This window comes from Oncorhynchus mykiss, chromosome 16 (assembly GCF_013265735.2).
Source record: "Oncorhynchus mykiss isolate Arlee chromosome 16, USDA_OmykA_1.1, whole genome shotgun sequence".
Classification (NCBI taxonomy): domain Eukaryota; kingdom Metazoa; phylum Chordata; class Actinopteri; order Salmoniformes; family Salmonidae; genus Oncorhynchus; species Oncorhynchus mykiss.
The window spans coordinates 50,091,814-50,232,127 of record NC_048580.1 but is presented as its reverse complement, the minus strand read 5'-3'; the positions used below and the strand labels follow the sequence as shown (position 1 = coordinate 50,232,127).

Here is a 140,314-nt window from a genome sequence, read left to right as displayed (position 1 = left end):
GACAGAGGAGAGAGAGAGAGAGGCAGATAAGTACATGGAGAGAGAGAGAGAGGTGAGAGATGAACCTGGAGAATAGTCCCCTAAGCAAGCTGGTCCTGGTGCTCTGTTCACAAACACAAACACACCCTACAGAGCCCCAGGACAACAGCACAATTAGACCCAACCAAATCATGAGAAAACAAAAAGAGAATTACTTGACACATTGGAAAGAATTAACAAAAAAACTGAGCAAACTAGAATGCTATTTGGCCCTAAACAGAGAGTACACAGCGGCAGAATACCTGACCACTGTGACTGACCCAAAATTAAGGAAAGCTTTGACTATGTACAGACTCAGTGAGCATAGCCTTGCTATTGAGAAAGGCCGCCGTAGGCAGACATGGCTCTCAAGAGAAGACAGGCTATGTGCTCACTGCCCACAAAATGAGGTGGAAACTGAGCTGCACTTCCTAACCTCCTGCCCAATGTCTGACCATATTAGAGATACATATTTCCCTCAGATTACACAGATCCACAAAGAATTCGAAAACAAATCCAAATTTGAAAAACTCCCATATCTACTGGGTGAAATTCCACAGTGTGCCATCACAGCAGCAAGATTTGTGACCTGTTGCCACGAGAAAAGGGCAACCAGTGAAGAACACACACCATTGTAAATACAACCCATATTTATGCTTACTTATTTTATCTTGTGTCCTTTAACCATTTGTACATTGTTAAAACACTGTATATATATATATATATATATGACATTTGTAATGTCTTTACTGTTTTGAAACCTCTGTATGTGTAATGTTTACTGTTAATTTTTGTTGTTTTTCACTTTATATATTCACTTTGTATGTTGTCTACCTCACTTGCTTTGGCAATGTTAACACATGTTTCCCATGCCAATAAAGCCCTTGAATTGAATTGAATTGAATTGAGAGGAGGCAGATAAGTACATGGAGAGAGAGAGAGAGAGGAGGCAGATAAGTACGTGGAGCCAGAGGAGAGAGAGAAAGAGGCAGATGAGTACATGGAGACAGAGGAGAGAGAGAGAGAGAGAGAGGAGGCAGATAAGTACATGGAGACAGGAGAGCGAGAGAGAGAGCGAGAGAGAGAGAGGAGGCAGATAAGTACATGGAGACAGAGGAGAGAGAGAGAGAGAGAGAGGAGGCAGAGAAGTACAGAGACAGAGGAGAGAAAGACAGAGGATAGAGAGAGAGAGAGAGAGAGAGAGAGAGGAGACAGATAAGTACATGGAGACAGAGGAAAGAGAGAGAGAGAGGAGGCAGATAAGTACATGGAGCCAGAGGAGAGAGAGAAAGAGGCAGATAAGTACATGGAGACAGAGGAGAGAGAGAGAGAGAGACAGAGGAGAGAGAGAGAGAGAGAGAGAGAGAGAGAGAGAGAGAGAGAGAGAGAGAGAGAGAGAGAGAGAGAGGAGGCAGATAAGTATATGGAGACAGAGGAGAGCGAGAGAGAGAGCGAGAGAGAGAGGAGGCAGATAAGTACATGTAGCCAGAGGAGAGAGAGGAGGCAGAGAAGTACATGGAGACAGAGGAGAGAGAGAGAGAGAGAGAGGAGGCAGATAAGTACATGGAGACAGAGGAGAGAGAGAGACAGAGGAGAGAGAGAGAGAGAGGAGGCAGATAAGTACATGGAGACAGAGGAGAGAGAGAGAGAGAGAGGAGGCAGATAAGTACATGGAGACAGAGGAGAGAGAGAGAGAGAGAGAGAGAGAGAGAGAGAGAGGAGGCAGATAAGTACATGTTGACAGAGGAGAGAGAGAGAGAGAGAGAGAGAGAGAGAGAGAGAGAGAGAGAGAGAGAGAGAGAGGAGGCAGATAAGTACATGGAGACAGAGGAGAGCGAGAGAGAGAGAGAGAGAGATGAAGCAGGGATAGAGCAGAAGAGAGAGGGAGAGACACAGAGACCGGTATGTAAGGGAGAAGAGAGAGGGGGGAGAAAGCGAGTCAGGAATAGAGCAGTGGAGTGAGAGTGAAGTTCTGTGAGAGGAGGGCTGAGAGCCCCAGCTGGGTCCTGGTATCTGTGTGGTCTGGTCTGGTCCGGCTTTGTATGTGGTGCTGTTGGGAAACAGGCCTAACTCACCACAGCACGCAGACCCACAGTAATGCTATGTAGCTTTCAGATTCACATGCAACCAGAACAGAGCAAGAATGCAAGCTCTCTTCCATGTCCAATTCACCTCCCTCTCTCCATCCACCCCTGCCTTTTGCCCAGGCTGCAGATGCTTGCCTGGGCCTGGGTTCAAATCTCTCTCTTTGAGGCCATATCCAATGATTGTAGCAGACAGAGCTCTTAGCTCAAGGACATAGTCGTGGGTTTAACAGCATGCTTGGATGGTTCTGCACCTTGTTTGAGAGGCCATAATAGATGACCCACACAAGAGGATGTTTAACATCTCCACAGGACTGATTCTTGGGTTAAAATCTGGTATACAATGTCCCCTCTGATGTCATAAACCCGATCACATGGTCAAACCATGGTTGACCACAGGTCTGATCAACCTGGTCTGGTCCTGAGAGTTTAGAAAGTCATGGTGGACAACGCCGGATAGTCCTGGTCGTGATGTAAGAGCAAACATTACCCTCTGAACTTAGTAATGTAACAATGCTGCTGCTCACTCAGAGGAGAGCTACTCTGTTACATCAAATGGAACACATCTGCCTGCTGTTGGAAAAAATAACAATTGGATACACATTTAATTCTATTATGGCTTTGTTTCACGAAGCAGGAGGAATTTGCTGTGAAATACTTTTCGTCCACTTTTTATTTTGGCACATCCGGAACTGGAACTCAAGCAGAAGAAAAAGGTTAATAAAACATAAAGCTGTGTGGAGAAGGCGATCTTAAAGGGCCGGTGCTCCTTTCCTCCTGTAGAGCCACCAGGCGCTTGGGCTGGAGCAGCCAGGCCACCGCAGAGGGCCCCCAACCCCATCTGCTTTTGTAGGTCACCATTACATGGAAAAGACTTAAGACACACTTCATCTTGACCTACTTTTAGATTGTGAATGTGCTCAATTCTCTGGTTTCTCAACATTCGTCACTGTATCAATGACAAATAGGTTGTCTTATGAGTGAGGTTACCTTGGTTTCCAGTATTAAATAAGACACCAATTGTGGACGAGCAGACTAGAATAACCACTTGATGAAGGTCAAAATTATTATGTAAGGAGCTATGAATATATTTGATTGGCTCACATAATGTATGTGAAGGGTTTGGGACTAGGGGCTGTGGGGGAAGTGAGCTCTCAGACAGACCTGGAGGAGGAGTGTTTGGGTCTGGCGTTATGTGATGAATGACTCCATGTTGACTGGTCGGCCCCAAGGGTTAAGTACTGACTCTGGCCTCTCAGGGAGTAGTGGGCCACAAAGGTCATGTTTTTCTCTCCCCTACAGGGTCGAGCTCAACTAGAGCGTATGGTTGTCTACACATATACTCTCTCTAGCACACACACACACAGTACAAATCACATTTTATTGGACTCATACACATTAAGTAGATATTGCTGGGTGTAGTGAATTGCTTGTGTTTCTAGATCCAACCGTGCAGTAATATCTAGCAATTCACAACAATACACACAAACCTGAAAGTAAAAGAATTAAGAAACGTATAAATATTAGGACGAGCAATGTCAGAGTCTGGAGCATATACAGTATGTGTGATGGGAAGTATAGACAGTATGTACAGTATGGGGATAGAATATGTAGTATATCTAGAATACATAGGATAGAATAGTATATATACATACAGCAATAGTTGAATAGGATATAGAATACAGTATATACTTATGAAATGAGTAAAACAGTATGTAAACATTATTAAAGTGATAAATGATTCCCATGTCTATGTACATAGGGCAGCATTCTCTAAGGTGCAGGGTTGAGTAACCGGGTGGTTGCCGGCTAGTGATAGGGACTAAGTTCAGGGCAGGGTACTGGGTGGAGGCTGGCTAGTGATGGCTATTTAGCAGTCTGATGGCCTTGAGATAGCAGCTGTTTTTCAGTCTCTCGGTCGCAGCTTTGATGCACCTGACCTCTACTTATGGATGATAGCGGGGTAAACAGGCCGTGGCTAGGGGGGTTGATGTCAATGATATTTTTGTCCTTCCTGTGATATCGGGTGCTGTAGGGGTACTGGAGGGCAGGCGGTGTGCCCCCGGGGATGTGTTGGGGTGGGGGGCACCACACTCTGGGGAGCAGAAACACACCATTCTCTTCTCTGGTCCTACTGTCCTCCTATCGTTGATGTATCAACACGCTATTAATTCACCTGGATTGTGATCACCTGCTTAGGTCTGTGCACATTAGCTTTCATTATGTTATCCCAGTAGACATTGCTGTAGGCTACTTCTGGTCAGGGAGAAATTCCCTTTTCCCTGTGACTGAAATTCCCATGGAGAGGGAATGTGGGAAAAACAGGGGATCATAGAGGAAGGAACATGGCAGCCAGGAACCAGAGGATGGGTTTTACAGGGGCCAACAGGGGCCAGTAAGGCCAGTTGTCTCAGGGAATGTGGTGGCTGATTGGGACGTGTTCTCCTCATCGTCCGGTCGAGCCATGACTAAATATAGAGGAGGAAAAAGGAAGGGTTTTACGAAGGCATCAGAATATGCTTTGGTTTGGAGACAAATGTGCTTTAGACACAGTAAGACATTTGTGAGTGTACGTGTGTGTGTGCGTGGGTTTGGGGGTTGATGGGAGATTTGCTGTTCCAGTCAGCTGTGGCCTGTCTGTCAGAGAGACAGCCATTTCAGGGCCTCAGCTAAGTAAACATTGATTTTTCAAAAATAATGATCAAAACATCAAGCAAACATGGATATTTAAGAGATTTGGCAGATTAGCACAGTTGGTAAATGCCATATGAACACACACAAAATATAATGTACAGTACCCTCAACAAATTAAGCATATATAACAACCTCCGTCCAATCCCCCCAAATTATATTAAATTCCCTGTCTCGCTCACTCTCTCCCGTCTCACTCTCTCGAACGCACGCTCGCACGCAAACACACACAGACAGATATGCTGAGTGGGGTGAGGAACAACTCATCACAGAGTGGAAAAAGGGTGTGGAGGGGTCAGAGCTAAGGAATGAGTGGTGGTAGAGGTGATGGTGTTGGAGAGGTGAGTTACAGTGTTACACTGGGGGAAACTTGGAGTGGGGGGGGGGGGTGGATCCATGAGTCATCACTGACAATATTGTGCTTCTGTCCCTTGAGTGACAAAGGTAGCACATAACGCCTGTAGATGAGGAGAGAGGATGTGAGTAGTATGCAATTGAGATCTTCCCTCGGTCTCATTTACCCTAATACCTTTCTCTTCCCACCACCCCCACCTGCATGAACACAAAGAGCAGTTGCATGTGTGCAGCATTATGACAACTCTATTACAAAGAAACAGAGGGTAGGAGCATCATAACGTAACAACCTTCAGATTGAGCGGTGGATGCATATCTAAGGATCTTTGTGGTGTGTGGTCAGGTGAGCGGAGGCGGACGGCAGGGGGTGGTGGGGCTTAGAGTTCTGGTAGAATGCACCTGCACACAGCCGGAAGCCAACACATTGTCAACATAGACCCCCATCCTCTTCTCGTCACTCTAATGCATGCTGTAACGCTCATCTCTTCACTCCCACTATCTTCTTGATCTGTGCCTCTCTAGCATTCTGTATTTCTTCCTCCTCTCACACCTCTCTTTCACTCTCACATTCTGAGAAAATGAATTATAGTGGGTTCTCTGGAGTCGGAGGAATTCTGCAACTGCAAGATATGGGCATTTTAAGAACAAAAATACACAGTACTCGTGCATACGGTTTCTCGCAGACTATCACCACTCCCTTTTGAGGAAACTTTCTGCAGAGGGAATGCTTTCCGAGGGGGAGTCGTCAAAACAGGAAACGTTTTATGTTGCTGAAACATTCCATTTTTAACTCTCACAGGCAAACTAAAATAAATAACACACTTAGGCTGGCTGAGGGAGGTGGCCGGCACCCGAGAGACCAACCCTGGGGCAGCGTGGAGGCCCCAGCGCCTCGTGAAGTCATTTCCTCTAAGAAACACAGCACAGCCCTGACTCTGTGGCAGCCTGCTGCCTGGTTGCAGTCATGACTGCAGGACTCCATACTGTAGCACCCTCCTCTTCAGTAGTAGCAGCAGCACCCCCCCTTCCTTTTAATGTTCTCCAATTGACCTAATGGAAAGAGATGTACTGCCCTACCAAGCAAAAAGGCAGTAACTGCTCATAGCGTGGAACTGAGAAAAATAGCTTTTATTTAACTTTATGCAGTTACTGCTAACATGACCACCCATTTTCTCCAAAACACAAGAGGCAAGATACTTGTCCACATGATTAAACTTGTATTTAATGTAGCAAAAATGACTAACTCAATTTCAAACAAATGAGCAGTTACTGCCTTTTTGCTAGGGCAGCATAGGCAGTATAGGCCTACAACTGGAGAAAATAAGGACATGCAGAACAAAAAAACACACATACAAACCCTTTCTATATGAAATGGAGGTGCAAATTTGGCAATTATTTCTTCCTGTAGCTAATCATCTGGGCCATTCCCAGCGCTGGCGACATACAGGCACATCTCTGTTTGTGCACGCTGGATGATTCCCTGTTTTCTATTAGTCACAGCTACCCTATCTGGCCCCTGCAGAGGACCGACCACACCCTGACGGACAACGGACTGCTGCCAAAAACTATCTTTGAGGAAGATGAAAAGTCAGAGGGAACTACTGTCACTAACGGAGACAAGGCTTTACATGTTACACTGAGCCAATTACAAACCTTTCATCCACAGCCAGGTCTTCCTCCCATCCAGGAGCAGCAGAGCGACTTCAACAGAACATCCAGTCACCGGTCCAGCGGTGACAACCATCTCTCTCCACTCCCTCAGGCTGCTGCAGTGAAATGATGATGGGCTGTGGAGGCTGGGCCATGTCTGCAACCTGGACCTCGATAGAGAGTGGACAGGGTGACCGAGAGACTGACTACAGACATTGTAATTAGGAATACCTTGTAGTAGAATGGGCCTCTGATTCCTATAGAATTCACCTTTGTTAACTCAGGTTCACGTGGTACAGTAGGCCAGTCCCAGACTTCCAGTTATCCAGGCCAGGGTAAATTGGTATTTGTTGTGCCGCTGTGTCCCTAGTTGCATTGGCCATGGAAGACTGAATGAATGAAATGAATGAATGAAAAGACGACTTCCGGCAGTACGGTGGTAGAGGATTTATTTTATGAGAGGAAGTAGGAGCTAAAATGAATAATTTTCATGCAGTAGTAACATGTGGATCTATGTAGCAGATTGTGTTTAACATAGTTCAAACCAAAAGTCAGTGCAGAGGAGGATTTTCCAATGCCAGAATTCTCCTCCACCCACACACACTTCCTACAGTTACAGCCACCAACATGTGTTCAGCTGGAGGTATGGAGAGCAGTGCAAGTGTGGAACTGAGAAAAAGAGCCACAACTTCCATATTGAAGTTATATACAGTATTGGACAGTTACACGGTATATCAAATGGGCAATTACAATGTGCCAGGTCCTATTTTCTTAAGAGAGGGGTAAATTGTTGTGTGCTTTCCTTATGTGGAGTGAGAGGAGAATGATTGATTCCCCATCATGCAATATGAATAAACCCCTGGGATACACACTTCAATCGCAATTCCAGTCCCAAAAACAGATTTCCTATTTTTACCACCATTACACTCCCTAGAGGGAAAGCACCAGCCCTGAGCTTTTGGTTTTCCACAGATATGTTGTCCCTCTAGAAATTAACATAAACACACAGAAAACCACAAGGATACATTTGGCAGCTTGTGTGGAAAAGCTTTTCTTCTGTCTCTGTGATTGTGCTTCCTAAACAAATTGGTAGTTGAGGGGCAGTCACGGGAAACGATGGAAATAACATTTTTTTAAAGTTAGTGGATGATGAAGTAAATTACTTCCTGGAATTGAGTGTCAGCAGAGAAAAGGATGAGATGGTTGTAATTTAGTTTGTAAACATGCGAGGAGGGATGAATGCTGCAAAAGCATCGATCACCCAGAACGAAATCTATAATATAATGAAATCCAAAAACTCAAAAGCCAAGTAACAAGTTCCACCATATGAAGATCATAAATCATAAAAAGTGTGATGCAAACGATAGAAAGAGAAGTCATACTAATATACACATGCAAGAAACGTAGGGCAGTCAGACTTCAATAACTAGAGTCAACGTATTGGAATTGTAGTGCACACCTTTCGTGTCGTGATTAATCGCATTGTCTGAAGGCATTCAAATACATCATCTATACAGCCAAAAACAACAATGTAAAACCAAGTTGACATTGAAGTTCGTGTGCTTTCTCATTTCACCAAATTGTGCTAACCATTACTTCAGACAAAATGACATCAATATTCTTGTAACGTTTAATGTACGGAAAAGAATCTTGAAATGCAGTTTAATTTGAGCAAATTCAGAATGTGATTAAATCACAGCAAATCCTGCAATTAACAAAAAAAATGATCGTGTGACAGCCCTAAAAAAAAAAAGAAAAGAAAATAAGACTAAATCTATATGCTGGCTGTGAGCATCAGAAAGAGTCCGAGGGTTTTCTCTCACTTGCTAATCCGCTGATGTGTGTTAAATTATGTTTTCTCAGCTTTGGCTAACGGACACAGTATCACCTGTCGCTCCATATCTAACTGAGAATGCCACTAGGTAATCTGGGAAACATCTCTGAAATAACAAACTATGGTATCACAAACACAGACAGAGGGTGTCTTTTGGCCATTCATTTTCAGAAATATTTCCGCCCCACTGCAAGCCAGTGATATAGCAGCTATGTTGTAGCTTGTGTTTAGGGTGGGGTCGGTATACAGTACAGTCAGTCTGCCTCTTGGCAGTAACAATGGCCGCTTCGCTTCTCCAGCTGAAGCAACAGTTGTCTGCTGCTCTTCCCGGATCTCCACGGTAATGTGAGCCATGCTGTTATCGGATCCAGGGTGCTTTTTCTCTCCGGGACGCAAAAATGTGTAGGGGAGGAGGCGGCAAAGGAGGAGAGATAGAAGGGGGCAGAGAGTTTGGTCATGGTCCCGTGTGGGGATATTTAATAACAAACATTAAAAATACCACAGAAATCCTTTACCACATTCCCACGGTCTGACTGTAGCCAGGCCCTGACAGCAGGGTTATAAATACCAGCCACTGGACCCAATCCAGAGTGGGCACGTACGCGCACCAACATATTGGCAGACAGACACAAACATACAACATAAACCAGCACACTTAAAACACTATATACAGACGGATCAGTTTCACAATGCATAAACATGAGCACAACATAAAACAATAAGATATGGGGAATATTCAAGATAATTCAAGATATTTGAATTGAATCACTCTGACAGCACAAAACATCCCATGTTTGTCCATGGAAGAATTGGTCCGAAAGGGACTTTTTGGACCGAAATGCCAAAACATTCAGGTGATGAAGTTGACTCATTTTGCGTACTCCACCACAAGACATCCATGTCTTTATCATTTGGAAAAGATAAACGGTTGATTATCTAAAAACAAGGAAACTCCGATTTTTTTCACATTCGCATATGTTGTAGCTTAAACCCAATTTCACATCTGAGGTTTTGTGTTGTCCCCCTCATTGGTCGAGGCATGCTTTTGAATGATTGTCATTTCAATCATAGAAATATAATTCATAGAATGGACCGATTTCTTGAGACCACTGCAATTTAGCTCGTACCACATTGAAAATTACATTGGATTGACATTTTTACTTCTAATTACTACTACAAAGATGACCACCAGTCCACACATTGTTGAATGTCAACTTAAATGGTCATGTCTATTCTATTATCTATATTTCTATGATTTCAATAGGTTTACTAGGGAGGATTGATAGTGTCAATTAAAACTGATATTCCTATTCAAGTCAACCTTCTCGGATGTGTGGAACCATATCAAATGTTATTCCCACTTTAGTACATTTATCCTACAAAACATGACACCCACCCTGTATTCAAGAGCATGTTGTGTCTCAACCGATGGCGGGCAGAGCACAAACACCTTAGATGATGTCTAAAATACAACATACAGTATGTGAATAAGTAAAATATTGAGTTTACACATTATTTGATGTGACTTTAAAAGGTTAAAAACTATTTGTTGTGTGTGTGTATATACACACACACACACACACATACACACACACATATATAAGAAATTATAAAATAGTTTGACAACCCTGTTTGTAAGCTTTAAAATGCTATCAATCTCAACTGTTTATCTTTTCCAGTGAGGAAAACATGGATGTCTCGTGGTATGGTGGGGTATGCAAAATGGCTCAACGTTGAACACCTTTATTTTGTACAGTACCAGTCAAATGTTTGGACACACCTACTCATTCAAGGGTTTTTCTTTATTTTTACTATTATCTACATTGTAGAATAATAGTGAAGACATAAACTATGAAATAACACATGGAATCATGTAGTAACCAAAATAGTGTTAAACAAATCAGAATATATTTGAAATGTGAGATTCTTCAAAGTAGCCACCCCTTTGCATGATGACAGCTTTGCACACTCTTTGCATTAAGTGTGCCTTGAATTCTAAATAAATCACTGACAGTGTCACCTGCAAAGCACCCCGACACCATCACACCACCTCCTCCATGCTTCACGGTGGGAACCACACATGCGGAGAAGATCTGTTCACCTACTCTGCGTCTCACAAAGACACATCGGTTGGAACCAAAAATCTCAAAATTGAACTCATCAGACCAAAGAACAGATCTCTGTAATAACACATATTGAATCATGAAGTAACGAAAGTCTTAAACAAATAATTTTAGATTCTTCAAAGTAGACACCCTTTGCCTTGATGACAGCTTTGCACACTCATGTCATTCTCTCAACCAGCTTCATCAGGTAGTCACCTGGAATTCATTTCAATTAACTGGTGTGCCTTCTTTCCTTCTTAATGCATTTGAGCCAATCAGTTGTGTTGTTACAAGGTAGGGGTGGTATACATAATATAGTATATAATAATATATAAGTCCATACTACGGCAAGAACAGCTCAAATAAGCAAAGAGAAACGACAGTCCATTATTACTTTAAGACATTAAGGTCAGTCAATCCGTAACATTAAGAACTTTGAACGTTTCTTCAAGTGCAGTCGCAAAAAACAAGTGTTATGATGAAACTGTCTCATGAGGACCGCCACAGGAAAGGAAGATCCAGAGTTACCTCTGCTGCAGAGGATAAGTTAGTTACCAACCTCAGAAATTGCAGCCCAAATAAATGCTTCAGAGTTAAAGTAACAGACACATCTCAACATCAACTGTTCAGAGGAGACTGCATGAAATCAAGCCTTCATGGTCAAATTGCTGCAATGAAACCACTACTAAAAGGACAGCAAAAATAAGAAGAGACTTGCTTGGGCCAAGAAACACAAGCAATCAACATTAGACCGGTGGAAATCTGTCTTTTGGTCTGATGAGTCCAAATGAAATATTTTTGAATTCAAAAATATCTTTGTGAGACACATAGTAGATGATATCTGCATGTGTGGTTCCCACCGTGAAGCATGGAGGTGGTGTGATGGCCTGGGGGTGCTTTGCTGGTGACACTGTCTGATTTATTTAGAATTCAAGGCACACTTAACCAGCATGGCCACCACAGCATTCTGCAGCAATACGCCATCCCATCTGGTTTGAGCTTAGTGGGACCATCATTTGTTTTCAACAGGACAATGACCCAAAACACACCTCCAGGCTGTGTAAGGGCTATTTGACCAATAAGGAGTGATGAGTGCTGCATCAGATGACCTGGCCTCCACTATCACCTGACCTCAATCCAATTAAGATGGTTTGGGATGAGTTGAACCGCAGAGTGAAGGAAAAGCAGCCAACAAGTGCTGAGCATATGTGGGAAATCCTTCAAGACTGTTGGAAAAGCATTCTAGGTGAAGCTGATTGAGAGAATGCCAAGAGTGTGCAAAGCTGTCAAGGCAAAGGGTGGCTACTTTGAAGAATCAGAAATCTAAAATATTATTTGATTTTGTTTAACACTTTTTTGGTTACTACATGATTCCATATGTGCTATTTCATAGTTTTGATGACTTCACTATTATTCTACAATGTAGAAAATAGTAAAAAATAAAGAAAATCCCTTGAATGAGTAGGTGTGTCCAAACTTGACTGGTACTGTTTGTTTTGGCCTTCAGGTCCAAAACGTCACTTTCTGATCACTTTTACAATGGGCAAACAAGTATTGAAGAAGGTTCCATTCGTGTCAAACGGGATGCTGTCAAAAAGTGATTGAATTTAAATTGATCTACCCATATGTGATGGATCCCACACACACACACAATAGTAAAGCAAGGAAGTGTTGAGCACAGTCGATAGTGTGACTGATAGCATTTCCCTCTAAAGGAACGATTTCTCGGAGACTCTTCCACCAAGCAGCGTCCTGCCATCCCAAGCTACAGAGGGGAAAGGCAGACGGGGGGCTGCTGTGCTGTGGGGTAGGAAATCAAAGTTCCATTGCTTTCCACTGCTGAGTCTGTCTCCTTAGCTCCTGCTGCTTGGCCACCTATCATACTTCCTGGAGCGGCAGCTTAATAAACCCTCCATGGAACGCTCTTCTGGGTTGAGGGTCACTAGCACATATGGAGAGGTAAATCATTCATAAGACATTGATAGTTATCAGACCTTTAAAAAGAGCTAGATTCTATCCCTTTCCCTGGTCCATGGAACACTTTGTTTGGGTAGAGGCCGGCACTTAGCTGATAACTATCAGTTACCTATGAATTACTTAACTACGTCAATCAGAGTGCTAGTTTCTCTCCCCCTTCAGCGGGTTGCAAAGTACATTCATGCTGTCGCCAGCAGCTCCATGACCCCGTCAACACTGGGATTAGAGACTCCTGCAAGGGATTCCATTTGCCCTCCCTTAATGTTTCCCTCGTGCGTCAGCACTGTTACCACAGGCCTTTTTCTCTGTTAACCTCCTCATTCTCTCATAACAGTCTAGCCCAAACTGTCACAGCCTCCCCTCTCAGCTGAACCAAACCCTCCAGCACCCCCCTCTCCCCAGCTCAGGTCCAGGGAGAACTTCCCTCCTTCCTCCTCTCTGCTCAGACCTGCCAAGTTATCTGAAAAACTAAAACTAGCCCATCCAAGAGGAGCGATCAGGAGGGGGAGCCACAGCCTTTAGGCCCCATTCTCCTCAGAAGCACACTACATGTCCAAAAGTATGTGGACATGTGCTCGTCAAACATGTCATTCCAAAATCATGGGCATTAATATAGAGTTGGTCCCCGCTTTACTGCTACAACAGCCTCCACTCTTCTGGGAAGGCTTTCCACTAGTTGTTGCAACATTACTGCGGGGACAAGCTTCCATTCAGCCACAAGAGCCACATTAGTGAGGTCGGGCACTGATATTGGGCGAATAGGCCTGGCTCGCAGTTGGCGCTCTAATTCATTCCAAAAGCATTCAATGAATTTGAGGTCAGGGCTCTGTGCAGGCCAGTCAAGTTCTTCCACACCGATCGACAAACCATTTCTGTATGGACTTCGCTTTGCGCACGGGGGCATTGTCATGCTGAAACTGTTGCCAAAGTTGGAAGCACAGAATGGTCTAGAGAATGTAATTCTACGCTGTAGAGTTAAGATCTCCCTTCACTGGAACTAAAGGGGCCTAGCCCAATCCATGAAAAACAGCCCCAGACTATTATTCCACCTTCACCAAACTTTACAGTTGGCACTATGCATCGGGGCAGGTAGCATTCTCCTGGCTTCCGCCAAACCCAGATTCATCCGTCGGACTGCCGTTGTTGCTCCTAGACGCTCCCACTTCACAATAATAGCACTTACAGTTGACTGGGGCACGCTCTAGCAGGTCAGAAATTTGACTAACAAACTTGTTGGAAAGGTGGCATCCTATGACGGTGCCAAGTTGAAAGTCACTGAGCTTTTCAGTATGGGCTATTCTACTTTCAATGTTTGTCTACGGAGATCGCATGGCTGTGTGCTCAATTTTGTCCACCTGTCAGCAACGAGTGTGGCTCAAATGGCTGAATCCACTAATTTGAAGGGGTGTCCACATACTTTTGTATATATAGTGTATTTTGGCTGTCACTACAAAATTACTTTCACATTGTAGCCTTGCCCTGCGAAGGTATGCTGGACATATTTATGCTGTTATACTTAGCGCTATTCCAGGAAGGAAAATGACTAATATGACTAATAATCTCAGAAGGGGGCTGAATCATTAACTTGACTAGGAGACTTTTGCTAAATCACATTCCTGCATGTTGCTTAAAAAAATATTGAGGCACACAGAGATAATTAGCAATTAACACAACACTAAAACTCACTGCATCTACAACTTCAACTTAAATCCGACACTTTCAGGGAACCGAAGTCGAGGGCTAGAAACGATTCTGTCATACCTCAGAAGAAGAGACCGCTCTGGGCGTTTATCTCCTTTCCAACTGTATGTCAGTCTCTTCCAGAATGTGCAGACTCCAGTACATGGAATGCATTCTAGTGGGTCACATGCCAAAGAGAGGAGCTTGGCCTCGTGATGTTTGGATGACTTCAGAGATTTACCACACAGCCGCTCTCCTCCTCCGTCAGAGCATCTGCTCAGCTATAATGGGTCCCAATTTAAGTGTAAAGTATGAAGAGAATAAGAAAACATACTTAACAGAAAACAGTCTCACACGTTAAACATTCACAAGCCAAGTCATATGATAATCACCACCAAACTACGCTTGAACTAGCTAACAAAATCCTAATTCGTGCACCCCACTCAGTCTCTTGCTGATCACTATAACCAATTCACATATGGACGATTCACATTAGTCCCATGACTGGGGAGGCAGGACAGTTTAATAAAGGGAAGATTGACTGAGTAGGGAATAGCTCCCTCTACTGCGGCAATTATTTACGAGAGGAAGGCATAAATCAAATTGTATTGGTCACATGCTTCGTAGATAGCAGGTATTTGACGAAATGTGAAATGTTTACTTACGGGTCCTTTTCCAACAACGCAAAGTTAAACATAAGATGAAATTGAAAAAATAGTGACACGAGGACTAAATGTACAGTAAAAAAAAAACATGGCATATATATATATAAAGGGAGTACCAGTACTGAGTCAATGCGCATGGGTATGAGGTAGCCATGTAATGTACATATAGGTAGGGGTAAAGTAACAAGGCAAGCCACTAACAGGATAGATAAGACTGTAGCAGCGTAATGAGTCTATGACTTGGATGGCTGGAGTCTAACAATTTTTAGGGCCTTCCTCTGACACAGCCTGGTATAGAGGTCCTGGATGGCAGGGAGCTCAGCCCCAGTGATGTACGGGCTATACGCAATACCCTCTGTAGTGCCTTGCGGTCGGATGCCAAGCAGTTGCCATACCAAGCGGTGATGCAGCCAGTCAAGTTGCTCTCGATGGTGCAGCTGTAGAGCCTTTTGAGGAACCGAAGGCCCATGACAAATCTTTTCAGCCTCCTGAGGGGAAAGAAGCAATGTGCCCTCTTCACGACTGTGTTGGTGTATTTGGACCATGATCAATCCTTAGTGACGTGGACACAGAAGAACGTGAACGCTTGACTCGCTCCACTACAGCCCTATCGATGTGAATGAGGCTGTGCTCGGCCCTCCTTTTCCAGTAGTCCACGATCAACTCCTTTGTCTTGCTGACATTGAGGGAGAGGTTGTCGTCCTGGCACCACACTGCCAGGTCTCTGACCTCCCTAGGCTGTCTCAATGTCGTCAGTGATCAAGCCTACCACCACTGTGTCATCGGCACACTTAATGGTGTTGCCTACCCTCACCACCTTGGAGCGGCCCGTCAGGAAGTCCAGGATCCAGTTGCAGAGGGAGGTGTTCAGTCACAGGGTCAGTAGTTTAGCGATGAGCTTCAAGGGTACCATGGTGTTGAACGCTGAGCTGTCATCAATTTACAGCATTCTCACATAGGTGTTCCTTTTGTCCAAGTGGGAAAGGGCAGTGTGGAGTGAGAGAAATGGTGTCATCTGTGGATCTGTTGGGATGGTACACAAATGATAAACTAACAGCAAGAGCTGTTTGCATATATACAAATCATTTCCACGTTCATGACTTTTACAGGCCCATCTTGAGGGTAGCAAATCTAGTATGGTTTCCTTTTGAGAATATATGAAGACATTGATTTTTGCATCAATATGTACAGAGGTTTATTTGTGATTTTTCAAAACATTATATACAATGCACATAAATCAATGATCAACTTCAGAAGAATAAGAGAAACACAAAAACAGCCGGCGATTGAACAAAGACAATGGTTTTACTATCAACTAGAGCATTGATATCATTAACAAACACCAAGATCGTTGAAAGACCGTGTGAAGCATTGAGTCATGAGAATGACATGGTGTGCATGTATAAAAAATGACTTATCTTGGGACTTTGAGATTAATTACAATGATTGATTACTAAATGAGAAATGGTCTGGCTACCAGAAGTCCGTCAACAAAAATGTCCAACAAAGTACACCAGTGTATGTTGTGTTTTTTGGACCAGTCACAAGATCAACTGATGCTTCATCATCAACTAAATACAATAATATTGACCTAAGAAAATGTATCAAGGAGAGCAGTGGGGATTAAAAGCCAACATACAGAAAACTCAAAGACACACACTCCTTGCTAACTACTATGTACTGTCCTCCAACAGGAATAAAGCAGTCCAGATTCATAACAGCTCACACCTCCTTCCATTCCAGTAATACTTCCCGACATGGACATCGTAGTCATTTAGCAGATGCTCTTATCTAGAGCGACTTACAGGAGAAATTAGGGTTAAGTGCCTTGCTCAAGGGCACAGACAGATTTTTCACGTAGTCAGCTCTGGGATTCGAACCAGTGACCTTTCAGTTACTTGCCCAACACTCTTAACCGCTAGGCTACATCCGTTAGGCAGGAGAAAACATAGGCCCTAATAACAACTACATTAGCATAGCACGGCCCTGAATATAATAACTAACCTAATAACAGCTACATTAGCACGGCCCTGAATATAATAACTAACCTAATAACAACTACATTAGCATAGCCCTGAATATAATAACTAACCTAATAACAGCTACATTAGCATAGCACGGCCCTGAATATAATAACTAACCTAATAACAACTACATTAGCATTGCACGGCCCTGAATATAATAACTAACCTAATAACAGCTACATTAGCATAGCACGCCCCTGAATATAATAACTAACCTAATAACAACTACATTAGCATAGCACGGCCCTAAATATAATAACTAACCTAATAACAGCTACATTAGCATAGCACGGCCCTGAATATAATTAACTAGCCTAATAACAACTACATTAGCATAGCACGGCCCTGAATATAATAACTAACCTAAAAACAACTACATTAGCATAGCCCTGAATATAATAACTAACCTAATAACAACTACATTAGCATAGCACGGCCCTGAATATAATAACTAACCTAATAACAGCTACATTAGCATAGCACGGCCCTGAATATAATAACTAACCTAATAACAACTACATTAGCATAGCACGGCCCTGAATATAATAACTAACCTAATAACAGCTACATTAGCATAGCACGGCCCTGAATATAATAACTAACCTAAAAACAACTACATTAGCATAGCCCTGAATATAATAACTAACCTAATAACAACTACATTAGCATAGCACGGCCCTGAATATAATAAGAGTAAAAAATGTCCATCTGTTATATTTCACACAAATATACTCAACCAAATCCTCTCCACAGAGCAACGCAGTTGACATGAATGGACTAAAACCTGTCAGGTGAGACAGTGTATAGACGTGTTATGTTGGCCTTCTGTACATCCCCACCCCTGAAACTAAAGCGTCACCTCAGCTTTAAAGATGTGAAGCATATTTGCGTCTGGTGGATCCTCATTTAAAATGTGCTTCCCGGTAGGGGTGAGCTGATGGCATGTTCTCCTAACCCATGAAGATTGATAATAAAATAAAACTGAGTTGTGAAAAGCCATTTGAACATGGTCTTAAATACATTTTAAAATTTTAAATGTGTTTCATTAATAAACCCCTGATATTTATTGTCCCAAAATAAGGCTCTGGTTTCTAGGCACACCAAGGTAACTGAGCTATAATGTGCATTCAATGTTAAACGACTGGTGATTTGCTATAGTGATCATCAGTAATAGATTTCAGACAAAAGCCAGAGCAGAGGAGACAAACAAGTGCATCATTGGCAAAAACTGCTGGTGAAATAGAAGTGCATATTGAGTCTGTGCACATACTGTAGTACTGTATGCGTTTGTAGTACTGTATGCGTTTGTAGTACTGTATGCGTGCGTGTGCATGTGAGCAAGCGCATACTAAAAAGAGGTAGCAGAGGATAATCAGAGCAAAAATAAAAAGACTCCAAACAGTGCACAACATTCATGCGATTACTCAATCTTTCCTCATCTCTCTCGATCATAAAGAAAAACTTCCACGTTTCTCAAGAACGTAGGTAGATAACTGCCCAGCCTCTTCAACCATCACCACAAAAAAACTGACACACACACACACTTTCATTGAATCCTTTACAGAAACCCATTTAAAACGGTATGCTTAGTTGGTAAAGCACTGTGCTACCATGGGGCTGTGTCCTTTACATCCACGTGATACAAAAAAGCCCTGGATTGCAGAACCATGAGCTAAAAGGGGCAGTAGAACACAGAGCTGAGGGCAGACCGAGCCGGTGACTGAGCAGCTGGCTGCAAAGCAGACATCGAAACCATCAAGACAGGATATAAACATGATAAGCGGTTCATAAGAAAATCCATCAATCTTGACACTACGACATCATACACACACTATGCAGATCGCTAACTGAGGCCTCTAGCGTGGAAGTGATGTCAAAATATCCCGGTTCCTCCCCCCCCAACAGACAGACGTGGAGTAACAACCGTTTCCTCTTGATCTGGAGGCTTATTTTGAGGTGTGTTGAGATAAATCATCCAGCATTTGAGAAGTAAAATGAATAAATACAATGAATTAGTATTAAAATAAGAAAAGATGAAACACAATCATGCCAAAAATACATGTGCAAAGGGAGAGGTAGTTTGTTTTGGTTAAAACAGGGCTCTATACAATGAACTAACAAGGATTCAGCTTGCTTCCCACATCACCAGAGCAATACAACAAAGCCACCAACAGCAGCAGCAACCATACAGGCCAAAATATAGGCAATATGTGATCAGTGCCTCATCAGGAACCTGTCTACAATAATCGACTGATCTTAACAATACATTGAAAGAAGAAAATGTATTACCTTCATGTATTATTTTAGCCAATCCAGGTGACGTCAAAGTAAACCTAAAAAGGTAATGATCACAGAAGCCCTGCCTGAACTCAGCCATGGTGACTACATGATATACATATTATTACGGAGTCATTCCTCGGCCTCGCTTATTCCTCAAAAATTAAAATATTGATTAGGACAGGACTTTTGACTGTGACAGCGGGAACCATAGATTTAGATTAACGGACTCTTTGTTTACATTGTGGACCGTTTATATCGCCTGCCTCTTTTACACATGATTATCGCGCTGCGATTAGAAAAACAGACAATGCATCCCTATACATGGCCTGCAACACAGCCCTCGAGGCAGTTTTTCTTCAAAAGAACCTGGCAACTTTTTGCTTGATAAAAAACAGAACACTGCAGAAGTTGCTGAAGAAACATCATGGTGTGTGTGTCACATGTTTGGTTCCCTTCTATTCTATTATGAAAGTGTTCAGTTTCATTGAGGTATCTGTTAAATGTTTAACAGGGTTTTGTAAGGCTACTGAGGTGGAGTTGCTGACCTGCATTGGGAGAGGGGTGCAGTTTTTGGGCCGGTCTTTCTGAGCCAGCTTGGCAGCAGGCAGAGAGAGCTCTTGGAGGAGTTCCTCCCATCAGAACCCCTGACCCGATCTTTCCTGCATTCCTTTAAACTGATTTATGTATATGTGATAGCATACTCTTTTGTTGTTGCATTCTTTCTCCACAACACCTGGTCTACACACAGTGGGGTCTGGACATTGCTGCAATGGGAGAAAATATCAGACTTTGGCTCAGGAGCTCTGTACACTGCACTTCTGTGATTCTTACTTTCTATACACTTCTATACAGTCACTCCTTTATTCACACCTGAGCCCACCTCCCCAAACTCTCATCACTGGATCAGTTCAGTGTTAATCACTTCCCAGGTAAGAGACGTCACACCTTCCATCGGTGTGACATATCCAAAGCCGCTGCTCACAAACTCCGTCCCATCAGCTCTTGATGCACTACAGCTGTTGAGTTGGTCCTGAATGGATGCCGTCGCATTAAAGCTATGAAGAGTGTCTGCCAGGCTGGCTGGCGTGTTGGAGAGAGAGGCATGTCCGCCACGACGGCGACTGATTGGCCTTTATCCTTGCCTGTTTGAGTTGAAGCAGTGTTAGTAGTAAAGAGCATGAACAAGATTGTGTTGTCTTTTTCCTGGTTCTAACGGTATGGTAGCTTTACAGAGCAGCTTTACAGAGCAGCAGGTTGAGTCAGAATGTCTCCTCAGTATGTGGAAAGATTTTGGTGCAGCGGCATGAACGCTGATGTCAGGAAACACAATCTCAAATTGAATAAAACCAATGAGTTTGCACACACCCAAAAAAGTGTGTGTGTGTATATATATATATACTATATATACTATAGCTATATATACACACTATATACTAAAATAGCACATCTCATATTTGCATATATCACCAGAGCATTCTTCCCAACAACTGAATTATTTCTTTCCTTATTATGTACAGAAATAGCAAGTGGTATTTACAGACAACGACCACAAGAGGGTGACCAAGACCTGCAGACGGCGTGAGCAGAAACACACTCGTGATGTGCTGAACCTTCAACCCACTAAGGCCATAACATGGCTCTCAAACAGAAACTGGTGGGGGTGACATTGTAATTGTATTGCATGAATAGAATTTGATCAGGCATGAAGAGCATCTGCAGATTTGATTAAAAAGGTTTTAGTAGTTACTACAGTAATTATTACATCATTACAAACAGGTTTGACCAGCGATGACTCCCCCTCTTGATTGTAAGCTTGCGTACGTACTACTCAAAATGTATATTGTACAATTAACAATATCAGGCTAACTTCTCCCTGAGGCAGGGCAGTTGTCACCTTAACAGGTTAGTTTAGCCATCTTATTTTAGCTAGTTTAACCAATAATAATAAAACATGTTTCTCTTTACTCTTATGAAGGAAAGAGGTTTTAAATGCTAAATGTGTATATTTTGAAGTTTGAAAGGGGGCAACAGAACCAAATTGTTACCAAATGATCCACATATATCCTGTGTGTAGCCGACACTTTCCACAATACATTAATGGAGCCTTAAACAGATGTCAGTCCCACTACTAAACACTTCGTCAGAGCCTGTACTCAACACCCTTTTGTGGTCATTCACTATTCTCATACAGAAACAAAAAAAAAATTAAAAAAAAAGGTCCCTTGCACTCTACTCGGGGTGTATTTGTGTGTGCGTGCAATTGAAAAACCCTACGTCAATACATACACACATTCATATGCACACAAATTGGGGCCTACATATATACACAGAGGACTACTCAACCACTTGTTTTAGTAGAAACAACCTTAAATATAGACATTAGCTTGCATGTATGTATATGCAGTACCAGTCAAAGGTTTGGACACACCTACTCATTCAAATGTTTCTTTGTTTGACTATTTCCTACATTGTAGAATAACAGTGAAGTCATCAAAACCATGAAATAACACATATGGAATCACGTAGTAACCAAAAAAGTGTATAATTTTTTTTTTTTTTAATTGTATTTGAGATTCTTCAAAGTGGCCAACCTTTGCCTTGACAGCTTTGCACACTCTTGGCATTCTCTGAAACAGCTTCATGAGGTAGTCACCTGAAATGCATTTCAATTAACAGGTGTGCCTTATTAAAAGTACATTTGTGAAATTCCTTTACTTCTTAATGCGTTTGAGCCAATCAGCTGTGTTGTGACAAGGTAGGGGTGGTACAGAAGATGGTCTTTTACCAAATAGGGCTAAGTCCATATTATGGCAAGAAAAGCTCAAATAACAAAGAGAAACGATAGTCCATCATTACAAAAACCATCAAGCGCTATGATGAAACTGTCTCTCATGAGAACCGCCACAAGAAAGGAAGACCCAGAGTTTCCTCTGCTTATCCTCTGGATAAGTTCATAAGAGTTAACTGTACCTTAAATTTGCATCCCAAATAAATGCTTCAGAGTTCAAGTAAGACACATCTCAACATCAGGCCTTCATGGTCAAATTGCTGCAAAGAAACCAATACTAAAGGACACTTAAAAGAAGAAGAGACTTGCTTGGGCCAAGAAACATGAGCAATGGACATACAACGGAAATCTGTCCTTTGATCTGATGAGTCCACATTTGAGATTTTTGGTTCCAACCCGCCGTGTCTTTGTGAGACGCAGAGTAGGTGAACGGATGATCTCCGTATGTGTAGTTCCCACCGTGAAGCATGGAGGAGGTGGTGTGATAGAGTGGGGGTCTTTTGCTGGTGACACTGTCGTAATTTATTTAGAATTCAAGGCACACTTAACCAGCATGGCTACCACAGCATTCTGCAGCGATACACCATCCCATCTGGTTTGCACTTAATAGGACTATCATTTGTTTTCAACAGGACAATGACCCAACACACCTCCAGGCTGTGTAAGGGCTATTTGACCAAGGAGAATAATGAATGCTGGATCAGATGACCTGGCCTCCCCAATCACCCGACCTCAAACCAATTGAGATGGTTAGGGATGAGTTGAACCGCAGAGTGAAGGAAAAGCAGCCAACAAATGCTCAGCATATGTAGGAACTATTTCAAGACTGCTGGAAAAGCATTCCAGGTGACGCCGGTTGAGAGTATGCCAAGAGTGTGCAAAGCTGTCATCAAGGCAAAGGGTCACCTGAATACTTGGAAGAATCTAAAGAATAAAATATATGTTTTATTTGTTTAACATTATTTTGGTTAGTACATGATTCCATATGTGTTATTTCATGGTTTTGATGTATTCACTATTGTTTTACAATGTAGAAAATAGTAAAAATAAAGAAAAACCCTTGAATGAGTAGGTGTGTCCAAACTTTTGACTGGTACTGTATATTTATAGTTTAGTTATAAATACATTCTGTTTGAAATTGCCTTTTTCTTATGAACGGGAAATTACAACCTTATCGAAGCCCCTTCCTCCTCTATTTATCCATAATACCCTGATTAACCCAACAAAACCTTTTCTGTGACAGTGTGACTTTCCGGTCCATTCCGCTATTCCCTCTCAGAGACCCTTCCATCACCCCCATCGCTGAGCCCTCTATCCAGCAACTCAACAAATTAACTCCCGGGGGTCCTCACGGGAGGGATCGTCTGTCCATATCTTCCAATCAGAGGTGTGGTGGTGGGGGTCGGCGTGGCTGCTAGGACACCTCGCTCCCAAATACCTCCAGCACCAGCGGGGTGAGCAGCATGCTGTGCTCGGGCTGGAAGGACAGCGAGCGGTACTGTTTGGAGTGCTCCTCGTTGAGGCTGCGCAGGTCGGCCAGCTTCTGGATCATTCTGGCGTAGAGCAGCCGTCCTCCCGGGTGGTTCACCCTGATGTAGGCCTGGAGCACCTCTGACAGACTGTCCTGGAGATCCTCGATCTTAGCGTGGTCCTGCACCCCTGGACGATCTACATTGAGGGGAGGAGGGAGAGGCTGTCAAAAGGAGTTAAGAAGAGATGGGAATGCACACAAACACACCATACAAACATACAGTGTACAAAACATTAGGAACACCTTCCTAAAATTCAGTTGCACACCCTTTTGCACTCAGGACAGCCTTAATTTATCGGGCCATGGACTCTACAAGGTGACGAAAGCGTTCCACAGGGATGCTGGTCCATGTTGGATGACTGCAATGCTTCCAACAGTTGTGTCAAGTTGGCTGGATGTCCTTTGGGTGGTGGACTATTCTTGATACACACGAGACACTGTGGAATGTGAAAAACCCAGCAGCATTGCAGTTCTTGACACACTCAAACCGGTGCACCTGACACCTACTACCATTGGGGCTCCCGAGTGCCACAGTGGTTTAAGGCACTGCATCTCAGTGCTAGTGGCATCACCACATACCCTGGTTTGATTCCAGGCAGTATCACAACCGGCCGTTATTGGAAGACCCATAGGGCGGTGCACAATTGGCCCAGCATCGTCTGGGTTTGCCCATAGTAGGTCGTCATTGTAAATAATAATTTGTTCTTGCCTAGTTACATAAAGGTTAAATAAAAATAAATAAAAATACCCGTTTCAAAGCCATACAAATACAATCATGTCTCAATTGTCTCAAAATCCTTCTTTAACCCATCTCCTCCTCTTCATCTACACTGATTGAAGTGGATTTAACAAGTGACATCAATAAGGGATCCTAGGAACACCTGCTGACCAGGTGAAAACTAATGTTTTGTGCACTCAGTATAACCAAGCACACACACACACACACACAAACACAAACAAGCACAGATGGCAGCGGTCAGGTAGATGGTAGATGGATACCTGGAGACAGCAGGCAGATGGCCATGAGCAGCACGTGTTCCTCCTCATGGAGCTGGAGTTTCTTCAGGCCCACCTGGAACTTCACTAGCGGCTCCAACAGGTCCAGAGTGTGACCCGCTACAGGGAGCGGCAGACAGGGGGTGAGTGTGTGTTCATGTGGTTTGACATAGTGATTGAACTACAGTGCCTTCAGAAAGTATTCATACCTCCACATTTTGTTGTGTTACAGCCTGAATACAAAAACAATTAAATATATTCATAATTTTTTCAACCATCTACACACAAAACCACCATGACAAAGTGAAAACATGTTCAGAAAAATGAACGCAGGAATCAAATTTAGATAAGTAGACCTACTCATACCGTGTGTCAATACTTTGTAAGAGCATCTTGGGCAGCTATTACCACTTTGAGTCGCCTTGGGTATGTATTCATCAGCTTTGGGATTTTCTCCTATTCTTCCTTGCAGATTTTCTCAAGCTCAAATCCAATTTATTTGTCACATACACATGGTTAGCAGATGTTAATGCGAGTGTAGCAAAATGCTTGTGCTTCTAGTTCCGACAATGCAGCAATAACCAACAAGTAATCTAACTAACAATTCCAAAACTACTGTCTTATACACACACAAGTGTAGGGGGATAAAGAATATGTACATAAAGATATATGAATGAGTGATGGTACAGAGCGGCATAGGCAAGACAGTAGATGGTATCGAGTACAGTATATACATATGAGATGAGTATGTAAACAGTGGCATAGTTAAAGTGGCTAGTGATACATGCATTACATAAAGATGCAGTAGATGATATAGGGTACAGTATATACATATACATATGAGATGAGTAATGTAGGGTATGTAAACATTATATTAAATAGCATTGTTTAAAGTGGCTAGTGATATATTTTACATCATTTCCCAACAATTCCCATTATTAAAGTGGCTGGAGTTGAGTCAGTGTTGGCAGCAGCCACTCAATGTTAGTGGCTGTAGAAGTGTGTGAGTGCTTTTGGTGACAAGCCGAATTTCTTCAGCCTCCTGAGGTTGAAGAGGCGTTGCTGCGCCTTCTTCACGATGCTGTCTGTGTGGGTGGACCAATTTAGTTTGTCTGATGTGTACACCGAGGAACTTACTGTTCCATCGATGTGGATAGGGGGGTGTTCCCTCTGCTGTTTCCTGAAGTCCACAATCATCTCCTTAGTTTTGTTGACGTTGAGTGTGAGGTTAATTTCCTGACACCACACTCCGAGGGTCCTCATCTCCTCCCTGTAGGCCGTCTCGTCGTTGTTGGTAATCAAGCCTACCACTGTTGTGTCGTCCGCAAACTTGACGATTGAGTTGGAGGCGTGCGTGGCCACGCAGTCGTGGGTGAACAGGGAGTACAGGAGAGGGCTCAGAATGCACCCTTGTGGGGCCCCAGTGTTGAGGATCAGCGGGGTGGAGATGTTGTTGCCTACCCTCACCACCTGGGGGCAGCCCGTCAAGAAGTCCAGTACCCAGTTGCACAGGGCGGGGTCGAGACCCAGTCGTTTAGCTCAGTTACCTTAGCTTTCTTGGGAACAGGAACAATGGTGGCCCTCTTGAAGCATGTGGGAACAGCAGACTGGGATAGGGATTGATTGAATATGTCTGTAAACACACCAGCCAGCTGGTCTGCGCATGCTCTGAGGGCGCGGCTGGGGATGCCGTCTGGGCCTGCAGCCTTGCGAGAGTTAACACGTTTAAATGTTTTACTCACCTCGGCTGCAGTGAAGGAGAGGCCGCATGTTTTGGTTGCAGGCCGTGTCAGTGGCACTGTATTGTCCTCAAAGCGGGCAAAAAAGTTATTTAGTCTGCCTGGGAGCAAGACATCCTGGTCCGTGACGGGGCTGGTTTTCTTTTTGTAATCCGTGATTAACTGTAGACCCTGCCACATACCTCTTGTGTCTGAGCCGTTGAATTGAGATTCTACTTTGTCTCTATACTGACGCTTAGCTTGTTTGATTGCCTTGCGGAGGGAATAGTTACACTGTTTGTATTCGGTCATGTTTCCGGTCACCTTGCCCTGATTAAAAGCAGTGGTTCGCGCTTTCAGTTTCACGCGAATGCTGCCATCAATCCACGGTTTCTGGTTTGGGAATGTTTTAATCGTTGCTATGGGAACGACATCTTCAACGCACGTTCTAATGAACTCGCACACCGAATCAGCGTATTCGTCAATGTTGTTGTCTGACGCAATACGAAACATATCCAGTCCATGTGATGGAAGCAGTCTTGGAGTGTGGAATCAGATTGGTCGGACCAGCATTGAACAGACCTCAGCGTGGGAGCTTCTTGTTTTAGTTTCTGTCTGTAGGCAGGGATCAACAAAATGAAGTCGTGGTCAGCTTTTCCGAAAGGAGAGCGGGAGAGGGCCTTATATGCGTTGCGGAAGTTAGAATAGCAATGATCCAAGGTTTTGCCAGCCCTGGTTGCGCAATCGATATGCTGATACAATTTAGGGAGTCTTGTTTTCAGATTAGCCTTGTTAAAATCCCCAGCTACAATGAATGCAGCCTCAGGATGTATGGATTCCAGTTTGCAAAGAGTCAAATAAAGTTTGTTCAGAGCCATCGATGTGTCTGCTTGGGGGGGAATATATACGGCTGTGATTATAATCGAAGAGAATTCCCTTGGTAGATAATGCGGTCGACATTTGATTGTGAGGAATTCTAAAATCAGGTGAACAGAAGGACTTGAGTTCCTGTATGCTTTTGTGACCACACCACATCTCGTTAGCCATAAGGCATACGGCCCCGCCCCTCTTCTTACCAGAAAGATGTTTGTTTCTGACGGCGCGATGCGTGGAGAAACCAGCTGGCTGCACCGACTCCGATAGCGTCTCTCCAGTGAGCCATGTTTCCGTGAAGCAAAGAACGTTACAGTCTCTGATGTCCCTCTGGAATGCTACCCTTGCTCGGATTTCATCAACCTTGTTGTCAAGAGACTGGACATTGGCGAGAAGTATACTGGGGAGTGGTGCACGATGTGCCCGTCTCCGGAGTCTGACCAGAAGACCACTTCGTTTCCCTCTTTTACGAAGTTGTTTTTTTGGGTCGCCGGCTAGGATCCATTCCGTTGTCCTGGGTGAAAGGCAGAACACAGGATACGCTTCGCGAGAAAGTCATATTCTTGGTCGTACTGATGGTGAGTTGACACTGCTCTTACATTCAGTAATTCTTCTGGACTGTATGTAATGAAACCTAAGATGACCTGGGGTACTAATGTAAGAAATAACACGTAAAAAAACAAAAAACTGCATAGTTTCCTAGGAACGCGAAGCGAGGCGGCCATCTCTGTCGGCGCCGGAAGTTAGATGGGGAGCGGTGGTGAACAGTAATCTCCAAGTCATTCCATAGATTTACAAATGGGATTCAAGTCTAGGCTTTGGCTGGGCCACTCAAGGACTTTCATATTCTTGTTTTGAAGCCATTCCAGAGTTGTTTTGGCTGTATGGGTGTGCAGAGCTCATCAAGGCAAAGGGTGGCTACTTTGAAGAATCTCAAATATATTTTGATTTGTTTTCTACAATAATGAAAAATCCTTGAATAAGTAGGAGTCCAAACTTGACTGGTACTGTGTGATGTATTGTTGTCTCTACCTTCTTGCCCTTTGTGCTGTTGTCTGTGCCCAATAATCTTTGTACCATGTTTTATGTTGCTACCATTTTGTGTTTCTACCATGTTGTTGTTATTTTGCTACCATGCTGTGTTGTTGTCTTATAGGTCTCTCTTTATGTAGTGTTGTGTTGTCTCGCTTGTTGTGATGTGTGTTTTGTCCTATATTAATATTGTATTTATTTTATAATCCCAGCCCCCGTCCCCACAGGAGGCCTTTTGGTAGGCCATTATTGTAAATAAGAATTTGTTCTTAACGGACTTGCCTAGTTAAATAAAGGATACATTTTAAAAAAGAGATCTGTATTTTATTTCAAATAAATGTGCAAATATGTCTAAAAACATGTTTTCACTTTGTCATTATTGGGCATTGTGTGTAGATGTGTGAGAAACAAAATTTATTTCAGCAAATTTGAATTCTGACTAACAAAAAGTGGAATAAGGTGTATGAATACTTTCTGAATGCACTTTATGTAGTGTGAAGAGTATGAGTGCACACACACACACACACACAGTGGAGCAAAAAAGCATTTCGTCAGCCACCAATTGTGCAAGTTCTCCCACTTAAAAAGATGAGGCCTGTAATTTTCATCATACGTACTCTTCAACTATGACAGACAAAATGAGAAAAACAATCCAGAAAATCACATTCCCCATTGTTAAATCATGAATTTACTGTGGTTAATCACATTTCACTAGCCACACCCAGGCCTGATTACTGCCAGACATGTTGAATCAATCACGTAAATAGAACCTGTGTGACAAAGTGAAGTAGGCCAAAAGATCTCAAAAAGCAAGACATCATGCCGCGATCCAAAGAAATTCAGGAACAGATGAGAAACAAAGTAATTGACATCAGTCTGGAAATGGTTAAAAAAGTTATTTCTAAAGCTTTGGGACTCCAGCGAACCACGGTGAGAGACATTATCAACAAATGGAGAACATTTAGAACAGTGGTGAACCTTCCCAGGATTGGCCGGCCTACCAAAATTACCCCAAGAGCGCAGCGACGACTCATCCAAGAGGTCACAAAAGAACCCACAACAACATCTAAAGAACTGCAGGCCTCACTTGCCTCAGTTAAGGTCAGTGTTCATGACTCAACCATAAGAAAGAGACTGGGCAAAAATGGCATCCATGGCAGAGTTCCAAGGCGAAAACCACTGCTGACCAAAAATAACATAAAGGCTTGTCTCACTTTTGTCAAAAAAACATCTTGATGAGCCCCAAGACTTTTGGAAAATATTCTGTGGACTCACGAGACAAAAGTTGAACTTTTTGGAAGGTGTGCGTCCCGTTACATCTGCTGTAAAAGTAACAGCATTTCAGAAAAAGAACATCATACCAACAGTCAAATATGGTGATGGTAGTATGATGGTCTGGGGCTGCTTTGCTGCTTCAGGACCTGGACGACTTGCTGTGATTGATGGAACCATGAATTCTGTTCTCTACCAAAAAATCCTGAAGGAGAATGTCCGGCCATCCGTTCATGACCTCAAGCTGAAGCGCACTTGGGTTCTGCCGCAGGACAATGGGCCAAAACACACCAGCAAGTCCACCTCTGAATGGCTTAAAAAAAAAAGAAATTTAAAAAAAGAGGGTTTTGGAGTGGCCTAGTCAAAGTCCGGACTTGAATCCAATTGAGATGCTGTGGCGTGACCTTAAAAATGTGGTTCATGCTCGAAAACCCTCCGATGTGGCTGAATTAAAACTATTCTGCAAAGAAGAGTGGGACAAAATACGTCCACAGCGATGTGAAAGACTCATTAGCAGTTATCGCAAACGCTTGATTGCAGTTGTTGTTGCTGAGGGTGGCACAACCAGTTATTAGGTTTAGGGGGCAATTACTTTTTCACATAGGGCCATGAAGGTTCGGATAGCTTTTTTCCATTAATAAATAAAATCATCACTTAAACTGCATTTTGTGTTTACTTGGGTTATCTTTGTGTAATATTAAAATGTGTTTGATTACCTGAAACATTTAAGTGTGACAAATGTGCAAAAAAATAAGAAATCAGAAAGGGGGCAAATGCTTTTTCACAGCACTCTACATATACATATGTGTGTGTGCCTCTGTCTCACCCTTGGTGACGTCGGTGATGCAGTACTTGAAGTCAGGGCTACCACCACAGCTCCAGGACATATCCTCTATGTTGAAAGACTGGTTGGAGCGTAGCATAATGATCTCGATGGCACTTGACTTGAGCAGTGCGATCTGGTCCTCAGCAGTCAGCCCTCTGGAAACACAATAACATGTAATGAGCCAAACATGCAGTGTGACAGGGTGCCCTTACCCATCACCACATCACACAGAGGGCCTCTTGTCGGATTCGATTATACCAGCTGAAGAATGAGGCAATAGGAACCCGTTTCTCCCATTGTGCAATTCAGTCCAGATTTAAAGATTGGGTTCCATTGGTAGCAAAAGATGGGGGAATCAGCATAACACCATACCCAGGCTGGAATCTTGAAGCCCATTGGATAATGCCTGTATTTTACTTCCTAACAAAACAAAGTAGTTCTTATCCTTGAAACTGGAATTGCAGGATTGTCTGAAAACAAAAAAAAACTATTTCCATCTCATACTCATTTTTTATACCCACAGACATGTCTTCTGACAGGATGAGTGAATCAGCACTGTTCCCTAGAATGTTCTAAGGGAGGAGAGAAACAGGAAGGACAAGATGTACAATGGATTATATGGTTACCAGGACGACGGCATTCCATTGTTTTCTTTTGAGCATGAGCACACAGTGGCATGCTGTTCTTCCCCTCCACCCACATCTCTCCCCATCCATATTCACATACCCATACCAAGGTTAACACCAAACTAGAAAATGACATTACCTGAGGTAAATGTGTGTACTTGCTAGTCTTGAAGTATATGGTTGTGAAAGAGTAGTGGTAGTGAGAAAATGGAGGCACACACCAAGAAATTTAGGGGCACAATGAAAATATTTGAGGTAATAAAGCTAGAATCCTTCCTTTTTCTCGGGCACACTGGTGCTCCAAAATTTAAATATCAGGTCAAACACCAAAATATTTAGGCACATATGCACCTAAAATGGTCACACTAAAGTGGTTGTGACTGCAGCAGTACTATGGTTTTCATAGGCCAACTGGTTAGTATTGGCAAAGATCTATATACTAACAGGATACTGGACTGACTGCTCTAACTATGGGAATACGTCTGCAAAGGCGGAAGGCAGGTGGGAGACGGCAGGATTAGTCGGGAACATTCTAGCCAATGAGAGGGCAGATACACGCGTGAACAACATGCACAACTCCGATATAAAGTAGTTTGTCTCAAAGTTGCCGTAATGCCACGTGCGCACAGTCACAAAAACCTTAAATTCTATTCGATCAAATAAACCTTGCGTAGCAAATTAACAATTCAATTTTATGTTGCCCATTAACCTCCATACAAAAAAAAAATCCCCAGTTCCACAGGTTAACCTTGTATTTTCACATAGACAGATTGTCACTTTGCCTCCTCTTCTCTGGTTATAGTGAGCCAATTTGGGGGTGGTTTGTAGATGTGGAGATATTATAGCGGGCTATTTTAGTAAGCTTGAGTGAATACTACTAGCATCATAAGCCATGTGTGTTTTTACAAAATCTATTCTAGCACTTAAAGTGGTAGTATACTACATTGGGTTTACATTTTTCAATAACAGCATTATTTATTCAATCTAATAGCTTCCAAAATGCAAGTAGGTATATGCATCTGTCCGATAACATGTTCTGATGGAATAGCTTGTCCTGCACTTTGTAAAGACCCAGTGCATTGACAGAATTTTTTAAAGACATTGGTCCCTTTCTAAACACAGCAATGTGAATGCAAAGTAGTGAGTAGTCACTAGAAGCGAGCAGAGTTTTTCCCATTCAAACCAACATTTGCATTGGGAAACGTTGTTGTGCGTAAAGTGGTAACAAAACTTTTTTTCCCCTCGCAAACTGAAGACGGGTAGCTTTTACAGTTGTTTTGGTGCTACAGGTGCCAGCAGAAGGTAAATAATAAGATAAAGTATGTCTGATTTATTAAGTTGTTTTGCTTTAAGGACACACACCTAATTACAGGGAATCTTGATCCGCTGTGCCGTACAGCACCTCTGACTGCTGGGGAACAGGCAGTCTCCCTGCCAACGACTGACGTCATGAGCCACACTAACACAGGCTGCCAGGCAAACACAGTCAGCCGGGTCATTCTAAACAGATCCTGTAACTGAATGGGAATCCTGAATACATGCAACACCAACTGATATGGCTGGTGAGAGAGATCCGTTTACACCTGTGAGCTAACCCTTCCTCACAAATACAGGTTTCAGCCATTTGCCTGAATGCTTTCTGAGACCGAAGTTCAAATAAGTACTGTAAGCACAGCGCATAAGCTTTGATAGTTCATGGAGATCAACTATTGGGGAGAGGGTGCATGAATGACTCAAACGCAGGTCAGTAAAATGTACAATTTTCCACAGTATGAGAGTTTACCATTTCCCTATGCATATTTGACTTTGGCCTTTCCACATTTAATCATTTTGAGAACTCATACCCGCAGTAAATCAACTCTCTAGTGACTCTATGAATGTTACATTTATCTGGCACACCCTTCCCCATGCCGAGGACATCATTACGGCTTTGTCAGAACCGCATGTTATACATGAAACAACTTGTTGTGAATATGTATTCACGGCATGTTCTGTACAACATGTTCACTGACTGCATACATCTGGGGATGGATCAGGAGCCTTATTTGAACACATCATGTGATGCAATCACTCTGTTCCAGCGTATTCCAGGAAGAGCACTGAGCAGTACTCGCCGGAGGCCCTACGTGTTTAGAAAATGCCACACACACACACACACACACACACACACACACACACACACACACACACACACACACTGTACCAAAGCTTGTAGCTATGCAATTAATGAAGTCGTCCACCCACAGAAATAACTACTAAAGGCTTAATGGACAGAAGGAGCCTAAAAGATCAACATGTTGTTGTGTAATTGCCTAATTAAAAGATACAGAAGATGGTGGAGCCCTTTAATGTACTATTGTTGGGCTCCGGGGTGAATTTTCTACTACGTACAATCCTAACTTGAACCATTAGTGGGCAAAATGTAGAACTGACCCCAGACCAGAAGGCACATGATATGCAAAGACACCCACCTGAAGCCAGGGATCATCTTAGCGAAGCCAATGACCTTCTGGATGCTGTAACTGACCAGGTCAGCCAGGTGAGGTAACATGGAGAGCTTGGAGCCATCGTCCTCACTGGAGTCCGGGCTGCCTGCACTGTCCTGGTACATCATCAACAGACTGCTGAATTTCATCAGCTTGGTGTCCACCGACTCTACACAGGGAGAGAGAATAAAGGTGTTTAATGGAGATGGAGGAAAGAGAGGTGTTCAATAATAAAGAGAAAGGATAAATGTTAGAGTTCATGGGGAATGTGAACGAGGGAGAGATGTCAGTGGCAATAAATGGTTGCTAAAGGAAGCAAAAGGGTGACAATGAAATGGTACAAAAGGCCATTCAACTCTTCCAGGGCCCAGTTTCCCGAAAGTGATGTAACTTAGGCTTATGAACGCTTTAACGACACATCTTTCCTACAACAGCCGAAGATATAACATGCGTTTCCCAAAACACCACGCAAAGAGGACACTAAAAGTGCGTTGTTGGAGCATGTGTCGATACTGATTGGATCGAAAGAAAGGCAGTGCTTCTCTCAGATCATCTTTCTCAATTAAAATCTCATCTTAACATTTGTATTATTCACATTACCTACAATAGATCAGCTCCCAGAGAGATATTACCACCTACGGCTGCAAATATTGAGGTAGCTTACTCTAATGCTTCTCCAATAAAATTCTAATGCTTACCGCACATTATGAAATATCTTCAGACAGTAGCAAAACAGAACTAAATTTATTGAACATTAAATGCATTTCAATATGATTGAAATAGGCCTGCAGTACTGCAGTAACAGTAATCATACCCCTAGACTGACACAAATTGTCGTGTTTCACTGGATTTTTTTAAAAATATAAATTTGACCAAATGTTATGAAAAGTACACTGCTCAAAAAAAATAATAACAAAATCACACAAAAATGATCAATGGAAATCAAATTGATCAACCTATGGAGGTCTGGATTTGGAGTCACACTCAAAATTAAAGTGGAAAACCACACTACAGGCTGATCCAACTTTGATGTAATGTCCTTAAAACAAGTCAAAATGAGGCTCAGTAGTGTGTGTGGCCTCCACGTGCCTATATGACCTCCCTACAACACCTGGGCATGCTCCTGATGAGGTGGCAGATGGTCTCCTGAGGGATCTCCTCCCAGACCTGGACTAAAGCATCCGCCACCCAGATGTGCTCAATTGGATTCAGGTCTGGGCGGGCCAGTCCATTGCATCAATGCCTTCCTCTTGCAGGAACTGCTGACACACTCCAGCCACGTGAGGTCTAGCATTGTCTTGCATTAGGAGGAACCCAGGGCCAACCGCACCAGCATATGGTCTCACAAGGGGTCTAAGGATCTCATCTCGGTACCTAATGGCAGTCAGGCTACCTCTGGCGAGCACATGAAGGGCTGAAAGAAATGCCACCCCACACCATGACTGACCCACCGCCAAACCGGTCATGCTGGAGGATGTTGCAGGCAGCAGAACGTTCTCCACGGCGTCTCCAGACTGTCACGTCTGTCACGTGCTCAGTGTGAACCTGCTTTCATCTGTGAAGAGCACAGGGCGCCAGTGGCGAATTTGCCAATCTTGGTGTTCTCTGGCAAATGCCAAACGTCCTGCACGGTGTTGGGCTGTAAGCACAACCCCCACCTGTGGACGTAGGGCCCTCATACCACCCTCATGGAGTCTGTTTCTGACCGTTTGAGCAGACACATGCACATTTGTGGCCTGCTGGAGGTCATTTTGCAGGGCTCTGGCAGTGCTCCTCCTTGCACAAAGGCGGAGGTAGCGGTCCTGCGGCTGGGTTGTTGCCCTCCTACGGCCTCCTCCACGTCTCCTGATGTACTGGCCTGTCTCCTGGTAGCGCCTCCATGCTCTGGACACTACGCTGACAGACACAGCAAACCTTCTTGCCACAGCTCGCATTGATGTCCCATCCTGGATGAGCTGCACTACCTGAGCCACTTGTGTGGGTTGTAGACTCCGTCTCATGCTACCAGTAGAGTGAAAGCACCGCCAGCATTCAAAAGTGACCAAAACATCAGCCAGGAAGCATAGGAACTGAGAAGTGGTCTGTGGTCACCACCTGCAGAACCACTCCTTTATTGGGGTTGTCTTGCTAATTGCCTATAATTTACACCTGTTGTCTATTCCATTTGCACAACAGCATGTGAAATGTATTGCCAATCAGTGTTGCTTCCTAAGTGGACAGTTTGATTTCACAGAAGTGTGATTGACTTGGAGTTACATTGTGTTGTTTAAGTGTTCCCTTTATTTTTTTGAGCGGTGTATATACAGAAATCTAATTGACATAAGTATTCACCACCCTGAGTCAATACATGGTACAATCACCTTTGGCAGCAATTACAGCTGTGAGTTTTCTGGGTAAGTCTCTTAGAGCTTTGTACACCTAGATTGTGCAATATTTGCACATTATTATCTTTAAAATTCTTCTCCCACAAGAAGGTTGTTGATCATTGCTAGATAGCCATTTTTAAGTCTATGCATAGATCTTCAAGACGATTTATGTCAAAACTGTAACTAGGCCACTCAGGAACATTCAACGTCATCTTGGTAAGCAACTCCAGTGTAGACTTGGCCTTGTGTTTGAGGTTATTGTCCTGCTGAAAGGTAATGTCTCCCAGTGTGTTTGGAAAGCAGACAACCAGGTTTTCCCTTCCGGATATTCTTTGCTTAGCTCTATTCAGATTATTTTTATCCTAAAAAAACTCCTTAGTCCTTGCCGATGACAAGAATACCCATAACATGATGCAGCCACCACCATGCTTGAAAAAAATGAAGAACAGTACTCAGGGATGTGTTGTGTTGGATTTGCCCTAAACAATTTGTATTCAGGACATAAAGTGAAATTTTTCTTTGCCACATTTAGTGTCTTATTGCAAACAGAATGCAATTTTTGAATATTTGTATTCTGTACAGGCTTCCTGTCCACTCTGTCATTTAGGTTAGTATTGTGGAAGTAACTATCCATCCTCAGTTTTCTCCTATCACACCCATTAAACTCTGTTTTAAAGTCACTACTGACCTCATGGTGAAATCCCTGAGTGGTTTCCTTCCACTGCGTCAACTGAGTTAGGAAGGACACCTGTATCTTTGTAGTGACTGGGTGTATTGATACATCCAAAGTATAAGTAATATACTTCACCATGCTCCAAGAGATATTCAATGTCTGATTTTTTATTTTACCCTTCTACCAATAGGTGCCCTTCTTTTTAAATTTATTTTACCTTTATTTAACTAGGCAAGTCAGTTAAGAACAAATTCTTATTTTCAATGACGGCCTAGGAACAGTGGGTTAACAGTGGGTTGCCTGTTCAGGGGCAGAACGGCAGATTTGTACCTTGTCAGCTCGGGGATATGAACTTGCAACCTTTCGGTTACAGGTCCAACGCTCTAACCACTAGGCTACCCTGCCGCCACTTTCCCTGGTCTTCGTGGTTGAATCTGTGTTTGACATTCATTTCTCGACTGAGGGACCTTACAAATAATTGTACGTGTGGGGTACAGAGAATAGGTCGTTTTAAAACACTATTATTGCACACAGAGTCCATGGAACTTATTATGTGACTTATTAAGCACATTTTTACTCCTGAACTTATTTAGGCTTGTCTCAACAAAGGGGTTGAATACTTATTTACTCAAGACATTTGGAGAGACTTGTCAATGACGACAAGGGTAGTCCTCCTCATCATATTAAACTTCTTGTGACTAGCAATCCCGGATCTGGGAGCGTAATCATAGCCTCAAACGAATTAGCATAACGCAGCGGACATAAATACCCCTAGAAAATGTTCCTATTCATGAAAATCACAAATTAAATATATTGAGACAGAGCTTAGCCTTTTGTTAATCACACTCATCTCAGATTTTCTAAATATGCGTTACAGCCAACGCTAGACAAGCATTTGTGTTGATCATGGCATAATGCCTGCTAGGCTCTGCTGGCAGCAGGCAACATTTTCACGAAAATAAGAAAAGCAATCAAATTAAATCATTTACCTTTGAAGAACTTCGGATGTTTTCACTCAGGAGACTCCCAGTTAGATAGCAAAATGTTCTTTTTCCAAAAATATTATTTTTTAAGGTGAAATAGCTCCTGTTTGTTCATCATGCTTGGCTGAGAAATCGACCGGAAAATGCTATCACTACAACGCCAAACTTTTTTCCAAATTAGCGCCATAATATCGACAGAAACATGGCAAACGTTGTTTAGAATCAATCCTCACGGACGGACGGACGGACAGACGGACGGACGGACAGACGGACGGATATATTATCATATATCCATCTAGGCAATTGGTTTCTCATAAGAAGCGATTGGGAAAATGGCTACCTCAGTATTTTACGCAAGATTTTCTGCGGGAGACATGTGACCACTTGCTAAATGTGGTCCCTTACGGCTATTCTTCAACAGAAATGCGTAAAAAGACGTCACAATGCTGTAGACACCTAGGGGAATACGTAGAAAACGTAAGCTCATTCGTAGCTCATTCACAGCCATATAAGGAGTCATTGGCATGAGGCGGTTTTAAAAAATGCGGCACTTCCTGATTTGATTTTTATCTGGGTTTCGCCTGTAACATCAGTTCTGTTGCACTCACAGACAATATCTTTGCAGTTTTGGAAACATCAGTGTTTTCTATCCAAAGCTGTCAATTATATGCATAGTCGAGCATCTTTTCGTGACAAAATATCTTGTTTAAAACGGGAACGTTTATCCAAAAATTTAAATATCGCCCCCTAGTCGTAAAAGGTTAATGGAACATGCGATTGTGGTGCATGTATACTGTGTGCCTTAGCGTGAGCATGTGTCCCTCACCTGGTGAGTGGTTGAAGGAGTCTGAGGAGGCATCTGACAGCGAGTGAAGGGAGGCTGCACGACTGGCACTGCGTGTTACTGGCCCGTCTCGCCCCGGGGGCTGCAAACACACAACACATGCATTTAGCATAGACAAAAAGTATTATTGTTATATCTTGTAAAGTGCACATGGGAGTGATTGACAAAACAGACGCAGAATCACTTGAAGTGAAAATGTTAAAACATTAAAATGCATGTCATGCAATAGCTGTGATTTCATATCGCAATAAAATATATATATATATAGCAAAAAAAGTTAAAACGTGAGTGGCTAAGCATATTTAGATCAGTACAGACCCTGAAGCGTGAGAAGTCGGAGTAGGAGTCATCGTAGGTCTTGTGGTGTGCCTCCACCAATGATGCGATGACCTGGCTCTGCTCGTCATTAAGCCTTGGTCTCAGGGCCTCCCTCGCCGCCTCCTCCTCCTTCCTCTTCTGGATCAGATCCTTCTTCCTCTGCACCTCCTCATCTGTCAGGATGACTGGGGGAGAGGGAGGCGAAGGGGAGACAGGTGAGAAGAGGAGTGGTGGGAAACCAGTAACACAGCTAGCCTGATTGCCTTTCACAGGAGCCTCTCTCAGATCCCCTGACAACCGTGGTCAATTAAGTGAGCTTCTATCACTAGCTGATAGCTTTCTTCACACAAACAGCAGCTATGAGAGAGGGTTGAAACAAGACTCAGTAGAATGCATATAGGCTTATGTTCTTCCAAGGAGAACCACCATTAGCACCAACAAGTGTCATCTGAACTGTTCTGTTTCTCAAACAAACATAATGCCAATTTTCCATACTGCGGTAAACCACTACAAGATGATACACAAAGCAATGTAGAAATATAGAAATGTACCAGACAGAGGCTATCAACTACACATAAGTAAATACATTGAAACTAAACTAGAAGTTAATTTTAGTTTCAACGGATAAAACAAATAATCATATCAAATGTACCAGACAGAGGCTAACATGCAAACCTCACCGGACACATTGCGTTTGCGAGCATTACAAAATAAAAATGTACATACGCATGTTATCCAATAATTTCACCCACACCAGTCACGCGTGTGACCGAGCATCTGCGTAGCCTAGCACTAAAACAGAACTTGGATCTAGGTGAGACACAAAACACGCTGCAAGTCCCGCTTCTCCCATCTACTCATACGACCCCACATGGGTATTTGAAAGATGAACGAAGAGAGATTAATGATAGATAACTACAGTAACTAAAGTCAGAGAGCATCATTGAGGTCCTGAATTTAACATTTTAAACACCAGTCCTTGCCTTTTCCTAAATAAGCCTATTCAACACACTGTTGTTAGTTTTTCCTTCACAAGTTGTCTACACCTAAACTATATCAAAACTCATTTCACACATAGCCCTATAATAATAGATGTAGCCTAAAAGACCAGATGAAATTGACTATAGTCTGATGGGTGGTAATATTATTAATTGCCTTCTGAAGAGGCTGCAGTGCAGGTAAATGACAAAGGGAACGGAGCTCACCAAAAAAGCTACTTTTTCCAAATCATCCTTCAGGAAGGCAAGACGTTTTGATTTCATAACATATTGGAAAGAACAGGCTCTACGATTTCTAAAACATTTGCAAAAAATATCAAATTACGGCATGGGCTCTATTTTTCAAAATCTATATTTTATGTAAAGCATTACCGCTATTCAAAATGTTCTACATGTGAGCACTTGTGGAGGTATATAGGCTATTAAGCACAGATTAGTAACATAAAAAAGGTCAAATATGATACTCTGTTCTTTTGAAATATATATATATATATATATATATACACACACACACACACTTCTTTGTGATTGAGGTAGGGGGTTTTTCATTTTTACATATAGCCTACAGTAACAAACAAATTATATATTTTTTTGATTTTATAATGGAGTGCCTACCTAAAATTGTCAAATTCTATTTTTTGCAATAGCATATATAAAAACATTATTAGACTGTTGGAATAAATGAACTCAAAATAGGATGGCTAGATGCACAGCTTGATGTTCGATGCCCAGACATGGGTCAAAATTCTACAAGGATCCAGCAACAAATAGTTTAAATAACAACCCAATGTTCATCTACCAGGACAAACTAGCTAGCAATAGTAAGCTAGCTAAATGTCCATGAATGTGTCATGTGTTGAACATGCCCCCAAATTAATATATTTTGAACAAAAATATAACGCAACATGTAAAGGATCTCCCAAAATAAAAAAAATTGGCCTGTGTCGTAGTTAAACTTTAACATTTATTTCACCAGGTAGGCAAATTCTCATTTACAACTGCTACCTGGCCAAGACAAAGCAAAGCAGTTCGACACATAACAGAGTTATTCATGGAGTAAAACAAACATACAGTCAATATAACAGCAGAAAAATAAGTATATATACACAATGTGAGCAAATGAGGGAGGTAAAGGCAATAAATAGGCCATGGTGGTGAAGTAAATACAATATAGCAATTCAGACACGAATGGTAGATTTGACAGATGAGTGTGCAAAGTAAAAATAATGGGGTGCAAAGGAGCAAAATAAATACATACAGTAGGGGAAGAGGTTGTTGTTTGGGTTATTTATAGATGGGCTATATACAGGTGCAGTGATCTGTGAGCTGCTCTGACAGCTGGTGCTTAAAGCTTGTGAGGGAGATAAGTGTTTCCAGTTTCAGAGATTTTTATAGTTCATTCCAGTCAATGGCAGCAGAGAACTGGAAGAGATGCGGCCAAAGGAGAAATTGGCTTTCGGGGTGACAAGTGAGATATACCTGGTGGAACGCGTGCTACGGGTGGGTGCTGCTATGGTGACCAGTGAGCTTTGATAAGGCGGGACTTTACCTAGCAGGGTCTTGTCGATGACCTGGAGCCAGGGGGTTTGGCGACAATTATGAAGCGAGGGCCAGCCAACAAGAGCGTACAGGTTGCAGTGGTGGGTAGTATATGGGGCTTTGGTGACAAAATGGATGGCACTGTGATAGACTGCATCCAATTTGTTGAGTAGGGTGTTGGAGGCTATTTTGTAAATGACATCACCGAAGTCTAGGATCGGTAAGAAGGTCAGTTTTACGAGGGTATGTTAGGCAGCATGAGTGAAGGATGCCTTGTTTACGAAATAGGAAGCCAATTCTAGATTTAATTTTGGATTAGATATGTTTAATGTGTGTCTGGAAGGAGAGTTTACAGTCTAACCAGACACCTAGGTATTTGTAGTTATCCACGTATTCTAAGTCAGAACCGTCCAGAGTAGTAATGCTGGACGGGCAGGCAGGTGCAGGCAGTGATCGGTTGAAGAGCAGGCATTTAGTTTTACTTGTATTTAAGAGCAGTTGGAGGCCACGGAAGGAGAGTTATGGCATTGAAGCTCGTCTGGGGGGTTATTAACAGTGTCCAAAGAAGGGCCAGAAGTATACAGAATGGTGTCGTCTGCATAGAGGTGGATCAGAGACTCACCAGCAGCAAGAGTGACATCATTGATGTATACAGAGAAGAGAGTCAGCCCAAGAATTGAACCCTGTGGCACCCCCATAGACTGCCAGAGGTCCAGATAACAGGCCCTCAGATTTGACATACTGAACTCTATCGGAGAAGTAGTTGGTGAACCAGGCGAGGCAATCATTTGAGAAACCAAGGCCGTTGAGTCTGCCGATAAGGACGTGGTGATTGACAGAGTCAACAGACTTGGATAGGTCAATGAATACGGCTGCACAGTATTGTTTCTTAACGATGGCGGTTAAGATATCGTTTAGGACCTTGAGCGTGGCTGAGGTGCACCCATGACCAGCTCTGAAACCAGATTGCATAGCGGAGAAGGTACGGTGGGATTCGAAATGGTTGGTGATCTGTTTATTAACTTAGCTTTCGAAGACCTTAGAAAGGCATGGTAGGATAGATATAGGTCTGTAGCAGTTTGGGTCAAGAGTGTCCCCCCCTTTGAAGAGGGGGATGACCGCAGCTGCTTTCCAATCTTTGTGAATCTCAGACGACATGAAAGAGCAGTTGAACAGGCTAGTAATAGGGATTGCAACAATTTTGGCAGATCATTTTAGAAAGAAAGGGTCCAGATTGTCTAGCCCGGCTGATTTGTGGGGGTCCAGATTTTGCAGCTCTTTCAGAACATCAGCTGACTGGATTTGGTAGAAGGAGAAATGGCGAAGGCTTGGGCGAGTTACTGTGGGGGGTGCAGTGCTGTTGACCGGGGTAGGGGTAGCCAGGTGGAAAGCATGGCCAGCCGTAGAAAAATGCTTATTGAGATTCTCAATTATAGTGGATTTATCGGTGGTGACAGTTTCCTATCCTCAGTGCAGTGGGTAGCTGGGAGGAGGTGCTCTTATTCTCCATGGACTTCACAATGTCCTAGAACTTTTTTGAGTTTGTGTTGCAGGAAGCAAATTTCTGTTTGAAAAAGCTAGCCTTGGCTTTTCTAACTGCCTGTGTATATTGGTTTCGAACTTCCCTGAAAAGTTGCATTTCCCTTTCATTTTGCAGTATAGAACCAAACATCAATGAAACACCCAGCAGGCAGCCACAGACCATGAACAAATAAACTGAACTAAATGTTGAGCAGCAAAGTCCGCAATGATAAAAATAAGCTAAGATTTTATTTTGGCCACCATCACTTTTCCTTGAAGAGTCACATTTAACATGCCCATTAAAACCCAAGAAGCTAGGCACTTACATTCCAGCACTAGAAGGGCTCATTAAGCAATTCGCGAGTGGAGCTGTCAAGTGAGCGCTCACCGCGCTTCACAGCGCTCACCGCTCATAGCACTCACCGCTCATAGCACTCACCGCTCATAGCACTCACCGCTCATAGCACTCACCGCTCATAGCACTCACCGGGTGGTCTTTGTTGGGCAACAGCTTGTGTTCACACATTCATTGGCTAGGAATCTAAAACAGGCTTGTTTAATAGCCCAATGCACAAACACAAGATATTCTCCCAAAGAAACATCTAAAGGTAGAGCACCCCACATAGGAACAATTAGGAAGAAAGCACAAGAAATCTTAAAACTATACTGAACAACAATATAAAGCAACATGTAAACTGCTGGTCCCATGTTTTATAAGCTGAAATGAAAGATCCCAGAAATATTCCAAAACCACAAAAAGCTTTTCTCTCAAATTGTGTTCAAATTTGTTTACATCCCTGTAAGTGAGCATTTCTCCTTTGCCAAAATAATCCACTCACCTGATAGGTGTGGCTTATCAAGAAGCTGATTAAACAGCATGATCATTACACAGGTGCACCTTGTGATGGCTGGGGACAATAAAAGGCCACAAAAATGTTGTCACACAACACCACAGTTGTCTCAAGTTGAGGGAGCACGCAGTTGGAAGATAATTTCTCTACCACATGCCACCACCAATGTTGTTTTAGTGGCCTACATTAAGCCTGTTTGGGATTCTCTGGATCGATGTGTACGACAGCGTGTTCTAGTTCCCGACAATATCAAGCAACTCCGCTCAGCCATTGAATAGGAGTGGGACAACATTCCACAGAGCACAAACATCCTGATCAACTATATGTGAAGGAGATGTGTCGCGCTGCATGAGGCAAACGTTGGTCACACCTGATACTGACTGGTTTTCTGATCCACACCATTACCTTTTTTTCAAGGTATCTGTGGCTAACAGATGCATATCTGTATTCCCAGTCATGTGAAATCCATAGATAAGGGCTTAATTTAAATTGACTGATTTCCTTATAGAAACTCAGTTAAATCTTTGAAATTGTTGCATGTTGAGTTTCTATTTTTGTTCAGTGTAGTTGATATTTGAACCTGCATGTCATGATGGCATACGATGTGGATGAACAAAATCAATATGCACGTGGTAGGTATAGTCATGTAACTGCTACACGTTAGCCTTGTAGATACATAGCAACTAAATGCCTTATCTGAGTGAGTCACGTGAATCAGCTTCACGGCAGGACATTCCTGTCTTGACTGATGCTTTCTAGAAACTTCTGCTCACTTCATTTGCACAAAATGGCATTTGCGTTATTCATGCAAAAGCTTTCCGGACTACCCTTGTCAGAAAAGGTATTACGCAACTGTAAAACAAATGTTGTCTGTTTCATGCTCACATGCTGACAGATCAAGTTAACAGCAGCTGTGCCTGTGGTAGAATGCATTTGATGTTTTTGTCTATTATTTGCCAATAGTCTTCCCACTGTGAACAGCAAATTGAATGAAAAGAAGTTCATAAAACAGTTTTGGGAGCTGACCGTAACCACAACCAGGCAGCTGGCTCGTGTTATGCAGTACATTCAGAAAGTATTCAGACCCCTTCACTTTTTCCACATGTTATTACGTTACAGCCTCAAAATGTATTAAAAACAAATTCCCCTCACCAATCTACACACAATACCCAATAATGACAAAGCAATAAAATAATACTTTGCAACTTTATCAAAAATAAACAATGAAATTAGACCGATCTCTGTACTTTGCTCTGTTCATCTTTCCCTCAATCCTGACTAGTCGCCCAGTCCTTGCCACAGAACATACCCACATGATTCTGCCACCACCATGCTTCACCGTAGGGATGCTATAGGTGATGAGCGGTGCCTGGTTTCCTCCATGTGTGACACTTGGCATTGAGGCCAAAGAGTTCAGTCTTGGTTTCATGAGACCAGAGAATCTTGTTTCTCATGGTCTAAGAGTCCATTAGGTGCCTTTTGGCAAACTCCAAGCAGGCTGTCATGTGTCTTTTACTGAGGAGTGGCTTCTGTCTGGCCACTCCGCCATAAAGGCCTGATTGGTAGATCGCTTCAGAGATGGGTGTCCTTATGGAAGGTTCTCCCATCTCCACAGAGGAACTCTAACTCCAATCAACTTGTAGAAACATCTCAAGGATGATAATTGGAAACACGATGCACCTGGGCTCAATTTCTAGTCTCATGGCAAAGGGTCTTAATACTTATATATAAAAAACTGAATTACTTTATTTACATAACTTAGTAAAAATGTCTAAAAACCTGTTTTTGCTTTGTTACCATACGGTATTGTGTGTAGATTGATGAGGAAAACATTTTATTTAACCAATTTTAGAATAAGGCTGTAATGTAGGAAAATGTGGACTAAGTGAAGGGGTCTGAACACTTTCCGAATGCATTGTATGCTAGCTAGTAGCTACCTATTTAACTATGCTGCTGTCGCCAACATTTGATTTAATCTATTGCCATATTTAAGGATTATCCACAATGGATTATCCACAATGGAGAAATGTTCAGAACTAGAGGTGGATCACCCTTACTCCATCGTAGACCGTCTTACTGTTACTGGCTGGTTGACTGGGCTGACATCAAGCCAGAATGGGACACTCCGTAGCCCATCTAGCATGGCATAGTCAAAAGGACTGCCGAAGCACCCAAGCTAGCCAACAATGGTGATTTCCCAGAATTTGCCAGCTATTGTCTGCTGCGCTGTCTAGATAGTATTTCACAGTGCCTTCTGTATTGCTGGCACAGCACTGAGGTGACAGACAGCTGGCTGAGGACAGAAAAATCGAGCTGTTTACCACAGAATGTGTCCACATTTAGTAATTAGTCTAGTGCCTGGATCGCCATGGCGGAGGACTGAGATGCAGGGAGAGCGATCCTCGAAGGGAATTCAAAGACTAATCATAAAAGATTAAGTCCATAGAAAATATTTTAAAAGGATCATAATTAAGGGCCACTTGATTTGCCTTGACTGTCACTACTGAATGTAGTAGTTTGGTATCGTAATACTCTGGGTCAGAATATCATTAATATCACAATAACCTTCCCCAGCTATTATTAACTAGAAACAAAGAAATGTTTTAAGTGAGAAGTAGGCATTGATCTGAAGCCAAAAAGGAAAATAAATGCACAAGCACGACCATACATACTTCACCCATGCTCTACCAAGGTTTTCCAGCACACAGCTTTGACCTACTACAGTAGTTATGTCAGTCTATTGTATATCAAACAATGTGTAGGCAGGTTGCTTAGGATTCAAACCTTCTCAAAACAGCCTAATTAATACTCAAAGGTGCTCCCACAATGTGATTTGTACTGCATACAAGGTAAAGTATTGGATTCTTTAGGCACTACCCACACTAAGACATTATCCCATTTCACTACCTTTTCAAGCATTCTTTTCAATTATATGAAAGCAAGCTTTGATTTTAAAATTCCAGGACCATCAGGCTTGATTGAGTGAGCCGTTTTGTCTTGTAGTAATTTAATTTCACCTCTTTGCAGAATGAGCACAGAGGGGCTATTTCTGGCTGCCCTCCTGTTAACCCTGTAGCATAAGGGACTGTGGATAATTGTGTACTCTTCACTGATTTGGCAGGCGGCAGAGTGGGCAGGACTGCTCTGTTGTCTTGGCACACACTATCAACTGCGGACAATGTGGCTGGATCCTCAGCAAGGCAGCGATGCTTTGAAAAGGCAACAAACTAGGGGCGAGGCCTTGGATTGACCAATTAAAGCATTACGACACCCACTGGTTATGACCTTCAACTCTCATTACCGTCATTAGCTGTGCAAAACACCTCTGTGTAGCATTCAACATGATTTATACATGTGAACATAGTACTATATCAGCCACATACGGTAACTATCACTCCAAAAAAAAAAAAAAAAGAGGACCAACAGGCAAACTTCAAAGAGCATTTAACATCAACATTCTACTTTACATAACCGCCTGCATTTGTGTCCACATCTAGCTCGATTGGATGAGAGCGGCAACTCGGCAACCAATCGCAAGTCTCACTCCATGCCACACCCGTCTGAAATATTTCAGGGCATGCCACATGTTAGTTATTGTTTTCACATGAGTGAGTACCCACATGACTGGGGCATGCTGTGCCAGGCAGCACTGTGGCCTGGAGCTTTAGCGCTGGTGCAGACAAAGAGGCCATTTTAGCTGTCTGGATCCTTTTCCAGGGGCCTCATTTAGGCTTGTGACTGTTTGTGGGCTAGGCTCCACAGAAGCAGCCGGAGCATTGTTGGACTGGTCTTTATTTCGCTCTCCCCTCCTTCGCCCCTCTGTTACCTCAAAATGCACAGCGTGTTTATTTTCATAACCCTGCTGACTTGTTGGTGTTGAAGCATGGTAAACTGGAGGGCATTTTATAAAGAAGGATTCTATGACCGTAGCCAGCTAATTCTGGGGAATATTTTTGAAACAACCATATTTTCTTAGTCGGTTCAGAATGTAAAATACAGTACAACCCTGGTCTATTTTTCTGGCTTAAAGCAACAGAAATACAGACATAAAAAAATAACATGTCCAGGCAAAGATGATTATGTAAAACAGACAGTGGTAACAAACTGTTCAGTAGAGAGTGTACTGTATGTCTGTATTGCTCTTTCACATGATGTAAACAGTCTTCAGCCAGAATGAGCCAAGCACTTAAAGGGCTGAAGTTACTGTAGTTACTGTATTTATGACCAGTTAGAAATCAGGTGTCTGAGTACTCACACTCCTTCATCATACCCATGTCCACGCAGCATTTGAGCCGGCAGGCCTGGCAGTGGCGACGGTTGTCCTTGGTGATGGAGCAGCTGCCGTTGAAGGGGCAGGTGAAACTGGCCTTACGCTTCATGCTGCGTCTGGTGGGGGCAGATAGAGACAGAGCTGGCTCACTAGCACATTAAAAGAGGAAGATGCATTAAAACCATGCTGCTAATATTGCTATTTTACAGGAAATGGAAGGCAGGTGGGATTATTACGCAACTGGGTTACACTACCCCCCCTCACAGTAAAAACAAACACTTCATGAGCAGTCACATAGTGTTCCATTCGAACAGGAAAACAGAAATACAGCCTTGACATACAGCAAGCACCTGAGGCACATAGTTTAGAAATAGATTAACACACAAAAATGATAGATAAAACACACAGATCAGTAGAGCACTAGAGTCCCTCTTGTTCCCCCCCCAAACACACACAGGGGTTTCAAAGGGTGTCTGATGCCCTTTCTCCCAAATAGTTAACAAATTAAGCATGGCAGACATGAGAGGACCACAGACTAAGAGTTTTGTTTAATGAGAACATGATGTCTGAGAAAGACACAGCCTGGCATTTTCTCCTTTCCTGTCGGCACTTTCTGTAATCCACATACATCGGTTACATTTTCCCAAGCTGCGTCAAGTAGTCTTGACGGTATTATGATGAAACTATTTGGGGTGCTTTCTGCCCTGCAGTATAACTACTTCCATCACTATGAACTCTGTAGCTACAACCCCCATAGGTTTTTAGATGTTAAGACATTTTCTTGACGTTTAAAAACAAATGGGAACAAAAATAATCGAAGGGGAACAGCTCAGCTTTAAATTCAGCGGGAATAGCTTGTCTATGGCAAACTATTTTCCCTTTACTTGTAACATATACAGGTGTTGGAAGCACAGTCTATTTGGAAAGTATTCAGACCCCTTCACATTTTGTATTTAAAAAATCTATTTCAGAATGAGGCTGAAACGTAACAAAATGTGGAAAAAGTGAAGATATGAATACTTTCCGAATGCACTGTAAGTGTCGATATGACAGCAGTCAAAAATAGTCAGTCGTCAGGTCGTGCTTGTGTGCATCTTCATGCAATGGAATCAGTTGGATTTCATTTAGCGGTTATTCCTTGTCCTAACAGTTGACACAATTGTTTTTTTTTTACTTTCACTTGCTTGAAACACTGACATACCTTTGTCAGTACAGCATAATAGTCTCAGGTTCTCTATCGTCCATGGTGACCTTTCTCCCCTTGCCAATGTAAAGTTCCACAAGGCTCATCACCACATTCTCCGACACTCACTCACCTGCTGCCCATGGTGGATATTTTCCCAGATTTTAAAAAGGTGTTCAGCATGTAAAATTACACACGCTTTCTCAGGGTAATATGTGATTGGAATATGTTCCAGGATTCAGCCAATGGCATTGAGGAGTTTACCTCATCAGTCACAGGCTTCACAGTGACTGCATGTACATATCCCAACCAGAAGCCATGGAGTACAGGCAGCACTGAGCTAAAGGCTAGAGCTACTGCTTTTAAGGAGCGAGACACTAATCCAGACGCTTATAAGAAATCCTGCTACCCACTCCGAGACAAACCATCAAACTGGCTAAGTGTCAATACAGGATTAAGATTGAATCCAACTACACCAGCTCTGACGCTCGTCGGATGAGGCAAGGCTTGCAAACTATCCCGGATTATAAAGGGAGACCCAGCCGTGAGCTGCTCAGTGAAGCGACCCTACCAGACAAGCTAAATGCCTACTATACTGACTTTGTAGCAAGCAACACTGAACCATTCATGAGAGCACCAGCTGTTCCGGACAACTATGTGATCACGCTCTTCGTAGCCAATGTAAGACCTTTAAAACAGGTTAACATTCACAAGGCCAGATGGATTACCAGGACGCGTAGTGGCAAAGGTCTACACTGACATTTTCGACCTCTCCCTTACTCAGTCTGTAATAACTACATGTTTCAGGCAGATTACCATAGTCCGTGTCGTCAAGAAATGACTACTGCCCCGTAGCATTCACATTTGTAGCCAGGAAATGCTTTGAAAGGAGGATGATGGCTCACAACACCATCCCAGAAATATTGGACGCACTTCAATTTGCATACCGCACAATCTCTTTTGTACTCCACACTTCCCACTCCACAGTGACAACAGCACAGCGTTCAACACCATAGTATACACAAAGCTCATCACTAGGCTAAGGACCCTGGAACTGAACACCTCCCTCTGCAACTAGATCCTGGACTTCCTGAAGGACACCCCCCAGATGGTGAGGGTCTGCAACAATACATCTGTCACGCTGACCCTCAACACTGGGGCCCCTCAAGGGTGCGTGCTCAGTCCCCTCCTGTATTCCTGTTCACCCACAACTTTGTGGCCGCTCACGACTACAAGACCATCATTAAGTTTGCAGATGGCGCGACGCTGGTAGGCCAGATCACCGACGACGATGAGACAGCCTATAGGAAGTAGGTCAGAGACCTGGCAGTGTGGTTCCAGGACAACAACATCTGCCTCAATGTGAGCAAGACTAAGGAACTGATTGTGGACTACAGGAAAAGGAGGGCTGAGAATGCACCCCACTCACATCGACGGGGCTGTAGTGGAAAGGGTCGAGAGCTTCAATTTCCTTGGTGTCCACATCACTAAGGACATATCCTGTTCCAACAACACCAACAGTCGTGAAGAGGGCACAACATTGCCTCTTCCCCCTCAGGAAGCTGAAAAGATTTGGTATGGGCACTCAGATCCTCAAAGTTCTACACCATCGAGAGCATCCTGATTGGTTGCATCACCGCTTGGTATGACAACTGCTCGGCATCCAACCACAAGGCACTACAGAGGGTAGTGCGTACAGCCCTGCCATCCAGGACCTATATACCAGGCGGTAGGGCTGGACGACATGGCCAAAATATATCAGGGTCTTTTTTTTTTTTTATAAATAAAAATTGAGCGGTGTGACTATTTTATGTTTTTGAATAATAAAAGTTCTAAATATGCTTTATGAGTAGTGAATGACCCTAGGATGGCAACACATGAATTCTAAGTGGCTTTAAAAGGTGCTTTCTCCATTCTGATTGGTTTATACTGCTCAGTTAAAAAATATTTTTTTTATCAACTTCTGCATTTTCTGCACTCAGAGATAATTTCCACACTGCCACGTAGGGCTGCACGATATGTGCAAACAATCTAGACCTTACTTTTAACCAAATGTTGCAATTTGCATTGTGATTTAGAGCAAAACACTTGGGTGAACTGTTGAAATCATGTAAATAGAAAGATTACTTAAATTCTATAGCAAGTAAATAAGTGGGCACTTTGAATAGTGTTGTTTGACTTGACAATGAATGAAAATTCCAGGGGAAATTGTGACAGGGTAGGAACCAAAGTGTTGATAAGTGTTTGCAGGGGGACCCTATAATCTTTGGCTACATTGAATGTTTTCTAGTAGCTACTTAAAGTTAACATATTCTTGCTTTGAGTATTCCTCTTTGATTTAGAAGATACTGTTACACAAACATGCTGATTTAGGTCTACACCATCACTGGTATTATCTGGCTGTATAGCTAATTATGTTTGCGCTGACTCAATACATTTATTAGCTAGCTATTAGCAGCTAACAAGATTTAGGCCCAACTTGCTTGGGCAGTTTGCAGATTTAAGAAACACAAACAGTGTAATTATAGAACACTAGTGGATTTATATTAAGAAGAAAAGTGAAAACAGCATAGTTGTCAACATTGTTGCATGTGCTGCATTGACAACAATTGTGCTCCTTGAGTGACAGGGGGCGGGGTCTGTGTGAAAAGCGGCAGAGACCCACAGCGAGAGACCGAGAGAGAGAGAGAGAGGCAGAGAGAGAAAGTAGCGAAGTAAACTATGAAAATGTGTATCACATTTAACAAACCAAACATTAAAATACAGTTATACAGGTAAAGTAAAACCCGTCCGTGCATCAATACTGGTCTTTGGTAAAATAATGCCCTACCAGGCGGTGTCACGGAAGGCCCTACAAATTGTCAAATGACTCCAGCCACCCAAGCTATCAATTGTTCTCTCTGCAAGCAGTACCGGAGCACATAGTCTGGGACCAAAAGGCTCCTTAAGAGCTTCTACCCAAAGTCATAAGACTGCTGAACAGTTAATCAAATGGCTGCTCAGAATATTTGCATTGACATCTTTTATTATGTTTTTTGCGCCGACTCTTGCACAGGCTCGATGTACACTCACTGGACTCTAACCACACACTCACACATGATACACTCCCCCACACAAGCGGTTTGTTAATCATCTCTGCATATAGTCAGTCACTTTACCCCTACATATTGCCTCAATTACCTCGACTAACCCGTACCCTTGCACTTAAGACTATGTACTTGTATATAGCCTTGTTATTGTATTGTGTGACCATTTACCCTTTCGTTTATTTAGCACATTGTTCTTACTTTTTTAAACTGCATTGTTGGTTAAGCAAGCACTTCACGGTTAGGTTGTATTTGGCGCATGTGACAAATAAATGTTACCTGTATCCTACTCCAAGTAGGCCAGAGTAGATTGATAAAACTGCTTTGATGAACTGACTTAGGGTACATACCATTTTAAGATTACAATTAGAATGGATCAATACAGTATCAAAAAAATATATATATTTAACCTTTAACTAGGCAAGTCAGTTAAGAACAAATGATTATTTACAATGCCTTAGACCACTGCGTCACTCAGTAGCCATGGTCATTCCTGTTCTTCATTCACAATTAATGATTTGATACTTTACTTAGTCTGTTATATGCCCACCTAAAACTGGTTCTAACTCCAGTTCTGTTTGTGATATTAAGATTCTAACACCGACAGTGTTACATAAACCTATTCAGGAAAAGTCAAGGATGGAGGGGGGCATGACTTAAAAAATGGCGGATATTTCTTCAAAATCATGAGCAGTGAAAATGACTGCTTTAGCGGTTCTAGTGTCAAACAAAAATAAATGATCTTGTTCCTGCTCAAAAACACCAGTTTACACAATCTTTAAAAAGATAAAGGATTTCAGATAATAAGCTTCCATGTGGACAAGCAACATTAGTAGAGTTGTTTTGGCTTGGCTCTCAGAGTATCAACCACTTGTCAATTATTTTTGCGCGTTTCAAAACTGGCTAATCGGCTACCTTTTTAATCCCTGGATAATGTGGTCTGTCTTCCTATGTGTGGTAAGTACAGAGTATTAAAGGGGCATGATTGATTCATTTAAAGGCCTAAAGTGAATGTAGCAATCATAGATTGACATACAAGGTCGACCGATTATGATTTTTCAACGCCGATACCGATTATTGGAGGACCAAATAAAAGCCGATAGCGATTAAATCGGCTGATTTTTATTTATTTGTAATAATGACAATCACAACAATACTGAATGAACACTTATTTTAACTTAATATAATACATCAATAAAAACCTATTTAGCCTCAAATAAATAATGAAACATGTTCAATTTGGTTTAAATAATGCAAAAACAAAGTGTTGGAGAAGAAAGTAAAAGGGCAATATGTGCCATGTAAAAAAGCTAACGTTTAAGTTCCTTGCTCAGAACATGAGAACATATGAAAGCTGGTGGTTCCTTTTAACAAGAGACTTCAATATTCCAAGGTAAGAGGTTTTAGGTTGTAGTTAATATAGTATTTATAGGACTATTTCTCTCTATACCATTTGTATTTCATATACCTTTGACTATTGGATGTTCTTATAGGCACTATAGTATTGCCAGTGTAACAGTATAGCTTCCGTCCCCCTCCTCGCCCATACCTGGGCTCGAAACAGGAACACATCGACAACAGCCAAACTCGAAGTAGCGTTACCCATCGCTCTACATTTGTATATGAAATACAAATGGTATAGAGAGAAATAGTCCTGCATTCATTGTAGCTGGGGATTTTAACAAGGCTAATCTGAAAACAAGACTCCCTAAATTGTATCAGCATATCGATTGCGCAACCAGGGCTGGCAAAACCTTGGATCATTGCTATTCTAACTTCCGCAACGCATATAAGGCCCTCTCCCGCTCTCCTTTCGGAAAAGCTGACCACGACTCCAATTTGTTGCTCCCTGCCTACCAACAGAAACTAAAACAAGAAGCTCCCGCGCTGAGGTCTGTTCAACGCTGGTCCGACCAATCTGATTCCACACTCCAAGACTGCTTCCATCACGTGGACTGGGATATGTTTCATATTGCGTCAGACAACAACATTGACGAATACGCTGATTCGGTGAGCGAGTTCATTAGAACGTGCGTTGAAGATGTCGTTCCCATAGCAACGATTAAAACATTCCCAAACCAGAAACCGTGGATTGATGGCAGCATTCGCATGAAACTGAAAGCGCGAACCACTGCTTTAAATCAGGGCAAGGTGACCGGAAACATGACCGAATACAAACAGTGTAGCTATTCCCTCCGCAAGGCAATCAAACAAGCTAAGCGTCAATATAGAGACAAAGTAGAATCGCAATTCAACGACTCAGACACAAGAGGTATGTGGCAGGGTCTACAGTCAATCACGGATTACAAAAAGAAAACCAGGCCAGTCACGGACCAGGATGCCTTGCTCCCAGACAGACTAAATAACTTTTTTGCCCGCTTTGAGGACAATACAGTGCCATTGACACAGCCCGCAACGAAAACATGCGGACTCTCCTTCACTGCAGCCGAGGTGAGTAAAACATTTAAACGTGTTAACCCTCGCAAGGCTGCAGGCCCAGACGGCATCCCCAGCAGCGCCCTCAGAGCATTCGCAGACCAGCTGGCTGGCGTGTTTACGGACATATTCAATCAATCCCTATCCCAGTCTGCTGTTCCCACATGCTTCAAGAGGGCCACCATTGTTCCTGTTCCCAAGAAAGCTAGGGTAACTGAGCTAAACGACTACCGCCCTGCCCCGTAGCACTCACTTCCGTCATCATGAAGTGCTTTGAGAGACTAGTCAAGGACCATATCACCTCCACCCTACCTGACACCCTAGACCCACTCCAATTTGCTTACCGCCCAAATAGGTCCACAGACGATGCAATCTCAACCACACTGCCCTAACCCATCTGGACAAGAGGAATACTTATGTGAGAATGCTGTTCATCGACTACAGCTCAGCATTTAACACCATAGTACCCTCCAAACTCGTCATCAAGCTCGAGACCCTGGGTCTCGACCCCGCCCTGTGCAACTGGGTACTGGACTTCCTGACGGGCCGCCCCCAGGTGGTGAGGGTAGGTAACAACATCTCCACCCTGCTGATCCTCAACACTGGGGCCCCACAAGGGTGCGTTCTGAGCCCTCTCCTGTACTCCCTGTTCACCCACGACTGCGTGGCCACGCACGCCTCCAACTCGATCATCAAGTTTGCGGACGACACAACAGTGGTAGGCTTGATTACCAACAACAACGAGACGGCCAACAGGGAGGAGGTGAGGGCCCTCGGAGTACTCGGACACTTCAACTATGACAGACAAAATGAGGGGAAAAAAAATCCAGAAAATCACATTGTAGGATTTTTTATGAATTTATTTGCAAATTATGGTGGAAAATAAGTATTTGGTCACCTACAAACAAGCAAGATTTCTGGCTCTCACAGACCTGTAACTTGTTCTTTAACTTCTTCGATATAGGGGGCGCTCTTAATTTTTGGATAAAAAAACGTTCCTGTTTTAAACAAGATATTTTGTCACGAAAAGATGCTCGACTATGCATATAATTGACAGCTTTGGAAAGAAAACACTCTGACGTTTCCAAAACTGCAAAGATATTATCTGTGAGTGCCACAGAACTGATGCTACAGGCGAAACCAAGATGATATTTCAAACAGGAAATGCCCCAGATTTTTAAGGCGCTGTGTTCCAATGTCTCCTTATATGGCTGTGAATGCGCAAGTAATGAGCCTACACGTTCTGTCGTTTCCCCAAGGTGTCTGCAGCATTGTGACGTATTTGTAGGCATATCATTGGAAGATTGACCATAAGAGACTACATTTACCAGGTGCTCGCTTGGTGTCCTCCGTTGCAATTATTGCGTAATCTCCAGCTGCGTGCATTTTTCCATTTGCTTCAGAGGAGAAACCCAACTGCCACGAATGACTTATCATCGAATAGATATGTGAAAAAGACCTTGAGGATTGATTCTAAACAACGTTTGCCATGTTTCTGGAGTTAATTTGGAAAAAAGTTTGGCGTTGTAATGACTGAATTTTCATTTTTTTTCTTAGCCAAACGTGATGAACAAAACGGGGCGATTTCTCCTACACAAATAATATTTTTGGAAAAACTGAACATTTGCTATCTGAGAGTCTCCTCATTGAAAACATCTGAAGTTCTTCAAAGGTAAATTATTTTATTTGAATGCTTTTCTTGTTTTTGTGAAAATGTTGCCTGCTGAATGCTAGGCTGAATGCTATGCTAGCTATCAATACTCTTACAAATGCTTGTGTAGCTATGGTTGAAAATAATATTTTGAAAATCTGTGTTGTTAACAAAAGGCTAAGCTTGTGAGCCAATATATTTATTTCATTTCATTTGCGATTTTCATGAATAGTTAACGTTGCGTTGTGCTAATGAGCTTGAGGCTATGATTACGCTCCCGGATACGGGATTGCTCGACGCAAGAAGTTAAGAGTCTCCTCTGTCCTCCACTCGTTACCTGTATTAATGGCACCTGTTTGAACTTGTTATCAGTATAAAAGACACCTGGCCACAACCTCAAACAGGTCACACTCCAAACTCCACAATGGCCAAGACCAAAGAGCTGTCAAAGGACACCAGAAACAAAATTGTAGACCTGCACCAGCCTGGAAGACTGAATCTGCAATAGCTAAGCAGCTTGGTTTGAAGAAATCAACTGTGGGAGCAATTATTAGGAAATGGAAGACATACAGGACCACTGATAATCTGCCTCGATCTGGGGCTCCACGCAAGATCTCACCCCGTGGGGTCAAAATAATCACAAGAACGGTGAGCAAAAATCCTAGAACCACACGGGGGGACCTAGTGAATGACCTGCAGAGAGCTGGGATCAAAGTAACAAAGCCATCATTAACACACTACGCCGCAAGGGACTCAAATCCTGTAGTGCCAGACGTGTCCCCCTGCTTAAGCCAGTTCATGTCCAGGCCTGTCTGAAGTTTGCTAGAGAGCATTTGGATGATCCAGAAGAAGATTGGGAGAATGTCATATAGTCAGATGAAACCAAAATATAACTTTTTGGTAAAACTCAACTCGTCGTGTTTGGAGGACAAAGAATGCTGAGTTGCATCCAAAGAACACCATACCTACTGTGAAGCATGGGGGTGGAAACATCATGCTTTGGGGCTGTTTTTCTGCAAAGGGACCAGGACGACTGATCCGTGTAAAGGAAAGAATGAAAGGAGCCATGTATCGTGAGCTTTTGAGTGAAAACCTCCTTCCATCAGCAAGGGCATTGAAGATGAAACGTGGCTGGGTCTTTCAGCATGACAATGATCCCAAACACACCGCCCGGGCAATGAAGGAGTGGCTCCGTAAGAAGCATTTCAAGGTCCTGGAGTGGCCTAGCCAGTATCCAGATCTCAACCCCATAGAAAATCTTTGGAGGGAGTTGAATGTCCGTGTTGCCCAGCAACAGCCCCAAAACATCACTGCTCTAGAGGAGATCTGCATGGAGGAATGGGCCAAAATACCAGCAACAGTGTGTGAAAACCTTGTGAAGACTTACAGAAAACATTTGACCTCTGTCATTGCCAACAAAGGGTATATAACAAAGTATTGAGATAAACTTTTGTTATTGACCAAATACTTATTTTCCACCATCATTTGCAAATAAATTCATTAAAAATCCTACAATGTGATTCTCTGGATTTTTTTTCTCATTTTGTCTGTCATAGTTGAAGTGTGCCTATGATGAAAATTACAGGCCTCTCATCTCTTTAAGTGGGAGAACTTGCACAATTGGTGGCTGACTAAATACTTTTTTGCCCCACTGTAAGTCCCAATTTCTGATCTTCTAATCGAAAAGACATATGCCGGAAATTCAAACACATTCCTGGCCTGTATTTGGTCATTTAGCCGGCTGACACACCCGTTCTGTATCCTCAGCCAGGGAGCTTGCTTGTCAAGAACAGATCGGCCTCTTTTGGGTTGTCAAACGTACGTGTTGATCCTTCGACTGTCACCTTAAACCGGGCTGGGAAGAGGAATCCATATCGGATGTTGGCCACCCTGCATTTGTTGCGTACCTCATTATACTCTTTCCGTTGGTTCCTCACCTCCAAGGTAAGATCTGGGTAGAAAGACACCCTGACTCCATTGTAGTTAAGGGGGAACATTTGACAAGCCAGCTTGAGGATGAGATCCCTGGTCTGGGGATAGTGCAGCCGTACAATGAATGGCCTTGGTGGCCCGCCCTTGGCCGGCTTCGTTGCCTGAGATCTGTGTGCGCGGTTGATCAGGATGGCCGTTTTGAAGTGTACACTCACCAGCAATGCCTGTATCAGCTCAGAGACAAATTCAGTGGGTTTCCCTTTCTCAGTGTCCTCCTGGATCCCACATATTCGGATGTTCTGGCGTCTTGAATGCGACTCAAGCATTTCCAGTCGTGCTTTCAGGGTTTTGTTGTCATTTTTGAACATTGCGCAATGTTTCTCTATGTCCTGTAGCCTGGCCTCGTGATCGACTGTCGTCTGCTCAACCTCATGCACCATTCCTGTAGTTGCTTTCACAGTTTCAGCCAAAGTCTCAATACTCTTTGAGATATCAGCCAACCTTGTGTCCACCTTCTTGCTTAGTGAGTTTATGGCAGCCAGTATGTCACTTTGAGTGGGCTCTGTGGGGAACTCTTGGAAGCTAGGCTCTTCAGCTAACTCCTCGTGGGTCGGCGACGTTAAAATTGGTTCGTTGTCTATCTCATTCAAATTATCTTGTGCCCCCTTTTTTGGTGCCTTTTCCCTTTGTCATATTTGTTTGAAGTTATAGGTCGTGAGAGGTTAAGATAAATACTCATTTGTTTCAAAATAGAGCAGAGCTCTAGCAAAGCACGCTCTCTAGCGCCCCCCCCCCCCCCACCCCCACTGATTCTTGACAAACATAACTTATAAATGCCTCATGAGCTTGAATCAAATTTTGCACACAATGACAACCCAAAGTATAGCTATTTTGGGGGGTTTTGTTTGTAAACGATGCAATTGTAAACAAACACTGTGCGGCCTCAAAACATGGTTAAAACTATAATGTTGATTTCATGAAAGGTCAGAACTTGCATCGATAGCTCGGTCTATGGAAATTTGAGTGGTTACATATCTCCAGCCACATCCCTCAGATAACACTGGACAATTTGCGTTTCTTATTAGACAAGTCCAGGTAGTCCCTCCCTGTGTTCATCTGTTTGGTGCCTAATGAACACAACCCTGGACCACCCTTCCTGCTCCACCATTCCTAGTATGCCCCATCCTGGTCAGTACCCACCTGAAGAAGCCCTTGCAGCCCTCGCAGGTCATGGCGTTGAAGTGGAAGCCGGTGGCCTTGTCGCCGCAGACGCCACAGATGCGCGGCATGTTGCGGTTGAACTCATCCGGCCCGACCACTGAGGTGCTCACAGCCATGGGCTCCATCACTGCAACGAGAGAGGAGAGAGAGTAGTTGGTGATCAGTGCTCTGGTACAGGTCTTTGTCCTTCCCACGTGTATCAGACAGGTTGCATTTGTTGCATCTAATTTTATAGGGACAGGTGTTGGAGAAATTAGCATAAGACAAAAAGAACACCCCCATGATTCTGCCCGTTATTGGCTATGTAGTGAGTCAATACAAACACACCATCTGGCCCTGTCAATGAAAAAAACAACAGCGAAGTAATGCACACCAGAGGTAACACGCCTAAAGCCTTTTCAATCTCACTCTGCCTCTCATTTCCTTTGACAGCTAAAGACCCTCTGGCATCGTCTGGACAGACCAGAGCAGAATAAATTATATCCTAGTTGCAGCGATTGAAATTAAGTACTGAAGGGCAGTTCAAGTCAGGAGTATTTTTGGGTTGCCCAATGATGATGATCACTTGCCCGAAATTGTTCTATTTACTGCCTTTCACCTACATGTACAGTGCATTCAGAAAGTATTCAGACACCTTGACTTTCCACACATTTTGTTATGTTACAGCCTTATTCTAAATTGGATTCAATCGTTTTTCCCCCCTTCACCAATCTGCACACAATACCCCATAATGACAAAGCAAAAACAGATTTAAAAAAACATTTTGCAAACATATATATTACAAAAAAACTGAAATATTACATTTACATAAGTATTCAGACCTTTAACATTCAGTAGTTTGTTTATGCACCTTTGGAAGCGATTATAGCCTCGAGGCTTTTTGGGTATGACTTGAATTTGGGGAGTTTCTCCCATTTTTTCTGCAGATCCTCTCAAGCTCTGTCAGATCGGATGGGGAGTATTGCTGCACAGCTATTTTCAGGACTCTCCAGAGATGTTTGATTCTGGTCTGGCTGAGCCACTCAAGGACATTGAGACTTGTCCCGAAGCCACTCCCGAGTTCTCAACCAGGTTCATGGGGTAGTCACCTGGAATGCATTTGAATTGCCTTGTTAAAAGTTAATTTGTGAAATGTCTTTCCTTCTTAATGAATATATATATATATATATTATTTTTTGGGGGGAGGGGGATTCAATAATGGGTGTTGATTGATAGACATAGCTAAATCAAAATCAGAACTACCACAGGCCATAACATTATTCATCATTGTACTAGAGAAACCAACAAGAGTTAGCCAAGATTTGAATAATTGAACAGCTGTTATCCATTTCTGCTGACAAAGGCGCTGGTTGGTTGGAGCATTTAGTGTGTTTGTCCATGGTTCACGACAGGGCAAGAGCAGAAAAACAACTTGTTTTTCCATTAAATAGTGATGATTGCACGCTTAGCAAGAAGCTGAAAACAATGTATACAGACAAGGGAGCCTCCATTTCTGGAAGGAAACATCAGGTTGTTGCTTGACTGGCTAAGAGTTGCATAAAGATCAATGCCTAATAAAAAGGCCAGGCTGCCCCAACGCTAGACAAGTCGCACATTGCCAGTCTCACGTCATTGTGCCAATCACTGAAACATGGGCTCCTGATCACCATCACACCCCAAAACACAGAGACCTAAATGGAAACTAGGACTAACATTCCTAATTGTGTAGTAGTGAGCATACACTTTCAACATCTGTTGTATTTTGGTTTGCCTTGTAGCTTGGTCTAATTGTAATTTTGACAAGGATAGAACCAGTTGTCCCATAAAACAATTCTCTCTTTGAACTCTACACAACATGGGGATATTCGCTTTCTTTCTAAACATGATCCACCCACCATCAATGCTGTGCATTGAACACAAATCTCAGTCCAGTCAATACCATTTAGGCATTGGGCAGATACTAACAAGACCCGGTAAATAGACAGCTGTATCAACACGTGAAGCAACAATGCATGCTCTGCAAGTTTCACTGGATGGAAGCATATGTAAAACAATGGAACAAGTACACTATTAAGCTACACTATTAAGCTACAGAAGTTTCATGTGATCTACCCAGGTCAAGGATCCGCCACCCTTGCTTCGACTGCATCCATGTCCTCGTCTGGTCAGACACACCCCCTACACTAAAGTGCTGTGACCTTCTTGTCTTTGTGAGTTCTTGCCATTACAAATCTGTTCCAACACAGACATATGACAGTAAAAGACTGCCTGCCTGGAGCCTCACTCAGAGAATGAAAAGTCTGGTTGCATGTCACGTTGCTGTGCAATAGACCTTGCTCCTCAGTGCCTCAGGCACAACTAATAATCAGAATTATTCATTTTGCCACCAGTCACGACACTGAAAGTGCAAGTTGTTCCCATTGTCTGTCCCTCCAGACCTGAGAAACATCAACCAACCACCAGTAGCCTCCACAGAACAGCACAGCTACAGGACATGAAATGAAAGGGAAGAAAGTGTTGACGTTATCTAACCGGGCACTCACACAGAGCAAACGACCCAGAAACCATTAAAGATGGGGGAGCCGTAGGAGAGGGGGCCATGTGAGCCGCGTTAAGTCACTGACGATGTGCCTGTGAGCCATCGCTAAGTCGGAACATTTCCCTCCATTTCTTTCCACACAAAAAGGACTGATTGTTTGGTACAAACGTTGGCTTGCTAGATTTAAAAAAAAAACGCTAACCCCTTCTAATATTATGCTTTGTATCATGTAAAGAACAAACGCCAGAGTCTGGTAATAATTGACTTAAAAAATGTTTAGGCTTCGTATTTAACTTACTGGAGCAAGTAGAGTTAAGTGCCGTGCTCAAGGGTACATACATTTTTTTTGATCATCTAGTCAGTTCGGATATCCAAACCACCAACCTTTCGGTTACTGGCCCAACGCTGTGCCACCCTGGATGAGAGCGAAAAAATCCACACAGATTAAGACACAGGTTACACTCCTTTATGTAATTGGTTTATCCCGGTTAAGGGGTGTTTCATTGTTTATCTAAAACGTTAGGCTAATGTTTGTTTGCATTAAATGGCCAATGCAGCCATTTTTATATCAATATCAAATAATTTATTGGTAACAATTATCTTACCATAATAGCTGTCCATTAAAATGGACAAAAATAGATTTTTAGCTATGACTGATTAATTTTGCTATGACTGTCTGGGAGTGGTCTGAGTGGGGAGGGGAAAACTGAAAACTAGCTCTTTTTGGCAGAGGTTTGGATGTCCGTTATTAGTCTATAAACCAATTTACCACCTGGTGATGTCACCAGCCAGGCCGAAACTCCTGCCCATGCAAACAGGCTTATTAGAAGGTCCTGTGTAGATTGACTGCACCTTTAACGCAATGAGAATGTGCATGGTTTCTGCCAGGATGGGGCAAGTCCTTACAGGATCCTCGGTCTCCCCATTCAGGTAACAGGATGTTACTAGCTCTGCCATTGAGACGTTTTGCCTGTGTCAAGGTCATCTTGCTGTAGGCCAAGTAAATTTGTTTTTCTGAGCTAAATATTTTTGTCAACTATTTTTTACATCTCTAAATGTGTAAAGACACAACTTTGGAGCCAGTCATCACCTGCACTGTCAAATTCCACTTATTTAGCTAATGCAGCTAACGCGCACCCCGTGGATGCATTGCTCTGATTGGTCTGGGAAACAGCACACTAGTTACACTCTCCAAAAAACATCAGGTCAATGCACCATGTTGTGCCTCCTTGTTTTGCATGTTATCAAAGCAACAATCATAGGGGCGAAAGTGAGCTGAAGGGCCCCAACAACAAAAAAAAGCAGGTGGGCAGCATCCTATTCTTACAGAGGTAAGAGCAGGCGAGGGTAAGACAGGGTGAGATGCACACGTGTGACAGGTCAGGTAAAAAACACATGGTGGCATAGGGTAGGGCTGCATGATTTAGACAAAATATCTAATTGTGATTTTTTTGGGCCAGATAGTGAATTTGCAAGTTTCAAACACTTAGTAATTCCATCAGACATTGTTAAAACAAGTGTCAGGGTAGAGAACATCACTTCTAAAATGAGATCAACAAATTAATACATACTGTGCTAACTGAACACAGAACCAAATGAAACAAATATTTTCTAACATCGTTATCGGCTGTATATTATTACTACATATTAACAAACACTGTTGCCCCAATTTCATGGTATCCAACTGATAGTTAGTCTTGTCCCATCACTGCAACTCCCATACGGACTCGGGAGAGGCAAAGGTCGATTTTCAAACACTTAGTAATACCATCAGACACGGTTAAAACACAACCCAGCCAAGCCGCACTGCTTCTTGACACAATGCCCGCTTAACACGGAAGCCAGCCGCACCAATGTGTTGGAGGGAATACCATACACCTGGCGACCGTGTCAGAGTGCATTGCGCCCGGCCCGAAATACTTACACATAATATAGTTTGTATCAGTAAGACAGTCAACATTACCATTATGTCACTCCAAAGATCTAATAGATGGGAAAAGAGGGGAGCGACTATGGCGGGCCGGGCGCACAATCCCTGCCGGCTAAACCCTCCCCTAATCCCGACGACGCTGGGCAAATGGGTCTCCAGGTCGCAGCCGGCTGCGACAGAGCTTGGACTCGAACCAGAATCTCTAGTGGCACAGCTAGCACTGGGATGCAGTGCCTTAGACCACTGCACCACTCGGGAGGGTTAATTATTTATTCAGGCTGTAGATGGAATAGGAAGATTATGATTGTAGGCTCAATCATTATGATAATTGAAATAAATCAAAATACCTGAAAAACATGTAATATGTAGCCTACTGATTGCAAGATGCAGCCTGTGTCCAAAACATTGTAGTCTGGTCCATTCCTTCAAAGTAGCATGTTTCAACTTCTCCCTTAATTTTGTTATACAGCGTTGGGATGGAGACTTGCACGGCAGCAGGAAGTAGGGTTGCTGTGGGTGTTGCAGCACCTCCTGAATTTTTTCTTCACTAAAGTCGTGCACTGGGCCGTTACTAGTCCTGTATTAGCGGACCGGTATATCAGTCTGTAGCGCGGGCAAAATAATGTTTTTGCAGACCCTTTTACTTGAGTCTGAAAATGTATCGGCAATCAATCAAGCACAACACTTGCATTTGGTTGACATCGGCCTGTAGCCGAAATACTGCTATTTCCAATGAAGATGCGCCCTTCATTGGCACCAAATCGACTTCTCGTTAGTACTAGCAGCACTCATGTTTCCAACACGACCAATGCCCTTTCTCTCTCACCAGCATGCAGGGACACTTGTGATTGGCCAGCATTTGCGTGCCATGCAGAGTGAGTGCCCGCTTGTGATTGGTCAGCATCCTCTGTGCATGTAGAGAGTGAATGAACAGAGTCTAGTAGCGCATCTCATTGGAGGAGTTACCATAGTATAGTTTTTGATGTATTAAGACGCACTATGCGGAAATTGCTCTGCCATTTCCTGGTTGCTAAAATTGCAATAGTTAGCTTAATTTTAGTTTGTGAGACAAAACAAGCAGGTATAGTGTATAGAATCACTGTACCATCTAAACCGCTGTGAAATACCGAGCCCATAACTCAAAATATTGTAGATCCCACTGATTGAAAATGGTGTACAAAACCCAAAGTAAAAAATGCAAAAACTAAAACTAAAGAACGGGAAGCATAGAAATAACGCACTAAGAACAGATTCTTATACGCTTCTTATACTTGCTTTCAATGAGTGACAGATCTATAACATATTTCTATGTAAATTTGTTCAGGTTGCCCACAAAGTTACATACTGCAGCTTTAACGGATTGTCAAATAAAAATCACAGCCTCGTGATATGGATATTGCACATGCCAATACTGCAATTTCGATCTGAAATAGATTAGTTGTGCAGAACCTAGCATACAGGCCATGTCATCAATCATGGGCACTTCTGGAGCAGAGACATGGTTGTTTAGCCATGGGCACAGTGGGCAGGGTTCAACACATGCCCAGCTGTACAAACAGATATACTAATGAAATCACCAGGCTTCCCTAAGCAGCCCTGGATATGGGCATCTGAAACTGGATAATTTGAATTATCATCTTGCTCATACATTTTATTTTAAAAAATGTAAGTCTGCATTATCCCTGGGGGAAAAAAAGCCCTTGCCCCAGATCCAAACTACTGGAGCCACTGAACTTTAGACCTTGTTTTTGCCATTGGCTGGAAATTAATAAGACGTGTTTGTGTTTTTGGCAGGCTGACAAAAGTGAGACTAGATTTGAGTAACTGGAGCATCCGCATTTGTGGGTTCGATTAGGCTCAAAATGGCTAAAAACAAAATAACTTTTCTGAAACTTGTCAGTCTATTCTTGTTCTGAGAAATGAAGACTATTCCATGTGAGAAATAGCCAAGAAACTGAAGATCTCGTACAATGCTGTGTACTACTCCCTCACACAGAACAGCGCAAACTGGCACTAACCAGAATAGATTGAGAAGCCCCGGTGAACAACTGCATTTGCGTGTTTAGTTTGAGAAACATACACCACACAAGTCCTCAACTGACAGCTTCATTAAATAGTACCTGCAAAAACACCAGTCAACAGTGAAGGAGACTTCTTCGTTTCCTGCCATTTTGAGCCTGTAATCGAACCCACACATGCTGATGCTCCAGATACTCAACTACTAAAGGCCAGTTTTATTGCTTCTTTAAATCAGAACAACAGTTGTGCTGTTGTTCAGTTGAACATTTTGCTGTGTTAACATGACAGCAAAATGGTTCTAATGATCAATTAGCCTTTTAAAATGATAAACTTGGATTACCTAACACAACGTGCCATTGGAACAAAGTGGATGGTTGATAAATGGGCTTCTACACACCTATGTAGATATTCCATAAACAAAATCAGCCATTTCCAGCTACAACAGTAATTTACAACATTAAATGTCTACACTGTATTTCTGATCCATTTGATCTTATTTTAAAATTGACATTAAAAAGGGGGGGAAAGGCATTTCTTTAAAAAACGAGGACATTTCTAAGTGACGCCAACCTTTTGAACGGTAGTGCATGCATGTACAGTGGGGCAAAAAAGTATTTAGTCAGCCACCAATTGTGCAAGTTCTCCCACTTAAAAAGGAGAGAGGCCTGTAATTTATCATCATCATAGGTACACTTCAACTATGACAGACAAAATGAGAAAAAATAAATAAATCCAGAAAATCACATTGTAGGATTTTTTTATGAATTTAGTAAGTATTTGGTCACCTACAAACAAGCAAGATTTCTGGCTCTCACAGACCTGTAACAACATCTTTAACCTCTTGGTGTTAGGGGGCAGTATTTTTATTTTTGAAGAAAAAAAAACGTTCCCGTTTTAAACTGGATATTTTGTCAGGAAAAGATGCTAGAATATGCATATAATTGACAGCTTTGGATAGAAAACACTAACGTTTCCAAAACTGTAAAGATATTGTCTGTGAGTATAACAGAACTGATGTTGCAGGCGAAAGCCTGAGAAAAATCCAATCCGGAAGTGCCCCAGGTTTTGAAAGCGCTGCGTTCCAATGACTCCCTAGTCAGCTGTGAATGTACCATCAACGAGCTTACGCTTTCTACGTATTCCACAAGGTGTCTGCAGCATTGTGAGGTAGTTTTACGCATTTCTGTTGAAGAATAGGCATAGGCGGCCACATTGAGTAAGTGGTCACATGGTGGCTCCGAGAGAGATTCTCGCGTAAAATACAGAGGTAGCCATTATTCCAATCGGTCCTAGTGAAGAACGAATTGTCTCAACGGATATATTATCGAATAGATATTAGAAAAACACCTCGAGGATGGATTCTAAATAACGTTTGCCATTTTTCTGTCGATATTATGGAGCTAATTTGGAATATTTTTCGGCGTTGTGGTGACCGCAATTTCCGGGCGATTTCTCAGCCAAACGTGAAGAACAAACGGAGCTATTTTGCCAACAAAAATCATCTTTTGGGGAAAAAAAATGAACTTTGGCTGTCTACCTGGGAGTCTCGTGAGTGAAAACATCCGATGTTCAAAGGTAAACAATTTAATTTGATTGCTTTTCTGATTTCCGTGACAAGTTTGCCTGCTGCTAGCAAGGCATAATGCTATGCTAGGCTTGTCATGCCCTGGTCTTAGTATTTTCTTTATTATTTTGGTCAGGCCAAGGTGTGACATGGGTTAATTATGTGGTGTGTTTTGTCTTGGGGTTTTTGTAGGTATTGGGATTGTGGTATAGTGGGGTTGTCTAGAAAAGTCTATGGTTGCCTGAAGTGGTTCTCAGAGGCAGGTGTTTATCGTTGTCTCTGATTGGGAACCATATTTTTCTCATTTTGTCTGTCATAGTTGAAGTGTACCTATGATGAAAATTACAGGCCTCTCATCTTTTTAAGTGGGAGAACTTGCACAATTGGTGGCTGACTAAATACTTTTTTGCCCCACTATGTACATACATATATTAGGATCTCTCCCTTTGATCAAGCTTTTATGACATTACATTACATTAGCAGATAACATACATTTAAGAGCAAACTAAAAACAGAACTGTAGTCTTCATGGTCTCCAAAACTAGACAGGATGAAGTATGGTAGCTCTGTTCAGACCGGGGTCAAGGTGCATCATCTGTTACCACTAACTAGATCACAGTTGGGACCACAACATCTAATCTCCCATCCTGTCCCATCTCCAAAAATGTGCATTCAGCCCATCCTCTATTTGCCTTCCCTCATAGTTCAAAGTTCATCAGAGGAGAACAGCGGTCAGAGGATCGACACACAGACATGCAAATCAGATTAGCACACAGTAAAAGACAGAGTCCCTCTCTGTGGAAATTATTGACTGAACTCTGATATCCCAGATAAGCACAGAACACAGTTAACAAAAACAGACTGGCACCTAACCTTTAAGATTAAAACTAGCGTGAGACATGTCCAACGGTATAGCCCATTGGGCTGACAGATTATCATAGCGTGTGGTAAATTGGAGGGAGATGAACTCCCCTTTAGAGCAGCAAGCCATTTTGTTACTCCTAGTAAGACTGATACGTCAGCCATCTTAGACAGGTTTGACTGACAACATGTGGTTCACTTAGTCCCATTCTGATAATCACCCCAGTCCTTTCAAGGCACTAAAATCTGTTGTCTTGCCCATTCACCCTCTGAATGGCACACAGTCCACGTCGCAGGGCTCATCTACACGGATTGAAGTGGATTTAACAGATGACATCAATAAGGGATAATCGCATTCACCGGGATTCACCTGGTCAGTCTATCATGGAAAGAGCAGGTGCTCCTAATGTTTTGTACACTGCAGTGAATATGCATGCACATATAACTACATATTCAGGCCAACTGCAAATTTACCAAATTCTATTATTTTTCTAGGACATTCCTTTTAAAAATCACCCGTGTCGCCAACCTATAGCTCGGGCTGTTTTTTTAAATGAGGACCTGGGGTAGAAAGATTTGGGGGAGCATAGATACATCTTTAAGATCACAAAATATTTGTAAAAAAAAACATTGCATCCTGAGAGAAGTGTTTTCATAAGCCAGTTATTATATTGGCTCTATATATATTTTTTGTCTACCATTAGTTTAACCCAGTGCATATTTATCAGCAGCGAGCGTGTCGGAACAATGTGAAATCCTTTACATTCCTAAACTACATTTATAAAGTTAAAATAGTGACAGCAATTTTAATCCTTTAACATCCATTGACACACCCATGAGTCAATCTAAATACTATAATACAAATCTGTCAGTTTAAACTACAGATATCGGGTTATTTGCAATACACCGCATCCGCCTATGTCTGCCATCAGCATCTGCAGTGGAACATCGCCGAGCTGCAGCAGTGTTTGTCAGACCATGAGACATAGGTCTTCTCACGAAAACTTCTGTAGCGGCTGAACAGTTTGGTCTACAAACTGATATGACCACACGGTGGTGTTCTACATTTTGCTTTACGATCCCCACAAGTGTCACAGGACTCGTCTGAAGTTGGTAATGCTGTGCCAACTTCGGTCTGTAGCATCTGAACCGTTTGAGCTACCAACTAATATGACCTCACCATGGAAAGGGAAGACTCGAACAGTGTTCTCCGTTGTGCTCTACGACCCCCACAAGTGTCATGGGAGTCATCTCAGGGTAACCCATTGGGTTAGGGTTTTTGTGTCCCCGCAAAAAAAGAGGTTAAATATGTCAACAAAAAAATAACAAATCCTGACCTTTCTTATATCTCCTAGATATAGGACAGACACTTCAAAAATATATTCCTTATTATTTATTTTTTGACTGCCTTTTTAGCCATTTATGAGCATGTAATTCAATGCGTATCTATGGGCTAAAAGCCAAATTAAATGTTTTATCAAATAAATCCAAAAGAAAAATGATACGTAAAGGGGTCCTAAAATTCAAAATCAAATACCTAAATAATCCAGAATATGACGATCTTAAAACAATTCCATACTGTATGTTAGCTTAGTATCCCCAAAAAAGGCTGAGGATTTTTAAATAGGAACGTATACTGTAGTGTGGAACCTAGGACAACTTATTAACCATTTCTACTGTAGTAATCCTTTATCTTCTCATAGCCCCATTCTAAATGTGTTCATATTATTGATTTAAATTCTATTGTTTCTGATTCACATCTGCCAGACGGTAGCTATAGTATAACAAGATACAGACTAATAATGTACACCAATCTTCACATCCTAGACCATCATCCTAGAACAGGACTTTTTATTTGTACTTGTTTTTGCTGTTATAACGCCTGTGCAATCCTGTAAAAGTCTGGCAAACCTCATGTGTTTCCACCTGTCCTTCAACACATTTGTTTATATAGCATAGAAAAGAGCTCATAAGGCTTGGAGATATTTGGGTTGAAGGACAGGCAGGATGGTGTATCGCTGCAGAATGCTGTGGTTGCCATGCTGGTTAAGAATGCCTTGAATTCTAAATAAATCACAGACAGTGTCACCAGCAAAGCACCCCCACACCATCACACATTCTCTTCCCTGCTTCACGGTGGGAACCACACATGCAGAGATCATCTGTTCACCTACTCTGCGTATCAAAGACACGGCAGTTGGAACCAAAAATCTCATAATTGGACTCATCAGACCAAAGGACAGATTCCCACTGGCCTAATGTCCATTGCTTGTGTTCCTAGCCCAAGCAAGTCTCTTCGTCTTATGGTGTCCTTTAGTAGTGGTTTCTTTGCAGCAATTCAACCCTGAAGTCCGAGTTCATAGTGTTGTGTTGATGTCTTCACTATTATTCTACAATGTAGAAAATAGTAAAAATAAAGGAAAAACTTTAATGAGTAGGTCTCCAGACTTTTGACTGGTACTGTACACAATATTTTATTGCTGGGAGTCTTTTTTCTATTAAAAAAAAAAAAAGTAAAAAAATGTGGAGTAGGTTGTGTAGAACGGTAGGAAAAAATCCAAATGAACAACCACAAAATCCCAATTAATCCTAATTTGAAACTGCAAAATGTGAAGACTGTGCAAGGGATGTGTAGACTTTCACTAGGCACTGTATGTTAAACAAAACACCTGACAGGGATTTGCCAAAATACAAAAATAGGCCTGTGTCGTAGTAAAGTGATCCTCCTGTGGGGAACAACAATACCACCTAAACTGGAAAGTCATGTGGGGTCTCTTCATGTCAGACTTCAACCCAAGTGAGAACTCATCTGCTGAGTGGAGATCCAGCAAAGATCCATAGAATTCTGTCAATTATAGAATTGCAGTATAGAACCAAACATCAATGAAACACCCAGCAGGCAGCCACAGTCCATGAACAAATAAACTGAACTAAAGCAAATGTTGAGCAGCAAAGTCCGGCAATGATAAAAATAATCTAAGATTTTATTTTGGCCACCATCACTTTTCCTTGAAGAGTCACATTTAACATGCCCATTAAAACCCAAGGAGCTAGGCACTTACATTCCAGCACTAGAAGGGCTCACTAAGCATTCAGCGAGTGGAGCTGTCAATGAGCACTCACCACGCTCACCGCTCATAGCTCACCGGGTGGTCTTTGTTGGGCGACAGCTTGTGTTCACACATTCATTGGCTGGGAATCTAAAACAGGCTTGTTTAATAGCCCAATGCACAAACAAGATAAGCTCCCAAAGAAACTGCTGAAGAGACCAAGCGTAAAAATAAATCTGCTGAAATAAAGGTAGAGCACCTCACATAGGCCCTGTTAGGCAGAAACCACAAGACAACCTAAAACTATACTGAACAAAAATATAAACACAACATGTAAAGTGTTGGTCCCATGTTTCATGAGCTGAAAGATCCCAGAGACTATCTATACATACAAACAGCTTATTTCTCTCAAATTCTGCGCCCAAATGTGCGTACATCCTCATCAGTGAGCATTTCTCATTTGCCAAGATAATCCATCCAGATGTGGCATATTAAGAAGTGTGTCATTACACAGGTGCCCTTGTGCTGTGAGCAATAAAAGCACACTAAAATGTGCAGTTGTGTCACACAACACAATGCCCAAGATGTCAAGTTAGAGTAGAGTGCAATTGGCATGCTGACTGCAGGAATGTCCACCAGAGCTGTTGCCAGATAAATGAACATTAATTTCTCTACCATAAGCCGCCTAGAAAAATATATAGTTTGAGAATTTGGCAGTACGTCCAACCGGCCTCACAACCGCAGATCATGCGTATGGCGTCTTGTGGGCGAGCGGTTTGCTTAAGTTAACGTTGTGAACAGAGTGCCCCATTGTGGAGGTGGGGTTATGGTATGGGCAGGCATAAGCAATGGACAACAAACCTATTTGCATTTTGTCGATGGCAATTTGAATGCACAGAGATACCATGACGAGATCCTGAGGCCCATTGTCGTGCCATTCATCCGCCGCCATCACCTCATGTATCAGCATGATAATGCACGGCCACATGTCGCAAGGATCTGTACATAATTACTGGAAGCTGAAAATGTCCCTGTTCTTCCAGCGCCTGCATACTCAACAGACATGTCACCCACTGAGCATGGTTGGGATGCTCTGGATTGACGTGTACAACAGGGTGTTCCAGTTCCCGCCAATATCCAGCAACTTCGCACAGCCAATGAAGAGTAGAACAACATTCCACAGGCCACAATCAACAGCCTGATCAACTCTATGCCAAGGAGATGTGTCGCACTACATGAGGCAAATGGTGGTCACACCAGATATTAACTGGTTATCTGATCCATGGCCCTACCTTTTTTTTGTAAAGGTATCTGTGACAAACTGATGCATATGTGTATTCCCAGTCAAATTAAATTAATTAGATTAGGGCCTAATGAATTCATTTGAATTGATATGAACTCTAACTCAGTAAAATCTTTGAAATTGTTGCATGTTTATATTTTTGCTCCGTATACTATAAAGATAGTATTGATAAGCCAGTCAGACTTCGTCAAACTGGGTAAGATAAAGCAGCACTGACCTGAGCGACTCAGAGAGGGGTCTGTGGATCCATTTCCTCAATTAGAAAATACAGATAGACTCCAGTCAAAATACCCCAAGGTCAGAGAGAAAAATCCCTGTCTTCTCCTCTCTCCCTCGTCCTCGTTTTAGTGGCTTTCTTATCCACCCTCACCTGCTCTCCTTCTTTACCCTCAGCTGCAGTAATGTCAGTCTATACCTGTTCAATAGTGAAGCCAGAGGGGTGAGTGGTGATAGCTAATGTTTAACATACTCATGTGGTCAGCAGGGCAAACTCCAGAACTGGCATGGAGAAAAGAGAGCGGCCCACTTTTACCCCAACATAGGAGACTAGGACGACAAATGTGCTAATAACATAGGAAGACCGTACAAACGTATGCTCATAAAACTGCCATGTACTAAAAATTCACTAAAAAGGAAGGCTTATATTTTATTACAGCACAGTAGTAGAAAAACAAAACAGATTATGGAAAGTGTAGGGGAGTGCACACCATCTCAAGACAGACGGGGCAGAGGATGAGCACTTCAAAAGATACAATCAGGTGATGAGTCTCTTATAAACATACTTGGAAAACTCCAACATCACATTCTCTGGACAGCACAAAGACCTAAACTTTGTCTAATGGGGTGGACCCAACAAGAACATTGAGGTTTACTTGGTTTAAAAAGGGGAACAGATTTAGATCTGAGCTTTGCACTCCCAAAACTTCACGTTATGCCAAAAAAGGCACCAAGCCAAACAAACATATTAGCCTGCTGAAATAAAATATGCTTAATATGGCAGTAATAGCCCTATAGACAACTTGATGAGATGTATGATTAAGAACACATTCATCTTCACTTCAGCCACTCAAAAAGGTAGACTCCGTGATAGGATGTAGATGCAGAAAGTAAACAGCATAGTGGGTCAATTTCCACAACTAAGAGCGTTGAAGAGTGAGGCTCAACTTCTCCACTGTTTTGGTCCTGTGGCTCCACACTGAAGAGCGTGAAGCAAACCCATGTTGCAGACACTGTGTGAGTGCAGACTTGCATCTTGCTCATCTCAACTAGCCTGACCGATTTATCAGTAGACCAACATAATAAAAAACACAAAATATGCTGATATTAGCCTTTTATGGATGTATTTGTCTGCGTTTAATACACCAAAAATAACCTACATAAAGATGTAGAAAACGCTGTCTTTAATAGAATTTAAAAGAAATTGCATTAAGAGCGCGCCCTTTACATGACTATAAACACATCTCGTCTTGGCACGCTACAGTAAGACTGACACTACCATTGACCACAACTACACCAGTCAGATAGTGATGGGAAGTTTGGCTCTTTTTACTGACTGATCTGAGACTCCTCAAAATAACATCTTTCGACTAATCTCGCTAATTTGAGAAAGTAATGAACATAGGACCCCTTACCGGCAAACAATGAACTGAAAACTCGAAAGAGTCATGATTCTACAAGCCTCTCGTTCACCATAAGCAGAGAGGAATAGGCGAAGCTAGTGCTTTCATTCTCACCAAAATCTGCCCAAAATATTTTGGACATAAACTTGGTCGCCTGCCTTCCCGCCAACGACTCCCATTGTTAGGGTGGAGACATGACCATCTCATCATTATATACATATCTCTGCCATAAAAGGGCTTACTGGAGCTGTCATGTGGCTGACACTTGTGAAAGTGTAATTTAAAAACAATGTACATTTGTTGATTACTGGGTCTAGTAGTGGCCGCAACTGGACTGGATTGTGAACGACTTTTGGCGGAATGCATTGCTCACCAGCAGGTCAGACAAATGACTAAAATGAACAAGTCACTCAGAAAAAAACTCATTAGGATTCTCGAGTCAGTAGTCATTCAAAAATAATGAATTGTTTGCTTACTTCACATCACCCCAGTCGAAGAGGAGTGAACTACTGCAAACGAACTGATGGTGCTTCTACAGTGAGTGCCGAGTAGATAGAAGTTTGACAGCTCAACAGTGCCAAAAATGTGCACTGGCTATATACAGTTAGGTGAAGTGTCATGGTGGGGTGTCGTAGCAAACCATGGATGCTATGCCAAAATGTAAAAGCAAGTGCCGTGCTAAACGTTCATCTCTGTGGTAACGTTGACTACAGCCCTTTATTGAAGGCCGCAAAATATGGTGCGTTAAATTTGACCTTTGCGTAGGGTATTCCTCAAGCTCTATCATTTAAATATTTTCAGAGACACAAAAAAACATGGCAGGTTACAAAATAGCACTTTGAAGCAACATTTTGGTGTATGGATTGTCACTTGTCAGGGACTGGTCCAAAAATCACGTTTCACCACCGCCATTTCCATGACGAGTGCTTGACACTGTTTACCGAGGGTTAATGCTATCTGGGAACCTTGGGACGTCCCTACACTTAAACCCTACCCTAACCATTTAAAAATGTCAACTTCAATGGGGTAAGATTTCTGCCCTGCTAGGGCTTCCCCGATTTCACTGTAAGTGCTGTTATTGTGAAGTTGAAATGTCTAAGAGCAACAACGGTTTAGCCACAAAGTGGTAGGCCACACAAGCTCACAGAATTGAAAGGCTGAGTGCTGAAGCGTTGTTGCTGAAGCCTGTCTTTCCTCAGTTGCAACACTCACTACCGAGTTCCAAACTCGCCTCTGGAAGCAACGTCAGCTTCATGAAATGGGTTTCCATGGCCGAGCAGCGGCACACAAGCCTAAGATCACCATGCGCAATGCCAAGCGTTGGCTGGAGTGGTGTAAAGCTTTCCGCCATTGGACTCTGGAGCAGTGGAAACGCATTCTCTAGAGTGAGGAATCATGCTTCACCATCTGGCAGTACGACAGACAAATATGGGTTTGGCGGATACCAGGAGAACGCTACCTGCCCCAATGCAGTGCCAACTGTAAAGTTTGGTGGAGGTATAATGGTCTGGGGATGTTTGTCATTGGAACTAAGGAGCCTAGCCCGAACAATGACGGGAAATCTTAACGCTACAGCCTACAATGACAGCTGCAGCTGTACATAGTCTATTGGTAAATAGCCCACCCATTTTCACCTACCTCATCCCCATACTGTTTTTATTTATTTATTTTTCTGCTCTTTTGCACACCAATATCTCTACCTGTACATGACCATCTGATCATTTATCACTCCAGTGTTAATCTGCAAAATTGTAATTATTCGCCTACCTCATGCCTTTTGCACACATTGTATATAGACTCCCCCCTTTGTTTTTCTACTGTGTTATTGACTTGTTAATTGTTTACTCCATGTGTAACTCTGTGTTGTCTGCTCATACTGCTATGCTTTATCTTGGCCAGGTCGCAGTTGTAAATGAGAACTTGTTCTCAACTAGCCTACCTGGTTAAATAAAGGTGAAATAAAAATAAATAAAAAAATTCTAGATGATTCTGCTCTTCCAACTTTGTGTCAACAGTTTGGGGGAGACACTTTCCTGTTTCAGCATGACAATGCCCCCATGCGCAAAGCGAGGTCCATACAGAAATGGTTTGTCGAGATCGGTGTGGAAGAAATTGACTGGCCTGCACATAGCCCTGACCTCAACCCCATCAAACACCTTTGGGATGAATCGGAACGCAGACTGCGAGCCAAGCCTAATTGCCGAACATCAGTGCTCAACCTCACAAATGGTCTTGTGGCTGAATGTAAGCAAGTCCCCGCATCAATGTTCCAACATCTAGAGGAAAGCCTTCCCAGAAGAGTGGAGGCTGTTGTAGCAGTAAAGGGGGGACCAACTGTAAATGAATGCCCATGATTTTGGAATGAGATGTTTGACAAGCTTTTGGTCATATAGTCTAACAGCTTATTGCGAACATTCTTGGATAATTGGTTAGATAGCTTAATATATTTCCAAAATGTTGGTTTATTTTATTGTAGCTGTAAGCTAGATGTTGACAGCAACTGGCTGACTCATGCAGCGCTAATGTCATGTTAGCAGTCTGGTAGGGCTAACATTAGCAGGCTAACTGGCTAACAATCTCGCAAGTTGATTTTTAACAATAAATTCAAAGTTGGCTGCAAATTCAACTGAAACCATGAGTGCAAACGATTTGGTTTAATTTGAAGTTATTTCTTTTGGAGTTTACATTATAACATGGTTCCCCAACGGGCGACCCCCGGGCCGGTTTTAAGCAAAAAAATAAATACAATTGTTGAATTTTCATTTAACACCAGGAAATCAGCTACTTGCATTATAGGGAATAGGCTGGCTTGCCGGGTCCTCCATATTATATCGCACCTGGAAAAAACTTTTCCGATATGACTTCTTTGGAATACAGATCTTTTTATGTAGTAACTCGAAAAATGAGGTGTAACTTTGCATTGGGACTTTTGATGCGTATTCTAATGCAAATCCATGTTACGTTTATGCTACCTACCCTTCAAGAATTTCCAGTCATTGCATCTTTAGTGATAATAGAACAATTACTAAAGTGGTTGAGTTTCATTAAGCATAACAAAATGTACCCAATTTGAGTCTTGAACTGTTATAGGGCATGATATGCACCATCTGCTGTACATTGCATGTAGGGGCCTAGTTACAGTGCCTTCAGAGAGTATTCATACCGCTTGACATTTTGCACATTTTGTTGTGCTATAGCCTGAATTGAAAATTTGATTATTTTTCCCCATAATGACAAAATGCAAACATTTGAGAATCTTTTGCAAATGTATTGAAAATTAAATACAGAAATCTAATTTCCATAAGTATTTACACCTCGGAGTCAATACATGTTAAAATCACTTCTGACAGCGATTACAGCTGTGAGTATTTCTGGGAATGTCTCCAAGAGCTTTGTACACCTAGATTGTTCAATATTTGCCCATTATTCTTTTCAGCATTCTTCAAGCTCTGTCAAATTGGTTATTGATCATTACTAAAACAACCATTTAAGTCTCACCATATACTTTCAAGCAGATAAGTCAAAACTGTTACTCAGCAATTCACAGGAACATACCCCGTCTTTGTGGTAAGCATCTCCAGCTTAGATGTGGCCATGTGTTAAGTATTGTTTTAAATTAAAGGTGAATTCATCTCAGCGTCTGGTGGAAAGCAGACAACATTTTTACATTATAGTCATTTAGCAGACACCTTACAGGGGCAATTAGGGTTAAGTGCCTTGCTCAAGGGCATAGAGACATTTCTCACCAAGTTGTATCGGGGATTTGAACCAGCAACCTTTCGGTTACTGGCCCAATGCTCTTAACCGCTAGGCTACCTGCCACTAGCAAGGTTTTCCTCTAGGATTTTGCCTGCACATACCCTTTATTTTTCATCCTGAAAAACGACATTTCTTAATGATTGCAAGTTACACACATAACATGATGCAAACACCACCATTCTTGAAAATATGGAGAGTAGTACTCAGTAATGAGTTGTATTGGTATTCGGGACAAAAAGTTCATTGCTTTGCCACATTTTTTTGCATTATCACGTCAGTTCCGTGTTGCAAACAGAATACATGTTTTGGAATATTTTGATTCTGAATAGCAGTGGTTCAAACGTTTTATTGTCCCGTACCCCTTCAAACATTCAACCTCCAGTTGTGTAATCCCCCTAGAACCAGGGTCAGTGGACTCAAATGTTTTACCATCATTGTAAGCCTTCCACACACACACACTAAACAATACATTTACTAAACATGAGAATGAGAAGAGTTGTCGTCACAATCCAGCTCGTGGGAAGTGACAAAGCTCTTATTGGACCTGGGAAAATAATAATAACAATAAATAATTTTGCTCTTTATTTAGCCATCTTACATATAAAACTTGAGTTATTCACAATTTTTGATGACCAAATAACCACAGGTTAATGAGAAGGGTGTGCTTTAAAGGATGCACATTACTCTGTATAGTAGAGTCTCAGTCTTAAATCTTTCTCCACACAGTCTGTGCCTGTATTTAGTTATGCTAGTGAGGGCCAAGAATCCACTCTCACATAGGTACGTGGTTGCAAAGGGCATCAGTGTCTAAACAGCATGATTTGTCAAGGCAGGATACTCTGAGCGCAGCCCAATCCAGAAATCTGGCAGTGGCGTCTGATTAAATACAATTTTCACAGAACCGCTTGTTGCAATTTCAATGAGGCTCTCTTGTTCAGATATCGGTGAGTGGACTGGAGGCAGGGCATGAAAGGGATGACGAATCCAGTTGTTTGTGTCATCCGTTTTGACAAAGTACCTGTGTAATTGCGCAACCAGCTCACTCAGGTGCTTCGCTATATCACATTTGACATTGTCCGTAAGCTTGAGTTAATTTGCACACACAAAAAAAAAAATCATACAACGATGTAAAGACCTGTGTGCTGTCCTTGTTAATGCAGACAGAAGAGCTCCAACTTCTTAATCATAGCCTCACATTAACATCTGCTTACCATGTGTATGTGACACAGAATTTGATTTAAATATAGTTGTGGAGAGTCACTGTAATCATAGATTCAGATCATTCAGGCGAGAAAAAACATCACCCAGATAGGCCAGTCGTGTGAGAAACTCGTCATCATGCAAGCGGTCAGACAAGTGAAAATGGTCAGTAAAGAGAACTTTAAGCTCGTCTCTCAATTCAAAACAATGTGTCAATACTTTGCCCCTTGATAACCAGCACACTTCTGTATGTTGTAGAAGCGTTACATGGTCGCTGCCCATATCATTGCATAATACAGAAAATACACGAGTTCAGGGGCCTTGCTTTAACAAAGTTAACCATTTTCACTGTAGTGTCTTGGGTACACTGGATGCTACAGTGTGAATGCACACTACCACTCCACTGTGTCTCCCTGTCATGGCGATTGCGCCATCAGTACTGATACCACCACATCTTGACCTCCAATGTCCATTTGATGTCACAAAGCTGTCCAGTAAATATCCTCTCATGTTGTCCTGGTTTCCAGAAGAGGATGTCTTCCTTAATTGACCCCCTCCCCATAAACGTAACAGACATATACCAGGTGCTGTACCAGGCCCGCCAAGTCTGTTGACTCATCCAGCTGTAACACATAATTCACTGGCTTATATGCAAAGCAGTAAATCGTTTCAAAACATCTCCTGCCATGTCACTGACGCGTCGTGAAACAGTGTTGTTTGATGAAGGAATTGTCTGTAGTTTTTTTGGGCCTTTCCCCAGCATTGTCCCATCCATATCCGCAACAGCAGGAAGAATTAAAAAAAAGAGGCTACAACGGCAAGAGAAGAAAAAAAAACTCACCCAAATGTATAGCCCTGTTGTAAAATATAAAATGTACAGTTTGAAAATGTGAAGAAAAGAAATGCCAAGAATGCGCACGTACCCCCTACCCCAGTTTGGGAATACCTGCTGTACATGATTCCTTCTTTTCCCTCCGTCAGTTAGGTTAGTATTGTGGAGTAACTACAATGTTGTTGATCCATCCTCACTTTTCCCATCACTGCCATTAAACTCAAACTGTTTTAAAGTCAACATTGGTCTCAGTGAAATCCCTTACTGGCAAATTGGTTAGAAAGGATGCCTAAATATCTTTGTATTGACACACCATCCAAAGTGTAAGTAATAACTTTACCACGCTCAAAGAGATATTCAATGTCGGCTTTTCTTTCTACCCATCTACCAATAGGGACCCTTCTTTGCGAGGCCTTGGAAAACCTCAGTTTGTGGTTGAATCGGTGTTTGAAATGCACTGCTCGACTGAAGAACCTTACAAATAACTGTGTGTGGTGTACAGAGACGAGGTCGTCATACAAAAAGCAGGTTAAACACTGCTGCTCACAGTAAATCCATGCATCTTGTGATCTACTTGCCATAACAAAGCACATTCTTACTCCTGAACTTATTTAGGCTGGCCATAACAAAGTGGTTGAATGCTTATTGACTTCAGATATTCCAGCCTTTCATTTTTAACTCATTTATAAAAAAATAAAAAAAAATAAATCCTAATTCCACTTTTACATTATGGGGTAGTGTGTGTAGGCCAATGACAAAAACACATTCATCCATTTTAAATTCAGGCTGTAAAACGAACAAAGTCAAGAGGTGTGAATACTTAAGGCACTGTAGGTCTTACTCAAATGAAAATAGTGTATAAAAAAAAGAAAAGGTCATGTGCAGTTATTTCATTGATAGAAGATTTACATTGTATCCTGTAGGCTGCATTTGGGTTAGCATGAGGACCCAGAGAACTGAGCGGTCCTACATGTCCACAGTAGTCTTCTGGAGACCTTGGCATTTGACACTTTGGCTTCGTCATAAATCATTTTTCTATCAATCATATTTTCCCGACTAGCGGTTTTGAGCTGGAGTGGTAGGGTGACACTGACAAGGTTACTCTTTCCAGGACTATTGCTGCGGAGCCCATTTCAAATGGGGAGGAATGCATGCAGAGGTGCAGATTTTTGATTATGTATTGATAAACTGAATAAAAATAGATGAATCTCACAAATGCAGTGAAACTGTGCAAAGGGAGAGGAAAAGCTTGCTTTATGGAATGAAAAGCTTCAAATGTAACTGAAAACTGAAAATAATAAATCTGCAGAGCTTCTATCAATGGAGAGACAGACTAAAGATGCAAAGAACTTACATTCCATCACTTCACTTCTAAAAAGCTTCCTGAAAGAGAAGAGACAGGAAGGAATCAGCAGCATTCAGTGCTAATTTCTGACATTACAGAGTTGAAGTCGGAAGTTTACATACACTTAGGTTGGAGTCATTAAATTGATTTGATTTGAAAAACTCATTTTTCAACCACTCCACACATTTCTTGTTAACAAACTATAGTTTTGGCAAGTTGGTTAGGTCATTTACTTGCATGACAAGTCATTTTTCCAACAATTGTTTACAGACAGATTATTTCACTGTATCACAATTCCAGTGGGTCAGATGTTTACATACACCAAGTTGACTGCCTTTAAAACAGCTTGGAAAATTCCAGAAAACAATGTCATGGCCTTAGAAGCTTCTGACAGGCTAATTTACATAACAATAGTACGCAAGTATAAACACCATGGGACCACGCAGCCGTCAAACCGCTCAGGAAGGAAACGCGTTCTGTCTCCTAGAGATGAACGTACTTTGGTGCAAGAAGTGCAAATCAATCCCAGAACAGCAGCAAAGGAACTTGTGAAGATAATGGAGGAAACAGGTACAGAAGTATCTATATCCACAGTAAAACGAGTCCAATATCGACATAGCCTGAAAGGCTGCTCAGCAAGGAAGAAGCCACTGCTCCAAAACCAGCATAATAAAGCCACACTACGGTTTGCAACTGCACATGGGGACAAAGATCATACTTTTTGGAGAAATGTCCTCTGGTCTGATGAAACAAAAATAGAACAGTTTGGCCATTATGACCATCGTTATGTTTGGAGGAAAAAGGGGGAGGCAAGCTGAAGAACACCATCCCAACCGTGAGCACGGGGGTGGCAGCATCATGTTGTGGGGGTGCTTTGCTGCAGGAGGGACTGGTCCACTTCACAAAATAGATGGCATCATGAGGGAAAACAATTATGTGGATATATTGAAGCAACAGCTCAAGACATCAGTCAGGAAGTTAAAGCTTGGTCGCAAATGGGTCTTCCAAATGTACAATGACCCCAAGCATACTTCCAAAGTTGTGGCAAATTGGCTTAAGGACAAAGTCAAGGTATTGGAGTGGCCATCACAAAGCCCTGACATCAATCCTATCGAAAATGTGTGGGCAGAACTGAAAAGGTGTGTGCAGGCAAGGAGGCCCAGAAACCTGATTCAGTTACACCAGCTCTGTCAGGAGGAATGGGCCAAAATTCACCCAACTTATTGTGGGAAGCTTGTGGAAGGCTACCAAAAACATTTGACCCAAGTTCAACAATTTAAAAAGGCAATGCTGCCAAATACTAATTGAGTGTATGAAAACTTCTGACCCACTGGGATTGTGATGAAAGAAATACAAGCTGAAATAAAATAACTATTATTCTGACATTTCACATTCTTAAAATAAAGTGGTGATCCTAACTGACCTAGGACATTCATTTTTACTGAGTTTAAATGTATTTGGCTACGGTGTACGTAAACTTCCGACTTGAACAGGCAGTTAACCCACTGTTCCTAGGCCGTCACTGAAAATAAGAATTTGTTCTTAACTGACTTGCCCAGTTAAATAAAGGTAAAATAAAAAAAATTTAAAAACTGTATAAGACGCAGCAAGATTTTTTTCGGTGTTTTATCTTTCCCTTTCTCCGTGAAAAACACATAACCCTGGTTAACAAGACCCATATATCAGTCCACTTCAGACTACTGTGTATTGGGGAAAACATGACCTACTTAGATAACCTCAGGTGAGCTATGGTGAGTTGGTCATCTTGTGTGGAGGAAGCCAACAGTACAGTATCAGTGGCAAGAAAATGTGAACCCTTTGGAATTACCTGGATTTCTGCATAAATTAGTCAAGAAAATTTGGTCTGATCTTCATTTTAGTCACAACAATAGACCAACACAGTATGCCTAAACTAATAACAAATTGTATTTTTCTTGTCATAATGAATACATAATTTAAACATTGTGGTTGGAAAACGTATGTGAACCCCTAGGCTAATGACTTTTCCAAAAGCTAAATTGATGTCCAGTCAGCTAACCTGGAGTCCAATCAATGAGACATGATTGGAGATGTTGGTGCAAACTGCCTTGCCCTATACATTTTTTTTTTTAAATTCAGAAAATTGGAGTTTGCTATTCACAAGAAGCATTGCCTGATGTGAACCATGCCTTGAACAAAAGACCTAAGATTAAGAATTGTTGACTTGCATAATGCTGGAAAGGGTTACCAAAGGATCTATAAGAGCCTTTATCTTCATCAGACCACGGAAAGACAAATTGTCTATAATTGGAGAAAGTTCAGCACTTTGCTACTCTCCCTAGGTGTGGCCGTACTGCAAAGATGACCGCAAGAGCACAGTGCAGAACTCTCAATGAGGTTAAGAAAAATCCTAGAGTGTCAGCTAAAGACACAGAAATCTCTGGAACATTCTAACATCACTGCTGACGAGTCTATGTTACATTAAACACTAAACAAGAATGGTGTTCATGGGAGGACACCACGGAAGAAGGCACTGCTGTCCGAAAGAAAACCATTGCTACACGTCTAAAATTCACAAAAGAGCACCTGGATGTTACACAGCGCTTCTGGCAAAATATTCTGTGGACAGATGAAACTACGGTTGAGTTGTTTGGAAGGAACACACAACACTGTGTGTGGAGAAAAAAAATGCACAGCACACCAACATCAAAACCTCATCCCAACTGTAAAGTATGGTGCAGGAGCATAATTTTTGGGGCTTTTTAAAATTAATTTTGCAGGAGAATGTAAGGCTATTTGTCCGCCAATTGAAGCTCAACAGAAGATGGGTGATGAAACAGGACAACCCAAAACACAGTAGTAAAATCAACAGAATGGCTTCAGCAGAAGAAAATAAGCATTCTGGAGAGGCCCAGTCACAGTCCTGACCTCAACCCGATTTAGCGGTTCACACCAGACATCCTAAGAATATTGCTGAACTTTTGCTGAAGTTTTGTAAAGACGAATGGTCCAAAATGCCTCCTGACCGTTGTGCAGGTCTGATCCGCAACTACAGACAACATTGGGTTGAGTTCAATGCTGCCAAAAGGAGGGTCAACCAGTTATTAAAATGTAAGTCATATACTTTTTCCACCCTACACTGAATGTTTACATGGTGTGTTCAATAAAGACATGAAAACATTTAATTGTTTGTTTTATTAGTTTAAGCAGACTGTCTATTGTTGTGGCTTAGATGAAGATCAGATCAAATTTTATGACCAATTTATGCAGATATTCAGGTAATTCCAAAGGGTTCACATACTTTTTGGTGCCACTGTCAGTCCAACGGGTAGCTATGCAACGCCAAGGAACAGTCAGAAGGTTTAGGTTTTTCCTCCATATATCTGAATGAACAGACACTGGGAAGGACATTGAGGACAGAAGAGCAGCTTCAGGCACAGTCATATTTGGGTACCCAAATACAACAAACATAAGTACGGCGCAAACATGGACGGATGGGTACACACCACACACACACAGCAGATTCCTGCCTCCTGATTCTTTCACCTGACTCAGACACCGTGTGAAGGCCGGGATAATTAATCCCATCAATTGCTACCAATGCTGTTGCTGAGAGTAATGACGGCAAAACATGTTTAACCTTTATTTAACTAGGCAAGTCAGTTAAGAACACATTCTTATTTACAATGACGGGCTAGGAACAGTGGGTAAACTGTCTTGTTCAGGGGCAGAACGACAGATTTTTACCTTGCCAGCTCGGGGAATCGATCTAGCAACCTTTCAGTTACTGGCCCAACGCTCTAATCACTAGGGTACCTGCCGCCCCAACATCACCTTAAGTATCACCACTGTAATGATTGTGGGAGCACTATGATGACACCCTCCATCTAGACAGCTAAGTATGTAGCTGTAACACGGCTTGGGCTGAGCAGGAACCCCCACCAGCGGTGACGATCAACCAGAAAAACCGGTTCTCTCTGCCTGGTTTACTGAAGGAGTGGTAGTCTAGAGGATCTTTTGTTATCACACAGCTTAGCTAAATGATTCAATCAAACTAAAAAAAAAAGAATACAAATCTTCTCTCTTCTAAATATAATTATTTGCTGTATGCATAAGTACATTGAATGGTGCCCTCATTGATCTTGTCCCCACTTATAAAAATCAGGGCATCTGGATTTACGAAAAGCTTTTTCAGAAAGCATGCTGATGAGCTAGTATTTTCACATCCGGATGAAATGCGTGTCCAAAGTAAACGGCCTGCTGCTCAGACCCAGAAGCTAAGATATGCATATTATCAGTAGATTTGGATAGAAAACACTGAAGTTTCTAAAACTGTTTGAATCCTGTCTGAGTATAATATAACTTATTTGGCAGGCAAAACCCTAAGGACAAACAGTTCAGATTTTTTATTTTTTTTAGGCCACTCTTCAATGGGTTTTCATTGGGAATCCAGATTTCTAATAGACTTTCCAGCAGTTCCCTTCGCTTCCACTGGATGTCAACAGTCAGTAGAAATTGGTTGAGGTTTTTCCTTTGAGAAATGAAGAAGTAACACTGTTCAGAATGAGGCTCCAGGGAAGTGTACTCTGTTAGATGCGCGTGACCTGAAAGCACGCTCCACTTTGTATTCCTTCGGTATTGAACACAGTGTACCCAGTCTTAATTTTTTTTTGATTATTTACATTAAAAAATACCTGAAGTTGTATTACAAAAGTAGTTTGAAATGTTTGGACAATACTTACAGGTAATTTTTGAGATATTTTGTACTCACGTTGCGCAAGTTGGAACAAGTGTTTTTCTGGATCAAACGCGCCAAATAAAATGGACATTTTGGATATATATCAACGTAATTAAATCAAACAAAAAGGACCATTTGTGATGTTTATGGGACATATTGGCGTGACAACAGAAGAAGCTCGTCAAAGGTAAGGCATTAATAATATTTTTATTTCTGCCTTGTGTCGCGCTTGCAGGGTTGAAATATGCTTTTCTCTTTGTTTACGGAGGTGCTGTCCTCAGATAATAGCACTGTTTGCTTTCGCCGTAAAGCATTTTTTTAAAAATCTGACACGTTGGCTGGATTCACAACAAGTGTAGCTTTAATTTGGTGCTCTGCATTTTTCACTAGATGTTGGCCAGGTGGGACGCGTCCCACATATCCCAGAGAGGTTAATCCCCTTTGCTTTCCACTCAGTGTGCAGAGTTCTGATATTAAACTTTCCTGGAGTCACGTGTCCAGACACACCACCGCCACTCAGGGATTCAACATGCCCTAAAACTCCCGCCACACAGCTTCACTAATACATAATTACCCCTAAAATAATCCCCCTTCCACCACGCAACCATGGTGTCAATTAATGACAAAAAAGAAGCAGAAAACAGGCTCACGTTTAACAGAGGAAATGACTCATCCATCGCTCCCTATGGTGTCAAATAATGACAAAAATTAAGTAGAAAACAGGCTCACGTGTAACGTAGAAAACAGGCTCACGTGTAACGGAGGAAATTACTCATCCATCGCTCCTTACATCTGTTAAATAAAAAAGCCACAAATCTACAGCCTGTTCTAGGAACGAACAGCAAGTGCGAGCGAGTCAAGACGCCAACATGCCAGCTCACATGCAGATTTATAGCAGAACTGGGAAGAGGAAAAGTGGGGGGAGCACATTAACGCCACTAATTCAAGACCCACTCACTGCACTTACCACACTTGATTAGTATAGCAGAAAAATACCTCCCACACAGCCAGAGTCAGCAGTAGTGTACAGTGTGGGTGGTACCTGCAGTGAAAGCTGCCATCTGCTCTACAAATCCAGGCCCCAAACTACACATACAGGTGGATCTGACCACAGGGCCTAACACTGCTGCCTGCCACTGAGCCAAAGTTCTCCATCACTGAGAATTATAACAGAAGCATTAAATCAGATTTATCCATCATATTTAAAATCTTAACATGTCACAGTACAAAATAAATTTCAACAGTCAAGCTGAATTATCAAATCTCAATCTGGTACACCACCTCTATTGAACGGAAGTGTAAACAAGGCCTTATGGAGATAATTGGCAAAGCACACACAGCTACATTGTCCCTCCAGTCCATGGTGGAGCTGGATGTTTCTCACTCTGTATTCCTCAGCCAGGAAGTCTCTCCCACATGTTACCGACTGAGGGAGGAAATACAACAACCAAGTCCATATGGGGAAAAGAACGAGAGGGGCAGTTCTGAAAATCATTACCTCACTTTTATTTGGTATTGGCCTAGTGTTGCTCCCTCCTTCAGTAAAAGGACACCCTCAGAAACAAAGCGTCTGACTGATGGTCTGTTAACGCAAAAGCAGCACACAGGGTTTGATACTGCAACAAAAATAGTCACATTTGCAGCCGCTTGACTTGGCAGTGCGGCACACATTTGTAATTGGTCGCAAGGTTGCCAGTGATATTTTTTCTGGTCACGTTAATTTTTGGATTCCATTATTTTATCATGATTTATTCAAAAACAGCAACTGACCAAAAATCAACCAACTTTCTGAATAGGCAACAACGGCATGGGAATGCCCGGTCGGTGTCTGTCAGGCCTCATCCCCACCAATGGCCCGTTTGTAATAATGCATTTTTTTTTATGGATTACTGAAGTTATTTGTTATGTTAATTATTTATCACACGTGCGCTGCACACATTTAACCTATAAATAATCTGTCAGGAAGAGAGCATGCTCAGCTCTCAAGCAGCTGGTTCTTGCGTGGAGCGAAAACCGACAGCAGAAGGGGTAGGAGGAGAAGTACTAATTTATTATATCTACCACTAAATGCTAAGGCAGGAATGGGGATGCAAACTTGGTATTTAAGTCTTGGAAAATTAGATACTTCCTATAGACAATTTGCCCTTAAAGTCAAGAGCGACATCATTAATATATACAGAGAAGCGAGTCGGCACGAGAATTGAACCATGAGGCACCCCCATAGAGACTGCCAGAGGTCCGGAAAACAGGCACTACGATTTGACACATTGAACTCTGAGAAGTAGTTGGTGAACCAGGCGAGGCAGTCATTTGAGGAACAAAGGCTGTCGAGTCTGCCAATAAGAATGCAGTGTTTGACAGAGTCGAAAGCCTTGGCCAGGTCGATGAATACTGCTGCACAGTAATGTCTCTTATCGATGGCAGTTATGATCTCGTTTAGGACCTTGAGCGTGGCTGAGGTGCACCCATGACCAGATCAGAAACCAGATTGCATAACGCAGAAGGTACAGTGGGATTCAAAATGGTCAGTGATCTGTTGGTTAACTTGGCTTTCGAAGCCTTTAGAAAGGCAGGACAGGATGGATATAGGTCTGTAACAGTTTGGGTCTAGAGTGTCACCCCCTTTGAAGAAGGGGATGACTGCAACAGCTTTCCAGTCTTTATGGATCTCAGACAATACGAAAGAGAGGTTGAACAGGCTAGTAATAGGGGTTGCAACAATTGCAGCGGATAATTTTCTAAAGAGAGGGTCCAGATTTTCTAACCCAACTGATAAGTAGGCATCCAGATTTTGCAGCTCTTTCAGAACATCAGCTATCTGGATTTGGGTGAAGGAGAAGCGGGAGGGGAGGGGCTTTTGGCAGGTTGCTGCAGGGGCTGCAGAGCTGTTGGCCGAGGTAGGTGTAGCCAGGAGGAAAGCATGGCAGGCTGTAGAAAAGTGCTTTTGAAATCCTTAATTATCGTAGTTTTAAAAATCGGTGGTGACAGTGTTTCCTAGCCTCAGTGCAGTGGGCAGCTGGGAGGAGGTGATCTAATATTCAATGGACTTACTTGGGAATTTCTGCTACAGGAAGCAAATGTCTGTTTGATAAAACTAGCCTTTGCTTTCCTGACTGTGTATACTGGTTCCTGACTTCCTGAAAGGTTGCATATCACGGGGCTATTCGATGCTAATGCAGTACGCCACAGGATGTTTTTGTGCTGGTCAAGGGCAGTCAAGTCAGGAGTGAAACAGGGGTTGAATCTGTTCTTAGTTCAATTTTTTTTTGAATGGGCCATGCTTATTTAAGATGGGGAGTAAAGCACTTTTTAAGAATAGCCAGGCATCCTCGACTGACGGGATGAGGTCAATATCCTTCCAGGATACCCGGGCCAGGTCGATTAGAAAGGACTGCTCGCTGAAGTATTTTTTTGAGCGTTTGACAGTGATGAAGGGTGGTCGTTTGACCACGGACCATTACGGACGCAGGCAATGAGGCAGTGATCGCTGAGGTCCTGGTTGAAGACAGAAGAGGTGTATTTGTAGGGCAAGTTGGTCAGGATGATATCTATGAAGGTGCCCATGTTTACGGATTTGTGGTTGTACCTGGTAGGTTCCTTGATAATTTGTGAGAGATTGAGGGCATCTAGCTTAGATTGTAAGACGGCCGGGATGTTAAGCATATCCCAGTTTAGGTCACCTAACAGTACGAACTCTGAAGCTAGATGGGGGGGGGGGGGGGGGGGGGCAATCAATTCACATATGGTGTCCAGGGCACAGCTGGGGGCTGAGGGGGGTCTATAACAAAACGGCAACAGTGAGAGACTTATTTATTACGGAAATGTGGATTTTTGAAAGTAGAAGCTCAAACTGTTTGGGCACAGACCAGGATCGTCTGCAGAGCTCTGTCTTAGAACTACCAAAGGGGGTGGAGTTAGTATCTTAACGGAAAATGTTGTAGTTGGGGATGGAGAATTCAGAATTTTTGGTGGCCTTTCTAAGCCAGGATTCAGACAAGGCTAGGACATCAGGGTTGGCAGAATGTGCAAAAGCAGAGAATAAAAAACTAACTTAGGGAGGAGGCTTCTGATGTTAACATGCATGAAACCAAGGCTTTTACAGTTACAGAAGTCAAATGAGAGCACCTGGGGAAATAGGTGTAGGACTGGGGGCTACAGGGCCTGGGTTAACCTCTACATCGCCAGAGGAACAGAGGATTAGTAGGATAAGGGTATGGCTAAAGGCTATAAGAACTGGTCATCTAGTGCGTTGGGACAGAGAATAAAAGGAGCAGATTTCTGGGTGTGGTAGATTCATGGCATAATGTACAGACAAAGGTATGGTTGGATAGGAGTACAGTGGAAGTAAACCTAGGCATTGAGTGACGATGAGCAGTTGCGTCTCTGGGGGGCACCAGTTAAGCCAGGTGAGGTCTCTACATGGGGGGTGGGACAAAAGAGCCATCTAAGGCATGTTGAACAGGACTGGGGGCTCTACAGTGAAATAAAACAACTAACCGAAAAAGCAGTCGCAAAGACATAGGCAATAAGGCAATCACAGGTGTTGGTCGGGAGAGCTAAAACAACGGGTAAATGGCGATGAACGGGCTGAGAGGGTCAGTTGGGTACATACAGGACCTGAGTTCGAGGCTGGGGCCAACAGAAAAACCAAATGAGGTACAGTGTTAATGAACAGACCAGCAGGCATCAGCTGTGTAGCCGAGTGATCATAGGGTCCAATGAGTAGCAATGGGTGAGTTGGGGAGCAATTCGGTAGACAACTATGCTAGGCGAGCGGGAGACACGGTGTTCAGAAAGCTAGTGAGCCGGTTCTTCGGTGACGTCGCAACAGAAAAGCCTGTTGAAACCACATCGGACGATTACGACGGCGGGGCTGTGTCGACAATAAAGGGTCCAGGACAATTGGCAAAAGAGGCATTGTAGGCCAAGAAGCTAGCTGGTATATGGGCCTAGGTTGAGGCTAGCTCAAGGCTATCTGGTGCTTTCTTCAGGACAGAGGCATTAGGCTAACAGAAGCCACTCGATTGCAGCTAGCTAGCTGAGATGAGCCGGTGTAATGGTCCAGAGCTTGAGGCAGGAATCCGGTGATGTGGTAGTGAGAAGCAGTCCAATATGCTCTGGGGTGATATTGCGCTGTGCAGACTGGCAGGTATTGCCGAGCTAAAGCTGGCTGGTGTCCGAGCTTAATGTGAAGACCGCTAGCCGTGGTTAACAAAGACTGATAGCTAGTAGCTAGTTAGCTGGCTAGCTCCTGATGGAGGTTCCAGTTATAAGGAATACAAATAGCAGATTCATCCCACATTGGGTGAGGCGGGTTGCAGGGAAGTATATTTAGTTCATAGATAGTGAAATTAAAATAAATACAGGAGAAAATAACAGTTAAATAAATAATTTCTGATCAGTTTTATGGAGAGATGTCGGCACTTTTGTTTGATTCCCGCCGTTTCAATTGAAGAGTGTTGCGGTAAAACTGTGTGTGGTTATTATGAGCAAGACAGCATGTATACCCCCTCCCCCATTCGGGCCAGTAGCTTTCGTGACCCAGTGTGCTACTGGCAAATTTATCTGAATGTCGAGACGCAATCATTAGCGTTGCTAATGATTGCATCTACCCAAAAATGGTTAGGCTCAGGCAATTAAAAAAAGGTACCTACAAAGCTAGATACCAGGCGGAATCATGATTTTCGTCAATTCATTGGCCATTTCTTTTGAAAACTCCATCACAAGTGTGCTACAACACAGCTAGCTAAACAGAACAGTCTGGCGGGTGTGCACCTAAATTAAAGGGCAACCACCACTAAAATGTTGAAATTTCTCAGATTTTTCACACCTCAAAAAATGGTCCCCTGATGTGGTTTAACCCCCTAGATTCAGATGCACTGGTCAATCTAATTAACATCTAAATATTATATTTATTTTTTAATTTCATTGGATGCCAAATCCGCCGATGTCGCACTTCCACATCTGCGGTGAAAAACGACAGAACATCGAATTTAGTTATGCTCTAAAAATTAAATAAAAAAATGTGATGAGAGCAAAAACCTGAACATTTTCAGGGGAAAAAATAAAGTCTTCTCCATTCTTTTTTCTGTGGTGTGGTATAGTTATCATCTTTTCAAATTATGCCCTCTAGAGGGTTTTGTAGGAAATAACATAGCACACATGAAATCTGCAATAAATGCAGATAAAGGGAACACTGAAATAACATCCTAGATCTGAATGAGTGTGTCTGATTATATGCAACGCAGGACACACTAGATAAACTAGTAATATCAACCATGTGTAGTTAACTAGTGATTATGATTGATTGATTGTTTTTTTATAAGATACGTTTAATGCTAGCTAGCAACTTACCTTGGCTTACTGCATTCACGTAACAGGCAGTCTCCTCATAGAGTGCAATGAGAGGCAGGTGGTTAGTGCGTTGGACTAGTTAACGGTAAGGTTGCAAGATTGGATCCCCCGAGCTGACAAGGTGAAAATCTGTCGTTCTGCCCCTGAACGAGGCAGTTAACCCACCGTTCCTAGGCCGTCATTGAAAATAACAAAATGTGTTCTTCACTGCCTTTCCTAGTTAAATAAAGATTAAATAAAGGTGTGGGGGGGAAAAAGCCCAAATCAGTGTCCAAAATTCCCGATTGTTATGAAAACTTGAAATCGGCCCTAATTAAAAATGGGCCATTCCGATTAATCGGTCAACCTCTACTTTAAACCGTAGCACGACCTCTCCACCCAGGAAAATCAGAGCATTCACCACCCCTCCGAGATCACCGAAACACCCCGGACCCTCCACCCACGACCACAGCGCCAACCTCAATACCCACCACAGCCAGCGCAGCACAGACCACCCCTCAAAGGAATTGAGTAATCCATAGAATCAAACGCAGGACAAGCTAGATAAACTAGTAAGATTTCAAGAAAAATTACAAATCCCTGAATCAGCAGTCAAAGACTATCAGGATCCTGTGGATACCCCAATTACAAAATAATTATTGGAAAGACAATGCACACTCCAACCCAAAAAGGCCTGTGGTGCTGATGGTATTTCAAATCAAAATATGAAATATACAGACCACAAATTAAAATTGGATATACTCAAACTCTTCAACATTATCCTCACTGCAGGTATTTTCCGATATTTGGAACCAAGGATTGATCACACCAATCTATAGAAATGGAGAGAAATTTGACCCAAATAATTAGAGGAATTTGCATTAACAGCAACTTGGGGAAAATTCTCTGCAGTATTATAAATAGCAGACTACATAATTTCCTTAACGAACAGCATGAGCAAACATTATCGTACAACAGACCACTTTTACACCCTCCACACTGTAATTGACAAACAAGTAAACCAAAACAAAGTCAAAATCTACTTGTGTTTTGTAGATTTTAAGAAAGCATTTGATTCAATTTGGCAGAAAGATATTTTTTTTATAAACTAATAGAAAGTGGTATTGGAGGGGAAACATGTTATTAAATCAATGTACACCAAAAACAAATGTGCGGTTAAAATTGGCAACAAGCAAACAGACTTCTCTCAAGGACATGGAGTGAAACATGGCTGCCCAATAAGTTCAACACTATTTAATAACTACATTAATGAATTGGCAAAAACATTAGAAGAATAGTCAGCACCTGGTCTCACCCTACTCAACACTGAAATCAAGTGTCTGCTGTATTCAGATGACCTGGTGCTACCGTCTCCCACTAAGGAGGAGTTTCAGCAGCACCTAGATCATCTGCAGAGGTTCTGTCAGACCTGGGCTCTGACCGTTAATCTAAAAATAAATAAATGATAATATAAAAAAGGTCAGGAAATCAGGATGACAAATATAAATTCTAATAGAACACACCAAAAACTACACGTTTCTAGGACTAAATTAGAGATTGACCGATTAATTAGGGCCGATGTCAAGTTTTCATAACAATCAGTAATCAGCATTTTTGGACACCGATCACGGCCAATGACATTGCACTCCACGAGGAGACTGCGACGCAGGCCGACTACATGTTATGCGAGTGCAGCAAGGAGCAAAGGTAAGGTGCTAGCTAGCATTAAACATCTCTTATAAAAAACTATCAATCTTAACACTAGTTAACTACACATGGTTGATGATATTACTAGTTTATCTAGCTTGTCCTGCATTGCATATAATCAATGCGGTGCCTGTTAAATTATCATTGAATCACAGCCTACTACGCCAAACAGGTGATTTAACAAGCGCAGTCACAAAAAAAGCACCGTCGTTACACCAATTTGTACCTAACCATAAACATCAAAGCCTCTCAAAATCAATACACAAGTATATATTTTTTCAAACCTGCATATTTAGTTAATATTGCCTGCTAACATTAATTTATTTTAACTAGGGAAATTGTGTCACTTCTCTTGCATTCTGTGCAACAGAGTCGGGGTATATGCAGCAGTTTGGGCCGCCTGGCTCGTTGCGAACTGTGTGAAGACCATTTCTTCCTAACAAAAGACAGCCAACTTCAACAAACGGGGGATGATTTAACAAAAGCGCATTTGCGAAAGACCTAACCATAAACATCAATGCCTTCCTTAAAAATCAATACATAGAAGTAGATTTTTTTTAAACCCGCATATTTAGTTAAGAAATTCATGTTCGCAGGCTATATTAAACTAGGGAAAGTGTGTCACTTCTCTTGCGTCCATTGCACACAGAGTCAGGGTATATGCAACAGTTTGGGCTGCCAACCTCATTGCGAACTAATGTACCAGAGTTTAACATAATTATGACATAACATTGAAGGTTGTGCAATGTAACAGTAATATTTAGACTTATGGATGCCACCCGTTAGATAAAATACGGAACGGTTCTGTATTTCACTGAAAGAATAAACGTCTTGTTTTCGAGATGATAGTTTCCGGAATTGACCATATTAATGACATATGGCTCGTATTTCTTTGTGTTATTATGTTATAATTAAGTCTGATTTGATAGAGCAGTCTGACTGAGTGGTGGTAGGCAGCAGCAGGCTCATAAGCATCCAGTCAAACAGCACTTTATTGCGTTTGCCAGCAGCTCTTCGCAATGCTTCAAGCATTGCGCTGTTTATAACTTCAAGCCTATTAACTCCCGAGATTTGGCTGACAATACTAAAGTACTTAAAATAACACCCAATAGGCAAAGGTTAATGAAATACAAATGGTATAGAGAGAAATAGTCCTATAATAACTACAACCTAAAACTTCATACCTGGGAATATTGAAGACACATGTTAAAAGGAACCACCAGCTTTCATATGTTCTCATGTTCTGAGCAAGGAACTTAAACGTTATCTTTCTAACATGGCACATATTGCACTTTTACTTTCTTCTCCAACACTTTGTTTTTGCATTATTTAAACCAAATTGAACATGTTCATACCATGTCATGCATCTTCTCAGTCATGTTGAGACTGGTCTACTACTTGCTTTGATGCATTGTTATTCTCATCAATATTGTTGTTGTAGTTGCGGTTAATGGGAATCCCATTTCAACTACTACTATTATTGCTGTTGGTCCCACCATTTATTTATTATATATACACTGACAATGTAAGTAATGAACTTGCCATAAATATATAAATAAGAGAGTGAGAATGTTTTCACAAGCTACCTCATATTGCACACCTCCATTTGAGACAAACAAAATGAAAAACAGAACCATTCAAAAAAGGAGGGAAGAGAGGAGACCGGAGAGGAAGGAAACACCAAACGTGCTCGGTCCTGTCCCATGGGCTTACCCCTGTGTTCTGTAGGCTCCACAGGAGTCTGCAGCTCTTCTGTGCAGCAGTGGCAGTGGGGAGGGGGCTAGGGTGCGCATGACAGCAGATGAATAGGACACAAACAGGAAGGGGAGGGGGCTACAATGGGGGGCTTGTGGTCTCTCAGCCAATCCCATCCATTGGGCTCGGTTTACACCCAGTCCCTCCCTGATCCACGAGCTGCAGCAGTAGCTGAGGAGAGAGAAGGGAGAGAGAGGAAGCGGAGGGAGGGGGAGTGGATAGCCCCCAAGCCTTGGGCCTCAGAGAGATGACAACCGGTCAGAGAGAGCTAAACCAAGAGGCCTTTTCAAAAGCACTGCGCAGGGGAAACGCATGTGAACAACTGCATTGCAGACCACAATGACACTTTACACATCAGCACTGTCCATTACGGCTTAATGAGCAGTAGTAGCACTACCAGAAATGGTTGTTGTTGCAGTAAAAACATTAAAAAAAGGGTAGGTAGAATAAATGTAACCTCATTCATTACTACACACATCAAAAGTCCCCCTTGCAAAGTTACACCAAATATTCGAGCCACTACATGAAACCTCAGAATTCAAAAGAAAGCCTAAGTCATGTTAGAAAATGTTTTTTTACGGGTGCGTTGTAACATGAAGGGCCCGAAAAGCCAGCCTATTCCCTATTTTATAAACTGAAATAACTTCAAATGTATAGCTTCAAATTAAGCCAAATCCCTCCCATTTCCAACTTACAAGCAAATACTTCGAATTTATTATAACAAATCAACATGCAAGGTGGCCATCTAGCCTTCTAACGTTACATTAGCACTGCAGGAGTCAGCCAGTTGCAATCAATACCTAGCTAGAGCTGCATTAAAGTAAACCAATGTTTTGGAAATAAATAACGCCATCTAACCAGTTACCAAAGAATGTTCGCTATATGCAGTGATCTTACCAAGCCAGCGAGCCAGGCAGCTAACGTTAGCTATTGAGCAAACTAGCTTTTAGCCTGGTCAACCAACAACATAACCGCATATCAAAAGCAAACTTACAGATTGAAGGCTGGGGCACATCTGATGGTAAAAGAGAGCAGGCTGAGTTAGCTACAAAAATGAGGGGAAGGAAGCGGCGTTACCGGGCCGAGTGAGTGAAATCTAATAAACTCAGCAAAAAAAGAAAACATCCCCTTTTCCAGGACCCTGTCTTTCAAAGATATTTTGATTTTTCCGAATTAACATCACAGATCTTCATTGTAAAGGGTTTAAACACTTTCCCATGCTTACTCAATGAACCATAAACAATTAATGAACATGCACATGTGGAACGGTTGTAAAGACACTAACAGCTTACAGACGGTAGGCAATTAAGGTCACAGTTATGAAAACTTAGGACACCAAAAGAGGCCTTTCTACTGACTCTGGAGAAACACCAAAAGAAAGATGCCCAGGGTTCTTGGTCATCTGCGTGAACATGCCTTAGACATGCTGCAAGGAGGCATGAGGACTGCAGATGTGGCCAGGGAAATAAATTGCAATGTCCGTACTGTGAGACGCTTAAGACAGCGCTACAGGGAGACAGGACAGACAGCTGATCGTCCTCACAGTGGCAGACCACGTGTAACACCTGCACAGGATCGGTATATCCGAACATCACACCTGCGGGATAGGTACAGGATGGCAACAACTGCCCGAGTTACACCAGGAACGCACAATCCCTCCATCAGTGCTCAGACTGTCCGCAATAGGCTGAGAGAGGCTGGACTGAGGGCTTGTAGGCAGGTCCTCACAGGCAACAACGTCGCCTATGGGCACAAACCCACCGTCGCTGGACCAGACAGGACTGGCAAAAAGTGCTATTCACTGACGAGTCGTGGTTTTGTCTCACCAGGGGTGATGGAAGGAATGCGTGTTACACCGAGGCCTGTACTCTGGAGAAGGATCGATTTGGAGGTGGAGGGTCCGTCATGGTCTGGGGCGGTGTGTCACAGCATCACTGGACTGAGCTTGTTGTCATGGCAGGCAATCTCAACGCTGTGCGTTACAGGGAAGACATCCTCCTCCCTCATGTGATGACCCTCCAGCATGACAATGCCACCAGCCATACTGCTCGTTCTGTGCGTAATTTCCTGCAAGACAGGAATGTTGGTGTTTGGTCAGTGAAGAGCTCGGATCTCAAACCCATTGAGCATGTCTGGGGCCTGTTGGATAGGAAGGTGAGGGCTAGGGTCATTCCCCCCAGAAATGTCCGGGAACTTGCAGGTGCCTTGGTGGAAGAGTGGGGTAACATCTTACAGCAAGAACTGGCAAATCTGGTGCAGTCCATGAGGAGGAGATGCACTACAGTACTTAATGCAGCTGGTGGCCACACCAGATACTGACAGTTACTTTTGAGCCCCCCCTTTGTTCAGGGACACTTTATTCAATTTCTGTTAGTCCCATGTCTGTGGAACTCGTTCCGTTTATGATGTTTCAGTTGTGTAAATATTTGTATGAACATAAGATTCAACGTTAAGTTTGCTGAAAATAAACACAGTTGACAGTGAGAGGACATAACTTTTTTTTTTTTGCTGAGTTTAGGTATATAGTGAGAGAAGAAAAAAAGATTCAAGATGTCAAGTCAACTATCACTAAGCCAAGCTGGACAAAGTGAAGGCTCAATTGTTCTCAGTGGAGTACTTCAACTTTTTTCGTCAGCATTGAATGCTAGCACATGATTAACCAGCCATGTGGCTTCTGTCAATGTGCTTGGGGACAAACAGTGTCAAGGTGTCCAGATCCACCACAGCAAGCCACGTGGCCTGCCTGTTACAAACACGGCAACTCCTTACAAAGCCCCTTAGGCCTAAATCACAAAACCATAACATCCACGCTTTTTCTTAAATGCCTGAATTATACCTACACTTATGTTGTTCCATTGCAATTACACTCTTGTGGAAACCATTAGCACCTTTAAAGAAATGGTACCACTACTAAGGCTGCAAGGCTACTGGGGTGTAGTGATTGAACAACAGTGAAATACTTATACCTAAACTCAATCTTCAAGGAAAATAGCAAAAGATAGTGAGGCAAAAGGGTAATCATGTAGAACTAATAATGGCATGGGTCTCTACTCATAGTTTTTTAAAATGTTTTTCATCTTGTCAAATGATCTCCCATGTCACTCGCTGCGAGTCAGGGGCACGCCAGTACAGCATGCCATTTGTTTCCCCAATGTGTGGTAGAGGGAACACAACGAATGATACACCTTCAGTTCTGTTTTCAAAGCATGTAGATGGGAATATTTCACAAGCCTTGACCATCTAGGAGCTCTCAAGAGAAAGCTAATCTGTACTACAAGAACCAGGGAACTGCTGTAGCTCAGCTATAGCCAAGATGGCTGAACATGGATATGTTTACAGTGTTTGAAACATTTTTGCTTGACAGTTTGTACTACACTTTGAACTAACTTAAGCTTACTGATTTTTTTACAGCTACTAGGAAATAACTCCGATGAGCTGGGAACACTTGACTGAATGGGGTTCTATTATGGCCACTCAAAAGGGAACCCTAATCAAATCATAAACCACACAACAGCGTCCAACTGAATTGACCGGTGGGTGGTTTTATTTGTCCCCAAGTTTTGGGCATAAGACTAAACACCAGGAAATCAGCTCCACGTGATTTGAGTTATGGAAATCTGTTCCCACGCATAAGAGACTGATTGTATACAAAATGTAAGCAAGGTTTGAAATGATTAAGTTTTAGTCAAATATTACATCTGTTTGGGCTTCTTGCGGCCAATTTTGCAGTCTACAAATGATTTACAATTATGTTCCGGCCCAACGACCATCAGCTCAAGAGAAGTCATGTCATGTCAGTCATGTCCCCCCGTCCTTAACTTTCTACAAATAAGCCTATTGAACACATCGTCGTTGTTAGAATGTCGATGTCACAGTGTTACAAGCTGTCATTTTTCCCCCGTCCTTCCTTCACCCGACAAGTTGGCTGCCACCTGACAGAACGACCGATAAATCGGACGAGACGATATTTACACAATATATTATCCCTCTCCAAAACAAATCCAAGTGCATAGTAGCCAAAGATTGTATATACAGTGCCTTGCGAAAGTATTCGGCCCCCTTGAACTTTGCGACCTTTTGCCACATTTCAGGCTTCAAACATAAAGATAAAAACTGTATTTTTTTTGTGAAGAATCAACAACAAGTGGGACACAATCATGAAGTGGAACGACATTTATTGGATATTTCAAACTTTTTTAACAAATCAAAAACTGAAAAATTGGGCGTGCAAAATTATTCAGCCCCCTTAAGTTAATACTTTGTAGCGCCACCTTTTGCTGCGATTACAGCTGTAAGTCGCTTGGGGTATGTCTCTATCAGTTTTGCACATCGAGAGACTGACATTTTTTCCCATTCCTCCTTGCAAAACAGCTCGAGCTCAGTGAGGTTGGATGGAGAGCATTTGTGAACAGCAGTTTTCAGTTCTTTCCACAGATTCTCGTTTGGATTCAGGTCTGGACTTTGACTTGGCCATTCTAACACCTGGATATGTTAATTTTTGAACCATTCCATTGTAGATTTTGCTTTATGTTTTGGATCATTGTCTTGTTGGAAGACAAATCTCCGTCACAGTCTCAGGTCTTTTGCAGACGCCATCAGGTTCTTCCAGAATGGTCCTGTATTTGGCTCCATCCATCTTCCCATCAATTTTAACCATCTTCCCTGTCCCTGCTGAAGAAAAGCAGGCCCAAACCATGATGCTGCCACCATCAAGTTTGACAGTGGAGATGGTGTGTTCAGGGTGATGAGCTGTGTTGCTTTTACGCCAAACAGAACGTGTTGCATTGTTGCCAAAAAGTTCCCTTTTGGTTTCATCTGACCAGAGCACCTTCTTCCACATGTTTGGTGTGTCTCCCAGGTGGCTTGTGGCAAACTTTAAAACAACACTTTTTATGGATATCTTTAAGAAATGGCTTTCTTCTTGCCACTCTTCCATAAAGGCCAGATTTGTGCAATATACGACTGATTGTTGTCCTATGGACAGTCTCCCACCTCAGCTGTAGATCTCTGCAGTTCATCCAGAGTGATCATGGGCCTCTTGGCTGCATCTCTGATCAGTCTTCTCCTTGTATGAGCTGAAAGTTTAGAGGGACGGCCAGGTCTTGGTAGATTTGCAGTGGTCTGATACTCCTTCCATTTCAATATTATCGCTTGCACAGTGCTCCTTGGGATGTTTAAAGCTTGGGAAATCTTTTTGTATCCAACTCCGTCTTTAAACTTCTTCACAACAGTATCTCGGACCTGTCTGGTGTGTTCCTTGTTCTTCATGATGCTCTCTGCGCTTTTAACGGACCTCTGAGACTATCACAGTGCAGGTGCATTTATACGGAGACTTGATTACACACAGGTGGATTGTATTTATCATCATTAGTAATTTAGGTCAACATTGGATCATTCAGAGATCCTCACTGAACTTCTGGAGAGAGTTTGCTGCACTGAAAGTAAAGGGGCTGAATAATTTTGCACGCCCAATTTTTCAGTTTTTGATTTGTTAAAAAAGTTTGAAATATCCAAAAATTTCGTTCCACTTCATGATTGTGTCCCACTTGTTGTTGATTCTTCACAAAAAAAATACAGTTTTATATCTTTATGTTTGAGGCCTGAAATGTGGCAAAAGGTCGCAAAGTTCAAGGGGGCCGAATACTTTCGCAAGGCACTGTATGTAGCTAGTATGTTCAGAAACACTGTAGTAGCAGCAGAAAGTGATCTGACCAAAACATGCAAGGGGATATGTGAAAGTGAGCGGTTAGCCTCGCTCTATCCAGTCATAGCAGTAGGATTACAATCCGCCCACGTCTTGATAGATAGCTAAACTAGCCAACTGAGTTGTCATGAGCCGTGGCTCTTAGCGAAGGTAACATACACAGTATTGAATAATGCATTTACCTATATTGTGTGTGGAACAAACGGTTTCTGCTGCACTCATTTTTGCTGTGGCGCTGTGCCATGGCAAAATCATTGCCGCCACACAAAAAAATATAGAACATGAAAAATATAAATGAGTATCATAGGGAAGGAAACATGCATTCTTACAAGCAGTCAATGCACAACAATTATAGCAATCGCGAAAACAGCAGGTTTTAAAATGGGGGATCCCTCTTAAAACAAAAGGCTTCTAAATGCTTCTAAATATGCTGCACCATTTTAAAAACATTTTAATACCATAGTCTTAGCATCTGCATGGTTAAGCACATCACCGCTCCACAATTAGTGCATAAGGGAGAGTGGGGCTAAATGTAACACCGGTCAATTGTAGGGTAAAACGCCATCTACCTCAAAAACATTTGTTTAGGAGTGACGAAACAATTTTAGTTGAGAACGAGTAATGCAACCAGGGAAAGTGTTGGGGGGGGAATAGTGACACGAATTAGTACAAGCAAGTGGCGTCTTAGGCCTACATTATATTCACTGTGTTTATTGGGACCAAAATAAATCAATAGCATAATAACTAGTTAAAAGATCACATTTGGAATCTGGCTAATGATTAGCCCATACTTCATACTTGTGTTATTGTCACCATACTTTTATTTTCATTCATTTTGGAGTAGAATGTCCTTTTAAAAAGTCACTAGAAGTGAGCTTCTCAGTCCTTCTACAGAGTCTTCAGAGAAGGGCTAAGGATTTATATATATATATTTTTGAAATATTATCTTCAACGATGTTCTGACTTAATCCTTTACTTTCCAACAAAAACTGAAGATTGAAGAGAAAAAAAGATCCAATCAGGATTTTTCTTTGCCGTCTCTGGGGAGATACAATCTAGCTAGCCAAGTCAGCCATTGGCTAGAACATCAGAAGCTAGATAAAAGGCATCTGCCATTCAACTTTATTAGGGCAACATTTTGGAGTGACAGTGGAATCAACCAATCAGGTTGACTTAATGAATAGGACCGTTTTTACAAAAACGTATGGAAACGTCTGCCTTCTTGAAGGCCAACAGGCAATAGCGAGCAGTAGTTTTCCCACGGTCTTGCTAGCTAGCTTTTGTTGTCGGCTAGTTTGCAGCGGCTGCAGCAGGTGTTATCGAAGAGGATGCGGTTGCTAATTTGTTAACTTCTCCCTTTTCAAGAATAACTTTCAATAAGAAGTTCAGTTTCAAATGATCATCAACTGGTTAGTGGAAATGCGTTTATTGCAGCACGCTTGCAGTTAACCATCTCTATTAAAATATCTTGGGAAAATTGTTGCATTTAAAGGGCAACTGACAGCATTTTAGCAACATTAAATCTTATTCAAATATATTCATATACAGCCCCAGGATGACTATGACAACAAAAAATAATTCAGACGAGAACAGACATTGTAATTTTCACGTTTTCATAAATTCTTAGAATGTTTGGGAATTACGTATACTAAGGCATTTGTGAACGCAATAGAGTGGGAAAGCGGTCGTGCATTTGGACAATTAGGCACTGCAGTAAATAAAACAGCCGTCTTGTCCAGGACTGGAGTCTACACAGACCAGTGTGCCATGGCCAATCAGAGCTACAGTAGACCTTTACACCAACAAGCCATTTGCCACACGGGCCAGCCATCATTCACTTTGAACTGGACTGTGTTTACAGGCAGTTGTAACAGTGCGACTTTAGATCATTAGAACGCATTCGCCAAAAGCCACAAAATACACTTGAATGGATGTCTGCAAATATGTCACCACAGGAGTCCTCTTATATTTGAGAACTTTGCAGTCCTATTGATAAAAACATGAAAAGTTAGGCTCTCTCCCACAGTTATGCATATCAACAAGATTAACTAATGTTAGAGCAAGATGAGCTAAATTCTCATTAAAGGAACATTAGACAAGGCCTCCCGGGTGGCACAGTGGTCTAAGGCATTGCATCGCAGTGCTAGCTGTGCCACCAGAGATTCTGGGTTAGAGCCCAGGCTCTGTCGCAGCCGGCCACGACTAGGAGGCCCATGGGGCGGCGCACAATTGGCCCAGGGTTTGGCCGGGCGCTGTGTCAAAAAGCAGTGCGGCTTGGTTGGGTTGTGTTTCGGAGGACGCATGGCTCTCGACCTTCGCCTCTCCCAAGTCCGTATGGGAGTTGCAGCGATTAGACAAGACAGTAACTACTAACAATTGGATACCACGAAATTGGGGAGAAAAAAGGAACATTTGACAAACCAAACTTTCACCTAATTGGCCGTCAAAATTGCACTAATAAACAATGGGGAATTGTAGCCTCCTCGTCCTTCTGCATGCTTGTCCCAACCAAGCACCCAGACAAACTGGCTAGCTAGCAAGCTACTTCCAGTCACAAATGAGAGAACACCTTACTCTGGCCATTTTACTTGCTGAAGCAGAGCTGGTTACATGTTATCTAGAGTGTTCTTAACTATTACTTTTTTTAAACCTAGGTTTACTGACACAGCAGGTCGTAAAATGCATCAGTTCTGTGGTTTGGCACATTCAGACCAGAGTTCTCTGAAATCGGAGTACATAGCCAGAGTGAATTTGCTAACGCAAAAGACATGCTAACTGTAACAGTCATTCAAGTTCTTGCTAACCAAATGAAACTGGCATCTCTAGCTGTAGCCACCGAAAAAACAATGAGTGGAAAAAGTCAGTCATTCACTCACCCACTCCAATGGCATGACATCCTCCTTACACCTTGCTAGCTAACGTTAGGCTCTGTGATCAGCTTGCTACATAGATATGCTAGCCTATTAGCTACATTATGACTGCCTTGTGATCATTGCCCTTGCTAAGTTTGAGTGTATTGACATTCCCAGCCTTAGTTACATTTATCAGTTTCTGTCCAGAAAATTGAGTCACTAATCAACTGACTGGCTTTCTTGATGTCTATAGTTCTCTCAGGTATGCAATCTGGTTTGCGCTCAGGTTATGGATGTCACTGCAACCTCAAAAAAGGTCCTAAATGATATCACCATTGCAATGTTGTGCTGCTATTTTTATTGACTTGGCTAAAGCTTTTGATACGGTAGACCATTCCATTCTTGTGGGCCGGCTAAGGAGTATTGGTGTCTCAAACCAGGTCTCTGGCCTGGTTTGCTAACTACCTCTCTCAAGAAGTTCTGACTTTATACATTGCACATCTGCGGTCTCAGCCACTGCCTGTCACCAAGGGAGTACGCCCCACTCAGGAGTCCCAATATACAATACCATTAAAGATGTTCTATCAGTGGCTTGCATTTAGAGTCAGGTCCAGGAATGGTTGTTAGGGCATAATATCTTTATAGACTTGGGTAAAGTATTTATTTGTAGAGCAATATTGGTAGAAGTGCTACAAATTAGGGAGGTTCAGGACCCTCGTAAGATATCATACTAAAATGGAGGGATGAACTGTAAATAGAAATGGCAAAATGGCCTTATACTGGGAAAGACAGGTTACTCTGTGGACATCGGAGGGTTGGAGTATAGATCAGAATGAATCGTAGATTGGCCAGTGCGAGTGAAAATCCAGGACTTGAATTAGGAATATGCATAATTATTTAAACTACAGGTACCGTAGTCATTTTACCCCACAAAATAAAGACTCATCCTCATGAAATAGTGTTCTGTGTTCCTGAGAAGCTTCTCTAGAAAACATGGAATACAAAGTATAACACCAGAACCAAAGTTTCATTTTGACCCCCAACACTAGAACAGGGGTCTCTCAAACAGGTCGATCACAAGCTACCAGTAGCTCACAGACCACCTAAGAGTAGCCCACCAAACTATTCTGAAAGTACATGCAATTTTCATGTGTTCCAACAAAACGAGTCATAAACAAATTTAAGGATCAGAGACCGTAAGCTCCCATCTAACCAATGCAAAAATGTACCTTGTCCCCCCCCTGGTTAGCCACTATTGCCTTAAAAAGCCAAACCGCACACAATATCTGGCTAATCATTTCCAGCAATATTGCCCCTTTTGGTCTGTGTGTTGCAGACGTTTGTCTGTGACTGTGTAGCCAGTAGTGATTGGTCATTTGAACTAACAACTTTTTGGTGAAAGACGGGAACCAAATCACATAGTAAAAAGACCCCTTCATTTAGCACCCTGATATGCATACTTTTACTACTGCGGTTTGAGCTCCAGACATCAATTATCTACAGATAAATTATAAAAACAGTCTCAAGATAGTAATTCCTCAGCGCAGGAACAATATAGTGAGAAGAGACTCATTGTCTTCATTTTTTCTTTTGCATGCCATCTAATAATGTGGTAAGGTAAAAATAGTAGGCAACGTTTTAGGCTTTAAAATTTAGAGTGAGTATTTTTTCATGATTTATGGTCAATTTCAAAGCATTAACTTAGCAAAGAGCAGTTTGGGAGCAAAATGATCCAGCTCGCAGAAAGACACAGAATCTCCATTACTAGTGGCCAGTTGATTTGATAAGCTTCGTGGGCTTCTGGAAATACTTTATGACTCGTTTTCTCAATTAAATGTTAACTACAAAGGCTTAGCTGGCAGAGGTACAGTACATTCGGAAAGTATTCAGACCCCTTGACTTTTTCCACATTTTGTTACATTACAGGCCTTATCCTAAAATGTATTAATTAAAACAAATTCCTCAGCAACATAAACACCCCTTAATGACCAAGCAAAAACCAATTTAGATATTTTTGCACAAAAAAAATAACAAATATTACATAGGTATTCAGAACCTTTACTCAGTACTTTGTTGAAGCGCCTTTGGTAGCGATTACAGCCTTGAGTATGACACTACAAGCTTTGCACACCTGTATTTGGAGAGTTTCTCAGTTTTTTTCAGGTCTCTCCAGAGATCTTCATTCAGGTTCAAGTCCAGGCTCTGGCTGGGCCACTCAAGGACATTTTGACTTGTGCCAAATCCACTCCTGAGTGTTCTTGGCTGTGTGCTTAGGGTCGTTGTTCTGTTGGAAGGTGAACCTTCACCTGTCTGAGGTCCTGAGCGCTCTGGAGCAGGTTTTCGTCAAGGACCTCTGTACTGTGCTCCATTCATCTTTTCCTCGATCCAGACTAGTTTCCCAACCCCTGCTGCTGAAAAAACATCCCCACAGCATAATGCTGCCACCACCATGCTTCACCGTAGGGATAGTGCCTGGTTTCTTCCAGACGTGAAGCTTTGCATTCAGGCCAAGGAGTTAAATGTTGGTTTCATCAGACCAGAATCTTGTTTCTCCTGGTCTGCGAGTCCTTTAGGTGCCTTTTAGCAAACTCCAAGTGGGCTGTCATGTGCATTTTTCTGAGGAGTGGCTTCCATCTTGCCACTCTGCCATAAAGGCCTGATTGGTGGTGTGCTGTAGTGATGGTTGTCGTTCTGAAAAAGGTTCTCCATCGCCACAGAGGAACTCTAGAGCTCGGTCAGAGTGAACATCGTGTTCTTGGTCACCTCCCTAACCAAGGCCCTTCTCCCTGATTACTCAGTTTGGCTCAGCTCTAGGAAGAGTCTTGGAGGTTCCAAACTTGGAGGAACCTGTGTTCTTGGGGACCTTCAATGCTGCAAAAATGTTTTGGTACCCTTCCCCAGATCTGTGCCTCGACACAATCCTGTCTCGGAGTTCTACGGACAATTCCTTCAACCTCATTGCTCGGTTTTTGCTCTGACATGGACTGTCAACTGTGGAACCTTATTTCAAGAGGTGTGCCTTTCCAAATCATGTCCAATCAATTGAATTTACCACAGGTGGACTACAATCAAGTTGTAGAAACATCAAGGATATCAACACAATACCCCATAATGTCAAAGTGAAATTATGTTTTTTGAAATTGACAAATTAAATAAAGATGTAAAGGTGAAATGTGTTGAGTCAATAAGTATTCAAACCCTTTGTTATGGCAAGCCTAAATAAGTTCAGGAGTAAAAAGTTGCATGGACTCACTGTTTGCAATAAGTATTTAACATGATTTTTTTTAATGACTGCCTCATCTCTGTACCCTACACATGCAATTATGTGTAAGGTTCCTCAGTCGAACAGTGAATTTCAAAACAGATTCAACCACAAAGCCCAGGGATGTTTTTCAATGCCTTGTAAAGAAGGGCCCCTATTGGTAGATGGGTAAAAAAAAAAAAGATTGAATATCCCTTTGAGCGTGGTGAAGTTATTAATTACAGTTTGGATGGTGTATCAATACGCCCTATCACTACAAAGATACAGGCATCCTTCCTAACCCAGTTACCGGAGAAGAAAGAAAACAGTTAGGGATTTGACTATGAGGCCAACGCTGACTTTAAAACAGTTAAGAGTTTAATAGCTGTGATAGGTGAAAACATTGTAGTTACTCCACAATACTAATGTAATAGACAGAGTGAAAAAAAGCAAGCCTGTACAGAATAAAACATTCCAAAACATGCATCATGTCTGCAACAAGGCACTAAAGTAATACTGCAAGAAATATGGCAAAGTAATTCACTTGTTGTCCTGAGTTGTCCTGTTTGGGGCAAATTCAACACATTACCGACTACAACTCTCCATATTTTCAAGCATATTGGTGGGTGTCTGCGTCATGCTATGGGTATGCTTGTAATAGTTAAAGTTTTACAGGCCATACAATTAACAGAATGGAGCTAATCACAGGCTAAATCCTAGTGGAAAACCCAGTTTAGTCTGTGTTCCACCAGACACGAGAGATGATTTCACCTTTCAGCAGGACAATAACCTAAAAACACCAGGCCAAATCTACACTGGAGTTGCTTACCAAGAAAACAATGAACATTCCAGAGTGCCAGAGTTTTGAAACTAATAAATGGGCAAATATTGTACAATCCAGGTCTGCAAAGCTCTTAGACTTACCTAGAAAGACACAGATGTAATCTCTGCCAAAGGAAATTTTACCATGCATTTACTCAGGGTGTGAATACTTACGGTATGTAAATGAGACATTTCTGTATTTAATTTTCAATAAATGAAGAAAATAATAATAAATGAAAAAATTGTTTTCACTTTGTCATTATATGGTAATGCATGAAGATAGGTGAGAAATATTTTTTCCATGTTGAAGTCAGGCTATTACAAAATGTGGAATAAGTCAAGGGGTATGAATAATCTGAGTATCAGAAGTGTGTTGTGTCTCACCCGATTTGAGAAGTTTGATGTGTTCTGTGTGTCTCTTCGGAACAGGGCACCCCTCAGGGGGGTAATATCTGGCGTTTCGTGGGAATTTGATGTTGCAGACATGAAAATATTCCTGGAGTTATTCATGTTTGTCAGATGAATCTAGAAAAAGTTAAGAGTATCTGTTCTTCTGTTTTTTTATATGGAGTCTCTCCCTACTCAAGTGCAGTTGGGTTATATGGGGCGGCAGAGTAGCCTAGTGGTTAGAGTGTTGGACTAATTAATAACTGGAAGGTTGCAAGTTCAAACCCCCGAGCTGACAAGGTATAAATCTGTCGTTCTGCCCCTGATGGCCCCTGAATAGGCCGTCATTCAAAATAAGAATTTGTTCTTAACTGACTTGCCTGGTTAAATAAAAGGTTAAAAATATATATTATAATAATATTTACTGGAGTCGGAGCACTTGTTCCAATACCAACGTAGTGTGATCATTGTAACGCTTTTGGACATGTTTCAAGTTTTTGCAGAAGGGAGAAGCCGAGATGTCCAAGTTGTGGAAAAGATCATATCATTCATTTTAAAAGTGATGAATGTGATATGTTGCAATTCTGGTGGGAACCATGAAGCCATGGCTTTGGAATGCCCAACAAGGGTAAAAGAGAAGAGGTGGCCAAAGTCAGGGCTGTCCAGAGCATTTCATATGCAGAGGCTGTTAAAATGGTTGAGGTTTCGAATGGTGCGCCTGAAGAGTCCAAAGACAAACCTTCACTGTTTGCCCTTCCAACAGCAGGTGCCAGATATGTTCAAGGTTAAGAAGGTGGACTTTGTGGCCTTTGGTGATTAATGGCACTGCCAAGGTGGAGAGAAAGTCCAAGAAATATATATACATTTTGGATGCAGTGGAACGGTTCCTGGGACTGAAAGAATTCTCGGCCGAGGATTTGCATGGAGTATTGTCACAAGCAGTACCACCCTCAAGTAAGTCATAGAGCCTGAGAAGTGAGAGAGATTTGAAGGGACTTTTTTTTATTGCTTTATTTTGGGTGGATTAAATTAGGTTCCTTATCACATTGGGGGTTTTCTTTTTACATTGGTTTGTTAACCCCGTCCAGTTGGTGGAGGTAATAAACTTTTGGGGGTTGTAGTCTGCCAAAAAACCCACAGAAGAAGAATTAGCGTCTAGTCTACCAGAAAGCCACACGAAGAAGTTGTTCACACGCAGCCAACGGTGGGCGAAGCTAACAACTGAAAACCCTACATACAGAAGGCTTTTCATGCGCTACCAAGGGTCCTAGCTTCAAAGCTAGCTGTGGCTGGCTTGCAGTCTCTGCTGTGAATTAATCGAGTTGAGTAACTAACGTTAGCTATCCTTATGCAAGCTGGCGAGCTAACTTGAAAGCAATTTTCTTACCTGATGTGGCATATCGCCCTTTACTTTGCTGGGTATCGTGACTGAAACTTGAAGCCAGTTCAAGAATTCTCTAAAGGTTTGGTAACGTTATCTGGTGAACGTATTCTTCGTTCAATGGAAACTTTTCTGGTGTTTAACTGTGAAAGAAATGGCAATGCGTTACACAAAGATAACGTCAATCGGCTAGCTAGGAGTAGGATACGATAAATCAAAGCAACATTTATGTATAATAACAAAAGTTACCTAACATTACTCTGATATCCCATCAATAACCATATTTGCTAAGTAGTTATATTACAATGCTAGAATACACAATTTAACATAACCAAATTGATCGCACTAAAATGACAGTTAGCTACATTCTGTCAACATTAGCAAGAGCGCTAGCCGCGCTGTTCAAGCGTACAGCGTTACGCGAGCCAATCATTTCAGTCTCAAACGCAACAAAAACACATTGCTCAGCCAGCGCATCGTTATCAAATGTATTTGAAACGTGCAAGGCCAAATGGTAAACTCATTCGCAAAACAACTCACGGTAATCCATCAGTACGAAGAGGTACGTACGTCTTTAGTCTATTCCTGAATAAACACCATTCTGCTTCGTCCCGCCCCATAGTTCAGCAGAAATTGCACATCTATACATATATCACCGCCAGCAACCAATCATAACTAACGTGTAAGAATAGTATCTTATTTTAATTGGACATGAGTATTACAGGCTCACTTTTCTGGTCGAATAGAACCCGCGATATTAGAGAAAGGAGGAGAAGGAAATCCCATTGGGCAATGAATGGAAGAACGTATAACTTATTCTAGTATTCTAATTCCTATCCTAATTCAATGCGTATAACGCTCCACCCTGCAGACTGTCGACCAATCGCGTTCCGGTTGTCATGGTGCGTCACAAGGTTGCTAAATTATCGTCACGCAACACCTTCCCAAAGCCAGTGTATGATGATGCTCGGTTAACGTGCTAGGCGGACCAAAGAAACTCGGACGTTTCCGAGTGGCTCATTTGTTTCGACTACCATCTGAACGAGTTATGAGTCTCATCTGCCTATTTTCCTCTTATGTACGTAATGTCACGATTCCAAAACGATAGGATATTACAGTGAAAATATGTGTGATGTTGTACTTCTTGTTCACGAAATTCATGCTAATGTTGTCCTGAATGCACCGCGCGTCCCATTGACGACCAGGGTTGCCATGTTGGCAGTTTTATGACTTGGGGTACTTTGAAAACGGTGTCGCGGGTGAAAGTGTTTTGGTAGCGGGTTTTTGGCCTACTTCTAAATTGCACTGCAGCCGTCTTGGCATTTCTCTTTAAAAAAAAATAAAAAAACATATTCTCTGGGACCTGCTGATGCTGACTATCAGGCAGTGTGAGTAGGTGACTGAATGCTGGGGAGGGAGAGGGAGGGGTGTGTGCGTACGTTGAGAGCACTGATTGAGAGGCAGCTGAGTTACTGAGACAGAGCAGCGCAAGCCGTACATTGCTTTGCTGTTTGGGATTTTAGGCTGGTTTTCAGTATAGCACTTTGCGACCTACTAATGTAAAAAGGGCTTTATAAATACATTTGTTAGTGATAACCTTTTACCATTTGTAGGTAGGCTATTTAGTTTGATCGTTAAGGAGACACCCATTTTCCATAATATATATATTAAAGTGCTAAAACTGATATTAAGTCGGCAAAGCATTGGAAAAGGACTTGAGGTGCACAAGCTGTTTAGGTAAATTCGCTCAGAGGTGGTTTAAAATAAACTGCATTCTAATGTCGACTTCTAATGCCTATTAGTTATCTATAGCATATTGAACTGTAAGCTGATGGTTTCTTGGACCACTATACCCATTTTGCCAATTGGACTTAGACCCCTCTGCTACTTGAAACCCTACTAATTCCACGACTGGTCTATCGACGTCACCGCACGAGGAGGCAAAAACAGACTTTTCCCCATCGCCTCTAAGGCTCTTATGCTAGCTTGCTAGCCCCGGCCTGCTAACTGCTAGCTTGCTAGCACCGGCCTGCTAACTGTCTGAATCGCCGTGTCCCCTGCCAGCCCAACCACTCACTGGACCCATACGATCACTTGGCTACGCATGCCTCTGCCTAATATCAATATGCCTTGTCCATTACTGTCCTGGTTAGTGATTACTGTCTTACTTCACTGTAGAGCCTATAGCCCTGCTCAATATGCCTTAACCAACCATGTTGTTCCACCTCCCACATATGCGATGACATCACCTGGTTTAAACGTCTCGAGAGACTATAGCTCTCTCTTCATCACTCAATACCTAGGTTAACCTCCAATGTACTCTCATCCTACCATACCTTTGTCTGTACATTATGCCTTGAATCTATGCTATCGTGCCCAGAAACCTGCTCCCTTTACCCTCTGTTCCGAATGTGCTAGACAGCCAGTTCTTATAGCCTTTAGACGTACCCTTATCCTACTTCTCCTCTGTTCCTCTGGTGATGTAGAGGTTAATCCAGGAACTGCAGTACCTAGCTCCACTACTACTCCCCAGGTGCTTTCATTTGTTGACTTCTGTAACTGTAAAAGCCTTGGTTTCATGCATGTTAACATTAGAAGCCTACTCCCTAAGTTTGCTTTATTCACTGCTTTAGCACATTCTGCCAACCCGGATGTCTTAGCCGTGTCTGAATCCTGGCTTAGGAAAACCACCTAAAACCCTGAAATTTCCATCCATAACTATACCATTTTTCGCAAAGATAGAACTGCCAAAGGGGGCGGTGTTGCAATCTACTGCAGAGATAGCCTGCAGAGTTCTATCTTACTTTCCAGGTCTGTACAAAAAACAAATCAAGCTCCTACTTCTAAAAACTCACCTTTCCAGGAACAAGTCTCTCACCGTTACCGCTTGCTATAGACCACCGTCTGCCCCCAGCTGTGCCCTGGACACCATATGTGAATTGATTGCCCCCCATTTATCTTCTGAGCTCGTGCTGCAAGATGACCTAAACTGGGACATGCTTAACACCCCGGCCTTCCTACAATCTAAGCTTGATGCCCTCAATCTCAAACAAATTATCAATGAACCTACCAGGTACAAGCCCAAATTCGTAAACACGGGCACCCTCATAGATATCATCCTAACTAACTCACCCTCCAAATACACCTCTGCTGTTTTCAACCAAGATCGCAGCGATCACTGCCCGCATCCGTAATGGGTCTGCGGTCAAATTACCACCCCTCATCACTGTCAAAAGCTCCCTAAAACACTTCTGTGAACAGGCCTTTCCAATTGACCTGGCCGGGGTATCCTGGAATGACATTGACCTCATCCCGTCAGTAGAGGATGCCTGGTTATTCTTTAAAAGTGCCTTCCTCACCATCTTAAATAAGCATGCTCCATTCAAAACATTTAGAACTAGGAATAGATATAGCCTTTGGTTCACTCCAGACCTGTCTGCCCTTGACCAGCACAAAAACATCCTGTGGTGTTCTGCATTAGCATCGAATAGCCCCCGTGATATGCAACTTTTTAGGGTAGTTAGGAACCAATATACACAAGCCGTTAGGAAAGCTAAGGCTAGCTTTTTCAAACAGAAATTTGCATCCTGTAGTGCAAACTCAAAACAGTTCTGGGACACTGTAAAGTCCATGGAGAATAAGAGCACCTCCTCCCAGCTGCCCACTAAGGCTAGGAAACACTGTCACCACCGATAAATCCACAATAATTGAGAATTTCAATAATCACTTTTCTACGGCTGGCCATGCTTTCCACATGGTTACCCCTACCCCGCTCAAGAGCCCTGCGCTCCCCACAGTAACTCGCCCAAACCTCTCCCACTTAGCCTTCACCCAAATCCAGATAGCTGATGTTCTGAAAGAGCTGCAAAATCTGGACCCCTACAAATCAGCCGGGCTAGACAATCTGGACCCTCTCTTTCTAAAAATTATCTGCCGAAATTATTGCAACTCCTATTACTAGCCTGTTCAACCTCTCTTTCGTATTGTCTGAGATTCCCATAGATTGGAAAGCTGCCCCGGTCATCCCCCTCTTCAAAGGGGGAGACACTCTAGACCCAAACTGATACAGACCTATATTTATTCTACCCTGCCTTTCTAAGGTCTTTGAAAGCCAAGTTAACAAACAGATTACGGACCATTTCGAATACCACCGTACCTTCTCCGCTATGCAATCTGGTTTCAGAGCTGGTCATGGGTGCACCTCAGCCACGCTCAAGGTCCTTAACGATATCATAACCATCATCGATAAGAGACATTACTGTGCAGCCGTATTCATTGACCTGCCTAGGCTTTAAGCACCAGCTGTCAGAGCAGCTCACAGATCACTGCACCTGTACATAGCTCATCTTTAAATAGCCCATCCAATCTACCTCAGCCCCATACTGTATTTATTTATCTTGCTCCTTTGCACCCCAGTATCTCTACTTTACAATTATAAACTGTGTTGTTTGTGCCCTAATTTGGTTGAAAGCCATGGTATATCAGACTGTGTACCCCGGGAATGACAAATTACTTTTTACTATTCTAATTAAGTTGGTAACCAGTTAATATTAGCAGTAAGGCACCTCAGGGGTTTGTGGTACAGTTGAAGTGAGAAGTTTACATACACTTGGGTTGGAGTCATTAAAACTTGTTTTTCAACCACTCCACATATTTCTGGTTAACAAACTATAGTTTTGGCAAGTCAGTTAGGACATCTACTTTGTGCATGACACAAGTCATTTTTCCAACAATTGTTTACAGACAGATTATTTCACTTATAATTTGAGTCAATTGGAGGTGTACCTGTGGATGTATTTCAAGACCTACCTTCAATCTCGGCGCCTCTTTGCTTGACATCATGGGAAAATCTAAAGAAATCAGCCAAGACCTCAGAAAGAAAATTGTAGACCTCCACAAGTCTGGTTCATCCTTGGGAGCAATTTCCAAATACCTGAAGGTACCACGTTCATCTGTACAAACAATAGTACCAAGTATAAACACCATGGGACCATGCAGCCGTCAAACCGCCCAGGAAGGTGACACTTTCTGTCTCCTAGAGATGAACGTAATTTGATGCAAAAGTGCAAATCAATCCCAGAACAATAGCAAAGGACCTTGTGAAGATTCTGGAGGAAACAGGTACAAAAGTATCTATATCCACAGTAAAATGAGGCCTATATCAACATAACCTGAAAGGCTGCTCAGCAAGGAAGAAGCCACTGCTCCAAAACCGCCATAAAAAAGTCAGACTACGGATTGCAACTGCACATGGGACAAAGATCATACTTTTTAGAGAAATGTCCTCTGGGCTGATGAAACAAAAATAGAACTGTTTGGCCATAATGACCATCGTTATGTTTGGAGGAAAAAGGGGGATGCTTGCAATCCAAAGAACACCATCCCAACCGTGAAGCATGGGGGTGGCAGCATCATGTTGTGGGGGTGCTTTGCTGCAGGAGGGACTGGTCCACTTCACAAAATAGATGGCATTATGAGGAGCAAAATTATGTGGATATATTGAAGCTACATCTCAAGACATCAGTCAGGAAGTTAAAGCTTGGTCGCAAATGGGTCTTCCAAATGTACAATGACCCCAAGCATACTTCCAAAGTTGTGGCAAATTGGCTTAAGGACAACAAAGTCAAGGTATTGGAGTGGCCATCACAAAGCCATGACCTCAATCCTATAGAAAATTTGTGGGCAGAACTGAGAAAGCGTGTGCGAGCAAGGAGTCCTACAAACCTGATTCAGTTACACCAGCTCTGTCAGGAGGAATGGGCCAAAATTCACCCAACTTATTGTGGGAAGCTTGTGGAAGGCTACCCAAAACGTTTGACCCAAGTTAAACTATTTAAAGGCAATGCTACCAAATAAGAATTTAGTGTATGTAAACTTCTGACCCACTGGGAATGCGATGAAAGAAATAGAAGCTGAAATAAATAATTCTCTACTATTATTCTGACATTTCACATTCTTAAAATAAAGTGGTGATCCTAACTGACCTAAGACAGGGCATTTTTACTAGGATTAAATGTCAGGAATTGTGAAAAATTGAGTTTAAATGTATTTGGCTAAAGTGTATGTAAACTTCCGACTTCAACTGTATATGGGCAATATTCCACGGCTTAGGGCTGTTATTAGCCACAGCTAAGTAAAATAACATAAGATTGATCAGAAATACAGTGTAGACATTGTTAATGTTGTAAATCACTATTGTAGCGAGAAACGGCAGATTTTTTATGGAATATCTACATAGGCGTACAGAGGCCCATTATCAGCAACCATCACTCCTGTGTTCCAATGGCACGTTGTGTTAGCTAATCCAAGTTTATCATTTTAAAAGGCTAATTGATCATTAGAAAATTATTTTGCAATTATGTTAGCACAGCTGGAAACTGTTGTTCTGATTAAAGAAGCAAAATTGGCCTTCTTTAGACTAGTTGAGTATCAGCATTTGTGAGTTCGAGTACAGGCTCAAAATGTCCAGAAACAAAGAACTTTCTTCTGAAACTTGTCAGTCTATTCTTGTTCTGAGAAATTAAGACTATTCCATGTGAGAAATAGCCAAGAAACTGAAGATCTCGTAGAATGTTGTGTACTACTCCCTTCACAGAACAGAGCAAACTGTCTCTAACCAGAATAGAAAGAGGAGTGGGAGACCCTTGTGCACAGCTGAGCAAGAGGACAAGTACATTAGAGTGTCTAGTTTGAGAAACAGACGCCTCACAAGTCCTCAACTGGCAGCTTCATTAAATAGTATTCGTAAAACTCGTCTCAATGTCAACAGTGAAGAGGCGACTCCGGGAAGCTGGCCTTCTTGGCAGAGTTGCAAAGAAAAAGCCATATCTCAGACTGGCCAATAAAAAGAAAAGATTAAGATGGGCAAAAGAACACAGACATTGGACAGAGGAACTCTGCCTACAAGGCCAGCATCACTCTTTCCTAGTCTGGTTAGTGCCAGTTTGCGTTAGGTTTGGCTGGCAGACTGCTACTGCCTGAACAGAGATGAAGTGACTTTAAAGAATGAAAATCAGTTAAGTCATTAAATAAAAACGAAGTAATATACACAACTGAAATATTTTATTATTTCATAGTAATTTCTTATTTTTGTATTGATGTCTACCTAATGTGGACCTGACAGAGACAATGGAATATTTTCAATGTTTTGGCAAGTGGACACTCACTATTTTGGGCTTTTGGTATTTCCATTAAAATGCTATATTTCAAAATGTATTTAATGTTCTAAAAATAATAAATCGTAAAAAGTGATCATTTTTTCATAATCGAACTGAATCCGAAACGACATCAAAAGCACTAATCACTCAGCACTATGGGCAACGTACACAATGAGCATTAATACTATTCCAATGGAGTTTCTCCTCAAAGTATCTCTGATAAAACTCATCTGAATTCATTGAAGATGACGCCATAGCAGTGGTGACTTGTCATTCAGGGCAGGTGGGGCCTATTTTGCATGTTATTTTGGCATTAATTTGTGTCACATATCAGTTCAACTAATTTATTGAGGGAATAAAGTCGCACACCAACATGGTCTCTTTCTTTCTTCCTTGAGTAAGGTAGCTTCAACATGCAGGTGTTTCAGCCTAGCTCAGTGCTTTCTGTGGTGGAGGGGCAGCCAGCAGAGAATACAGAGCATAGGCATTGGTAATCTTCACTAGTTGCGCTGCGATTGGCTCAGTGTTCTGTCAATCATGGGGACACTACGTCGCTGCAGAATCTACAGGGAGAGCAAGGCAGTTCAAGCCCCCTTGGGTGCTGCCATAGATTTACATTAGAAGTGCCCATCCAAGAAGGCTTAAGGTCATTGGCCACAGGTAAAATTACGTCAAATCACATTATACACTACTGGTCAAAAGTTTTAGAACACCTACTCATTCAAGGGATTTTCTTTATTTTTACTATTTTCTACATTGTAGAATAATAGTGAAGACATCAAAACTGAAATAACACATGGAATCATGTAGTAACCAAAAAAGTGTTAAACAAATCTAAATGTATTTTATATTTGAGATTCTTCAAAGTAGCCACCCTTTGCCTTGATGACAGCTTTGCACACTCTTGGCATTCTCTCAATCAGCTTCATGAGGTAGTTACCTGGAATGCATTTCAATTAACAGGTGTGCCTTGTTAAAAGTTAATTTGTGTAATTTGTTTTCTTATTAATGTATTTGAGACAATCAGTTCTGTTGTGACATGGCAGGGGTGGTATACAGAACATAGGCATATTTGGTAATAGACCAAGTCCATATTATGGCAACGAACAGCTCAAATAAGCAAAGAGAGATGACATTCCATCATTACTTTAAGACATGAAGGTCAGTCAATATGGAACATTTCAAGAACTTTGAAAGTTTCTTGAAGTGCAGTCGCTAAAACCATCAAACGCTATGATGAAACTGGCTCTCATGAGGACCACCACAGGAAAGGAAGATACAGAGTTACCTCTGCTGCAGAGGATAAGTTCATTAGAGTTACCATTAGGGTTGTACATTTTGGGGAAAATTCAGAGGTGGAAACTTTCTGTGGCAATTAATGTATAATATATAGGAATATTTAGGAATTAACGGGAATATATGCAAATGAATATGAATATTAAACATCCATTTAAATGTAGATGTTTTTTGCATTGGATATATTTAACACCTCATATGGAGACAGAAACAACCCTTTTACCTTATCATAAGTAGACATAATTGCAAATAGTTAAAATAGTTAAATAGTTAAAATAGTTTAAAAAATAGTTAAGAATTTAATTTAAATTAGATGAGTTGAAGTGAATATTGAATGATCCCCAATGATCCATCGCATCTCCCAAAAATGTTTTCAACATACATCTGTAAAATGAAAGTCTAGAAACTAAAGCTTTGGTTGTCTTCCTCTCAGGCTTCCATGTCTTCTCCCTGGACCTCCTCAATGTCCACCTCTTGAATATCAGACTCTGAGGCCTCATCTTCACTGTCACTTTCCAACCTTGTTGAGGATGGCTCGTTGTCAGGATCAAAAAGCCTCAAATTTGCCCGAATGGCCACCAATTTTTTCAACTCTTGTATTGGTCAGCCTGTTGCGTGCTTTGGTGTGTGTGTGTTCCCAAACAAAGACCAGGTGAGCTCTGAGACAGCTGATGTTGGTGGGATTTGGAGGATGATGGAGGCAACAGGGGAAAGAGCATCAGATCCACAAAGTCCCTTCCACCAGGTGGCTAATGAGATACAGTATGTTGGCACAACTGCCATATTGCATCTCCATCCCAAAGCCCTTGCTTGGAAGTGTACTTTGCCAGACTGCCAAGAACCTTGCCCTCATCCGGGCCAAGGAGGCAAGACACGGTAGTGATGACACCATAGGCCTTGTTGATCTCTGCACCAGACAGGATGCTCTTGCCAGCATACTTGGGGTCCAACATGTATGCTGCGGCGTGTATGGGCTTCAGGCAGAAGTCTTCACACTTTTTGATGTATTTCAGAACTGCAGTTTCCTCTTCTTGGAACAACAGTGAAGTGGGCAGGGCAGTATGGATGTCATCTCTTACATCTGCAAGCAGAGTCTGAACATCAGACAGGATGGCATTGTCTCACTCAATCCGGGCAATGGCTACTGCTATAGGTTTCAGGCTGCTTACCACTCTCTTCCAAAATACATAATCCAGGAGGATCCTCTTGATGGGGCTGTCCATATCGACAGACTGTGATATGGCCATTTCTTGGAGAGACTCCTTCCCCTCGAGGAGACTGTCAAACAGGATGACAACACCATCCCAACTGGTGTTGCTGGGCAGCTTCAATGTGGTGCTCTTATTCTTCTCACTTTGCTTGGTGAGGTAGATTGCTGCTATAACTTGATGACCCTTCAAATACCTAACCATTTCCTTGGCTCTCTTGTAGAGTGTATCCATTGTTTTCAGTGCCAAAATGTCCGTGAGGAGCAGTTTCAATGCATGAGCTGCACAGCTAATGGGTGTGATGTGAGGGTAGGACTCCTCCACTTTAGATCAAGCAGCCTTCATGTTTGCAGCATTGTCTGTCACCAGTGCAAGCACCAAGGTAATTGATGACTGCCTTCAGCTCATCTGCAATGTAGAGACCAGTGTGTATGTCCCTTGTGTCTGTGTTCTTGTAGAATACTGGTTGAGGGGTGGAGATGATGTAGTTAATTATTTCTTGCCCACGAACCTTCAACCACCCATCTGAGATGATTGCAATACAGTCTGCTTTCTCTATGATTTGCTTGACCTTCACTTGAACTCTGTTGAACTCTGCATCCAGCAAATTAGTAGACAAAGCATGTCTGGTTGGAGGGGTGTATGCTGGGCAAAGAACATTCAGAAATCTCTGCAAATGTCTGTGAACATCAGAGGTGAACCAGTTGCATACACAGCTCGAGGAAGACATTCATCAGCATTTATCTGACTATGTTCCTCCATTGATTCCAGGAGGACCATGAGCTGTTGCTATCAATAAGGTGTCTGATTCATCATTTCCACCTCGAATAGAAGTAGAGGGACTTTTGTCAGAGATTGCTTCTTGTGAGCGCTGAGGAAACTTTTGCACGTGGCCAGATGATTCTGCATCTTTGTTGCATTCTTCACAATAGATTTTGCACAGTATTTGCAAATGTACACAGCTTTTCCTTCCACATTAGCTGCAGTGACATGTCTCCACATATCAGATAATGCCTGTGGCGTTTTCCTGTAAAGATTAGAAAACAACTCCTTAGTAAGATAAATGTTTTCAAATGAAACATGTATGGAAACAGGTGAATTAACACTCCTCAGTTAGCAGGTTCAAGCAAGCTAAAATCCACATGGTAGCAAAAACTAAGTAGCATAAATTGTTAACAAGTAAATATAAATGATTTAAACACACTTTGCTGTAGACTACTATTTACTAGTTAACAAAAAAATAATGTATGTCATAAAACATATATTCACCCCATCCAGTATCATAATCAAAACTTACCAGAAAGCATGTAGTCCTTGGCTCAGACAGTGTAGTAGTGTGGGCTCAATAGCATCTAATTTGTGTGCAAGGTTTTGAGAATCAGCTGTACATGTGATGGAAGAGTGCACTGCACATGTGATGGATGTAGAGTAGAGGTTGACCGATTAATCGGAATGGTCGATTAATTAGGGCCGATTTCAAGTTTTCATAACAATCGGAAATCAGTATTTTTTGGCGCCGATTTCCGATTATTAAAAAATATAAATATATATATATTATACCTTTTATTTAACTAGGCAAGTCAGTTAAGAACACATTCTTATTTTCAATGACTGCCTAGGAACTGTGGGTTAACTGCCTTGTTCAGGGGCAGAACGACAGATTTTCACCTTGTCAGCTCAGGGGTTCCAATCTTGCAACCTTACAGTTAACTAGTCCAACGCTCTAACCATTGCACTCCACGAGTAGCCTGCCTGTTACGCGAATGCAGTAGAAGCCAAGGTAAATTGCTAGCTAGCATGAAACGTATCTTATAAAAAACAATCAATCATAATCACTAGTTATAACTACTAATCCAGTTTAGCAGGCAATATTAACCAGGTGAAATTGTGTAATTTCTCTTGCGTTCATTGCACGCAGAGCCAGGGTATATGCAACAGTTTGGGCTGCCTGGCTCATTGCAAACTAATTTGCCAGAATTTTACGTAATTATGACATACATTGACGGTTGTGCAATGTAAAACAAGAATATTTAGACTTAGGGATGCCACCCATTAGATAAAATACAGAACGGTTCCGTATTTCACAGAAATAATAAACGTTTTGTTTTCGAAATGATAGTTTCCGGATTCGATCATATTAATCACCAAAGGCTCGTATTTCTGTGTGTTATTATGTTATAATTAAGTCTGATTTGATAGAGCAGTCTGACTGAGCAGCAGCAGGCCCGTAATCATTCATTCAAACAGCACTTTCGTGCGTTTTGCCAGCAGCTCTTTGCAAGCACATCGCTGTTTATGACTTCAAGCCTATCAGCCTAATGGCTGGTGTAACTGATGTGAAATGGCTAGCTAGTTAGCTGGGTGTGCGCTAATAATGTTTCAAAAGTCACTCGCTTTTAGATTTGGAGTAGTTATTCCCCTTGCGCTGCAAGGGCCGCGGCTTTTGTAGAGCGATGGGTAACGATGCTTCGAGTGTGGCTGTTGTGTATGTGTTCCTGGTTCGAGCCCAGGTATGGGCGAGGAGGGGGACGGAAGCTATACTGTTACACTGGCAATACTATAGTGCCTATAAGAACATCCAATAGTCAAAGGTATATGAAATACAAATGGTATAGAGAGAAATAGTCCTATAAATACCATATTAACTACAACCTAAAACCTCTTACCTTGGAATATTGAAGTCTCATGTTAAAAGGAACCACCATCTTTCATATGTTCTCATGTTCTGAGCAAGGAACTTAAACGTAATCTTTTTTACATGGCACATATTTTACATGGCACATATTACTTTCTTCTCCAACACTTTGTTTTTGCATTATTTAAACCAAATTGAACATGTTTCATTATTTATTTGAGGCTAAATTGATTTTATTTATGTTTTATATTCAGTTAAAATAAGTGCTAATTCAGTATTGTTGTAATTGACATTATTGCAAATGTAAAAATGTAAAAATCATCTGATTTATCGGTATCGACTTTTTTGGTCCTCCAATAATCGGTATCGGTATCGACGTCGGTCGACCTCTAATGTAGAGGGTTACAATTCCATTGAATTGGGGATAGTTTAACCAAAATATGCCACAAGACCTAGAATTGCCTTATGTGTATCCAACAAAAAAGGTTCACTGTTATAAACTAACTTTTTTGATGAATTTATGCATAATTCCCATGGAAAATGTCCTAATTAATTCCAGAAATGTCCCAGAAAGTTTCTGACCTTTTGCAACCCTAGTTACCAACCTCGGAAATTGCAGCCCAAATAAATGTTTCACAGAGTTCAAATAACAGACACATCTCAACATCAACTGTTCTGAGGAGACTGTGTAAATCAGGCCTTCATGGTCAAATTGCTGCAAAGAAACCACTACTAAAAGGACACCAATAAGAAGAAGAGACTTGCTTGGGCCAAGAAAACCAAGCAATGGACATTAAACCGGTGGAAATTTGTCCTTTGGTCTGGAGTCCAAATTGGAGATTTTTGGTTCCAACCGCCGTGTCTTTGTGAGATGCGGTGTGGGTGAATGGATAAAGTGTATTTCCCACCGTAAAGCATGGAGGAGGTGGAGGTGTTATGCACCACTCTGACTCCCAAGTGGCGCAGTGGTCTAAGGCACTGCATCTCAGTGATAGAGGGGTCACTGCAGACCCTGGTTCGATTCCAGGCTGTATCACAACCGGTTGTGATTGGGATAGGGCGGCGCAAAATTGGCCCAAGATCGTCCGGGTTAGGTTTTGGGTAGGCCATCAGTGTAAAGAATAATTTCTTCTTAACTTCTTAACTGAGTTGCCTAGTTTAAATAAAGGCTAAATAAAATAATATAAATCGTGTGAGTGTGCTTTGTTGGTGACACTGTCTATTATTTATTTAGAATTCAAGGCAAACTTAACCAGCATGGCTACCACAGCATTCTGCAGTGATACGCCATCCCGTCTGGTTTGGGCTTAGTGGGACTATCATTTGTTTTCAACATGACAATGACCCAACCCACCACCAGGCTGTGTAAGGGCTATTTGACCAAGAAGGAGAGTGAGGAAGTGCTGCCTCAGATGACCTGGCCTCCACAATCCCCGGATCTCAACCAAATTGAGATGGTTTGGGATGAGTTGGACCACAGAGTGAAGGAAAAACAGCCAACAAGTGCTCAGCATATGTGGGAACTCCTTCAAGTTTGTTGGAAAAGCATTCCAGGTGAAGCTGGTTGAGAGAATGCCAAGAGTGTGCAAAGCTGTCATGAAGGCAAAGGGTGGCTACTTTGAAGAATCTCAAATATAAAATATATTTAGATTTGTTTAACACTTTTTTGGTAACTACATGATATACAGTGCCTTGCGAAAGTATTCGGCCCCCTTGAACTTTGCGACCTTTTGCCACATTTCAGGCTTCAAACATAAAGATATAAAACTGTCTTTTTTTGTGAAGAATCAACAACAAGTGGGACACAATCATGAAGTGGAACGACATTTATTGGATATTTCAAACTTTTTTAACAAATCAAAAACTGAAAAATTGGGCGTGCAAAATTATTCAGCCCCCTTAAGTTAATACTTTGTAGCGCCACCTTTTGCTTCGATTGCAGCTGTAAGTCGCTTGGGGTATGTCTCTATCAGTTTTGCACATCGAGAGACTGAAGTTTTTTCCCATTCCTCCTTGCAAAACAGCTCGAGCTCAGCGAGGTTGGATGGAGAGCATTTGTGAACAGCAGTTTTCAGTTCTTTCCACAGATTCTCGATTGGATTCAGGTCTGGACTTTGACTTGGCCATTCTAACACCTGGATATGTTTATTTTTGAACCATTCCATTGTAGATTTTGCTTTATGTTTTGGATCATTGTCTTGTTGGAAGACAAATCTCCGTCCCAGTCTCAGGTCTTTTGCAGACTCCATCAGGTTTTCTTCCAGAATGGTCCTGTATTTGGCTCCATCCATCTTCCCATCAATTTTAACCATCTTCCCTGTCCCTGCTGAAGAAAAGCAGGCCCAAACCATGATGCTGCCACCACCATGTTTGACAGTGGGGATGGTGTGTTCAGTGTTGCTTTTACGCCAAACATAACGTTTTGCATTGTTGCCAAAAAGTTCAATTTTGGTTTCATCTGACCAGAGCACCTTCTTCCACATGTTTGGTGTGTCTCCCAGGTGGCTTGTGGCAAACTTTAAACGACACTTTTTATGGATATCTTTAAGAAATGGCTTTCTTCTTGCCACTCTTCCATAAAGGCCAGATGTGTGCAATATACGACTGATTGTTGTCCTATGGACAGAGTCTCCCACCTCAGCTGTAGATCTCTGCAGTTCATCCAGAGTGATCATGGGCCTCTTGGCTGCATCTCTAATCAGTCTTCTCCTTGTATGAGCTGAAAGTTTAGAGGGACGGCCAGGTCTTGGTAGATTTGCAGTGGTCTGATACTCCTTCCATTTCAATATTATCGCTTGCACAGTGCTCCTTGGGATGTTTAAAGCTTGGGAAATCTTTTTGTATCCAAATCCGGCTTTAAACTTCTTCACAACAGTATCTCGGACCTGCCTGGTGTGTTCCTTGTTCTTCATGATGCTCTCTGCGCTTTTAACGGACCTCTGAGACTATCACAGTGCAGGTGCATTTATACGGAGACTTGATTACACACAGGTGGATTGTATTTATCATCATTAGTCATTTAGGTCAACATTGGATCATTCAGAGATCCTCACTGAACTTCTGGAGAGAGTTTGCTGCACTGAAAGTAAAGGGGCTGAATAATTTTGCATGCCCAATTTTTCAGTTTTTGATTTGTTAAAAAAAGTTTGAAATATCCAATAAATGTCGTTCCACTTCATGATTGTGTCCCACTTGTTGTTGATTCTTCACAAAAAAATACAGTTTTATATCTTTATGTTTGAAGCCTGAAATGTGGCAAAAGGTCGCAAAGTTCAAGGGGGCCGAATACTTTCGCAAGGCACTGTATGTGTTATTTCATAGTTTGATGTCTTCACTATTATTCTACAATGTAGAAAATAGTAAAAATAAAGAAAAACCCTTGAATGAGCAGGTGTAGGTGTTCTTACACTTTTCACCGGTAGCTTTTATTGGACTGATCATGTTAATGTCATACTTTCAAAATCTTAGCTATCAAGCTAGACAAGAAATCATCATGAATCACGTCGACAATCTACTGGCAAATCCTTGTCATATGAAGAGAAATTATAAATAAAACGTATTGATGCTCATTGGCCATTGGACATAAACATTACACAACATGTCGGAAATCGCAAATTCAACAATGAGAGGTTTGGAAGGAATCAGTGGCTAACTGCAAGCATTGCAAAGCAATCACTATTTTGCTTCCCCTGCCTGCTATTCGGTGGAGAGGGTGTGTGGTCCAAGTCTGGGTTTAAGGATATAAAACATCTGTCTGAAAGGATCTCTTTTCCAAGCTTAAAAGGATAAACTTTCACACGCAACACCAGGGGCCCAGAAAATCCATCAATTCATCATGACTTCTGCTGTGTTCAAAACAACTAGGGACTGGGAAATCTCAGACTTCAGTGAATTCAAGACAACTGGGAACTTGGGAAAAAACAAGCTCTGACTGGGAAAATACATTTTGAACATTCATCCAACTTGGAACTCGAAGTTGGGAACTCTGGCCTCTTTCTAGATCACCAACCTTGTTTTTTCAGAGTTCCCAGTTGTCTTGAAAGCACCATAAGAGAATGCCAGACTGATGACAAAGTTTGATGACAAGTACCACCGCGCCACCTTCCTGTTCAAATTAACACACCACAACAACGGTAAGTCCAAAAATATATTGTAGCCTGCTGCAAAAATGACATAATATGCCAGGGGGATATGTATACAGTAGCTAAGAAAGTAATACTAAGTGTATGTTGTGTAACAAGCTGTTAGTAGCCCATGTGCCTCACCCTAATAACCCTTTCACCCTTTCCCCCTCATAACTTAAACTACTGTTCTGATTTGGTGGCGCACATGTAGACTATAGCCTGTATTAGATAAATGTAATAATCTAATATTGTAAGAGCTTTCTTTGTCTGCTTATATTCCCCCTTTATTGATCCTACAGTTCTGACTTGGTGTACAGGGAGAATACTGTAAGAACGACCCATGTTCTGAATTCTGTCGCTGTACATTTCAAAAGTACTGAACAAATAGTTATATTGACTACATCCATCTTAGCTCGTTCATTAATGTCTTAATCAAAGTCATGGATTGCCTGTTATCTGCTCATCATTCCCTTATGCAACAGATAGTACCTCTCAATTTTTAGAGGCCTATTGCTTATAGAGGTCTATCTCATTAATATCTTATTAATCATTTAAGGCAATGTTGGAATGATTTCATTGTTTTGTTTACTTTGTGTATTATAATTAGCTCATGTACTTTTCTTGATGAGGAGGAGATTCTATATGATGTTGTTCTGTCTGTAACCATGTTTGCCAGTGACAGTCTCAAAAAGTTCAGAATTTCAGTACCCATGCATTTCCAGTTGATATTGCGAGGGTTGTTTTGTTTGCGTATATTGTATATAAAAGTGTATCCCAATGTTTGTATTTTCCTTATTTTTTAGACCAAACAGGCCTAATAAAATTATTCAAATGGTAGGCTAACAGAGTCTCTCTCTCTCCCTCTCCCTCTCCCTCTCCCTCCCTCCATCTCTCTCTGTGCGGTGACTTCAAGAAGAGCAAAGTTCAGGCTTCAACATCTTGCTAAATTTATCTGAACTAACACCTATCTGAATTTCTGTGGGTGTCCATTTAGAAAGTGCTGAACAAAAAGGCCTACCTCGTCGCAGCTTGTTTGCTTGCACTTGCTTATAATTACAGCTAAGTGTTAATGATATAAGAATAAACATTATGAATTGACTGATTGTGTAAGGTACAAAACTCATGTTGGCATACGTTATTATTGAAGGAGAATGCGGTTCTTATCGACTTAAACAAATCCACAAGGAGTCGGTAGTAACCACATTTGTTTAAGCAAGTCAGTCATATCAGCTATAGTTTTTAAAAAGGCAGTAAATGAGGCTGAATGAACTGTTTCACTGCCAGACAAGGCTCTGCTGATAACCAGGTGTAGCAGTGGTAAGGATTCACTCTATGGTGCTGAAAAGAAAGCTCTGCTGTTGGACCATCTTTAGGTAGGCCCTAACAGTTTGTGGGAACCGTTTGTCACCGTTATAGTGCAACTAATGTGTTGTTAAATGTTGTGTAGTGGCTTTGCTGGCATGCATCTAAAAAGCAAAAAGGTTAAGTTTGCCCCACCAAGATTCACATGTTAAAACTGCCTCTGTGCCATGGGGGTGTGTCCTGACATCAGAGTCAACCAGCTAAGACGAGGTAAACAATTCAGCATTTGTGAAGTTTTGGAATTATGTCTATGATGACTGAAAAGGGACGTAGAGAATGTTGTTGAATTTCTACAGCGAGCTATGATTCTATTGAGACATTCACAATTGGGATACAAAAATGTGTCTAATTATGAATGATATATAATCAAAGCATCTCTCTGTCTCTCTCTCAGGTTATAGGGGAACTGATTATGTACGCAGCCCAGTGTTGTTGAGTTAGAGCTTAACTTGGGAGACAGTCTGGACAGTCTGGCCTCTTTGTCTGTCAGTGATCATGTGTGGGGCTGTGAGCTGAGCTGGGACATGTCAGACCTTGAAACCAGACCCACATTTTTGACCAGTGGTAGACCTATTATTTATTTTTGTCAGAAAGGAACCAAGTGTTTCCTCAAAGTCATATTGTGAACAGTAGTTCACTCATTGGAAAGGAGTGTTGTTGTATGGCCACATGGGCCCTACTCGGGCAGTTTTCTGTGACCTGGGTGTGTCTCTCAAATAACCTACCAGAACTCTCATTCTCACAAAGCACTTTAGCAGATGACGTGTGTGTGAGAATCTGGCATGAACGCTATTTTGCTATGTGTGAATGTCTATGTGAATATCTGTCTGGATATGTGGCATGTGTAATATATTTCCTGTGCCTTTATGCGCATGCTCCTGCACGGGCCTGAATCTAGGCCATCACTGTGGGTTTGTGTTTCATGGGTGTATCAATGTATGTGGGAGTGTGTCTTGGTGCCTTTGTCAGGGGTGTGTCCGCTGTGTAATCACAGTGCAACTGAGGAACAGGAGACACCCCAGGCTCACACTGTCATGTATTGTCATGTTGTGTCTTGTTTCTGTCCTTTCCTTTCACCCTGTCTCCCTCTGCTGGTCGTTATTAGGTTACCTTTTCTCCCCCTCTTTCCCCCAGCTGTTCCTTGTCTCCTCCTAACTACCTCGTCACCCCTTTTCCCACCTGTTCCCTTTTTCCCTCTGATTAGTCCTCTATATCTCTCTCTGTTTTTGCTCCTGTCTTTGTCGGATTCTCGTTTGTGTTACTCATGCCTGAACCAGACTATCGTCGTGTTTGCTGCAACCTTGTCCTGTCCTGTCGGAATCTGCCTGTTCATCTAACCTTGTCCTGTCCTGTCGGAATCTGCCGGTCCATCTGAGCCTACCTATGTTTTGTCATTAAAGAAGCTCTGTTTACGTTAATTCGCTTTTGGGTCCTCATTCACGCACCGTAACAGAAGAATCCGACCAAGAATGGACCCAGCGACTTCGGATCCTCTCCACTCAGCCGTCGAGATCCAGGGAGCGATGCTAGGCAGACACGAGCAGGAATTGTCTGCTGCTCGACATGCCGTTGAGACCCTGGCCACCCAAGTCTCCAACCTCACAGAACAGGTTCACCATCTCCGCCTCGATCCACCGGCCACTTCCAGGGCTTTCGAATCTCCGGAGCCCAGAATCAATAACCCGCCGTGTTACTCTGGGGAGCCCACTGAATGCCGCTCGTTCCTCACCCAGTGTGATATTGTGTTTTCTCTCCAGTCCAACACTTACTCCAGGAGCACTGCTCGTGTCGCCTACGTCATATCTCTCCTTACTGGACGGGCTCGTGAGTGGGGCACGGCAATCTGGGAGGCAAGGGCTGAGTGTACTAACCAGTATCAGGACTGTAAGGAGGAGATGATACGGGTTTTTGATCGATCTGTTTTTGGGGAGGAGGCTTCCAGGGCCCTGTCTTCCCTATGTCAAGGTAATCGATCCATAACAGACTACTCTATTGAGTTTCGCACTCTTGCTGCCTCCAGTGGCTGGAACGAGCCGGCTTTGCTCGCTCGTTTTCTGGAGGGTCTCCGCGCAGAGGTAAAGGACGAGATTCTCTCCCGGGAGGTTCCTTCCAGCGTGGATTCCTTGATTGAACTCGCTATTCGCATTGAGCGACGGGTTGATCTTCGTCACCGAGCTCGTGGAAAGGAGCTCGCGTTCTCCGTTGCCCCCCTCTCCGCATCACTACCATCTTCCTCTGCCGGCTCGGGAGCTGAGCCTATGCAGCTGGGAGGTATCCGCATCTCGACTAAGGAGAGGGAACGGAGAATCACCAACCGCCTCTGTCTCTATTGCGGTTCTGCTGGTAATTTTGTCACTTCATGTCCAGTAAAAGCCAGAGCTCATCAGTCAGCGGAGGGCTACTGGTGAGCGCTACTACTCCTGTCTCTCCTTCAAGATCCTGCACTACCTTGTCGGTCCATCTACGCTGGACCGGTTCGTCAGCTTCCTGCAGGGCCTTAATAGACTCTGGGGCGGAGGGCTGTTTTATGGACGAGACCTGGGCTCGGGAACATGACATTCCTCTCAGACAGTTAAGGGAGTCCACGGCCTTGTTCGCCCTGGATGGTAGTCCTCTCCCCAGGATTCAGCGTGAGACGCTACCTTTAACCCTCACTGTTTCTGGTAATCATAGCGAAACCATTTCTTTTTTAATTTTTCGTTCACCTTTTACACCTGTTGTTTTGGGCCATCCCTGGCTAGTTTGTCATAATCCTTCCATTAATTGGTCTAGTAATTCTATCCTCTCCTGGAACGTCTCTTGTCATGTGAAATGTTTAATGTCTGCTATCCCTCCTGTTTCCTCTGTCTCTTCTTCACAGGAGGAGCCTGGTGATTTGACAGGGGTGCCGGAGGAATATCACGATCTGCGCACGGTGTTCAGTCGGTCCAGGGCCACCTCTCTTCCTCCACACCGGTCGTATGATTGATCTCCTTCCGGGAACCACTCCCCCCCGGGGTAGACTATACTCTCTGTCGGCGCCCGAACGTAAGGCTCTCGAAGATTATTTGTCTGTAGCTCTTGCCGCCGGTACCATAGTCCCCTCCTCCTCTCCCGCCGGAGCGGGGGGTTTTTTTGTTAAGAAGAAGGACGGGTCCCTGCGCCCCTGCATAGATTATCGAGGGCTGAATGACATAACAGTGAAGAATCGTTATCCGCTTCCTCTTATGTCTTCAGCCTTCGAGATCCTGCAGGGAGCCAGGTTTTTCACTAAGTTGGACCTTCGTAACGCTTACCATCTCGTGCGCATCAGGGAGGGGGACGAGTGGAAGACGGCGTTTAACACTCCGTTAGGGCACTTTGAATACCGGGTTCTTCCTTTCGGCCTCGCTAACGCTCCAGCTGTCTTTCAGGCATTAGTCAATGATGTCCTGAGAGACATGCTGAACATCTTTGTTTTCGTTTACCTTGACGATATCCTGATTTTTTCACCGTCACTCCAGATTCATGTTCAGCACGTTCGACGTGTCCTCCAGCGCCTTTTAGAGAATTGTCTTTTTGTGAAGGCTGAGAAGTGCTCTTTTCATGCCTCCTCCGTCACGTTTCTCGGTTCTGTTATTTCCGCTGAAGGCATTAAGATGGATCCCGCTAAGGTCCAAGCTGTCATTGATTGGCCCGTTCCTAAGTCACGCGTCGAGCTGCAGCGCTTTCTCGGCTTCGCAAACTTCTATCGTCGTTTCATCCGTAATTTCGGTCAGGTGGCAGCTCCTCTCACAGCCCTTACTTCTGTCAAGACGTGCTTTAAGTGGTCCGTTTCCGCCCAGGGAGCTTTTGATCTCCTCAAGAATCGTTTTACATCCGCACCTATCCTTGTTACACCTGACGTCACTAGACAGTTCGTTGTCGAGGTTGACGCGTCAGAGGTGGGCGTGGGAGCCATTCTTTCTCAGCGCTCCCTCTCTGACGACAAGGTCCACCCTTGCGCGTATTTTTCTCATCGCCTGTCGCCGTCGGAACGTAACTATGATGTGGGAAACCGCGAACTGCTCGCCATCCGCTTAGCCCTAGGCGAATGGCGACAGTGGTTGGAGGGGGCGACCGTTCCTTTTGTCGTTTGGACTGACCATAGGAACCTTGAGTACATCCGTTCTGCCAAACGACTTAATGCGCGTCAGGCGCGCTGGGCGCTGTTTTTCGCTCGTTTCGAGTTTGTGATTTCTTATCGTCCGGGCTCTAAGAACACCAAGCCTGATGCTTTATCTCGTCTCTTCAGTTCTTCAGTAGCCTCCACTGACCCCGAGGGGATTCTCCCTGAGGGGCGTGTTGTCGGGTTGACTGTCTGGGGAATTGAGAGGCAGGTAAAGCAAGCACTCACTCAAACTCCGTCGCCGCGCGCTTGTCCTAGGAACCTTCTTTTCGTTCCCGTTCCTACTCGTCTGGCCGTTCTTCAGCGGGCTCACTCTGCCAAGTTAGCCGGCCACCCTGGCGTTCGGGGTACGCTTGCTTCCATTCGCCAGCGTTTTTGGTGGCCCACCCGGGAGCATGACACGCGTCGCTTCGTGGCTGCTTGTTCGGTCTGCGCGCAGACTAAGTCCGGTAACTCCCCTCCTGCCGGCCGTCTCAGGCCGCTTCCCATTCCCTCTCGACCGTGGTCTCACATCGCCTTAGATTTTGTCACCGGACTGCCTTCGTCAGCGGGGAAGACTGTTATTCTTACGGTTGTCGACAGGTTCTCTAAGGCGGCTCATTTTATTCCCCTTGCTAAGCTTCCTTCTGCTAAAGAGACGGCACAAATCATCATCGAGAATGTTTTCAGAATTCATGGCCTTCCGTCAGACGTCGTTTCGGACAGAGGTCCGCAATTCACGTCTCAATTTTGGAGGGAGTTTTGCCGTTTGATTGGGGCTTCCGTCAGTCTCTCCTCCGGCTTTCACCCCCAGTCTAACGGTCAAGCAGAACGGGCCAATCAGACTATTGGTCGCATCTTACGCAGTCTTTCTTTTCGCAACCCTGCGTCTTGGTCAGAACAGCTCCCCTGGGCAGAATACGCCCACAACTCGCTTCCTTCGTCTGCGACCGGGCTATCTCCTTTTCAGAGTAGCCTCGGGTACCAGCCTCCGCTGTTCTCATCTCAGTTCGCCGAGTCCAGCGTCCCCTCCGCTCAGGCTTTTGTCCAACCTTGCGAGCGCACCTGGAAGAGGGTCAGGTCTGCACTTTGCCGTTATAGGGCGCAGATTGTGAGAGCTGCTAATAAGCGTAGAACTAAGAGTCCTAGATATTGTCGCGGTCAGAGAGTTTGGCTCTCCACTCAGAACCTTCCCCTTAAGACCGCTTCTCGCAAGTTGACCCCGCGGTTCATTGGTCCGTTCCGAATTTCTCAGATCATTAATCCTGTCGCAGTTCGACTTCTTCTTCCGCGATATCTTCGTCGCGTCCACCCGGTCTTCCATGTCTCCTGTATCAAGCCCGTTCTTCGCGCCCCCGCTCGTCTTCCCCCCCCCCCCATCCTTGTCGAGGGCGCACCCATCTACAGGGTCCGTAGGATTTTGGACATGCGTCCTCGGGGCCGTGGTCATCAGTACCTAGTAGATTGGGAGGGGTACGGTCCTGAGGAGAGGAGTTGGGTTCCCTCTCGGGACGTGCTGGACCGTGCGCTGATCGAGGATTTCCTCCGTTGCCGCCAGGTTTCCTCCTCGAGTGCGCCAGGAGGCGCTCGGTGAGTGGGGGGGTACTGTCATGTATTGTCATGTTGTGTCTTGTTTCTGTCCTTTCCTTTCACCCTGTCTCCCTCTGCTGGTCGTTTATTAGGTTACCTTTTCTCCCCCTCTTTCCCCCAGCTGTTCCTTGTCTCCTCCTAACTACCTCGTCACCCCTTTTCCCACCTGTTCCCTTTTTCCCTCTGATTAGTCCTCTATATCTCTCTCTGTTTTTGCTCCTGTCTTTGTCGGATTCTCGTTTGTGTTACTCATGCCTGAACCAGACTATCGTCGTGTTTGCTGCAACCTTGTCCTGTCCTGTCGGAATCTGCCTGTTCATCTAACCTTGTCCTGTCCTGTCGGAATCTGCCGGTCCATCTGAGCCTACCTATGTTTTGTCATTAAAGAAGCTCTGTTTACGTTAATTTGCTTTTGGGTCCTCATTCACGCACCGTAACACACACCCCCTCCATACACAAGGCATCCCTCTCTCCCAAATGCAGACTCCACTGGAGTCACATTTCCTCTGGATTCATCTCCATCGGAGGAAATTCCCATTTGCCCAGTGCTCTTGATGGCAAGTGAAATTTGTATTAGAGGTGCAATATGCATACATTTCTCCCCCATTTCCTGGTTGCTAAAATTCTAATAGTTTGTCTAATTTCAGTTTGTGACAAAACAAACAGTGTTGCAAGTCATTGTACCATCTAAACCGCTGTGAAATATATTTTCGATAACCCAAAATATTGTTTTTTCAGATGTTGGAAGATGGTGTAGAAAACTGAAAGTAAAAGATGCAAAAACGTACTTTAACAACGGGAAGCATAGAAATAGCACACATACAGTAGGACAGATGTACCGCGTCTGAGACTTGCTTTCAATGAGAATGACAGATCTATAACTCACATTTCTATGTGAATTTGGTCAGGTCGCCCAAAAAGTGACATATTAAAGCTTTAAAGGATGATGCACAATGGAATTTTGCCATTTTCAGTCCACCATGATTACTGTTCTACTTTTACTGTGATCACCACAGGGGCACATATCCCAGACTGTCCTACTTAAAAAGCCCCAAAGCCACTGTGAGTCTAGCTGGAAAAGCAAATAAAAGGCCACTGACCAGGCCTGTGAATGCAGTCTTGATCTTGAGTGAATGTAGTAAGCTTTAAATGAAGTGGAATCGAGGCTCTATTCGCTATAGAAGTGATAATTTACCACAATCATCATCAATTACACTGAGTATACCAAACATTAGGAACACCTTCTTAATATTGAATTGCACCCCTCTTTGCTCTCAGAACATCCTCAATTTATCGGGGCATGGACTCTACAAGGTGTCAAAAGCATTCCACAGGGGTGATGGCCCATGTTGACTCCAATGCTTCCCACTGTTATGTCAAGTTGGCTGGTCTTTGGGTGGTGGACTATTCTTAATACACACATGAAACTGTTCAGCGTGAAAAACCCAGCATCGTTGCAGTTTTTGACACAAACAGGTGCACCTGGCACCTTCTACCATACCTCATTCAAAGGCACTTAAATATTTTGTCTTGCCTCTTCACCCTCCGAATGGCACACATACACAATCCATGTTTCAAGGCTTAAAAATCCTTCTTCAATCTGTTTCCTCCCCTTCATCTACACTGATTTGAAGTGGATTTAACAAGTGAGATCTTTAAGGGATCATAGCTTTCACCTGGATTCACCTGGTCAATCTATGTCATGGAAAGAGCATGGTTTTGTATACTCACTATAAATGACCTATTCATAAATCATAACACTTATTCTAACCTCTTGCTGCATTACGCCTTATTTCCAACATCTGAATCCACTTTATACAGGCCCGTAGGCGAGTTGGGAGGGTTCCCAGCCGACATAATACAAGGGAAATGTTTGATGAACAATTTCCACTTACTTGAGCTCCTGAGGAAACATTAACAAGCAGCAGCTTTGTCTGAAAAGGATGCACACCTACATAAGACACTTCCTTTGAGATTAAGTATACAGAAAAATAATACAACCCAAATCATCCTGGTAATAAACACATTCACAGCAATGTAAATACATAGGTTGGGAGTCGGACATAGTTGACTTTTAAGGCTATATATCCAGCCAGCCACTGCATACATTTTAAGAGAGAATAGGCATTGGTCTGAAGGTGAAAAATAAAGGAAATTCACATGAGCACAACAGTGCCTATTCCACCCATCATCTACCAAGGTTTTCCAGCACACAGCTTGGACCTACTACATTAGCTATGTTGGTATTGTACTTCAAAGTATGTGTAGGCAGGTTACTTATGATTTCAAACTTATCAAACAGCCTAAATCATACTCAAAGAAGGTGCTTCCAAAATAATGTGATTTGTACCGCATACAAAGTAAAGTATAGCTGACACTGTCGTAGACCATGTGGGGTGCTGGAAAAATGTATGTGTTATGGCTGTACACACCCTGTTATAATGTGGATAAAGAGTTACTTGTCTAACAGAACACAGAATGGAAGCCTCTCAAATAAAATCATCCAGTTAGAATCAGGAATTCCCCAGGGTAGCTGTTTAAGCCCTTGCATTTTTCAATGTTTACTAATGACATGCCACTGACTTTGAGTAAAGCCAGAGTTTCTATGTATGCGGATGACTCAACGTTATACACGTCAGCTACTACAGCGACTGAAATGACTGCAATACTCAACAAAGATCTGCAGTTAGTTTCAGAGTGGGTGGCAAGGAATAAGTCAGCCCTAAATATTTCTAAAACTAAAAGCATTGTATTTGGAACAAAACACTCATCAAACCCTAAACCGCAACTACATTTTGTGATAAATAATGTTGAAATTGAGGAAGTTGAGATGACTAAACTGCTTGGAGTAACCCTAGATTGTAAACTGTCATGGTCAAAACATATTGATGCAGTAGTAGCTAAGATGGGGAGAAGTCTGTCTATAATAAAGTGATGCTCTTTCTTCTTAACAACACTATCCACAAGGCAAGTCCTACCGGCCCTAGTTTTGTCGCAGGTTAACTACTGTTCAGTAGTGTGGTAAGGTGCCACAAAAAACAACTTTGGAAAATTGCAATTGTCTCAGAACAGGGCAGCACGGATGGCCCTTGGATGTAAACAAAGAGCTAATATTAATCATATGCATGTCAATCTCTCCTGGCTTAAAGTTGAGGAGAGATTGACCTCATCCCAACTTTTATTTATGAGAGACATTGACATGTTGAATGCACCAAGCTGTATGTCTAAACTACTGGCACATAGCTCGGAAACACCCATGCATACCCTACAAGACATTTCTTCACAGTCAAGAGGTCTCTTCACAGTCCCCAAGTCCAGAAAGACTAGTACTACATAGAGCCATGACTACATGGAACTCTATTCCACATCAAGGAACTGACGGAAGCAGTAAAATTAGATTTAAAAAACAGATAAAAAAACACCTTGGAACAGCGGGGACTGTGAAGCAACACAACCATTGGCACAGACACATGCACAGACACACACACACACACACACACACACACACACACACACACACACACACACATACACACACACACACACACACGATAACATACGCACTATACATACACATGGATTTAGTACTGTAGGTATGTGTTGGTGGTGGAGTAGGGGCCTGAGGGCACACAGTGTGCTGTGAAATCTGTGAATGTATTGTAATGTTTTTAAAATGATATAAACTGCCTTAATTTTGCTGGACCCCGGGAAGAGTAGCTGCTGCCTTGGTAGCAGCTAATGGGGATCCATAATAAATACAAATACAAAAGTACATTTTCAATTCTTAGCACGACAGGCAAATGTTCCAATTCACACACTTGTCAAGAGAACATCCCTGGTCATCCCTACTACCTCTGATCTGGCAGACACAAATGCTTTGTTTGTAAATGATGTTTGAGTGTGCCCCTGGCTAGACACAAATAAAATAAAAACAAGAAAATCGTGCCGTCTTGTTTGCTTATACTTTTAATTTGATACGTAAGTATATTTTAAAACAAATTATTTTAGACTTTTAATCAAGTAGTATTTTACTTGGTGACTCACTTTTATTTGACTCATTTTCCATTAAGGTATCTTTACTTTTAGTCAAGTTTGACAATTAGGTACTTTTCCCACCACTGTCTTTGATTGAAATGTTTTCATTTGTATCATCTCTTTCCTTTCCTTGCTCTCTTTTGTTCTCTTCCCTTAGATTTTTTTCCCAGGATGATCACATGCTACAGCCTGGTCTCATACACTAGATGTAACATAGTAAATGTAAATCCAGGACACTGAAATTAGTATGATACAGTATGTACGTTTGGTAAGGTTACATAAGACAGAAGGTTACTTAAGGCAAAAACAAGGGTGCTTGGTCAGGGTGGAAGGATGGGTGTATAATGTGAATGTCTAGCAACCCGAAGGTTGAGTGTTCCGATCTCATCATGGTCAATTACTAACCCCGGGCCTAGACTAACTAACCTTAGCCACCTAGTTAACATTAGTGTTAGCATTAGCCACAACGAATTGGAATTCATAAGATATCATACGTAATGACAATTCATAACATATTTTACGAATTGAAATTTGCAACATATCATACGAATTGCAATTCGCAACATATTATGTGAAATGGATGCTTGACATCCACAAATGCATACATACCATACGAAATATAACATATTATACTAACAGGGTGTCTTCAATTTACATACCAAACAATACAAAATGCTATGAGATCAGGTTGCAGCAGCATCAGTCAAAATAAAAAATGAAATGAAAAAGTAATGAAATTAGTCTGTTTTCAACAAATGAACTGTTTTAGACATTTTTTTAAGATAACAAGATAAAATGTGTAGTCACTATTGAGTGAATGAACAAAATAATTGTGCAATTAAAGCTTCCTGTCATCACCATACTGCCCATTAAAATACTGTGAAGTTGCTGTGTTTATAACAAGGTTTGTAGTGTAACAGTTAGTGTCACTGCCTTTGGAACTGAAGGTCCTGGGTTTGCCTGTCTGAGGATACATTTTGACCACTCACTTTAGTGTATAGTTTTGACACACAGTGCTTATTTGCATTGCTTAGGTGGCTCTTAAAATAGCCTTTGGCTTTGTGGAATGGCAGGCAAGTGACAATGGTGGTGTGTACAACTTCTTGAGTCTTGCTAGAACAGAGGAGAGACCAGCTCTCAGACTCTCAAGGAAGAAAGAGGTCGTTGCCCTCATCGGTGAGATGCACGCCATCTGAACAGTACTGCCCAGGGACACAGTGCTTTATGGCAGAGTGGCAGATCGTGGGCATGCACATGTCAATGAGAAATGCAAGCTGGCCCATGTGGAACTGACAAACAGCTTACACCAACTCAAATGCACGCAGTACACATGGTACTTTGCACACTATCAATACTTAAAATGTATGTTCTGTTCCAAATCTGAGTACTCCCATCTGTTTTCATATTTATACTGGTATTTATAAATGAGGGCTCTTTTACTGGAGTAGGACAGCTGTGTACACCATTACTTAGGACATTTGTAGCTGAAGTTTAATATTGAAGGATTTAGAGCACCTATCCAATTTCAGATGTGTAAAAAAGTTCTGTACTTGTCTCATGACTATATTACAGCTGTTTCTCGACAGTTTGTTATTTTTTGCAGTGCTTGTATCGGGAGTTACCAAAATTGCCATTGATGATCCACAGTGTTGTGCATTATTTTCTGTTCATTCATCGAGAACATGAATAGTAGAATCAGGTGTTGGTGAACTGGGCTTGAACAAAAAAGCCTACATAAACCTGTAGCTTATCAAGAGCAATTGTGACCATCCGTGAACTGCATTTACAAAGTTGACTGGATCTGAATGTACATTTGGTTGTAAATTGTATATTTAGTGATAACTAACTTTTGCTTACAGGTAATGTAGTACTAGGACTTTCTTCAGTAAACTACTGTCAGGTACATTTTCACTTAAATGGTTAATGGGTACATGTTAATTATTTGTATATTTTCCAGGAGCTTGCTTGATTGTCTTGAGAGATCAGGAAAAATATCACCAGATTACTCAATATTGGCTTAAATGGGTTTCTGTTGTTTTTTTCTCCACTTTCCTCTGGAAAAGCTGTTAATATTAAATAAATACTAACAACTACATTATCTCTTTTGCCGTTTGTCATTATTGTTTACTTGTAACTTTTATTGCTGTGTTATGGTGTATTATATTATTGTATAATGATGTTGCATAATCACCTTCTGGAGTACAAATCACGGACATTTAAAACAAAAAAGAGAATAGGCATTGGTCTGAAGGTGAAAAAGAAAGGAAATTCACACGAGCACCACAATGCCTATTCCACCCATGCTCTACCAAGGTTTTCCAGCACACAGCTTTGACCAACTACAGTAGCTATGTTGGTATTGTACTTCTAACTGTGCAGGCATGTGGCTTAGGATTCAAAACTACTCAAACAGCCTAAATCCATACTCTTCACAGGGATAGTGGACTTTACAGTGCACCGCTATTGAAATTTTGTACAGTGCATTCGGCAAGTGTTCAGACCTCTGGACTTTTTACACATT

At 42.4% G+C, this 140,314-nt stretch overlaps 1 protein-coding gene across 4 annotated transcripts; it reads right to left on the bottom strand.

Annotated features, from left to right (window-relative positions):
* Window positions 1-22,930: 22,930 nt before the first annotated feature.
* Window positions 22,931-111,062, bottom strand: LOC100136219 (vitamin D3 receptor A). 4 transcript variants are annotated; one of them, XM_021566307.2, is made up of 11 exons: window positions 110,822-111,062; window positions 110,288-110,424; window positions 81,392-81,420; window positions 59,362-59,509; window positions 47,859-47,989; window positions 38,695-38,879; window positions 38,359-38,458; window positions 33,496-33,679; window positions 30,399-30,553; window positions 24,681-24,797; window positions 22,931-23,818 (listed from the first exon to the last, which is right to left on the bottom strand). In XM_021566307.2, the coding sequence occupies exons 3-11, from the start codon at window positions 81,396-81,398 to the stop codon at window positions 23,565-23,567; spliced, it is 1,281 nt and encodes a 426-aa protein (XP_021421982.2). In that variant the 5' UTR covers window positions 81,399-81,420; window positions 110,288-110,424; window positions 110,822-111,062; the 3' UTR covers window positions 22,931-23,564. The 4 variants fall into 4 exon arrangements, with proteins under 4 accessions (XP_021421982.2, XP_036803060.1, XP_036803061.1 ...); XM_036947165.1 differs by having other exon boundaries at window positions 110,852-111,062; XM_036947166.1 differs by lacking the exon at window positions 81,392-81,420.
* Between the last annotated feature and the right edge of the window lie 29,252 nt (window positions 111,063-140,314).

Bases quoted from the DNA above. Each gene is read 5' to 3' on its own strand.
- LOC100136219 (XM_021566307.2), bottom strand. The intron at 47,990-59,361 runs GTGGGTACTGAC...TGCCCCCACCAG, and splicing joins GGCTGCAAGGGCTTCTTCAG to ACGCAGCATGAAGCGTAAGG. The intron at 30,554-33,495 runs GTGGGTGTCTTT...TTGTGTTTCCAG, and splicing joins AAGATGATCCCTGGCTTCAG to AGGGCTGACTGCTGAGGACC.